Source organism: Salvelinus alpinus, chromosome 28, assembly GCF_045679555.1.
Source record: "Salvelinus alpinus chromosome 28, SLU_Salpinus.1, whole genome shotgun sequence".
Taxonomy (NCBI): Eukaryota; Metazoa; Chordata; class Actinopteri; order Salmoniformes; family Salmonidae; genus Salvelinus; species Salvelinus alpinus.
The window spans coordinates 35796925-35912978 of NC_092113.1; the positions used below are offsets into that span (position 1 = coordinate 35796925).

At 44.2% G+C, this 116054-nt stretch overlaps 5 protein-coding genes across 12 annotated transcripts; all 5 read right to left on the reverse strand.

The window, feature by feature from the left end:
* Positions 1–254: 254 nt before the first annotated feature.
* Positions 255–20170, reverse strand: LOC139557765 (la-related protein 4-like). Of its 2 annotated transcripts, none has more exons than XM_071372933.1 (16): positions 19611–20170; positions 16904–17006; positions 15072–15239; positions 14757–14844; positions 14341–14477; positions 13907–14010; positions 13620–13730; positions 13427–13480; positions 13044–13262; positions 12586–12689; positions 5628–5858; positions 5138–5189; positions 4751–4909; positions 4441–4589; positions 3963–4182; positions 255–3797 (listed from the first exon to the last, which is right to left on the reverse strand). In XM_071372933.1, exons 1-16 carry the CDS (start codon positions 19728–19730, stop codon positions 3363–3365), a joined length of 2454 nt encoding a protein of 817 aa, XP_071229034.1. In that variant the 5' UTR covers positions 19731–20170; the 3' UTR covers positions 255–3362. The 2 variants fall into 2 exon arrangements, with proteins under 2 accessions (XP_071229034.1, XP_071229035.1); XM_071372934.1 differs by lacking the exon at positions 19611–20170 and adding an exon at positions 17935–18128.
* Positions 20171–20249: 79 nt separating this feature from the next.
* On the reverse strand, positions 20250–34982 carry LOC139557766 (integrin beta-7-like). Of its 4 annotated transcripts, none has more exons than XM_071372935.1 (17): positions 34737–34982; positions 31257–31326; positions 31073–31152; positions 30657–30840; positions 26140–26310; positions 25616–25779; positions 25357–25437; positions 23781–23939; positions 23611–23706; positions 23401–23490; positions 23165–23305; positions 22732–22922; positions 22122–22360; positions 21688–21898; positions 21215–21399; positions 20893–21053; positions 20250–20692 (listed from the first exon to the last, which is right to left on the reverse strand). In XM_071372935.1, exons 1-17 carry the CDS (start codon positions 34836–34838, stop codon positions 20579–20581), a joined length of 2439 nt encoding a protein of 812 aa, XP_071229036.1. In that variant the 5' UTR covers positions 34839–34982; the 3' UTR covers positions 20250–20578. The 4 variants fall into 4 exon arrangements, with proteins under 4 accessions (XP_071229036.1, XP_071229037.1, XP_071229039.1 ...); XM_071372936.1 differs by having other exon boundaries at positions 34571–34882; XM_071372938.1 differs by lacking the exon at positions 23781–23939 and having other exon boundaries at positions 34737–34981.
* A 253-nt stretch (positions 34983–35235) lies between these two features.
* On the reverse strand, positions 35236–71579 carry LOC139557768 (ATP-dependent 6-phosphofructokinase, muscle type-like). 2 transcript variants are annotated; one of them, XM_071372939.1, is made up of 21 exons: positions 71369–71578; positions 62495–62568; positions 62095–62172; positions 60801–60990; positions 60232–60397; positions 59941–60094; positions 58781–58876; positions 58437–58529; positions 57570–57695; positions 57393–57457; positions 57228–57291; positions 56236–56382; positions 55869–55939; positions 48305–48392; positions 47873–48025; positions 46341–46505; positions 42625–42686; positions 37789–37900; positions 36500–36599; positions 36005–36110; positions 35236–35668 (listed from the first exon to the last, which is right to left on the reverse strand). In XM_071372939.1, exons 1-21 carry the CDS (start codon positions 71448–71450, stop codon positions 35482–35484), a joined length of 2379 nt encoding a protein of 792 aa, XP_071229040.1. In that variant the 5' UTR covers positions 71451–71578; the 3' UTR covers positions 35236–35481. The 2 variants fall into 2 exon arrangements, with proteins under 2 accessions (XP_071229040.1, XP_071229041.1); XM_071372940.1 differs by lacking the exons at positions 35236–35668; positions 36005–36110; positions 36500–36599; positions 37789–37900 and adding an exon at positions 38183–38255 and having other exon boundaries at positions 71369–71579.
* A 13936-nt stretch (positions 71580–85515) lies between these two features.
* Positions 85516–98967, reverse strand: LOC139557769 (uncharacterized). Of its 3 annotated transcripts, none has more exons than XM_071372943.1 (14): positions 98795–98967; positions 98352–98457; positions 97830–98178; positions 96941–97595; positions 96621–96745; positions 95857–95908; positions 91147–91284; positions 90862–90929; positions 88839–88893; positions 88645–88724; positions 87825–87920; positions 87251–87686; positions 86888–87093; positions 85516–86258 (listed from the first exon to the last, which is right to left on the reverse strand). In XM_071372943.1, exons 2-14 carry the CDS (start codon positions 98411–98413, stop codon positions 86193–86195), a joined length of 2388 nt encoding a protein of 795 aa, XP_071229044.1. In that variant the 5' UTR covers positions 98414–98457; positions 98795–98967; the 3' UTR covers positions 85516–86192. The 3 variants fall into 3 exon arrangements, with proteins under 3 accessions (XP_071229044.1, XP_071229042.1, XP_071229043.1); XM_071372941.1 differs by having other exon boundaries at positions 90781–90929; XM_071372942.1 differs by lacking the exon at positions 98795–98967 and adding an exon at positions 98755–98773 and having other exon boundaries at positions 90781–90929.
* A 1667-nt stretch (positions 98968–100634) lies between these two features.
* Positions 100635–112621, reverse strand: LOC139557770 (differentially expressed in FDCP 6 homolog). Its single transcript, XM_071372944.1, has 10 exons — positions 112468–112621; positions 108040–108180; positions 107724–107909; positions 107074–107301; positions 105744–105999; positions 105285–105583; positions 103276–103442; positions 102470–102668; positions 102229–102319; positions 100635–101649 (listed from the first exon to the last, which is right to left on the reverse strand). The coding sequence occupies exons 1-10, from the start codon at positions 112612–112614 to the stop codon at positions 101453–101455; spliced, it is 1911 nt and encodes a 636-aa protein (XP_071229045.1). The 5' UTR covers positions 112615–112621; the 3' UTR covers positions 100635–101452.
* Positions 112622–116054: the final 3433 nt, after the last annotated feature.

The window sequence follows — 116054 nt, forward strand, 5'->3', positions numbered from 1 at the left end:
ATGCTTCTATTGGGAGCCAGCGGTGAATGCAAAAGGAGCGGGGGGGGACTTGGGAAGGTTGACACCAGGCACGCTGTGGCGTTCTGGTTGAGTTTCAGGGGTATGATGGCACGGGAGCTTGGAGCCCAGCCAGCACAGAGTTGCCGTAATCCAGACGTGCGATAAATCTTGGTTATTCCAGACGTATAGTGCCTGGACTAGGAACACAACATACTTTGATAAATCAAAAAAATAATAATACAGAACTCAAAAGGCCAAATCAAAATAATTTATTTTTTTGGGTGACATTTCATACAGAGTTCTAGAATTTAGTGTGTCAAACACTTAAAACCGATCCGTTGCTATATTTGCTTGTTGCCACCCTAAACCCCAAATTTACAGAAGAATTCTACTGAAAACATCATGGAGGAAAAAAGAAAAAGAAAAAAAAACTATTCCTGTAGATTCTCAAGCTTGTCAACATTAATATCATTACCATATGCTTCTAAAATTCTTTCACATTACTTGAACAGTAAGATTCTTTTTAAAAACAAGTTAGTGCATCACCACACTACATCACTAGCTGCTCACAACTCATTCATGAATAAACAGCCTCAGTGAGTGATTAACTCAATTATAAACGGCATTACTAAACCCAAAGTCAATGCATCAAGTATTTCTCTCAGCTGAAATCTCAAACAATATACAATGTCATCATCTGCGTGCTTCTTTGCCAATTCGCTCTCACACACACACACACACACCTTGGGGAAACCAGCCAACCAACAGTAGGATTAAAATAAATACAATCTAAGAAGTAAATGTTGTACAGTCCAAACTGAAAATCCCCATGTCAAATTTCGGTCTGTTTTTATCCAATTTTAGAACTGCAAACTCACCCTAAAAAAACAATATGGTGGTAGATGCCCATCTTTGACCAAAGCCAGCCTCCCTCTGGATGTTCAGCATTAGAACCAATACATTCTTCCACACACGGCTCTAGCAAAGGGTTAATAATAATACCATACAGCATAGGATACTACACCTCTTCAGTACAACCGGGACAAAGAGTTTACCCCCTGAAGGACTACATTACTAAGCTGACCTTTCAACTCTGTGTTCGTCCCAAATGGCATCCTGGTCCCTATATAGTGCAATACTTTTGACGAGGGCCCTGGTCAAAAGTTAGGGCACTATATAGGGACGAGGTTGCCATTTGGGACACAGAGAGCTTACCCTACCACGTCAACTAGAACTATAGGCAGCTGGCACATAGCACATGAAAACGGTCTGATTGTTTAACCCTTTACTTGGCTGCCAAATCTACTATATAGGCTAGCTAAATCCATCTCGGTTAACAGCACTCTTTAGCCCAGGGTTCCCAAACGTGGTCCCAGGTGCACAGCTTGGTTTTTGCCCTAGCACTACACAGCCAATTGAAATGACACTCATCAAGCTTTGATTATTTGAAATCAGCTTTGTGGTGTTAGGTTAAAAACCAAAACGGGCAGCCATGGGGGGGGGGGGGGGGGGGGGGGGCAGGACTGAGTTTGGGAAACACTGCACTACCCCTACTTCAATCTGATACTTCTAAACCATATTTTTATTTTTTTACAATACACAAAAATGAGTTGCTAAACCTGAATATCCTGCAATGATGTGGGGAGACACCAAACAGATCTTGCCAAGACCATTTAGGCCAACTAAGCAGTCAGGTTTGACCGCGTCAACCTTTCAGTCTGGTCCCAGATCTATTTGTGCTCTTACCAACCTCATTGTTGTCAATGTCAAGCCAAACATGACAAATCCATAAGTAAAGGCAGAAACAGACTGGCACCCATCAACATATATTTCCTAAGTTTCCAAATACAAACATATCATGAAATGAAGATAAAGAGATGAAAGAACTTGAAAATGAACAGGTTTGGACCAGGAAACTGCGATCTAAACAGGCTGAGGAGTGCTCTTACCCCAAGTGGACCTGTTTGCAACAACAAAGCAGAGTCACATACAGTTAACTGACAAAATAAGGGAAACACTTGAGTAAATGAGATCAACACCGGTGTGATTCCTGAGTTATTTAAAAAATTAACATCCCATCACACTTAAGGTTGAGTAAATAAATGCTGGCCAGGCCATTATTTTGGCTATCATGGCTATGCCAATATAGGTAGGATGACAATGCCCCCATCCACAGAGCACTGACAAAGTAAACCATATGCCATGGCTGTCAGTCACCAGATCTCAACCAAATTAAAACACTTATGGTAGATTCTGGAGTGGCGCCTGAGACAGCGTTTTCCACCACAAACCAAACACCAAATTAGGAATTTCTTGTGTAATAATGATGTCACATTCTTCCAATACAGTTCCAGTCACTTGTGGAATATATGCCACGGTGCTCTGAAGCTGTTCTGGCAGATCATGGTGGCCCAATGTCCTATTAAGAGACACTTTATGTTGGGGTTTCCTTTATTCTGGCAGTTACCTGTATATGCCACAGACAGCTCAAGGGCGGGGGGGAAACGAGCATAAAACTAACTTGATTATTACCAATTATTTTGGTTGAATTCTTTACTGATAACATAGGTGAGCCAATCATTAACAACACTCATATCATCTTTAACATTTTTCATGAATAAACATTATTAAGAGGATAATGTCTAACTGGCCAATTTCAGGTAGTTGATTCTTGAATCCCAATGAGCTGTTAATTTGTTCCATGAAAACCAGTGAACTGAAGTGTAGCACTCTGTCCCAATCGGTTTGCTTAGCAACAATCGACGCATAAAACAGACATCTCAATCAATCACATCTTATTTCAGTCAATCATTCATCCTTGCCGAACGTACACACACAAAAAAGAAAAGAAAAAAAAGATATTTTCGTTGTTAGTGATATCTTTGTTATGTACACAACATATGCATGTATGTTCTATTCTTTAGTACATATGTTCCTTGTAGACCAACATCTATTGTTTAAAATGTAGAGGGCCTTAATACAGGGCCCAGTGTGCAACCTCTCCCCAGGCAGAGTAGCAAAGGAAACTAACTCCAAATAAATCATTGATTTTAAATTCTGCTAATAATAGATTTGTTTACGAGGCCTAAATGATATATTTTTCCTTTTTCAAATCACTCCGAAAGTGAGTTGATACTTGTTTAGATGTTGGTTCTTTCTCCTGGATGTCCCCAGTCTTCCATTTTAACTTCATCAACAAAGCTTTTCTTTCTCTGGGACAATGTTCCAGGAGGCAGGGGGGGGGGGTTACCACTAAGGTTGTTGCTTTTATATGCATTGATTTTCTTTATATATATCCGTATATATATATATATATATATATCACTTTTGTTTGTTTGTTTTCGTCAGTCATATCAGAAGTTTTACTTTGGCGACACCGGGGGGATGTTCTGCTCTTTGCCAGTGTGTCGGGGGCCTCCTTGGGGGGAGCTGCGTCGGGCCAGTTGGGGACCTCGTCTCTGTTCATGGAACTTGAGGCCCCCAGAGCTCCCCTGTCTGGGGGGTCCATTGTTGCGGTAGTACCGTCCATCCCGGGAGTCACGGTCTCGATGGTCACGATCACGTGGTCGGCTCTCCTTGCACTCCCAGCCCCCATCCCTCTCTCTCTCCTGGGCCTTGTCCTGCCGATCTCCCCTGGTGTGGTCGTCTGGGCTGGTGGTGGAGCTGGATCCTGGCTCCTCTGCTTTGTTGACGCGCTGCTCACGCAGCGGCTGGGCTGGTGTGGAGGAGGCCGGGGCTGGGGGGCCTGGAGGGGGGGCTCGCTGGCACACCTCGGCATAGCTGAGCTTGCGGGGCTCCTGAACGAGACAAAAAAAAAATATGAGTTAACAGATGTAGATGTTTGGGCTAAGGTCAGAGAAATCAATTATGTTTCATAAGACAAAGAAGCAATCCTTATGTAACACAGATCCATCATGTGTAAATGGCTAGAGTAGAGGTCCAGTATGATCATGGTGTCTTACCAGTGGTGCAGGGGTAGTAGTGGTGGTGGTGGAGGCCAGGGTGCTCGGTGTAGCTGGTGTAGAGGACACTGTGCTGGGTTGGGGCTTGGGGCCAGGCACAGCTGGCTGTGTGGAGGGGGGTCCGGTTGGGTTGGTCCCAGAGGTAGCAGGTCTATGTGGGGTGACTTTGGGGGCTGAGGGCTCTGCCACCCTATCCCACTTCTTCTCCTGATGTGGTACGCTACAGAAGAAAATTAAAAACACCATTAGGACTGAAGCAGACCTGTACCTCCCTATTTGACCTCTACATATCATGATTCTAGTCAATTCAACCTTTACATGAAAATGCTGAGGAGCAGAATGACCAGCTGATAGGCCTAAGAAGTAGAATACTTTCCACTTGTAGGTATTCATTTAGTCTCTAAACAAAGAGTACGTGAAATGACGGCACAACTGTTACCCTCAAAAAAAATGAGCAGACTTCAGCCTGTTTCCTTACCTGGGGGCTGGGACAGGGGCGGGGGGTGCGTGAGGGTGTACAGCAAGTTTGGCTGTAGGCTGAACAAGACTAGAGACAGACACTGCCTCCTCATGTCCTGGGGCTGAGGCTGGGCCGGCACTCACTTCCTTGTTGGCTAGTTCCGTTGTCTACAGAGAGGAGGGCACACTGAAGTGAGCATATGACTTGATCTGCATGTGTAACTCCCATTTTCCGTTGATGTGTCAACGTGTGATTTATAGAACAGTCTGAGTTAATTGTATCCATCTCAGTATTAAGGTATGAACAACCACAGGGATCCAGTGTTTACCTTGTCCCTGTTCAGTCCTCGCACCACGTCAGACATCCTGTTCTCCAGTAGGGGCTCTCCCTGGGTACTGGCCACACAGCCCGGCAGCGGGGGGAAACTAGTAGTAGCCAGGTCAAACTTAGGGGGCGCCACCTTTACCTCAGCCAGAGGGCTGGGTCTCTGGAAGGACCAAGAGAGAACATTATAAACATGTTAATGCCCTCAATGAGGAAATTAATTTTGCACCATAAAACTCAATGTACAGCCACACAATGTAACAGACATTAAACCATAAGCTTAAAAACAACAGACATGCACCAGGAAGTAGATAACCGGTTTCGTCCTAATTAAATACGTTATTCAAAAGCCAGCTCTACATAGTTACTGTAGTAAATTTTGTAACGTTACCGTGATCCGCTCATCCTCTCTCCTCCTTCGCGTGCCTCTGTATGTCGTCCTTCTGTAATGGAGGACAGAAGAGATGCTTCTCTTTTAGAGATGGTGCTGAAATTTGTACACTTGGTTCTCTGTAAACTGGTTGGTTTTACATTCTCCATCTCAGACCTTCAGATCTCATAATCTTAGCGCTCATCGGGACAGGTGTAGAAGATAATAGCTTCGGGGAGAGGAGGAGCAGAGGTAGAGAGGGGGAGCAGAGGGAGAGGAGAAAGAATCCCAAAACCATCCTCACACCACAGCCTGATTTCCCTCCTGTGCATCAAGTTGTCATCACTAGGTCTGAGATGACTCAGAGGAATTCACCACTTCAAAAACCCAACTACATTGTTCCAATAGGGGGGAAACAATACCTCACTGTGTGTTATGTCATGTCATAACATCTGGTCCAGATCATTTTTACCAGTTAAAACACCAAAGTTAATAATAGTGTCAGCCTCACCTTCCGCGTACAGACATGCTTCCGTCATCATTGGGGTCCGAGGAGGTGGAGGAGAGGTGGGGGAAGGTTGAGGTCGGGTCCGGAGGTGTCTGGGTCTGCAGGGGCCCAGGGCCAGGGTTGGTGGTGGGGGGCTGAGGGCTCCTCAGGCCAGTCAAGCTCTCCAGGGGGACAGGGGCCACAGATGTAGGGGTCACTTCACCTGGTCTCCCCACCTGGGGTTTGACATGGTTCCTGAAGGACGAAGGAGATGTGATAACAGATCCAACCAGGTTTAGATACATCTGGGTCGTATTCAATAGGCCCCAAACAGAAAACTGACAAACAGGGAGGGACTTCCAGTACTAAACCAAAAAGAAAAATGTAATTGTTGCAAAACATTTTGCTACAGTGTGCCCTAATGAATACGACCCAGAGTTAGAGGCTAATCTTGGCACAACTGGGACGGGAATATGTGGTGGGCAATAAAATAATAGCATGCAGTATGTTGGCCAACTCCTGATGACAAATACTGAGGCAAGCAAAGAAAACCACAAAAAGATGAACTTGGTAAGAGTATTATACTACTTCTTCTTTTAACCTTCCTTCCATTGGTTCGTTTTTTCCAATCCATACTTGAAGACCTTCAGATCTCAAACTTAGCACTCATCGGGACAGATATAGATATAAATAAATTCAATGAGAGGGAGAGGAGTGCACCAGACCTAATCTCAACAGCCTGCTCTTCCTCTATGAACATCACTTTCTCATCTTAAGGTCCAACCAGTGTTTGCAAAAGAGTACAATAGAACGTGACACTTTCATTGTGTGTTCCTGCTATGGTCGGATTCTTACAAATGTAAACTCAGCAAAAAAAGAAACGTCCCATTTTTCAGGACCCTGTCTATCAACGATGATTTGGATTTTTAAAAATTACTTCACAGATCTTCATTGTAAAGGGTTTAACTTCTTTGGGACTGGGGGGCAGTATTGAGTAGCTTGGACAAAAAGGTGCCCAGAGTAAACTGCCTGCTACTCAGGCCTAAAAGCTAGAATATGCATATCATTAGTAGATTTGGATAGAAAACACTGAAGTTTCTAAAACTGTTTGAATGATGTCTGAGTATAACAGAACTTATACGGCAGGCAAAAAAAATTATAATCCAACCAGGAAGTGGGAAATCTGAGGTTTGTAGTTTTTCCAAGTCATTGCCTATCGAATATAGTGTCTATGGGGTCATATTGCACTTCCGAAGGCTTCCACTAGATGTCAACAGTCTTTAGAACCTTGTTTGATGCTTCTACTGTGAAGGAGGGGGGAATGAGAGCTGTTTGAGTCAGGGGTCTGGCAGAGTGCCATGAGCTCAGTCTCGCGCGCTCCCGTAAGAGTTAGCTGCGGTCAATTGCATTTCTACAGACAAAGGAATTCTCCGGTTGAAACATTAATGAAGATTTATGATAAAAACATCCTAAAGGTTGATTCTATACTTCGTTTGACATGTTTCTATGAACTGTGTTTCTATGAACTAGGATAGGATAAAGTAATCCTCCTAACCCCCCCTCCCCCTTAAAAGAGTTAGATGCACTATTGTAAAGTGGTTGTTCCACTGGATATCATAAGGTGAATGCACCAATTTGTAAGTCGCTCTGGATAAGAGCGTCTGCTAAATGACTTAAATGTAAATGTAAAACTGTAATATGACTTTTCGTCTGAACTTTCACCTGGACCTGCCCGCGCCTCCTGAGTTTGTATTTGTGTACTAAACGCGCAAACAAAAAGGAGGTATTTGGACATAAATTATGGACTTTATTGAACAAAACAAACATTTATTATGGAACTGGGATTCCTAGGAGTGCATTCTGATGAAGATCATCAAAGGTAAGTGAATATTTATAATGCTATTTCTGACTTCTGTTGACTCCACAACATGGCGGGTATCTGTATGGCTTGTTTTTGTGTCTGAGCGCCGTACTCAGATTATTGCATGGTGTGCTTTTTCCATCAAGTTTTTTGGAACTCTGACACAGCGGTTGCATTAAGGAGTAGTGGATCTTTTAGCAATGTTTATTATGAATATTTCTGTAAATTGATGTGGCTCTCTGCAAAATCACCGGATGTTTTGGAACTACTGAACATAACGCGCCAATGCAAACAGATTTTTAGATATAAATATGAACTTTACCGAACAAAACATACATGTATTGTGTAACATAAAGTCCTATGAGTGTCATCTGATGAAGATCAAAGGTTAGTGATTAATTTTCTCTCCATTTCTGCTTTTTGTGACTCCTCTCTTTATCTGAAAAAATGGCTGTGTATTTCTGTGACTAGGTGCTGACCTAACATAATCGTTTGGTGGGCTTTCGTCGTAAAGCCTTTTTGAAATCGGACACTGTGGCTGGATTTACAACAAGTTTATCTTTAAATTGGTGTAAAATACTTGTATGTTTGAGGAATTTTAATTATGGGATTTCTGTTGTTTGAATTTGACGCCCTGCAATTTCACTGGCTGTTGGCGAGATGGGACGCCATCGTCCCGAATATCCCAGAGAGGTTAAACACTTTCCCATGCTTGTTCAATGAACCATAAACAATTAATGGACATGCACCTGTGGAACGGTCATTAAGACACTAACAGTTTACAGACGGTAGGCAATTAAGGTCACAGTTATGAAAACGTAGGACACGAAAGAGGCCTTTCTACTGACTCTGAAAAGCACAAAGATACCCAGGGTCCCTGCTCATCTGTGTGAACGTGTCTTATGCATGCTGCAAGGAGGCATGAGGACTGCAGACGTGGCAATAAATTACAATGTCCGTCCTGTGAGACGCCTAAGACAGGGCTACAGGGAGACAGGACGGACAGCTGATCGTCCTCGCAGTGGCAGACCACGTGTAACAACACCTGCACAGGATCGGTACATCCGAACATCACACCTGTGGGACAGGTACAGGATGGCAACAACAACTGCCTGAGTTAAACCAGGAACGCACAATCCCTCCATCAGTGCTCAGACTGTCCGCAATAGGCTGAGAGAGGCTTGACTGAGGGCTTGTAGGCCTGTTGTAAGGCAGGCCCTCACCAGACATCACCGGCAACAACGTCGCCTATGGGCCCAAACCCACTGTCGCTGGACCAGACAGGACTGGCAAAAAGTGCTCTTCACTGACGAGTTGCGGTTTTGTCTCACCAGGGGTGATGGTTAGATTCCCGTTCATCGTCAAAGGAATGAGCCTTTCACCGAGGCCTGTACTCTGGAGAGGGATCGATTTGGAGGTGGAGGGTCCGTCTGGGGCGGTGTGTAACAGCACCATCGGACTGAGCTTGTTGGCATTGCAGGCAATCTTAAACGAAGTGCGTTACAGGGAAGACATCCTCCTTCCTCATGTGGTACCCTTCCTGCAGGCTCATCCTGACATGACCCTCCAGCATGACAATGCCACCAGCCATACTGCTTGTTCTGTGCGTGATTTCCTGCAAGACAGGAATGTCAGTGTTCTGCCATGGCCAGCGAAGAGCCCGGATCTCAATCCCATTGAGCACGTCTGGGACCTGATGGATCGGCGGGTGAGAGCTAGGGCCATTCCCTCCAGAAATGTCCGGGAACTTGCAGGTGCCTTTGTGGAAGAGTGGGGTAACATCTCACAGCAAGAACTGGCAAATCTGGTGTAGTCCATGAGGAGGAGATGCACTGCAGTACTTAATGCAGCTGGTGGCCACACCAGATACTGACTGTTACTTTTGATTTTGACCCCCCTTTGTTCAGGGACACATTATTCCATTTCTGTTAGTCACATGTCTGTGGAACTTGCTCAGTTTATGTCTCAGTTGTTGAATCTTATGTTCATACAAATATTTACACATGTTAAGTTTGTTGAAAATAAACGCAGTTCACCGTTCACCGAGCGGACATTTTTTTTTTGCTGAGTTTATTTGTTAAAAAGCAGTGGATGCATTTCTCAATGTAAACCACCATACAATATTAACAAGTGGTTTCCCGTACCAGTTCTCCAGCTCAAATTAAATGGCTGATGCTCAAATTAAATGGTTGAAATGGCAGTTGACAAATGAAAATGTACCAGCCAAATATTTTGGACTGACCAGATCTTCATTCCCCTGGCTACAGCAGCTAGTGGTCTTAGTTATATAGTCATCATATGAATCAGATGTCATAGGATCTCACTCACTTCTTAGTAAAGGACATATGTATTTGGTAACATGACTACATTGCCAAAGTACAGCTGTAATAATGAAACATCTAAATTAAAATTGAGATAAATGATGATGATGAAACCAGATGGATGGATGGTCAGGATGATGAGAGAAACAGTTGACTAAATGGAGGGCTAGCTAGGTCACTTAGCCTAACTACGATCTGGCCCATTTCGTATAGCTCATATAAACAGAGTCTAAACATAAGTTAGGTCAAATGAGTTAACAAATCCTAGCTGTCCATTATGCAAGAACATACTGTATCTTGACATTGGTTATGGTAAAGTTAAAGAGCTGTACTGCTTTGGCCCAGTTCTAGATTTAGCCATTAGGTTGTAGACTGGTATGGTAAGAGATGGGTTAAAACTGAACTGTTATGAACTGACAAAGCGATGAAGCTGATTCTAGACAGTATAATGGCTGTACCTGAAGGTATTTATTACTTTCTTTCTTGAATAGAGGGGGACACTGTGGGGACAGACCGTAACAGAACAGGGAGTGGTTCAGTCAGTAATACCCATAAACTATTCATATGGAAATGCATCCTCTCTGGTTTTATGGAAGCCTAAATGGCATATACACTGCATTCAGAAAGTATTCAGACCCCTTGACTTAGTCCACATTGTTAAGTTACAGCCTTATTCTAAAATGGATTAAATCTTCTCCCTCCCTCATCAATATACACACACAATACCCCATAATGGCAAAGCAAAAACAGGTTTAGAAATAGTTATTTTAAATAAAATATATCACATTTACATAAGTATTCAGACCCTTTACTCAGTACTTTGTTTTAGCACCTTACAGCGATTACAGGCACGATTCTTCTTGGGTATGACACTACAAGCATGGCACACGTGCATTTGGGGAGTTCCTCCTATTCTTCTCTGCAGATCCTCTCAGGTTCTGTCATGTTGGATGGGGAGTGTTGCGGCACAGCCATTTTCAGGTCTCTCCAGAGATGTTCGATCGGGTTCAAGTCCGGGCTCTGGCTGGGCGACTCAAGGACATTTCAGAGACTTGTCTCGAAGCCACTGCTGCATTGTCTTGGCTGTGTGCTTTGGGTCGTTGTCCTGTTGGAAGGTGAACCTTCGCCCCAGTCTGAGTGTTCTGGACAGGTTTTCATCAAGGATAACTCTGTTCATCTTTCCTTTGAACCGGACTAGTCTCCCAGTACCTGCCGCTGAAAAACAACCCCACAGCACGATTCTGCCACCACCATGCTTCACTGCAGTGGTGGTGCCAGGTTTCCTCCGGATATGATGCTTGGCATTCAGGCCAAAGAGTTCAATATTGGTTTCATCAAACCAGAGAATCATGATTTGAGAGTCTTTAAGAACTCGGTCAGAGTGACCATGTTCTTGGTCACCTCCCTGAACAAGGCCTCTCTCCCCCGATTGCTCAGTTTGGCCGGGCAGCCAGCTCTAGGAAGAGTCTCGGTGGTTCCAAACTTCTTACATATAGGAATGACTGAGGCCACTGTATTCTGGGGAAACTTCAATACTGCATAAATATTTTGGTACCCTTCCCCAGATCTGTGCCTCGACACAATCCTGTCTCGAAACTCCACGGACCTTTCCTTTGACCTCGTGGCTTTGTTTTAACTTTGACAAGCACGGTTAACTGTGGGACCTTACAGTATATAGACAGGTGTGTGCCTTTCCAAATCATGTCCAATCAATTGAATTTAGCACAGGTGGACTCCAATCAAGTTGTAGAAACATATCAAGGATGATCAATGGAAACATGAAGCAACTGAGCTCAATTTTGAGTCTCATAGCAAAGAGTAAATACTTATGTAAATACGTTATCGGTATGACATTTTTTGCTCTTTATCTCCCCAATGGTATCCAATTGGTAGTTACAGTCTTGTCCGTACGGGAGTTCGAGCGATGGGACTCGGGAGAGGAAAAGGTCGAGAGCCGTGTGTCCTCTGAAACACTACCGAACCCGGAAGCCAGCCGCTTAACCCGGAAGCCAGCCGCACCAACATCAGAATAAAACACCATACAGCTGGTGACCGTGTCAGCGTGCATGCGCCCGGCCCGCCACAGGAGTCGCTAGAGCGCAATGGGACAATTGTGCACCGCCCCAAGAGTCTCCAGGTCGTGCCCGGCTGCGACACCGGAATCAAACCAGGATTTGTAGTGACACAGCTAGCACTGCGACGCGTTGCCTTAGACCGTTGCACCACTCAGGAGGCCCTGTTTTTTTTTATGTTTAATAATTTTGCAAAAGGTTCTACAAACCTGTTTTCGCTTTGTCATTATGGGGTATTGTGTGTAGATTGATGAAGAATTTTGTTCACTTAATAAAGTTTAGAATAAGGTTGTAACGTAACAAAATGTGGAGAAAGTCAAAGGGTCTTAACACTTTCCGAAGGCACTGTATATCTTACGGCCACAGACTCATGAACATGAATTAATTTAGATATGCATTCATCAGCTGTCAGTCAAAAGTTAAACCCAAGTCAACCCTTTTTGGATGAGCAGCATACGTTAAGGGCAGACATACTGTACGCTTTTGATAGATAATCTTGAATTTAAAAAAAAAACATCCTCAATCTACAACTTCTGTGTGGCTGAAGCCTTGCTCTACAGAGAATTAAAAACTAAATGTCATAAAAGTCCTTTTCAAGTCACCAATGTTACTATGGTTTAACCATTTACCCCACTCACAAACTGGAATACATGGGTTCGAAGCAGATTCACCCACAGAAAGAAACTCATTGCACTTCAGAGAGAATACTAAACCAACTTTCAACGTACCGGTTTCTGTTGAAGGGGCGAGTTATGTGGAGGGAGTTGTTGCCAGTCTTGTAGTGTCCAGGAGAACTGAACCCATTCACAAAGCCACTGTTGGGAAATGGTGCCTGAAGAGATGGGGGATAAAATCATATTTGTTTATTTCTTAGACAACAGAATTTCTCCTTTTTGTCTGATCAGCCTAACCTCCTGACACAGAGGGTTTGGAAGCACAGGGTCAGCCGCAGTGTACAGCAATCCCCTTTATACAGATCAATGTTGAACAAGCAATAACCTAATAAAATATTTTTTAATTGTAAATGTCATCTCATGTACAAGAGAAGTTACCAAGACTAACCTATATAAATGAAGTTTTAGTTAACACAATCTACTAGGATTAGTTTATAGCGTTCTGCATCTCACCAAATATTCTCAATATTATTTATAAAACCATTTAAAAGGATAAAGTCTACGATGCTCACCAGCGGAGTCTCGAAGTATGGTGTAGGAGAGGTTGTCCAGGTCTGTGGTACAATGCCGTAGAGAGGGTACTGCTGCTGAGGGCTGTAGACGTGCTGCATGTACAGGTTAGGGTTGTACTGGGTCTGGGTCGGGGCAGACTGCTGGGCTGTGTACAGGCTGCTGTCCATGCTACGGTAGCCATTCTTAGCAAAGAACGTGTTGATGGCTTTTATCCTCGCCTGGAAAGAAGTAGTAAAACGTTTTTTTTTTTTTACTTGTGAAATGTGTCTTTGGCTTCACAACATGATTGGGAAGGGAGGAGAGATCAATAAAGGGACATGCTAGTTGAGGGAAATTGCAGACTTAATTCGCAAGTGATTGATAGTGTTATAACGCAACTCACCATGATAGGTTTTCCCTGAAATGTTTTCACCTCTTCTCTTAGATATCTGTGTGCCTGAAAAGGACAGAAAGACTCAGACAGGCAGTAATTCCATAACTCTTTTCAACAAAATTGGGACTGATGACAACTTAATGCCCATTACACCAATCAGAAGCCTTAACACGGCTTTATAAACCAATCAGATCCAGCTTACCTGTTGAGCATCAGTGTCAGATTTGAATGTGATGTACCAGTTGTTGTTGTGCGCAAACTCTACACTAATGACTTTCGGACAGTCGTCACTTTTAAAGAGAGCCTCCACTTCCTTAGGGAACAAAGAAGAACATTTTTATTAAATACAGCAAATAAGATTAAATACAGCAAATGTGCCAGCGTTGTGACTGACGGAGGAGTACATACACCAATTAACCTTTTTCAATAAGACATTGTCTGTAACATGGTTGTATATTGACTATAACATGACTAACATGGTTGTCTTACCTCTACAGGTGTTGTCTCAGGAACCTCCCTCAGTATGATGATGCAGCGTTTGTGATCAGGACGCACCTTCTCTCCTTGCTCATCCACCTGAACCATTGGAGAGGCTGAGAACCACAAGCATGTCAGGGTCAGGGACACAAATGACATCATTATCAATCCACATACAGTAACTAGCACTGTAGTGGGGGGGGGGGTCCATCCCTCTTCTACACTGCCCTAAACATATTTCCGTAGGTGCGTTTAAAAATAATCCATACCATTCGATCACAAGCCCACGTGGTCACAGAACTGTTTGTGCAGTCTTGCCAACTCCTATGGTCACGGTATTACCATCGGAGTTGGCAAGAAAAGACGAAAACAGATTTGTGACCAAGTTACACGGTTCCAAAAAAATAGAAAAAAATACAAATAAAACAAAGGTTTGGTCCCCTTACATCGGAGCACGTCCAGGATGAGCTCCATGTCAGTAGTGAGGGCCTTGATGCTCTCCATGCTGGCGATGGTCCATATGGGGACAAACTGGTCACTGTCCATCTGGGACATCAGGTATAGGTCCTTGGACAGGTTCTCCCTACACAACAAACGAGGGACAAAGGTCAAATCATAAAAGATACATGCTATCAACCATGCACATGTATTCAAAGGAATACACTTATTACAATCACTTATCCAAAAACCACAAGACTCTGGGTCATTCAGTAGGGCATAATGTAGCAAAATGTTTTGCAACTAAAAAATACATGCAGTTTTTGATTGGACAACTTCAGGTAGTATCTCCCGTTTCAAACATAGGAACAACTACGCTCACCTAGAGGTAGAACACCTAACCTAAAACAACATGTGTCCTCACCGAGAGAAGTAGAACTCCAGCTCTTTCTTGAGGGACTCTGTCAGTTTCTCTGATGAGAGGGGCTGTTCCTCTGTCAGCTTGGTCTCCCCTTCAAACCAAAATGTGTTCAGTGAGTATGTAATATTGTCAGATAATTACACGAGGTCCGAAAAGACATCCGTAAGAGGTCTGCCTGGATAATGCATTTGTAACCGTGTTGTAGTTTGTCAGTGAGAAACATACAGCCTTGTGGCTATAATCGACTAATTATAACAGTTGTAATCTTATGGTGGATTATGGGTACTGTAGTTTAGTCCACCATGCTTTAAAACTAACCCAAGGTCCCAGTTGTAGTCTCAGCAGGGGTGAAGGCCAGGTCTGGAGGATCCATGCCGTTCACAGTGACCTCAGCTGTGGCTGCTGCGGAGGAGCTGCTGTCCTCCAGGGTGGTGAAGCCTACCCTGTACGGTTTACAACCGGTGGAGGGCACAGACTCTGAATAACCTGGATGGGAGAGAGTGGGAGCGACAGGGGCACCATTATTATTAGATTTATTAGTTAAAACCTCTCTGGGATAGGGTGCAGTATTTTCACATCCGGATGAAAAGTGTGCCCAAAGTAAACTGCCTGCTACGCAGGCCCAGAAGCTAGGATATGCATATTATTAGTAGATTTGGATAGAAAAAACTCTGAAGTTTCTAAAACTGTTTGAATAATGTCTGTGAGTATAACAGAACTGAAAGGGCAGGCGATACCCCGAGAAAACAATCCATCTAGGGAAATCTTTTGAGGTCAATCTGTTTTCCATTAGTTTTCTATGGCAAGCCCGTTTTAATAGAAATATGCTTGCAGCTCCTACGGCTTCCACTAGATGTCAACAGTCGTTAGAAATTGGTTGATGTTTTTCCATTGAGTAATGAATAAGTAGCCCTTTCCTTTCTGAGGCTCGAGCCAGGTGGACTGTTTTGTTTGGGGCGCGTGACACCTGAAGCTCGGTCCACTTTCATTTTATCAGCTATTGAACACAGTATAGTCCGTCTTAAATTTTATTGATTATTTACGTTTTAAAATACCTAAAGTTGGATTAGGAATGTTGTTTGAAATGTTTGGACCAAGATTACAGGTAATTTATTAGATATTTTGTAGTCATGTTGGGCGAGTTGGAACCGGTGTTTTTCTGAATCAAACGCGCCAAAAGAAAATTGACATTTTGGGGATATAACGATGGAATTAAATTGACCATTTGTGATGTTTATGGGACATATTGGAGTGCCAACAGAAGAAGATCTTCAAAGGTAAAGCATGAATTACATCGTTATTTCTGAGTTTTGTGTCACGCCTGGCGGGTTGAAATATGATTGTCATGTGTTGGTATGCGGGGTGCTGTCCTCAGATAATAGCATGGTTAGCTTTCGCCATAAAGCCTTTTTGAAATCTGACACGGTGGCTACACGGTGGCTGGATTAACAAGAAGTCAAGCTTTATTTTGGTGTATTGCACTTGTGATTGTATGAAAGTTAAGAGAATAACAGTGTAAAAATTGTACGAATATTTAGTCGCCCATTTGAGATCCTAACTGTCTATAGGCCTGCGCTGGGACGGAAAGGGGTCTTACAGGCCTGCGCTGGGACGGAAAGGGGTCTTACAGGCCTGCGCTGGGATGGAAAGCGGGTGCAACAGGGTTCCCCATGATTGACTTCCTATATGTCTCCTGCTGTACCCGTTTGGCCCTTTTCAATAAAGACAGATGATGTTCTCAATAGAAACAGGCCTATAGACTTCAGTACATGTGGCATTGATATCATGTATGGTACAGTATATGTATTGGTAGGTGCTTCCTGTTGTCAGCAATAATAGCTCATCATGGACTAATAAAGTTTATTGAATTGATTTGGTGGATAAGATGAAATTTCCGTACAATGTAAAGGCGCTTTGAACATTTGGAAAAGAATTATATAAATCAAATATGCTTATGATTCTTAGGTAGGGTGCCAGCAACGACAGGGTTATGGGTTCAATTCCTACTGGAGCAAAATACATAGTTTTTAATTTATACGTAATTTATACGCAACTATAAGTTGCTTTGGCTAAAAGAGTCTGCTAAATGGTATGTACAGTAATATTATATGTTATTAAACGGTATATAGTATTATAATGTTATTTCTCACCTTCAGTTATGTCAGCCGGGGGCCACTGTGCTCCGTCGGGTCCGTCAGCAGGGGCCTGCCACACCTTGGCATTGGGGTTCAGACCTGCGCCCTTGGAGGTGACCTTGGAACAGGGGCCCAGGAAATACAATGGAACGTATGGATTGAAAAATGCATATATAAAGCCGCTCCAATCCAAGACAACATTAAATAGATTTACATGATGTATGTTACTATACATTACACCATACACAGTGATACATGCACACACTGATAAAAGCAGGATGTTCTCTTTACAGGGTGTCCTCTGATTGGCCCCATCACAACAAGGGAAATACACATGACCCCCATTTGCATTTACACATACTGAAAACAAAACAAACCCAAATCCGGTTGAATTTATGTTTTAGATTGACTCAGTTAACCGAGTTAATTAGAAAATCATTGAAAATGTGCATGCTGCAAATTGGTTTAACAGTTGTACTATGCAATTGTTTAACATTGGCAGAGGAATGTAGCAGGCAGGTAGCCTAGTGGTTAGAGCGTTGGACTTGTAACCGAAATGTTGCAAGATTGAATCCCTGAGCAGACAAGGTGAAAATCTGTCGTTCTGCCCCTGAACAAGGCAGTTAACCCACTGTTCCCAGGACGTCATCGAAAATAAGAAATTGTTCTTAACTGACTTGCCAATTTAAATAAAAGGTTAAAAACAATATGTTTTAACTTATCACATTTATTCGGGATTACAGTCTCAACATTGACTGAAATACAGTACATCAATAATACAAAAGTCACCCGATTTTGATATATATCAAACGCGTTACATTTGTTTCCGTTATGTAATTATTGGCACAACACACAAACCCCGAACCGAAAGACGCAAAAATAACAACGTAAGCCATTGGAAACCAATTGAATTCGTGGTCGATTCCCATTACATGTTTTTCATTCCAACCACTGATTGCTAAATATGATCACAAAACCACTATCAGTCACTGGCGACTCGCGAGTATGTTGTCCGGCCTACATTTAACACAATAAAAAATGCTTACCTCAATAAATAAAATCATTTTATTTGACTTCCTTGATAACTAACATGTAAGACGCATATAATATAATGCGAGCAACAGAGAAAAGCAGAACTTGAGATGCTTTACTTTTGTAGTTTAAAGTTCAACATGTGGTTCTCGCTCTTCTCCACCTACATCCTTGGCAGTGGGACCCACATGTCTCTGCAGAGAGCGCGCTCTCTTCCGCAAGTTTACCGCCAACCCAAATCCAGAACGGCTGTTGGCAGACAGCTTTGTCAATCTCAAACCCGACAAAATAAAAGGAGTCTGTTGCTCCTGCTACCCCTGCTGGTGAGCACTTTAACATTTCTGATGATACTTGAGGCACGTGCCACTTTCTCCCTCCTCCCAGTGTTCTAGAATCGATAGAAAATTCGGAAATTAGTATTCTTCACGAGAGCATGGGCGGATCCCCAGGCGATACATGTTTAAAGGATTGGGTGGATTTGACAAAATCTCGGCACTAATCCCAATAAGGCGTATAATTCTCTTGTTGAGCTGTCAATTATGTTGAGTGGGTGTGAGACAATAGGTCGTAGCCAGGGGTGTCAAATTTAATTTGATATTGTTTCACTGTAGGTAGGTAGTGGCACGTGTAAAGAAATAAATAATAATAAGGCAACCTTCCACTGGGAGTCGTTCCTAGTGACCACCTGCTACAAAATTGATCTACCCTTCTCGTAGTCTACTCCTAGCAAGAGCAGCTGTCACATCTCAATATACACTGTTCATGATTGAGTGGTTTCAAAATCATGTGATATGGAACAAACATTACACACATGAATTCCGTGAAAGCAGTCTCTGTCTAGCGAAACAACTCGGATTAATCTGGACATACGTGCAGTGCTAACTAGATAGGTAGCTTACTGCTGGTTGTATCTCGTTAGCCCCAGTTTTTAAAGTCGGCTGATATTTGCTGTGCTGCATAGGCCGGGTATTTGCAATGCATGTTAGTTAGCTAGTTAGTCTGGCGAGATTAGGCTAGTTTATGCTTGTTTTAATTCGGTAAATGTGCTTACTGGTTATGTTGCATCGCTAGTTGGGCGATATCCGTGCCCGCCATCTCCAATCGATAGTATAATAAATATTGACACTTATGGCACTGCATAATGATTACTCAGCAAATTGCTGCATTTCATAGCTTGGCTGCTAAACTAGCAAATTCAATCGCTGCCAAAGTAGCTAACGTTAGCTGACTAAACTAAACTGTCAGAAAAACGTTACAGTTTGGCCATTTAATTTAGCTGGCAAATTAAGTTATTGGGGGACTACTCGTTACTCTAATTTCAAAGGACATAGTTAAGAACGCGTCAAACAATATATTAATGCTTTTAGCGAGCCAATTTAGCTAGTTAGTCGTTACATAGTGTATCCAACGACAGCAAATCAATCATTCACCAGAACATATGGTAACGTTAGCCATAAATCATCTCAGTCAATTTCTCGATGTGAATCAGATTGGTAGCTTGCAGAAAATATGGTAATAACATTAGGTAATATTCTTGGCCTCAGCCTATGACTGGAGTATGACCCTATTTAGAGAAGGGCAATGACGGCAGGCGACAAATCAAGTTGGTGGGACGCAATGGCAGGGGGATGGTGTGTAGACTAGCTAACGTTAGCTTAGCTAGCTAGTAGGCGTAGAGGCCGCAACTCACCATGCCGCCTGATCCTCCCCCGATCCCAAGTGGTGACTCTTCCTCCCCACAGGTCTTCGGCCCCGGATCAGCCTCCTCCTCCTGCAGCAGCCGCGGCTCTCCGCCCTGGTCCGAACTCATCGGCCGCTCTTGGCTCACGTCTCCCCCGTCGTTTTCCTCCCAACCCCCCGGCCCGTGTTCCACCCCCTAGTCTCTCAAAGTACAGGTTGCTGTCTACAATCAATCGGTTTATCTCCTGCTAGACTTGTTTAGCCAACACCAAAAGATACTTGCTAGCCCTGGCTGTTTAGCTAGCAAAGCTATCCTACTTAGCTAGCTAGTCAGCTAGATATTAATCAACGTTGGTGAATCAAGTTCGCACGACAATATATTTACAGACGAAAACTATGCCAGAGTATGCCTCTAATTTTACCAACCACCTTTATCACTAATGTTTCTTCCCCCCAAAATGTAACAAGCGTCAAAGCCGAAAGGCGCATTCCTAGCCGGGCGACCGAAGCAGACACGCACCTTTACTAAGAGCAGGCAGACATTGGTAAAGGGCGCCACCGTCCCGACTCACACTGCGGCTGGAAATGACCTTTGGAACGTTCGTATTTTCTGCTTCCGGTTGACAAACGGATAAACAAACAAGTAGCGTCTTTTCTTTCTTGAAATACTGTACTTTTATTGTAGGCTACAATACATTTGTACGTTTTATCAAAGAATGGCAACACATTTTTTGGGGAGTAGCTATAACGTTTCTAAACCATTTATTTCATATCAGAGGATCACTGGATAGAGTGTGATGTGATGTTCTACATTTTGGCAGGATTATGAAAGCTACTATTCATACTCAAAGTAGAACACCACTTTCATTGGGTTCTTTCACATGTACATTTAACAAACAAAAAAATCTTCAGCCACATAAAAATCCCACCAAGTATCATATCTCCTACAACAATTCAGCTGAGCCATAATAGACCACATCACATTTGTTTTATTTTCCCAAAGGTTGATGTAGCACAATCTGCATCTGGCTCCAACACATGCATGGGGTGGGTGAATGTTGTCACGGCCTCTTGGAACAGTGGATTTTGAGTCTGTAATAAATAAATATTTTTTTTTAGGAAAAAAACACTTTTCAACCTAGCAACCCATCAACATAGTTTTTGTCCTTCAAAGGGTCAGCAAATGTCTCCCAAAACTTTGAATCACACTCGTGCTGCCTTTTTCTACTTTTGACTGTGTTTTTGGATGGTGTATATTATAATTGTCCCTTTCTCTCTTTTCTTATACTCACGTCTTCCCACCAGATATTTTCCTTATCCTTCAGGAACCTTCTACGCTCCCGCTGGTAGAACACTTCTAACATCAGCCGGTAGATTATTATCACGATCACACCCAGTAAAACGATTCCTACCACTGCCTTCCCCATGTTTATAATCCATGGGTCAATCCCTCCTTTCAGGAATTGAGGAAGACACCACAAGACAAGAGACAAAATAGACACGATTTATTACCAAGGGGTGTTGCTTAGGATTGGCTTCAGATAATATACGGAAGTTCTCTATGGGGAAAATAAAGTTATTCTATAATTTACAGTTTGGCAATATAAAACTTACTTGGAGTATCTGTGTAGTAGACAAAGATGTCACCAGTATTTATGATGAGTTCCACATTAAAACGTACAGTATCATCCTGACAGGTGAATGATTGAGTCCCATTGATGCGGATAGGCTTGGCAGAGCCACAGGGATGGTGACACATGTTTTTGGCTGACTCATGTAACATGCAAGCAACACAGGCCCTAAAACATGCACAAAGGAAAATGTTTTATTTAGTCCGTCGTACTCAAATATACAGTATATAGCAACCAACTAATAGTAATAGTGTGGAAACAAAACTGTAGCTGAAGTAATACGTTGCTCCTGTTGAAATGATCATGGACTAATATTTGGAAGATAAAATGTCCTGTATGGCTCTATTGGTAAGAGTGCCAAGGTTGTGGGGTCAATTCCCTCTGGGATTACATACAAGTTGCTTTGGATAAAAGCATCTGCTATGTGGCATATATAGTACATCAGGTTTATCTCACCGGTATGTGTCACATGGTGCCAGGGGCTTGGTGCAGTGGCTGCCAAAGAAACCAGGGTGACAATGGCATTCATTACATTCACATTGTCCTCGGTGAGAGCAGATTCCATCGTTACTGGTCTGGCACTGATCTGTGAGGGTAGAGCATTCACATGCAGGGCCTGTGTAGTTATGGAAACACTCACAGTTACCACAGTCACACCTCCCATTACCTGCAGAACAGACATATACACGGACAGAACACATACAGGGGCGTTAATAATCTCAATACAGACTGTACTAAAACCCCTCTCCAGCTCGTTCGAGCCGGATAGGATAATAATTTTCAGCATATTAAACTGAAGTGGTTGAGAAGAAAAAGCAGTGAAACCAGGTGATAAACACATTCTAAAGGACATTTTAAACACCCCCATTCTAAACCTAACTTCCCCTTACCGCCACAGATCATGTTGTTGTGACGGTTGCAGCTAATGTCGTCACACTGGCAGTGTTGGCCCCTGTGTTGGCCCCAGCAGATACATTGGCCACACACACAGCTCCCACGGCCGCTGCACAGTGGTGTGCCTGTGCTGTTTGTCTGTGCAGGTGAACACAGGGCCTCTACGGCCAGACTGGTGTCTTTGTTCGGCTGTGTTTCACACTCACAACGCTGACCTGTGTATCCTGAATCACAGCTGTAAAACAACCAAGGTCAAGTAGAGAGGAGATTCAGCAACTCTTGGAGGACAATGGAATTAAATAAAAAAGCTTCTTTACTGTTAAAAATAGACGCATTTCAGCTTTTGGCCTTCACACAGTGATTCTATAAGTCAAATGTATTCTCAAAGCCCTTTTTACATCAGCAGTTGTCACAAAGACCTTTGCAGTAACCTGGCCTAGACCCAAAGATCAAGGTTATTGGTTTCAACAAAGCACTGATGTCTGCACCACATCAATTTCAACCAACATACAGCAGCAAGATGATGAAATGTCACTCTTCAATACACAACTTGATGCTGAAGATAGTGAAAATCAACATGGCTGTAAGTTGAGTGCCACTACCTACCTACAGATACCACAGTGGAATGTTCCATTGCCATGACACTGGGATGACTGTTCCTCGGAGTCCTGACAGTCACAGTCACACAGCGTCTCCACGGTAACCCTCAGCTCTTCATTGATACCCTGCACTTTGATGATGAAAGACTCTGTCTTGGACAGACAGCTCGAGCTGGTCACAGTAACTGTGAAATTGACCTATACAGTAGAATGATAAATAGAAAAGCAGTTTTTTTATTTGTCTGGTTAGCGGTCCCCTGGGTCACCACGTGCTGTACCACATTTTTGTTAACTGTAGTGGATGACTAAGTGCAAACCTAGAATTATATCTTGGCTTTTCTGAGTCAGTGTATTGGCGGTGCTTTTTGAGTATACAGTTCACCGGGCATTATTAGAGGACGTTGCTACTGCCACAGTATTTAACCTGCCAGTTGCTTTACCTGTTGATTGATTCTGACATCACTGCACTCCCCTCTGTCCTGCCCCTGAGCTAGCCTGTCATCACCACAGTGGGAGCTGTAGGAGACCCCCAGGCCTGGTGGGACGTCACGGTGCTCCAGGACGATGTAGGACGATAGGTTCTGAGAAGGACATCAGTGGAGGAGGTCATCATGAACCTTTCAGTACAACTGAAATGCCATAGTTGGGTTTGTGCAGTAGGTATAAATAGACTCACGTTGCAGGCCTCAGAGATGAGCTCAACAACGTTGCTGGAGTCATCCTCCAGGAGGCCCACCACCGACTGGGGGATCATCTCACTGAGTGCCTGGGATGGGGGTTCAGAAAAGGAGTTTGAGGGTCATGTTCATTAGGGCACACCGTAACCAAAAGTTTTAGACATTGGCTAAGGGAGCTAACTCAAGTCTTCAGTAACTGAATTCCTTACCTCATAGTTTTGAATGTGCTGGTCTGTCACTGCAAAGATCAGCCTGATGTTATTGGCTGATAGGACCTGAGATAGGTGTCCAACTGAGGGATAGTCCTAAAATACATTTGTGTGGAGGTTGGTTTGTGAGAAGAGATAGCTTCCTAGGGACGGACATAGGGTTCACTCACATAAACGGTGTCCTTATTATAGAGCCCATTGCTATTCAGGTGGCATTTCCCGTCGTTAGGATGGTAGATCCCAGCAAGCTTCCCATCACCTGCCAGGTGGAAGGTATCGTCTGAAGTGTAGACCAGGATACGAGTTACATTACCCCAGCCAATGTCATCCTACAGACGGGTTGGGTGGAGGGTTTTAAACTACATATACAGTACATACAATATTACAGTATATAGAAACAATGACTTAGATATTGTGCTGACTAGGATTGACGGGCCGCCCCCAGGAGGTAAGGGTAGGAAACACATCCGCCACGCTGATCCTCAACAAGGGGGCCCCTCAGGGGTGCGTGCTCAGTCCCCTCCTGTACTCCCTGTTCACTCATGACTGCACGGCCAGACACAACTCCAACACCATCATTAAGTTTGCTGATGACACAACAGTGGTAGGCCTGATCACCGACAATGATGAGACAGCTTATAGGGAGGACCGTGTGGTAGGGACCGTGTGGTGCAAGGACAACAACAACCTCTCCCTCAACGTGATCAAGACTAAGGAGATGATCGTGGACTACAGGAAAAGGAGGACGGGGGTGTAGTGGAGCAGGTTGCGAGCTTCAAGTTCCTTGGCGTCCACATCACCAACAAACTAAAATGGTCCAATCACACCAAGACAGTCGTGAAGAGGGCACGACAAAACCTATTCCCCCTCAGGAGACTGAAAAGATTTGGCATGGGTCCTCAGATCCTCAAAAGGTTTTTACAGCTGCACCATCGAGAGCATCCTGACGGGTTGCATCACTGCCTGGTACGGCAACTGCTCGGCCTCCGACCGCAAGGCACTACAGAGGGTAGAGCGTATGGCCCAGTACATCACCGGGGCCAAGCTTCCTGCCATCCAGGACCTCTATACCAGGTGGTGTCAGAGGAAGGCCCTAAAAATTGTGAAAGACTCCTGCCACCCTAGTCAGATTGTTCTCTTTGCTACCGCACGGCGAGCTGTACCGCTTCTACCCCCAAGCCATAAGACTCCTGAACAGCTAATCAAATGGCTACCCAGACTATTTGCACCCCCCCCCCCCCATACGTCGCTGCTACTGTCTGTTATTATCTATGCATAGCCACTTTAATAACCCTATGTACATTATGCATGTACATAATTACCACAATTACCTCGACTAACCGGTGCCCCCGCACATTGACTCTGTAACGGTACCCCCTGTATATAGCCCCGCTATTGTTATTTACTGCTGCTCTTTAATTACTTGTTTTTCTTATCTCTTACTTTTTTTAAAGTTTTTCTTAAAACTGCATTGTTGGTTAAGGTCTTGTAAGTAAGAATTTCACTGTAAGGTCTACTACACCTGTTGTATTCGGCGCATGTGACAAATAAAATTCGATTTTATTTTATTTGACTTTATGTACAGTATGCTGTTCTATGTGATGAGATATACTTAGGCCAGGCCAGTGCATAAAGGCTCAATGAAGCTTCTTATTTGCTGTTCTTTTCCACGGTTTTCTCTCTCACTCTATTTTCAAAATACAGTTCTGGGTTCTATTGAAACACCAGTCAACCATTTGTTCTTACCTGACAGACAGCCACCTGCATGATGGCGTCAAAGCCTGACTCTGGGCCGTCTAGGTTACTGGAGATGCTCTGCTTGCTCACCTAAATGCGTGACACAGAACAGGAAATTAATAAAGGACTGACATGGCAATACCTTGAACCAATGGCGCAGGACAGAAGAAGAAGAAGGAAAACAAGACAACAAGAAGAAGAATAAGACTGGAGTTAGAAGTGATGTTCTACAAGGAATTCAAAGTCGTAAATAACTCTGCTGGCTCACCTTCCTCTCAAACTCTTCAACGTCCTCAGTGAGCTTCAGTACATGTTTGAAGCTGAAGGCAGGCTGGCAGGGGCCCTTGTACCCCTCTTTGCATGGGTTGGCCAGTTTGGCCTCCACTGTACTGACGTAGGGGTCCACCACCTTATCCACAAAGGAACCAAAGCCTGAGGGGGATAGAGAAACACTATGAGGGCTAGAGTTTTGACCCCAAGTGTGAACCTCATCCCCAGGATAGACTGCTGCAGCCGGATGATGGATGAGATTAGCCTGAACCTGACAGGGATTGTCAACAGGTTCCGATCGGATCAGGCATGAACTTTCAGTTCAAATCATCACGGTAAAGTGGGCAAACTTTTCTCTGCATGAACTGGTTGAGTTGGGCTGATGGGCGAATTGTATGCTCTGTTCAAGGGTCATATAATCTTACAGGTTGATGTAAAGTGATGGAGCTGAGATGCACAGACACAATACGTTTGAGAGCAACACCTTCCATAGCCCCATAATGGCTGGACAGTGACACTCACCTATCCTGACAGCACTGGTGATGTTCTTCATGGCAGTGACCACCTCCAGTCCCAGGTTCCTAACATTCTCCAGGTCATCTTTCATGGAGAAAGACAGGTCCATCAGGTAGTACAGGTCTATGGGATAACCCTCTGCACGCCTGAACCTCACCTCAAATGACTGGGGCATGCCTGGGATTTAAACAGAAGAGGGTAATAAGAGGAAAAGTTATGAGAATAATTGATTTATTCAACCATCAAATGTGCATGTGATTGATCGATGAAGCCTCTCCTCTCTCCGCTCCACATGGGGAGGGGGGGAGAAGGCCCACAGCTCAACGGTCTGTGACCTATAAAATCTCTTAATAACCTTCGGAATAAATGCAGGGTTAGGACGTAACACCGCTCTGCTCAGATCGCCGTTAATGGCAAGGCAGTCGGGTCTCGTCGAAAGAGCACCCAAATCACTGACGCGCTTGGCCGTAGTCAAAGCAAGCAACAGTGCCGTCTTCAGAGAACATCTTGAGGGGGATTTGATTCAGTGGCTCGAACGGCGTCTCGCAGAACGCCTCGAGTACCAAAGTTAAATCCCACTGGGGCAGCGTGGCTCTAGGCATTGGCCTAAGCCGCTGCGTTCCCAATAGAAACCATTTCAATAGAGGGTGACAGAAGACGGTGTCTATGCCAAACCCCTCATGATAAGCTGAAATCGCTGCCGCGAACACCTTAATAGTGGTCGGTGAGCGCTGCTTGTCAAACATGAACTGTAGGAAAGAGAGCACGCCCTTGACATGACAGCACACGGTGTACACATTCTCTGTGGCATTTTTTTTTTTTTTTTCAACCTTGGTCAGTAGAGTGGAGTTTTCCAGATTAAAAATCCAGACACTTCCCAACATCCTCGTCTTCTCTAGAAGCGCCGTCATCATATGACGCCTCAGAACCTGAGGCTAACACAGACATGGCGTCCTCTGGAGGGAGATCTACCCTGAAATGCCCACCGCTGCTTCCTCTCCTTTAAGAAAGGAGGGCGCAGCTAGGGCATTTCGGTGGATCTGTGAGGCCGCCCCTAGCGCGCTGTGAACCTAAGCACACGAAACATACAGTGGGGCAAAAAAGTATTTAGTCAGCCACCAATTGTGCAAGTTCTCCCACCCATTATGAGCTTGACGCCCTGATAAGTTCCTTTCCTGAGGATGGCTCACCTCTCACAGTTCTGGGTGACTTTAACCTCCCCACGTCTACCTTTGACTCATTCCTCTCTGCCTCCTTCTTTCCACTCCTCTCCTCTTTTGACCTCACCCTCTCACCTTCCCCCCCTACTCACAAGGCAGGCAATACGCTTGACCTCATCTTTACTAGATGCTGTTCTTCCACTAATCTCATTGCAACTCCCCTCCAAGTCTCCGACCACTACCTTGTATCCTTTTCCCTCTCGCTCTCATCCAACACTTCCCACACTGCCCCTACTCGGATGGTATCGCGCCGTCCCAACCTTCGCTCTCTCTCCCCCGCTACTCTCTCCTCTTCCATCCTATCATCTCTTCCCTCTGCTCAAACCTTCTCCAACCTATCTCCTGATTCTGCCTCCTCAACCCTCCTCTCCTCCCTTTCTGCATCCTTTGACTCTCTATGTCCCCTATCCTCCAGGCCGGCTCGGTCCTCCCCTCCTGCTCCGTGGCTCGACGACTCATTGCGAGCTCACAGAACAGGGCTCCGGGCAGCCGAGCGGAAATGGAGGAAAACTCGCCTCCCTGCGGACCTGGCATCCTTTCACTCCCTCCTCTCTACATTCTCCTCTTCTGTCTCTGCTGCTAAAGCCAATTTCTACCACTCTAAATTCCAAGCATCTGCCTCTAACCCTAGGAAGCTCTTTGCCACCTTCTCCTCCCTCCTGAATCCTCCTCCCCCTCCTCCCCCCTCCTCCCTCTCTGCTGATGACTTCGTCAACCATTTTGAAAAGAAGGTCGACGACATCCGATCCTCGTTTGCTAAGTCAAACGACACAGCTGGTTCTGCTCACACTGCCCTACCCTGTGCTTTGACCTCTTTCTCCCCTCTCTCTCCAGATGAAATCTCGCGTCTTGTGACGGCCGGCCGCCCAACAACCTGCCCGCTTGACCCTATCCCCTCCTCTCTTCTCCAGACCATTTCCGGAGACCTTCTCCCTTACCTCACCTCGCTCATCAACTCATCCTTGACCGCTGGCTACGTCCCTTCCGTCTTCAAGAGAGCGAGAGTTGCACCCCTTCTGAAAAAACCTACACTCGATCCCTCCGATGTCAACAACTACAGACCAGTATCCCTTCTTTCTTTTCTCTCCAAAACTCTTGAACGTGCCGTCCTTGGCCAGCTCTCCTGCTATCTCTCTCAGAATGACCTTCTTGATCCAAATCAGTCAGGTTTCAAGACTAGTCATTCAACTGAGACTGCTCTTCTCTGTGTCACGGAGGCGCTCCGCACTGCTAAAGCTAACTCTCTCTCCTCTGCTCTCATCCTTCTAGACCTATCGGCTGCCTTTGATACTGTGAACCATCAGATCCTCCTCTCCACCCTCTCCGAGCTGGGCATCTCCGGCGCGGCCCACGCTTGGATTGCGTCCTACCTGACAGGTCGCTCCTACCAGGTGGCGTGGCGAGAATCTGTCTCCGCACCACGTGCTCTCACCACTGGTGTCCCCCAGGGCTCTGTTCTAGGCCCTCTCCTATTCTCGCTATACACCAAGTCACTTGGCTCTGTCATATCCTCACATGGTCTCTCCTATCATTGCTATGCAGACGACACACAATTAATCTTCTCCTTTCCCCCCTCTGATAACCAGGTGGTGAATCGCATCTCTGCATGTCTGGCAGACATATCAGTGTGGATGACGGATCACCACCTCAAGCTGAACCTCGGCAAGACGGAGCTGCTCTTCCTCCCGGGGAAGGACTGCCCGTTCCATGATCTCGCCATCACGGTTGACAACTCCATTGTGTCCTCCTCCCAGAGTGCTAAGAACCTTGGCGTGATCCTGGACAACACCCTGTCGTTCTCAACTAACATCAAGGCGGTGACCCGTTCCTGTAGGTTCATGCTCTACAACATTCGCAGAGTACGACCCTGCCTCACGCAGGAAGCGGCGCAGGTCCTAATCCAGGCACTTGTCATCTCCCGTCTGGATTACTGCAACTCGCTGTTGGCTGGGCTCCCTGCCTGTGCCATTAAACCCCTACAACTCATCCAGAACGCCGCAGCCCGTCTGGTGTTCAACTTTCCCAAGTTCTCTCACGTCACCCCGCTCCTCCGCTCTCTCCACTGGCTTCCAGTTGAAGCTCGCATCCGCTACAAGACCATGGTGCTTGCCTACGGAGCTGTGAGGGGAACGGCACCTCCGTACCTTCAGGCTCTGATCAGGCCCTACACCCAAACAAGGGCACTGCGTTCATCCACCTCTGGCCTGCTCGCCTCCCTACCTCTGAGGAAGTACAGTTCCCGCTCAGCCCAGTCAAAACTGTTCGCTGCTCTGGCACCCCAATGGTGGAACAAACTCCCTCACGACGCCAGGTCAGCGGAGTCAATCACCACCTTCCGGAGACACCTGAAACCCCACCTCTTTAAGGAATACCTAGGATAGGATAAAGTAATCCTTCTAACCCCCCCCCCTTAAAAGAGTTAGATGCACTATTGTAAAGTGGTTGTTCCACTGGATATCATAAGGTGAATGCACCAATTTGTAAGTCGCTCTGGATAAGAGCGTCTGCTAAATGACTTAAATGTAAATGTAATCAAAGGAGCATTGATCAAACATAACATATGTTGTACTTACTTAGGCCTTGGGCTATCAACAATCACTATCATATTGCATGAGATAGTAATATTAGTCTAAGATAAGATATACTTGCAAAGTAAAATGTCCTCTGATTTCCCTATAATAATCAGTGAACCAATCAGTGGGGACAATGTGTAGAAGTTTAAATCCTCACCAGAACTGGTTGTTCTCTTGTTGTAATGACCTCATTTCAACCTGTTTTGTCCGCTGTCTACAGTCTTTACCGACTCAGGTGTGTGTGTGTGTGTGTGTGTGTGTGTGTGTGTGTGTGTGTGTGTGTGTGTGTGTGTGTGTGTGTGTGTGTGTGTGTGTGTGTGTGTGTGTGTGTGTGTGTGTGTGTGTGTGTGTGTGTGTGTGTGTGTGTGTGTGTGTCTGCGTGTGTGCCTGCGTGTGTGCCTGCGTGTGTGTGAGTCCTCAGTCCCAACACTCTTAGGAAAAGAAATTTGCTATCTAGAACCAAAAAGAGTTCTTCAGCTGTCCCCATAGCAGAACCCTTTGAAGAACCCCTTTTGGTTCCAGGTAGAACCTATTTGGGTTCCTTGTATAAACCTTTCCATGGAGGGTTCTACATGGTACCTAAAATAGTTCTACCTGTAACCAAAAAGGGTTCTCCTATGGGAACAGCCGCAGAACCATTTTGGAATCCTTTTTTCTAAGAGTGTACCGACTCTAAGAGTGTGCCTTCCCGGCTTCCGTGCGTCCATCCGTGTAAATCCTAAGGCCTCACCGACTCTTAGCTTAAGGTGGAGGTTCTGTGGCTCTAGCTGGACCACGGTCCCCATTGGCTCCTCTGCCCTGCTACGTATTGCAGGCTGGGGGTTCAGGACCTGTCCGTCAGAGCAGTGTCTCTTTCTCAGAGCCTCCTCCCTGTCACAGCGACGCTCGTTTGGCTCCCCTTGCGCCAGGAAACCCTGCAGGTCAGAGGTCAACAGAACACAACTTTGACAGACGGCTTGAAAGTTTCTGCTTGATAAGAGAGGGGTGTAAAGGATCTGTGGACTAATATGAATATTGTTGATACATACTGTATATAAGTATGTTATTGCTATGGAGGTTTGTTTTGAGTGTAACCCACACCAAAGTAATTCAAAGCCTGGTAGAATGTTCTCAACAAATGTAAAAAACAATAACAGATTGAGATACCTTCTGTTTACACCAGGCACAGCCAAGGCTTCTCAGACACTCAGTGCAGGTGGGCTTAGACAGGCATCTTCCATCCAGGCCTAGAGAGCATACACACATGGACACAGAGGCATGCAGTCTGTCTGTGAAAAACAGACCCTTTCAGAGGATGGGATCTTCATTAGCTCTGTGCATCACCACTTACCCATAGATCCTCTCTGCTCAGTGAAGTATATCAGAAGAACCACCACAGTCAGCCACACCTTTCTCATTGTCTGCCCACAGAGAGAGAGAGAGAGAGAGAGAGAGAGAGAGAGAGAGAGAGAGAGAGACATTTTATTGTTTATTATCTATTTCACTTGCTTTGGCAATGTAAAAATATGTTTCCCTTGCCAACAAAGCCCATTAAATTGAAATTGAAATTAAAAAGAAACAGAGAGACAGAGACAGAGCGAGAGAGCGAGAGAAAATGGTAACACACTAAACAACAACGCGAAGAGTTATCTAAAATCTTTTTGGCTCAATAACAAAGAACAAAAACATATACATATACATGATCAAATACAAATATTAGAATCAACTATTAAAGACAACCAGAACCCACTGGATTCTCCAATTACATTGAATGAACTACAGGACAAAATACAAACCCTCCAACCCCAAACGGGTTGTGGTGTTGATGGTATCCTTAATGAAATAATGAAATAAACATACCACAAATTCCAATTGGCTATACTTAAACTTTTTAACATCATCCTCAACTCTGGCATCTTCCCCAATATTTGGAACCAAGGACTGATCACCCCAATCCACAAAACTGGAGACATTTTTGCAAATGTATAAAAAAATAATATATATACCATATTTACACAAGTATTCAGACCAATTGTTATGAGACTCGAAATTGAGGTCAGGTGCATCCTGTTTCCAATGATCATCCTTGAGATGTTTCTACAACTTGATAAGAGGCCACCTGTGGTAAATTCAATCGATTGGACATGATTTGGAAAGGCACACACCTGCCTATATAAAGTCCCACAGTTGACAGTGCATGTCAGGGCAAAAACCAATCAATGAGGTCGAAGGAATTGTCCATAGAGCTCTGAGACAGGATTGTGTCGAGGCACAGATCTGGTGAAGGGTACCAAAACATTTCTGTAGCATTGAAGGTCCCCAAGAACACAGTGGCCTCCATCATTCTTAAATGGAAGAAGTTTGGAATCACCAAGACTCTTCCTGAGCAATCGGGGAGAAGGGCATTGGTCAGGGAACCTGATGGTCACTCTGACAGAGCTCCAGAGTTCCTCTGTGGAGATGGGAGAACCTTCCAGAAGGACAACCATCTCTGCAGCACTCCACCAATCAGGCCTTTATGGTAGAGTGGCCAGATGGAAGCCACTCTTCAGTAAGAAAAAAACATGACAGCCCGCTTGGAGTTTGACAAACGGCACCTAAAGGACTCTCAGACCATTTTTTTTGTTTATCTATTTATGTATGGAAATGTTTAAAATGTTTTCCGAATGTACTGTACTTCCCTCAGATTACACAGAGTCACAAAGAATTCGAAAACAAATCCAAATTTGATAAACTCCCATATCTACTAGGTGAAACTCCACAGTGTGCCATCACAGCAGCAAGATTTGTGACCTGTTTCCACAAGAAAAGGGCAACCAGTGAAGAACAAACACTATTGTAAATACAACCCATATTTATGTTTATTTATTTTACCCTTTGTACGTTAACTATTTGCACACCGTTACAACACTGTAAATAATCCATAATATGACATTTGAAATGTCTTTATTCTTTTGGATCTTGTGTGTGTAATGTTTACTGTTCATTTTGTATGTATTATATATTTCACTTGCTTTGGCAATGTAAACATATGTTTCCCATGTCAATAAAGCCCCTTGAATTGAATTGAGAGAGAGAGACCGACAGAGAGAGACAGAGAGAGCGAGACAGAGAGAGAGGTAGAGATAGAGCGAGAGAGAGAGACAGAGAGAGAGGTAGAGATAGAGCGAGAGAGAGAGGTAGAGATAGAGCGAGAGAGAGAGGTAGAGATAGAGAGACAGAGAGAGAGAGAGAGAGGTAGAGATAGAGCGAGACAGAGAGAGAGGTAGAGATAGAGCGAGAGAGAGGTAGAGATAGAGCGAGACAGAGAGAGAGGTAGAGATAGAGCGAGAGAGAGAGACAGAGAGAGAGGTAGAGATAGAGCGAGAGAGAGAGACAGAGAGAGAGGTAGAGATAGAGCGAGAGAGAGAGACAGAGAGAGAGGTAGAGATAGAGCGAGAGAGAGAGACAGAGAGAGGTAGAGAGAGAGACAGAGAGAGAGGTAGAGATAGAGCGAGAGAGAGAGACAGAGAGAGAGGTAGAGATAGAGAGAGAGACAGAGAGAGAGGTAGAGATAGAGCGAGAGAGAGAGACAGAGAGAGAGAGAGGGGTAGAGATAGAGCGAGAGAGAGAGGTAGAGATAGAGCGAGAGAGAGAGGTAGAGATAGAGAGACAGAGAGAGAGAGAGAGGTAGAGATAGAGCGAGACAGAGAGAGAGGTAGAGAAAGAGCGAGAGAGAGAGACAGAGAGAGAGGTAGAGATAGAGCGAGAGAGAGAGACAGAGAGAGAGGTAAAGATAGAGCGAGAGAGAGAGACAGAGAGAGAGGTAGAGAGAGAGACAGAGAGAGAGGTAGAGATAGAGCGAGAGAGAGAGACAGAGAGAGAGGTAGAGATAGAGCGAGAGAGAGAGACAGAGAGAGAGAGAGGGGTAGAGATAGAGCGAGAGAGAGAGGTAGAGATAGAGTGAGAGAGAGAGGTAGAGATAGAGCGAGAGAGAGAGGTAGAGATAGAGCGAGACAGAGAGAGAGGTAGAGATAGAGCGAGAGAGAGACAGAGAGAGAGAGAGAGACAGAGGTAGAGATAGAGCGAGAGAGAGAGACAGAGAGAGAGGTAGAGATAGAGCGAGAGAGAGAGATAGAGAGAGAGGTAGAGAGAGAGACAGAGAGAGAGACAGAGAGAGAGGTAGAGATAGAGCGAGAGAGAGAGACAGAGAGAGAGAGAGAGAGAGGTAGAGATAGAGCGAGAGAGAGACAGAGAGAGAGAGAGAGACAGAGGTAGAGATAGAGCGAGAGAGAGAGGTAGAGATAGAGATAGAGCGAGAGAGAGAGAGGTAGAGAGAGAGAGCGAGGTGTTGCCTTCAACAGTTTCACACTCTTGTTATTGTAGTTTCAGTTCCTCTTCACAGAGACAGGGTCACCACACTGTTTCAGATGAGTGATCAATGCTACTCAGCATGAGATGCATTAATGTTGATTGTTTAATGTACTTTTTCAAAAGATATACACTTTTCAAAAATATATGAAAACAGTCCCAAAGACACTCTTAAGTGTTAGCAATATACAGTATATACAAAGCAGCCAGTTATATTGTTTCCTACTTCTAACCAACACGATTTGACCAGTGAGCACACGTTTTCTTCAGCTAAGAACAATTGAAAAGTTTGACAGACATGTTACAATCACATACCTGAGAGCTTCTGAGCAGGCCCATTAGTATGACAGGTCTGTCACCTGCTCTTGAGGTTTCATGAGTTCGATGATAAAGAGTTGGGTTACAGTAGTGTCCTTGTGACTTTTAGTCGGCTGGATTCGGACTTGAGTTGCACTTTAAGTCGTAAAAATGGTTGACAAACCTGGATGGCACCAACACATCCACTTCTCTGTCTCTCAGTTCTGGAATGTCCTTCTGCAAGACAGGCTGGGGACATCAGGGACGTCCCAAGTGAAGTGAACATTGAGGCCGGGTCCGTACAACAGAGTACATCCTAAAGGTAATGAATGTAAAGATACAGTAACAAGGTAACAGTAGAAGTAGGAGGGAGAAGGAATCCTGAGGTTAGGTTGTCTGTCTGATGGAGAGGTCCCTCTTTGACAAGTTTGGGTGAGATGTGAGAACACATGCAACTTTGGGTGGGTCCTTCCTTTGCATATCATCACGTTTAGCTTCTGAATGCTGAGTGAGTTCTCTATTTTGCAAGGCGGCCACCAGCCAATACTCCACATAAAACATTGAACCTCTTTTTTAAGATTATGCTCTGATTCTAATGTCATTATATTGCACTATTGTTTTATTGGAGAGGAAAAGCATTAAAATACTGTAAACCATGGATAAATAAATCACAAGAGTCAAAATAGTAACATGTGTTTAATTCTTGACGAAAGGCAAAACTGTCTCCCAGTGCAGGGCAGCCCACCGAGTTAACTGATTGAGACGTGAAGACAGAGTGTTGAGAAGAACAAGGAAACAACGGACACAACATAATGTAACTCTGGTTCAGATGATTAATTACTCCAGAAACATACATGTAAAACACACATATTTGAAACAAAAATTAATTACTCTTCTTCCTCTTCCTCTCCCTCCTCCTCCTCTTCCCCCTATTCTTCTTCCTCCTCTACCTCTTCTTTGTGCTTCTTCATCAGTGGTGCAGGCATCGACACCCTCTTCTTGATCACATGTTCCATGTGGGCATGCTCAGATGTGTCCAGACTGATGTTGTATTTAGCCAAGATCTTCATGATTGGCCTCAGCTTCAGCCACCACGATGTCTTGGGGATGCGGTGCCTGGACATGACAGCAGTAGAGGGATGTTAAAGGGAATCTTCACCACCTTTTTACCTTTTATTCATTACATACCATTATGTCTACATACATAATGTGAAAACAGCGATGTAGTCAGAAAGCGAAGAGGGAATGTTCCTTTTCAAAACAGATATTAGCTGAGGGATATGCACTCACAATATCCACTTGAACTGTGGATCAGTATGAACAGTGTGTTAAAGTATGACTAAATTAATGTTGAGGAGAGTGAGCAACAGTCAGCAAATGGCACTCTCGTGTTTTAGCGTCATAGTGCCTTGAGTTTGTAAGAAGAAATCTCTGCGGATGAAAGGATCTTACTCGAAGTCTGTCTGTTCATTAAGCTCAGCCAACGGCTGGAAGGTCAGTGCTCTCTTCCTCATGCCCAGCACACAGGCAGAGTCTGGGGTGTTAGCGAAGATACGACCTGGAGGAGAGAGAAGGCAGGGTGACAGATGGAGTCATATAGCGTTATACTCAATGAGACAAACTAACAACTGGTATCAGCAGGTAAAAACTAGACTCTTAGAAGAAAAGGTTTTATCTAGAACCTAAAACAGTTATTCGGCAGTCCCCATTGTAGAACCCTTTGAATAACCCTTTTAGGTTCCAGGTAGAACCCTTTTGGGTTCCATGTAAAACCCTTTTCACAGAGGGTTCTACATGTAACCCTAAATAGTTCAACCTGGAACCAAAAAGGGTTCTCCTATGAGGACAGCCGAAGAACCAAAACGATGTGTATTTGGGTGCAGCAATATGCCTCTCATTCCTTTATCTCAGTATCTTTTCATGGTGACACCCCACAGCCTGTCTTACCATGTCTGTACACCTCCTTGAGTTTCTCTGTGAGCCACAGAACAGCCTTGGAGCCCATCTTTGTACCAAAGTTCCTGTCGAAAGGTGTCGGGGTTCCACCCTGGGGAGAGGGAATAGGACAAAGGTGGGGGGGAAAAGAGAGGGGAGGAAAGAAGGGAGAGTTAGAGGGGGAGAGGAGAGGACAGGGGAGGGGAGAGTTAAAAGGGGAGAGGGGAGAGTGGAGGACAAGGGGGGAGAGTTAGATGGGGAGAGAGGGAGGGGGGAGAGTGGAGTGCAGGGGAGTGGAGAGTTATAGGGGGAGAGGGGAGAGTTAGAGGGGGAGAGGGGAGAGTAGAGGGGGAGAGGGGAGAGTGGAGGACAAGGGGAGAGTTAGATGGGGAGAGAGGGGAGAGTGGAGTACAGGGGAGTGGAGAGTTAGAGGGGGAGAGGGGAGAGTTAGATGGGGAGAGAGGGAGAGGGGAGAGTGGAGTACAGGGGAGTGGAGAGTTAAAGGGGGAGAGGGGAGAGTTAGAGGGGGAGAGGGGAGAGTAGACAGGGGAAGGGAGAGTTAGAGGGGGAGAGGGGAGAGGGGAGAGTAGAGGACAGGGGAGGGGAGAGTTAGAGGGGGAAAGGGGAGAGTAGAGGACAGGGGAGAGGGGAGAGTAGAGGACAGGGGAGGGGAGAGTTAGAGGGGGAGAGGGGAGAGTAGAGGACAGGGGAGGGAAGAGTTAGAGGGGGAGAGGAGAGAGTAGAGGACAGGGGAGGGGAGGGGAGAGTTAGAGGGGGAGAGGGGAGAGTAGAGGACAGGGGAGGGGAGAGTTGAGGACAGGGGAGGGGAGAGTTAGAGGGGGAGAGGGGAGAGTAGAGGACAGGGGAGGGGAGAGTTAGAGGGGGAGAGGGGAGAGTAGAGGACAGGGGAGGGAAGAGTTAGAGGGGGAGAGGGGAGAGTAGAGGACAGGGGAGGGGAGAGTTAGAGGGGGAGAGGGGAGAGTAGAGGACAGGGGAGGGGAGAGTTGAGGACAGGGGAGGGGAGAGTTAGAGGGGAGAGGGGAGAGTAGAGGACAGGGGAGGGGAGAGTAGAGGACAGGGGAGGGGAGAGTTAGAGGGGGAGAGGGGAGAGTAGAGGACAGGGGAGGGGAGAGTTGAGGACAGGGGAGGGGAGAGTTAGAGGGGGAGAGGGGAGAGTAGAGGACAGGGGAGGGGAGAGTTAGAGGGGGAGACATAGAGCACTTCTTTGAACACAGCCCTGGTCAAAAGTAGTGCACTATAAAGGGAATAGGGTGCCATTTGTGAGCAGACTGTTAACTGACCTGTTGCATGTGTCCCAGGATGTTCTTGCGGCAGTCGAAGACACCCTTGCCCTCCTCAGAGTAGAGGGCGAAGATGAAGTCTGTAGTGTAGTTGGCATTGCATTTCTCATTCCTGAGACAGAGGAAAACATGAATATTCCGTCTATTTACAGTTGAATTGGCATGGCATTGCAGTTCTCATTCCTGAGACAGAGGAAAACATGAATATACTGTATATTTACAGTTGAATTGGCATGGCATTGCATTTCTCATTCCTGAGACAGAGGAAAACATGAATATTCCGTCTATTTACAGTTGAATTGGCATGGCATTGCATTTCTCATTCCTGAGACAGAGGAAAACATGAATATACTGTATATTTACAGTTGAATTGGCATGGCATTGCAGTTCTCATTCCTGAGACAGAGGAAAACATGAATATACTGTATATTTACAGTTGAATTGGCATGGCATTGCATTTCTCATTCCTGACCACAAAGAGGAAACAGCACGAGCACTGACTCTGCTGATAGATGCTTTATTGAGGAATTATTTGCTTCCTATAACCAGGTTTCCATCTAAGCATTAAAGGGGGTTAAGACTATTCTACTAAGGACTCTGGTAGGAAACACATGACTGTCCTGGATGAAAGATGGCTATGGAGGCGGGGCTGACACTCTAGGGTTTTCTCGTTTGGGCAAAGAGATGGTGGGATCTTTTTGTGTCTGTAAAATCTATTATGTGTGAAATAGAGGTGGAAACGCCTTTATGCGCAAATATTCATATAATAACCATTATACTGTAGTAAACTTGGGGTCACTGATATACAGTTGAAGTCGGAAGTTTACATACACTTAGGTTGGAGTCATTAAAACTCATTTTTTAACCACTCCACAAATGTCTTGTTTAACCTTTTGTCAATAGGGGGAGCTGTTAGCATTATTTTTTTTTTTACATTTCCAAATTAAACTGCCTCGTACTCAATTCTTGATCGTACAATATGCATATTATTGTTATTATTGGATAGAAAACAGTCTATAGTTTCTATAGGAGTTGAAATTTTGTCTCTGAGTGGTACAGAACAATTTCTACAGCACTTTTCATGACAGGGTTCAGATTTCAGAAATTTTTACCTCTGATCTGGGGTCTGTTTATAAGGCCACAGTGAATGCTATGAAGAAACCGACACTACCTACGTCTTCCTCTGGGTGTCTGTACGTCATCACGTTTTCAATGAAGTCTATGGGACGTTCACAGCCATTATAAATGACAAAAATGTACAGAGACCCCTCTTTCTCAACGTGCGCCTCAAGCGTGAAGGCCATCGGACCTGCCTCGTTCCAAATCGTTTTCTAACCAGCAGTATTTCTCCGGTCATGTTTTCAGTCGTTATAGTTGTTAAAAACATCATAATGTAGTGAATTTTAACCGTTTTATATCAATTTATATCCGTTTAGTGCGATTTTGAGGAATTTCTTTGTCGTGCACTCTGAAAGTTTGGACACGCTTTAGGGTGTCGGTCGTTGGTGATGGACATTTCGAAGGACAGAGGACATCTATCGACCAAAAGACGTTTATAACATAGAAAGGATACATTGCCCAAGAATATGATGGAAGATCAGCTCAAAGTAAGCAATATTTAATATGATAAACCGTGTTTCTGTCGAAATATTTTAAACGCATACATCGCCATTTTGTTTGGTATAGCTTCACTTGGCCAACCCTGTATTGAAAAGTAAGGATAATTTAAAAAATGTAAATCAGCGGTTGCATTAAGAACTAATTTGTCTTTCGATTCCTGTCAACCCTGTATTTTTTAGTCAAGTATATGATTAGCTTTTAATTAAACTAGATCACTCTGATAGATGACGTCAGACATATTGAGGCTTGATTTCCTAGTATTTTCATTGTGTAACCACGGTTTTGTATGGCTAAATATGCACCTTTTCGAACAAACTGTATATGTATGTTGTAAAATGATGTTACAGGAGTGTCATCGGAAGAATTTTGAGAAGGTTAGTGAAAAAATTAATATCTTTTGGCGGTGGTTACGTTATAGCGCTCTTTGGCTGGAATCGATGCTCTGGTAACGTTGGAACATGTAGTATGCTAACTTATCGATTTATTGTGTTTTCGCTGAAAAACGCTTAGAAAATCTGAAATATGGTCTGAAATCACAAGAACTGGGTCTTTCCATTGCTATGCTTTGTCTATTTTTATGAAATGTTTTATGATGAGTAAATTGGTCATACACGTTGCTCTATCTAGTAATTCTAGTGGATTTGTGATGGTCGGTGCAATTGTAAACTGTGATTTCTACCTGAAATATGCACTTTTTTCTAACAAAAACTATCCTATACCATGAATATGTTATCAGACTGTCATCTGATGGTTTTTTTTATAGGTTATTGGCTATCAATATCTTAGTTGAGCCGAATTGGTGATAGCACCTGAAGGAGTAAGAAACTGATGGAGTTAGAATAGTGGTGTATTTTGCTAACGTGTTTAGCTAATAGATTTACATATTTTGTCTTCCCTGTAAAACATTTTAAAAATCTGAAATGGTGGCTTTATTCACAAGATCTGTATCTTTCATCTGGTGTCTTGGACTTGTGATTTAATGATATTTAGATGCTACTATCTACTTCTGAAGCTATGCTATCTATGCTAATCAGTGTGTGGGGGGTGGGGGGTGCTCCCGGATCCGGGTTTCTGAGGCAGTAAAAGTTAACAAACTATAGTTTTGGCAAGTCGGTTAGGACATCTACTTTGTGCATGACACAAGTCAGTTATCCAACAATTGTTTACAGAAAGAGTAGTTCACTTATAATTCACTGTATCACAATTCCAGCGGGTCAGAAGTTGACATACACTAAGTTGACTGTGCCTTTAAACAGCTTGGAAAATTCCAGAAAATGATGTCATGGCTTTAGAAGCCTCTGATAGGCTAATTGACATCATTTGAGTCAATTGGAGGTGTACCTGTGGATGTATTTCAAGGCCTACCTTCAAACTCAGTGCCTCTGCTTGACATCATGGGAAAATTCTAAAGAAATCAGCCAAGACCTCAGAAAAAAATTGTAGAACTCCACAAGTCTGGTTCATCCTTGGGAGCAATTTCCAAATGCCTGAAGGTACCACGTTCATCTGTACAAACAATAGTATGCAAGTATAAACACCATGGGACCACGCAGCCGTCATACCGCTCAGGAAGGAGACGCATTCTGTCTCCTAGAGATGAACGTACTCTGGTGCAAAAATTGCAAATCAGTCCCAGAACAACAGCAAAGGACCTTGTGAAGATGCTAGAGGAAACAGATACAAAAGTATCTATATCCACAGTAAAATGAGTCCTATATCGACATAACCTGAAAGGCCGCCTGACAAGGAAGAAGCCACTGCTCCCAAAACCACCATAAAAAAGCCAGACTACAGTTTGCAACTGCACATGGGGACAAAGATCGTACTTTTGGAGAAATGTCCTCTGGTCTGATGAAACAAAAATAGAACTGTTTGGCCATAATGACTATCGTTATGTTTGGAGGAAAAAGGGGGAGGCTTGCAAGCCGAAAAACACCATCCCAACCGTGAAGCACGGGCGTGGCAGCATCATGTTGTGGGGGTGCTTTGCTGCAGGAGGGACTGGTGCACTTCACAAAATAGATGGCATCACGAGGCAGGAAAATTATGTGGATATATTGAAGCAACATCTCAAGACATCAGTCAGGAAGTTAAAGCTTGGTCGCAAATGGGTCTTCCAAATGGACAATGACCCAAGCATACTTCCAAAGTTGTGGCAAAATGGCTTAAGGACAACAAAGTCAAGGTATTGGAGTGGCCATCACAAAGCCCTGACCTCAATCCCATGGAAAATGTGTGGGCAGAACTGAAAAAGTGTGTGCGAGCAAGGAGGCCTACAAACCTGACTCAGTTACACCAGCTCTGTCAGGAGGAATGGGCCAAAATTCACCCAACTTATTGTGGGAAGCTTATGGAAGACTACCCAAAACGTTTGACCCAAGTTAAACAATTTAAAGGCAATGCTACCAAATACTAATTGAGTGTATGTAAACTTCTGACCCACTGGGAATGTGATGAAAGAAATAAAAGCTGAAATAAATCATTCTCTCTACTATTATTCTGACATTTCACATTTAAAAAAAGTGGTGATCCTAACTGACCTAAGACAGGGAATTTTTACTAGGATTAAATGTCAGGAATTGTGAAAAACTGAGTTTAAATGTATTTGGCTAAGGTGTATGTAAACCGACTTCAACTGTATTGTGTGGTCCTCCCACTACGATTGGGGAAAGCATACAGTTTATTAGGCTACAGATTAAATACATTGTGATGAACTTCACAGGGTGGTGAAAGTGCACGTGATGAGCTTAAAGGTCCTTTCCAATAAATATATAATATTCTGGTGACATGATGATCGATGCTTGGCTGCAGTTTGACAAATAAAATGAATCTAGCTCTTATCCCTAATGATCTCATCATGTACAGTAGGCTAGCCTGTATTTGCGGGCTGTTGGCTAGAGCGCATTTGCAACCAGAGTGGGCACATTTGCTATATAACACAACAGTTTTTGTGACAACCATTTGTAGAGTTGAAAATGCAATGGAATTTAACTTTTTATGGTCCCACTAAGGAAATCACTCTGGATATGAGCATCTGTTAAATGCCAAAAATTTAACATGTAAATGAGAGGGACAGAAACAGGGAGAGGGTAAGAGGGAGAGAGTTTTGGAAAAGTACAAGTATAGCAGATTGAGATCTAGATTAATGAATAAATAAATGAATGAATAAATGGATGACTGAATAAATAAATAAATGAATGCTTCAATGAAACCCACCTGAGAATCAAACCTCTCTTCACGTCTGTCTTCATCTTCTGCACGAGATGCTCTACGTTCATCTGTAAACCGAAGCCAGTCAGTCAGGACACATTTATGTAAGGTATACTTTTATATAGAGGAAACCTCTAAACATTCATATCATGTATACTTTTATATAGAGGAATCCTATAAACATTTATATAATGTATACTTAGGCCCCTCCTGTACTCCCTGTTTGCTCATGACTGTGTGGCCAAGCACGACTCCAACACCATCAATAAGTTTGCTGACGACACTACGGTGGTACTTTAGGCCTGATCACCGACAACGATAAGACAGCCTATTGGGAGGAGGCCAGGACCTGGCCGTGTGGTGGAAGGACAACAACCTCTCCCTCAACGTGAGCAAGACAAAGGAGATGATCGTGGACTACAGGAAAAGGAGGGTCGAACGCCACCATTCACATTGACAGGGCTGTAGCAGAGCGGGTCGAGAGTTTCAAGTTCCTTGGTGTCCACATCACCAACAAACTATCATGGTCCAAGAAAGTCGTGAAGAGCGAATGACAATGCCTTTTGCCCCTCAGGAGACTGAAAAGATTTGGCATGGGTCCTCAAATGCTCAAAAAGTTATACACCTGCACCATTGAGAGCATCCTGACCGGTTGCATCACTGCCTGGTGTGGCAACTGCTCTGCATCTGACCATAAGGCGCTACAGAGGGTAGTGCGTACGACCAAGTACATCACTGGGGCCAAGCTTCCTGCCATCCAGGACCTATATACTAGACGGTGTCAGAGGAAGGCCCAAAACAATTGCCAAAGACTCCAGTCACCCAAGTCATAGACTGTTCTCTCTGCTACAGGCACGGCAAGCAGTACTGGAGTGCTGAGTCCAGGTTTCAAAGGCTCCTTAACAGCTTCTACCCCCAAGCCACTAGACTGCTGAACAATTCATCAAATGGCCACCCGGACTATTTGTATTGATAACCACGCCCCCTTTGTTTTCACACTGCTGCTACTCTCTGTTTATTATTTATGCATAGTCACTTTACCCCAACCTACATGTACAAATAACCTTGACTAACCTGTACCCCCGTACATTGACTCGGTACCGGTACCCACTGTATATAGCCTCATTATAGTTATTTTATTGTGTGACTTTTAATTGAATGTCATTTTTTTACTTAAGTTTATTTAATAAATATTTTCTTAACTCTATTTTCTTAAAACTGCATTGTTGGTTAAGGGCTTGTAAGTAAGCATTTCATGGTAAGGTCTACTACACCTGTTGTATTCGGCGCATGTGACAAATACAATTTTATTTTATTTTATTTTGATTTAGAGGAAACCTACAAATATTTATATAATGTTTACTTTTATATAGAGGAAAGCTTTAAACATTCATGTCATGTTTACTTTCATATCGAGGCCAGTTTCTATCGTCAATAATTATATATAGGAAAACCATAACATGTTGGTTTCCCAGACACAGATTAAGCCATAGAAATCATGTTCAATGAACATTTATTGACAGTTCTCACATGAAAAAATACTACATTTTACACAGAATACTACAGTACTTACTATAGAATGATATAGTAAACCGTAGTATACTGTAGAATACTATACTACATGCCAGTGGAGGCTGCTGAGGGGAGGACAGTTCATAACAATGTCAGGAACGGCACAAATGGAATGACATCAAACACATGGAAACCATATGCTTGAAATATTTGATACCATTCCACTGATTCCGCTCCAGCCATTACCACGAGCCCGTCCTCCCCAATTAAGGCGCTGCCAACATAACATAGGTACAGCAGATCCCCTTATTGTATGGGACACCTTTAAATGTTGCTTTAGAGGCCATGCAATTCAGTACTCATCTCTAAAGCAAAAGCAATTTAGGTCATAAGAGTCCATATTAACAAAGGAAATGGAAGGACTAACAGTACAGATAGATAGCAATAAGAACTGTACCATAGAGGCTCAGAATAAGTTAATAGGAAAAACAAAAAGAAATGGAGGAACTTATTCAAGAAAGATCCAGCGTAATATATTATAAAAATAAAGTGAACTGGATTGAATATGGGGAAAAATGCACCAAATAATTTTTTAATCTTCAAAATAGAAATGCTACCAAAAATAATTTACTGAAACTTGTTACAGTCACCGATGATTCGCCAAACAATGTTTTGAAAGAGGAAGTAAAGTACTTTAAGCATGTTTTTGTTTCAGTATCCTCCATCTCCACTAACCGAAGATAATTGTATGGATTTTTTTTGTATTAATAATGTAAAGTTAAAAGCTGTACAGAAAGACTCATGTGAAGGAAAAATTACAGAAGAGGAACTTCTAGATGCAATTAGGGAAAGGGAAAGGGGGTACCTAGTACAACTGAATGCCTTCAACTGAAATGTGTCTTCTGCATTTAAAGACCAAAATTGGTTAAAGAAAATTGTGATAAATAAAAAAATATACCAGTTTCATTTAAGGACCGAAAAATTGGCAGCTGTGCCATATAGATTGCAAAATAGTTGGGAAGAGATTTTTGATGTACTGATTCCATGGCACATGGTTTATGAACTGATATGCAAAATCAATTTAAATTATTATACAAAATTCTTGCAACCAATAGAATGTTATATATACAGGGGATACAACCTTCCCAGCTCTGCAGATTTTGCTGCAAAGAGACATAGTCATTAGATCATTTATTTTGGTACTGTTCATATGTAGCTTGTTTTTGGTCACAGGTCCAGGAATGGCTGAATAATTGCAACATTTGCCTGGAGCTAACTCTGCAGACAGCAATACTGGGTGATTTGAAAAGTCATAGTCAATCGATCAATAATATAATAATAATACTTTTAGCAAAATATTGTATCTTTAATTTACAATCTGTGGAAACTATGAGAATAGAAAGGTTCAGAACTTTTGTGAAGTATCACAGCACAGTTGGAAGATATATGGCAAAAACAGGTGTGCAAAGCTGTCATCAAGGCAAAGGGTGGCTACTTTGAAGAATCTAAAATATATTTTGATTTGTTTAACACTTTTTTTGGTTACTACATGATTCCATATGTGTTATTTCATAGTTTTGATCTCTTCACTATTATTCTACAATGTAGAAAATAGTACAAATAAAGAAAAACCCTGGAATGAGTAGGTGTGTCTAAACTTTTTCCCTCGATCATTTGTAGTACTTACTATATAATGTTGTAGTATACTGTAGAATATTATAGAAATACTAAAGTATTATATGCAAAAAAAACACTGTAGTAAATACTACAGTAATGTCCGCAAAAACCCGACACTTTTTTAAACTATAGTAAATACTACAGTATTTAATTTGTATATACCCTGCAAATTCCCCTCCCCCATATAGCAATCTGTGTCACGCATAAGTGAGAAACCTACATGGCAAGTATAGAACATATATTGTGTTCCTACAAGTTATAGAAAAGAGCAGAAGCTCTGAACCATTTGTTCAGACCCCAGTCCTGGGGTCCAAAGATTTTCACAAGCTGGCATACTGTAGTGTTGTTTATGTACACTGTGTCTAAAGCTCTCAAGAGCGAGAGGGAGGGAGAGGGAGGGAGGGAGGGAGATGGAGCGAGAGAGAGATGGAGCGAGAGAGAGATGGAGCGAGAGAGAGAGAGAGAGAGAGAGAGAGAGAGAGAGAGAGAGAGAGATGGAGCAAGAGAGAGAGAGAGTGTATCCATCATCTCACCTCGAGGTCCCTGATTCCAAACTTGTCCTCATAGATGTATGCAGCATCAGCCCCAGCAGCCAGACCAGCCATGGTAGCCAGGTAACCACAGTACCCTCCCATGGTCTCAACGATGAACACACGACGCTTGGTGCCTGCTGCTGACTGCTTGATCCTGTCACAGGTCTGTTAAAGGGGAATCAGGAATCAAGAGAGGGAAGAAGCGAAAGTGAGGGTAGCGAGGATAGGGGCATAGTGATGATTCATTTGTTGACAGTTAAAGCACATATTAAATTGCTTCAGTTGAAGAAAGACATTACATACATTTTAAGCAGGTCTCACAGGTGTTACAGAATGTGATAGTTATGGTTTGGACTGTGGCATTGAGTTGGGTGATGTGATGTGTGACTCACATCGTAGGAAAATGTTTTGCAATGGAGAATTGAACATTTATTTTCTTACGGGACAAGTTCAGGTACAGCAGCACCTCACAGTTTCAAAACATTTTCTCCCTACTGAACACAAACCAGATGTTGGTGGTGTTATGAGGATGGTGTTGCTGTATAACAGTACTGACCAAGATATGATGGTGCTGATGTATTACAGTACTGACCTAGGTGATGGTGTTGATGTATTACAGTACTGACCTAGGTGATGGTGTTGATGTATTACAGAACTGACCTAGGTGATGGTGTTGATGTATTACAGTACTGACCTAGGTGATGGTGTTGATGTATTACAGTACTGACCTAGGTGATGGTGTTGATGTATTACAGTACTGACCTAGGTGATGGTGTTGGTGTATTACAGTACTGACCTAGGTGATGGTGTTGATGTATTCCAGTACTGACCTAGGTGATGGTGTTGATGTATTACAGTACTGACCTAGGTGATGGTGTTGATGTATTACGGTACTGACCTAGGTGATGGTGTTGATGTATTACAGTACTGACCTAGGTGATGTGTTGATGTATTATGGTACTGACCTAGGTGATGGTGTTGATGTATTACAGTACTGACCTAGGTGATGGTGTTGATGTATTACAGTACTGACCTAGGTGATGGTGTTGATGTATTACAGTACTGACCTAGGTGATGGTGTTGATGTATTACGGTACTGACCTAGGTGATGGTGTTGATGTATTCCGGTACTGACCTAGGTGATGGTGTTGATGTATTACAGTACTGACCTAGGTGATGGTGTTGATGTATTATGGTACTGACCTAGGTGATGGTGTTGATGTATTATGGTACTGACCTAGGTGATGAAGAAGTTAATAGTGTTGATGTATTACGGTACTGACCGAGGTGATGGTGTTGATGTATTACAGTACTGACCTAGGTGATGGTGTTGATGTATTACGGTACTGACCTAGGTGATGGTGTTGATGTATTCCGGTACTGACCTAGGTGATGTGTTGATGTATTACAGTACTGACCTAGGTGATGGTGTTGATGTATTATGGTACTGACCTAGGTGATGGTGTTGATGTATTATGGTACTGACCTAGGTGATGAAGAAGTTAATAGTGTTGATGTATTACGGTACTGACCGAGGTGATGGTGTTGAGGGCGGTGTCAGCTCCAATGCTGAAGTCGGAGCCGGGTACGTTGTTGGAGACAGTGGCGGGGATGACCACCATGGGAATGCACAGCTCCTCATACTTCTCCCTGGCTGTCACCAGCTCCAGACCACCCATAAACGCCTGGCGAGGGGACAGGAGGAGAGGGGAGAGTCTAGACCTGATGTTTACGAAGCATGTTACAAATAAAATTTGCTTTGATTTTGAGAGAAAGGTGAGAGGAGGGGAAGCGCAGCAGTGGGGACACTACTGAGGTACCGGGGTTATTTGTCTTTTGTGGTTTTGTGGTTAGACATTTACACCTTAGTCATTTATCAAATTCAATTTAATGTTCTGAAGTAGGTAAGACAACCACATATCAAAGAAGACATGCATGTGATGGGGAAGTCTTCAGAATCTTACCTCAAACCCTCCAATTATTACCAGAGAGTGGATATTGAACTTAGCAATAGTCAAGCTGATTTCCTCAATGTACTTAGAAGGCAGGACTCTTCAAATAAAGAAACAGACATCAGTTATTGTGTGAAACATCAGTGATATACAGTACTCACAAGCAGGGGAAGGGTTTATATATTTTTAATCTCTGCTCAAAAAATATTTGTACGTTTTTACATAAATCCTGGATTGCTGATGCTATGTATTGGCCAATGAGAGGCTTTGAAGCCACCGGTCAGCCATATTGTCCCTCCCCGGTAGGAGCAGTCCTCCATAGGAATGAATGGGATTCTACAGTATATAGAGAAATAGTAATGGTGTCTTTTTGTAGGCACTAACTCCAACACAGTTCATTGGACAAAGCCTATGAGAAAATTGAATGACGTTTTTGGATAAACGGCGGAAAATAAGGTCTGTGGTAAACACAGGCTTAGGAGATCTTATATGTTTTGTTCAATGAGATAATCTTTATCAGCTAACGTCACTTTTTGGGAATTATGGGGAATTTACACTACCAGTAAAAAGTGTTAAACAAATCAAAATATATTTTATATTTGAGATTCATCAAATAGCCACCCTTTGCCTTGGTGACAGCGTTGCACAGATTTCTCTCAACCAGCTTCATGAGGTAGTCACCTGGAATGCATTTCAATTAACAGATGTGCCTTCTTAAAAGTTAATTTGTGGAATTTTATTCCGTCTTAATGTGTTTGAGTCAATCAGTTGTGTTGTGACAAGGTAGGGTTGGTATATAGAAGAGAGCCCTATTTGGTAAAAGACCAAGTCCATATTATGGCAAGAAGAGCTCAAATAAGCAAAGAGAAACGACAGTCCATCATTACTTTAAGACATGAAGGTCAGTCAATCTGGAAAATTTCAAGAACTTTGAAAGTTTCTTCAAGTGCAGTAGCAAAAAACATCAAGCGCTATGATGAAACTGGCTCTCATGAGGACCGCCACAGGAATGGAAGACCAGGAGTTACCTCTGCTGCAGAGGAAGTTCATTGGAGTTACCATCCTTAGAAATTGAAGCCCAAATAAATGCTTCAGAGTTCAAGTAACAGACACATCTCAACATCAACATCAACTTAATCCAAGATGGCGTAGCAGTCGGATGTGTCTTTGTCCTGTCTGTCCCGTGTAAATAGTATTCGTATTTTTCGTATACATTTCGTATATATTTTAATTTCACTTTCCATCTAGGAACTGAATATACATTCCTACATTCCGCCTCACCCAATGTGGTACGGACCTGCTATTTTTTTTATACTTTAGAACCGTAACCCCAATCAGAAGCTAGCCAGATAACTAGCTACTAGCTAGTAGTCAGTTAGCCACTGCTGCGGTCTTCGCCCTTAACTCGGACACAGCCAGCTTCAATACCGGGCCAATACCTGCCAGTCTGCAAGCGCGATATCAACCCAGAGCATATAGGACTGCTTTTTCTCCACCACATCACCGGATTCCTGACGCAAGCTCTGGACAATTACACCGTATTATCACAGCTAGCTAGCTGCAACCGAGTGGCTACTACTGGCTAACACCTCTGTCCCGAAGCAAGCACCAGTTAGCCTTGAGCTAGCCTCGAGCTAGGCCCATCTGCCGGCTAGCCGAAGAGGTCTACCAGCGAATTCTTGGGCTACAATACCTCTTTTGCCAATTGGACTGGACCTTTTTTTGCCGACACAGAGCCCTGCCAATCCATCACAACTGGTCTAAATCAGCTACAAGCTAATTTAGCCATTTTTTTGCCGCTGCTAGTAGCTTTTACCTTCTGCACAGACACCAGCCCTCTTATTAGCCTGGATATTACTCACCAATTTACCAGCATCGGACTGTCTCTCGACAACAACGCCGGATTCCTGCCGTAATCCCTGAGCCACTACTTCTGATCCTCACAGCTAGCTTGCAGCTAGCGCAGTTAGCGCCACTGCCACGAAGCTAGCACCAGTTAGCAAACACAATTCTACAATTCACAACCTCTCTTTCGCCATTCGGCTTGGATTCTCTGGATTCTCTGTCGACACGACCACGTCTGAGCAGACCCCCTCCGTCTGAGCAGACCACCCCCCGGGCTACTAACTTTAAACGCCGCGTGCTAGCTTAGTGGAGGCCTCCCTGCTCCATCTACGGCTGCCCCCTGGACACTATGATCACTTGGCTACATAGCTGATGCATGCTTGACTGTCCATTAATTCACGGTACTCCATTCTGTTTATTTGTGTTTTATCTGTCGGCTCTGTGCTTTAACTCAGGATCTGTGTGTAGTTAATCCGACCCTCTCTGCCTAGTCGTCGCCATTTTTACCTGTTGTTGCTGTGTTAGACTAGCACCCTGTTATTGCTGCTGTTATCTTACCTGTTGTTTTAGCTAGCTCTCCCAATCAAGACCTGCAATCACTTTATGCCTTATTGTATGTCTCTCTCAAATATCAATATGCCTTGCATACTGTTGTTCAGGCTAGTTTTCATTATCATTGTTTTGGTTTGCAATGGACCCTGTAGTTCCACTCTCCGTACCTCTGATACCCCTTTGTCCCACCCCCCACACATGCGGTGACCTCACCCATTGAGACCAGCATGTCCAGAGATACAACCTCTCTTATCATCACCCAGTGCCTGGGCTTGCCTCCGCTGTACCCGCGCCCCTCCATACCCCTGTCTGCACATTATGCCCAGAATCTATTCTACCACGCCCATAAATCTGCTCCTTTTATTCTTTGTCCCCAACGCTCTAGGCGACCAGTTTTGATAGCCTTTAGCCGCACCCTCATCCTACTACTCCTCTGTTCCTCGGGTGATGTGGAGGTAAACCCAGGCCCTGCATGTCCCCAGTCACCCTCATTTGTTGACTTCTGTGATCGAAAAAGCCTTGGCCTCATGCATGTCAACATCAGAAGCCTCCTCCCTAAGTTTGCCTTACTCACCGCTTTAGCACACTCTGCCAATCCTGATGTCCTTGCCGTGTCCGAATCCTGGCTTAGGAAGGCCACCAAAAATTCTGAGATTTCCATACCCAACTATAACACTTTCCGTCAAGATAGAACTGCCAAAGGGGGAGGAGTTGCAATCTACTGCAGAGATAGCCTGCAAAGTTCTGTCATACTTTCCAGGTCTATGCCCAAACAGTTCGAACTTCTAATTTTAAAAATTAATCTCTCCAGAAATAAGTCTCTCACTGTTGCCGCCTGCTACCGACCCCCCTCAGCTCCCAGCTGTGCCCTGGACACCATCTGTGAATTGATCGCTCCCCATCTAGCTTCAGAGTTTGTTCTGCTAGGTGACCTAAACTGGGATATGCTTAACACCCCGGCAGTCCTACAATCCAAGCTTGATGCCCTCAATCTCACACAAATCATCAAGGAACCCACCAGGTACAACCCTAAATCCGTAAACATGGGCACCCTAATAGACATTATCCTGACCAACCTGCCCTCCAAATACACCTCTGCTGTCTTCAATCAAGATCTCAGCGATCACTGCCTCATTGCCTGTATCCGCCACGGGTCCGCGGTCAAACGACCACCCCTCATCACTGTCAAACGCTCCCTAAAACACTTCTGCGAGCAGGCCTTTCTAATCGACCTGGCCCGGGTACCCTGGAAGGATATTGACCTCATCCCGTCAGTTGAGGATGCCTGGTCATTCTTTAAATGTTACTTCCTCACCATATTAGACAAGCATGCTCCGTTCAAAAAATGCAGAACCAAGAACAGATATAGCCCTTGGTTCACTCCAGACCTGACTGCCCTCGACCAGCACAAAAACATCCTGTGGCGAACTGCAATAGCATCGAAGAGCCCCCGCGATATGCAACTGTTCAGGGAAGTCAGGAACCAATACACGCAGTCAGTCAGGAAAGCAAAGGCCAGCTTTTTCAAGCAGAAATTCGCATCCTGTAGCTCTAACTCCAAAAAGTTCTGGGATACTGTAAAGTCCATGGAGAACAAGAGCACCTCCTCCCAGCTGCCCACTGCACTGAGGCTAGGTAACACGGTCACCACCGATAAATCCGTGATAATCGAAGACTTCAACAAGCATTTCTCAATGGCTGGCCATGCCTTCCTCCTGGCGACTCCAACCTTGGCCAACAGCCCCGCCCCCCCCCCGCTGCTACTCGCCCAAGCCTCCCCAGCTTCTCCTTTACCCAAATCCAGATAGCAGATGTTCTGAAAGAGCTGGAAAACCTGGACCCATACAAATCAGCTGGGCTTGACAATCTGGACCCCCTATTTCTGAAACTGTCCGCCGCCATTGTCGCACCCCCTATTACCAGCCTGTTCAACCTCTCCTTCGTATCATCTGAGATCCCCAAGGATTGGAAAGCTGCCGCGGTCATCCCCCTCTTCAAAGGGGGAGACACCCTGGACCCAAACTGTTACAGACCTATATCCATCCTGCCCTGCCTATCTAAGGTCTTCGAAAGCCAAGTCAACAAACAGATCACTGACCATCTCGAATCCCACCGTACCTTCTCCGCTGTGCAATCCGGTTTCCGAGCCGGTCACGGGTGCACCTCAGCCACGCTCAAGGTACTAAACGATATCATAACCGCCATCGATAAAAGACATTACTGTGCAGCCGTCTTCATCGACCTGGCCAAGGCTTTCGACTCTGTCAATCACCATATTCTTATCGGCAGACTCAGTAGCCTCGGTTTTTCTAATGACTGCCTTGCCTGGTTCACCAACTACTTTGCAGACAGAGTTCAGTGTGTCAAATCGGAGGGCATGTTGTCCGGTCCTCTGGCAGTCTCTATGGGGGTACCACAGGGTTCAATTCTCGGGCCGACTCTTTTCTCTGTAAACATCAATGATGTTGCTCTTGCTGCGGGCGATTCCCTGATCCACCTCTACGCAGACGACACCATTCTATATACTTCCGGCCCTTCCTTGGACACTGTGCTATCTAACCTCCAAACGAGCTTCAATGCCATACAACACTCCTTCCGTGGCCTCCAACTGCTCTTAAACGCTAGTAAAACCAAATGCATGCTTTTCAACCGTTCGCTGCCTGCACCCGCACGCCCGACTAGCATCACCACCCTGGACGGTTCCGACCTAGAATATGTGGACATCTATAAGTACCTAGGTGTCTGGCTAGACTGCAAACTCTCCTTCCAGACTCATATCAAACATCTCCAATCCAAAATCAAATCAAGAATCGGCTTTCTATTCCGCAACAAAGCCTCCTTCACTCACGCCGCCAAACTTACCCTAGTAAAACTGACTATCCTACCGATCCTCGACTTCGGCGATGTCATCTACAAAATAGCTTCCAACACTCTACTCAGCAAACTGGATGCAGTTTATCACAGTGCCATTCGTTTTGTTACTAAAGCACCTTATACGACCCACCACTGCGACCTGTATGCCCTAGTCGGCTGGCCCTCGCTACATGTTCGTCGTCAGACCCACTGGCTCCAGGTCATCTACAAGGCTATGCTAGGTAAAGTGCCGCCTTATCTCAGTTCACTGGTCACGATGGCTACACCCACCCGCAGCACGCGCTCCAGCAGGTGTATCTCACTGATCATCCCTAAAGCTAAAACCTCATTTGGACGCCTTTCCTTCCAGTTCTCTGCTGCCTGCGACTGGAACGAATTGCAAAAATCTCTGAAGTTGGAGACTTTTATCTCCCTCAACAACTTTAAAAATCTGCTATCCGAGCAGCTAACCGATCGCTGCAGCTGTACATAGTCCATCTGTAAACTACCCACCCAATTTACCTACCTCACCCCCCATACTGCTTTTATTTATTTACTTTTCTGCTCTTTTGCACACCAGTATCTCTTCTTGCACATGATCATCTGATGATTTATCACTCCAGTGTTAATCTGCTAAATTGTAATTATTCGATTTATTGCCTACCTCATGCCTTTTGCACACATTGTATATAGATTCTCTTTTTTTCTACCATGTTATTGACTTGTTTATTGTTTACTCCATGTGTAACTCTGTGTTGTCTGTTCACACTGCTATGCTTTATCTTGGCCAGGTCGCAGTTGCAAATGAGAACTTGTTCTCAACTAGCCTACCTGGTTAAATAAAGGTGAAATAAAATAAATAAAAAATCAACTGTTCAGAGGAGACGTGAATCAGGCCTTCATGGTCGAATTGCAGCAAAGAAACCACCACTAAAAGACACCAATAAGAAGAAGAGACTTGCTGGGCCAAGAAACACGGACATTAGACCGGTGGAAACTTGTTCTTTGGTCTGGGGTCCAAATTGGAGATTTTTGGTTCCAACCGTGTCTTTGTGAGACGCAGTGTGGATGAACGAATGATCTCCACATGTGTATTTCCCACCGTAAAGCATGGAGGAGGAGGTGTTATGGTGGGTGGGTGCTTTGCTGGTGACACTCTATGATTTATTTATAATTCAAGGCACACTTAACCAGCATAGCTACCACAGCATTCTGCAGCGATACGCCATCCCATCTGGTTTGGGCTTAGTGGGACTATCATTTGTTTTTCAACAGGACAATGACCCATCACACCTCTAGGCTGTGTAAGGGCTATTTTACCAAGAAGGAGAGTGATAGAGTGCTGCATCAGATGACCTGGCCTCCACAATCCCCCAACCTCAACCAAATCGAGATGGTTTGGGATGAATTGGACCGCAGAGTCAAGGAAAAGCAGACAACAAGTGCTCAGCATATGTGGGAACTCCTTCAAGACTGTTGGAAAAGCATTTCAGGTGAAGCTGGTTGAGAGAATGCCAAGAGTGTGCAAAGCTGTCATCAAGGCAAAAAGTGGCTACTTTGAAGAATCTCAAATATAAAATATATTTTGATTTTTGAAACACTTTTTTGGTTCCTACATGATTCCATGTGTATTATTTCATAGTTTTGATGTCTTCAATATTATTCTACAATGTAGAAAATAGTAAAATAAAGAAAACCCTTGATTGAGTAGATGTTCTAAAACTTTTGACTGGTAGTGTACATAGTAATAAAAAACACATACATCACATAAAGGCATCATAAAGGTCATGTTAACTGATTGCTATTATCGAATAGAACAAAACATAGAAGATCTCCTAAGCCTGTGTTAACCTCAGACCTTATTTTCAAAACCACAATTTTTTCCACATTCAATTTTGCCATTAGGATGTCTGAACAAAACAGAGGTAACTTATAAATGTGTTTTAGGACTACAAGCTGGCTAGCTCTATTTCAATGAAACGTTTCAAGGACAAAATCTTTTTTTTTTGTTGCAGTGGGGACAGTAACATTAGTACTTTCAAAATATTATACTATAAGGAAAATGTTTTAATATATTTTTTCATTTGTATTTTTATGTTTAGCTCGCATAAAATAATTTAAAGGTATGCATTAAGGTGTCTGTAATAGAATAAACATGGTAAAAACAAGTACAGATATAATTTTTTACTATGGTAGGCAATGCCAAGATGGAGGCGCAGTGGCTTAAAAACAAGACACCTGTCAGTCATCTAGTGTATATATAAATCATTGGTTCCACCCCAGTTGACAATACAAACTGAGTAGTAAAAGAGATATGATGTAATACCTCTTGGTGCCCAACTCAGAGCCTCCCTTCCCAGTCCAGCCTGACACTCCTGTCCAGGTGATGGGCTCAATCTGGTCAAGGGGTAAAGATCAGGGGTCAGAGGTTTCAAGCTTCACTGGACAAGAGTTACTGTACCAGGCCTTGTTCTATCTTTAGATTATAGATGACCTGGTTCTGTAATCACAAAGCATCCCAGCCTTATATACCATAATGTATAGGATTAAATGGACAAAAGGGACCTGATCCTAGATCAGCACTCCTACTCTGAGACACTTTATGAGTACAGGCCCTGATCAAAAGAGGAGTTTAGGCTGAGACGAATGGGCTCTGCGTAGTGTGCAGTGCATAGTTAGTAATGTGTACGTACATTTCCGTGAGCGAGACCCTCAAACCCGTCATGAACGGCCAGCATATTGTGTCCCTGAATGATTCCAATCCTCACTGCAGAACGCACGGCAGCATTCATACCAGCACAGGGGGCACCGACGTTAACTATGGCCACATTAATGTTGCTCTGGAGGGGAGAGGTGGAGAAAGGGGGAGAGGTGGAGAGAAGAGGAGAGGTGGAGAGAAGAGGAGTGGAGAGAAGAGGAGAGAAATGGTGGAGAGGGGAGAGGAGAGGATAGGTGGAGAGAAGAGGAGAGAAGTGGTGGAGAGAAGGGGAGAGGAGAGGATAGGTGGAGAGAAGAGGAGAGAAGTGGTGGAGAGAAGGGGAGAGGAGAGGATAGGTGGAGAGAAGAGGAGAGAAGTGGTGGAGAGAAGGGGAGAGGAGAGGTGGAGATAGAGGAGAGAAGTGATGGAGAGAAGGGGAGAGGAGAGGATAGGTGGAGAGAAGAGGAGAGAAGTGGATAGGTGGAGATAGAGGAGAGAAGTGGTGGAGAGAAGGGGAGAGGAGAGGATAGGTGGAGAGAAGAGGAGAGAAGTGGTGGAGAGAAGGGGAGAGGAGAGGATAGGTGGAGGTGGAGAGAAGGTGAGAGGAGAAGTGGAGGAGGAGAGAAGGGGAAAGAAGAGGTAGAGAAGAGGAGGAGAGAAGGGGAGAGGAGAGGAGAGGTGGAGAGAAGAGGAAAGAAGTTGTGGAGAAGAGGAGGAGAGAAGGGGAGAGGAGGGGAGGAGAGGAGAGGTGGAGTGAAGAGGAGAGGATAGGTGGAGACAGGGGGAGAGGTGAGAAGAGGCGAGAAGAGGTGGAGAGAATGGGAGAGGAGAGAAGGTGAGAGGAGAGGTGGAGGTGGAGAGAAGGGGAGAGAAGAAGAGAGGAGGAGAGGAGAGGAGAGAATGGTGACATATTGATCTGTTAGTGCTCTCGTTTTGTAACTAATTTAATGCAACTCAGGTGTTAATTGTGTAGGTGTTGTCCCTCACCTTGGTATCTGGAGGGTTGATGTGGGCTAGCATCTTGTATGTGTTCCAGTTGTTTTCAAAGCTCCTGGACAGGGCCAACAAAAACAGTGATGTAACATCCGACTGAGTAGTTTCAGTAACAGTGAAGACATTGTTAGATTGGTAAAAGTAGGCTAGAGTTCTTACTTTCCTCTGAGCTTGATAGCATCCTCCCATCTATTCTCAGCCATGGCAGTAGTCACATCCTTAGTCTGAGGAGACAGAGAGGGGGGGGGGGAGGGGGGGGGGAGTGCTCAGATATAGGTGAACCCATTAGAATGGCACACATACAACAGTTGATGGGGCTTAGTTACTGATACTGACCACTTGGACACATTCCATGAGGGGCAGCCTGACAGCCTGGTTACCGGACAGACTGACCACACAGGCCGGGGTCTCTGGAGTGGCCTCCAACAGGGCCATCACAGCCTCCACACCCATCCTGCTGCCCTGGGGGAGAACACACACCAGGGTTAGAGAGACACCACAGTCAGACACAATCACAACACACCAGGGTTAGAGAGACACCACAGTCAGACACAATCACAACACACCAGGGTTAGAGAGACACCACAGTCAGACACAATCACAACACACCAGGGTTAGAGAGACACCACAGTCAGACACAATCACAACACACCAGGGTTAGAGACACCACAGTCAGACACAATCACAACACACCAGGGTTAGAGAGACACCACAGTCAGACACAATCACAACACACCAGGGTTAGAGAGACACCACAGTCAGACACAATCACAACACACCAGGGTTAGAGACACCACAGTCAGACACAATCACAACACACCAGGGTTAGAGACACCACAGTCAGACACAATCACAACACACCAGGGTTAGAGACACCACAGTCAGACACAATCACAACACACCAGGGTTAGAGAGACACCACAGTCAGACACAATCACAACACACCAGGGTTAGAGAGACACCACAGTCAGACACAATCACAACACACCATGGTTAGAGAGACACACACACACCAACAGAGCCTCCACACAAATCCTGCTGCAATGGGGACTGGGAAGAACACACACACACACACACCATTACACGCACATGCACATCACATTACACAGTCAGACATGCTTTTGCTCATACGCATAAAGAGAGAGAGAGAGAGAGAGAGAGAGAGAGAGAGGGTGAAATAGAGAAAGAGAGAGAGAGACCTACCAGGATTCTGTCAAAGGCGGAGGGGGTACCGCCTCTCTGCACGTGTCCCAGGACAGTGGTACGGGTGTCAAAGCCCAAATTCTTCTCCACCAACTACAAACGTGAACACACAGAGAGCTGCTAGCAACTGACAGTTTAACCTTATTCAAACCCTGGTAGATAACGCAGTAGAATATTAGTGCTTTAACTCTGAGGTAATATTTGGGAAATGGGCTAAAAGTAACCTTGTCCACATAGAGTGAGACGGTTGGTGGACGAGACTACTCTAAAAGAGGTCTTAACAAGCAAGCAAACAAAACCATTTGAACTGCTAGGTACAGTAATATGAGGGAGAGCTTGCTGACCTTCTTGATGTCTTCAGAGCCGATGGGTTTTCCATCTCTGCCCATAGCTCCCTCTGCCACAATGATCACATTCAGACGACATCCTCTGGCCCTTTGCTGTCAGAGACACAAGACGTCAGCTTGGTGATTAGGTACCAAGGGTGGAAACAGATAACTGGAATGAAAGATTGTGGTGTAATGTGTTGTATTTAAAAAGTACTTCAATATGGAGAAGAAAATAGAAAATAAGAGAAGAAGAGGAGAAGAAGAAGAGGAGAAGAAGAGGAGAAGAAGAAGCGAAGAAGAGTAGAGAAGAGAAGAAGAAGAGGATAAGAAGAGGAGAGAAGAGGAGAGAAGAGGAGAGAAGAGGAGAAGATGAGAAGAGTAGAAGAAGAGAAGAAGAAGAAGCGAAGAAGAGTAGAGAAGAGAAGAAGAAGATGAGAAGAGTAGAAGAAGAGGAGAGAAGAGGTGAGAAGAGGAGAAGTGAAGAATAGTAGAGAATAGGAGAATAGGAGAAGAGAAGAAGAGTAGAGAATAGGAGAAGAGGAGAAGAGTAGAAGAAGAGGAGAGAAGCGGAGAAGATGAGAAGAGTAGAAGAAGAGGAGAGAAGAGGAGAAGAGAAGAATAGTAGAGAATAGGAGAAGAGGAGAAGAGGAGAAGAGAAGAATAGCAGAGAATAGGAGAAGTGGAGAAGAGTAGAGAAGAGGAGAAGAAGAGGAGAAGAAGAAGAGAGAAGAGGAGAAGAGAAGAATAGTAGAGAATAGGAGAAGAGAAGAATAGTAGAGAAGAGGAGAAGAGGAGAGAATAGGAGAAGAGGAGAAGAGAAGAATAGTAGAGAATAGGAGAAGACGAGAAGAGTAGAGAATAGGAGAAGAGGGGAAGAGAAGAAGGGTAGAGAATAGGAGAAGAGGAGAAGAGAAGAAGAGTAGAGAATAGGAGAAGAGAAGAAGAAGAGTAGAGAAGAAGTGTAGAGAATAGGAGAAGAGAAGAGAAGAAGAAGAGTAGAGAAGAGGAGAAGAGAAGAAGAGTAGAGAAGAGAAGAAGAGGAGAAGAGAAGAAGAGAAGAGAATAGGAGAAGAGGAGAAGAGAAGAAGAGTAGAGAAGAGAAGAGGAGTAGAGAAGAGGAGAGGAGAATCCCATCCAGAAGGCTAGTGTCAGTCTGTCTGTGATTGTAAACATACATCAGACAGTCTTCGGCACAGATGCCCCTCCCATCCCTCATCTGGGGGCATCTCTGGGATGAACACCCAGTCAGCACCGCAAGCCAGAGCAGTCACCAGGGCCAGGTAGCCACAGTGTCTACCCATCACCTCCAGGATAAAGGTCCTCTGGTGACTGAAGAGGACAACAGAGGAAACCTCTTTGTTATAAACCAGGTGCCAAAGAGACAACAGAAACAGTGTGTGCGGGCGTCTGTATGCATGAGCGCACGGCTGCAAACGTGTGACAGCGATGACCTCTCCTCTCCTCACCTCTGTGCGGTCGTGGTGATGGCATCCACCACCTCTATGATGCGGTGGAGGGCGGAGTCTGTCCCGATGGTCATGTCTGTGCCACAGAAGTCATTGTCGATAGAACCCACCATGCCTACTATGTTGAGGTGGGACGACGTCTTGGCCTCGTCATCACTGATCTTACCTGGAGACAGAGAAGTCCCACACTTCTGTCAGTTATATTCAACAGCAATTCCACCAATGTAGCCAGGCTATCTGGTGTATCTGGGATCGCTCAAATTGTTTTATGGTAAAAAGAAATGACAAAGAATGCTGAAACTGCATCAGTGGTTAACTAAATAAACCCTGTATTGGGTCTTAATAATAAAGAAGCATTTTGTAATTTCAATGAACTATCCAATTTCAATGAACTATCCAATTTCAATGAACTATCCAATTTCAATGAACTATCCAATTTCAATGAACTATCCAATTTCAATGAACTATCCAATTTCAATGAAGTGTTTCCATGTGGAGGTAGATTTTATTGTGACCCTTCCCAGTTCTTAGGTGTTTTCCATGGTCCCCGTGGGGTTTGTCAGCCTTACCGGCTTTGACCAGGTCGACCAGCAGAGTGGACCACTCCGTCCTGAACTGGTTAGCTCCGGTTAGACTACCGTCACCACCGATCACACACAGGTTGGTGATGCCCAGCTTGACCAAGTTCAGGGCAGCCTTCATGCGGCCCTCCCTGGCTCTGAAGTCCATGCAGCGGGCACTGCCGATGACCGTGCCACCCTGGTAGAGAGACACTCATTGAATCAGAAGAAAGACAAAGTCCCTCAGACCGGTGCAATACTGTGGAATACTATAGTAAATACTAAAGTATTATATGTAAAAACACTACACTTTTTAAACTATAGTAAATACTAAAGTATTTAATTTGTATAAACCCTGCAAATTCCCCTCCCCATATAGCAATCTGTGTCACGCATAAGTGAGAAACCTACATGGCAAGTATAGACCATATATTGTGTTCCTATAGATTATAGAAAAGAGCAGAAGCCCTGAACTATCTGTTCAGACCCCAGTCCTGCCTGCCCGCCTGCCCGCCTGCCCGCCTGCCTGCCCGCCCGCCTGCCCGCCCGCCCGCTGTATATACTATAGTTTTATTTTCCTACAGTATTTATACTATAGTTAACTGTAAACACTACAGTATACTACAGTAAAGTCTGCAAAAACACTACAGCAAATACAATGGTATAGTACAGTCTGCAAAACACTACATAAAATAATGCAGTATAGTACAGTCTGCAAAACTCTACATTAATTAATATAGTATTACAAGTTTTCTTTTACTACAGTAATTATACTACAGTTATTTGTACATACTACAGTGAAGGCCCAATGTTCGAAACATCAAGGATTTTTCTGAATATGTCATTATACGCTATTCAGTGATGCGTGTGAATCTTGCATCTCGTCCTGCCCTCAACATTAGGTCGGTGGTTTGAACACTGTCTTCTGTTACTGAGAATATGTCAGGCTATCAGGAAAGAGAAGCAGCTCTGTAATCACACCCTGCTTTGATCTTCCCATGGCGCCTGGCCAGGTCCCGACTCAATCCAAATACTCTGTGTGCGCAGAGGTCAGTTTGTGTTACTGGAGCCGACCCCGTTCTCTCTTAGTTACAGTAGGCATCATCGTCATCATCATCACCATCTATGAACACTCTTGGTTGTGAGTCTGTATCTGTGTCTAATATTCAAACAAAGCAGAACTCTTGGTTTCTTGTCATTCATTTACTGTAATACCCTCTCTAGACAGTGGCAGTTTATGACAGTTGTGTCCTGACTCCTGTATTGGCATCGGTGGTTGTGAGAGTGTGATAACAGGACTCACCAGTTGCAGCATCATGGACACACTCTCCCATGTGGCCAGTTTGATGTTGTCTCCTCCGTCCACCAGACCCTGGTAACCCTGGAGACACACATCATCAACACAAATACAAACTATTATCTTCAACGTGGTTTCACCCACACACGAGGAACACTGCCTTCTGAAATGGGAGACAACAGCATGCTACTGCAGCGACACAACTTTTCTCTCTATGTGATATGTAATAGAATCTATTTTTGGGCTGTGAATTTCTTAAACCTTCAGTCAGATCAGGAATGAATTAATAGTAGAAGACACTATACTTTGGGTGATCAGCAATGATAGACAACACATTATCAAGTGTATAAACTTGAATCACAGAACTGTGATTGTGATTGTATTCTATTCTACTGCATGTCTTTACCTCATGAACAAAGTAGACTTTGGCTCCAGTGTAGAGACCAACTCTGACTGTGGCCCTCACAGCCGCGTTCATACCTGAGAGACACGGACAGACAAACATGGGGTTTTCAGGACTGACTGAAGGCTCGTATATGCATATAACAAGTTATAAAGCCGTACACCTTCCAGTAAAGCGTTGCCCTGAGGGTCAATGCACTGCACAAAAAAGAATAGCTTGTCAAAGTTCACAGTGACATATATATACACACACACACACACACACACACACACACACACACACACACACACACACACACACACACACACACACACACACACACACACACACACACACACACACACACACACACACACACACACACACACACACACACACACACACACACAGCTCACATTGGCAGAACAGTAGTTATGGCGTAAAACAACCCGTTTCACCAATGCTAACATTAATACTTAATCAAGTTTACAATCAAGTTTACGTTTGGATTCAGGGTTGTCATCTGTTGTGACGTGACTATCATTAATCTGATAACTGTTATTTATTTTATAAATTAACTACGTTTAATTGTTACTTGATTAAATTAATCACGTAACAATTAATTCATTAGGGATTTGGGGAACCACAGGAAAAGTTGTTTAACGAGTTACTATTTCCCGTTTTTCGTCCGGTTTAAGGAGGGTTTGGCCAGTAGGGATATCCTTGTCTCGTCGCGCACTAGCGACTCCTGTGGCGGGCTGGGCGCAGTGCACGCTGACCAGGTCGCCAGGTGTACGGTGTTTCCTACAACACATTGGTGCGGCTGGCTTCCGGGTTGGATGTGCATTGTGTCAAGAAGCAGTGCAGCTTGGTTGGGTTGTTTTTCGGAGGACGCATGGCTCTCGACCTTCGCCTCTCCCGAGTCCGTACGGGAGTTGCAGTGATGAGACAAGACTGTAACTACTACCAATTGGATACCACGAAATTGGGGAGAAAAAAGGGGGTAAAAAAAATTAAAAATAAAATAAAAGACAAGGTATGACGCTTGTTACACATATGGAGAGGGAGGGGTAAGTAAAGGGAGGGAGAGAGAGACAACACTTGGATTAGCACCCTAACCATTCGTATTAGAAATGCTATATATATATTTACTCGTAGCTGTCCTTGATCGTTGTTACATCTCTGTTGAACTCGACGACTCCTATGGTGAAGTTGTCAATGTCTGTAAGGCTCTGGTTTGTCCACCAGAGGTCACAATGTCCTTTGTAGAGCTTCCCTGGTAGAGGAGTGTTTGGTAGAACAGCTACTTCAGGTTGTTTGTGGGGATTCTCCTTCCCACCTTGTGTCTTTAGTCAAAGCTATAGGACCACTTTTACATGCACAGCTGCAGACTGTGAATGTTTCTGGTCTCCTAGGTGAGGTTATCTTCTCTTCTAGTGTTGAGGTTGAGAGCTTCAGAGCTTCTCACCATTTCAACATGTTGACTAACGTCTCATGTCTTTTGGTATCAATGGTTGATTATTCAGGGTTCAGCTGCCAATCACTTTACACGCCAGTAGTAACCCGACAATGCACAGGTCTCACCATTTCAGCCACTGTGTAGCCCCTGCTCCACGCTGTCTGGTATTGTAGTTTTAACCATTTGAAACGTTCAGCTCGCGCTGTACGTCGGCTGGTCGGTAGAGTTTAAACCATTTTTTAAAGTTCAGCTCGCGCTGTCTGTCAGACTGGTCTGTAGCGTTTAAACCATTTCATAACGTTCAGCTCACGCTGTCTGTCAGACTGGTCTGTAGCGTTTAAACCATTTCATAACGTTCAGCTCACGCTGTCCATCAGGCTGGTCTGTAGCGTTTAAACCATTTCGTAATGTGCAGCTCACACTGTCCGTCAGGCTGGTCTGACATGTTAATTCTGTCATTTTAAGCACTCTGGTCGGAAAGGCGGTTCCATCACACTGACACGCTCTTCTGACTTCATTAGGGTAGCGGTTACTGACTGGGCACAAGTTTATATGAAAAACAATTATCTAATTTAGAAGGCTAAAACCACATTGCTATCTTCACAAAAGTATTCTCATATGTAATCATATATTTTATACAACCTTTAGATGTAAACTTGACAGACAGAATGTGTTTCCTTCCTAACTTACAGTTACTGTGTTACACCATCCTTAATGACATCACAAAATAATAAACAATGTGACAGGATTATTCTTATGACCACCCAGGACCATTCTTAACATTCCTATCTTATGAATATTGTTCATTCTCTTGGAAAAAAAGGTTTTGGCGGCAAAAGTCTCTCTGTATCAAAGAGCGTTTCAGTCTTCCAATACTGCAGGGCAAGGAAGAGAAAGTTCTCTCTAAATTTACAACGCAGTGTTAAGGTGTCAAGACTGGCACAGCCCCCCCCCCCTGGCTATCTTCAAACATTTGCCTAGCTGATGGGTCCTTTGATCCACTGTCAGGAGAGTCATGACACATGATTAAACACATTAAAATGACTTTTATAGCTCCAGAGTGACTTGATACCCATATGTCAATGCTTTATAGACATAGATGTCATGTGTATCAAGCATGGACATATGGGTATCAAGACCCTTGACATTTGTGTTTTGGGTTCAGAGTGTTTTGGCTATAACATTCAAAATGGCTCCTGCACATATTTTCAGAGTGAGAATAGAGAGGGTGTCATGTGTGTAAACAGATCCGTCTGACTCTACTCTATATTCCCTCCATATTCAGAACACTGTAAAGGCCACGGTGTGTGTGCACCCTTGCGTCTATGTGTGTTGTAGTTGCTCCATACACAAACATGGACAGGACGGTCTCTAGTTCCAACAGAGCAGCTGTTGAAGAAAGCCTCCATACCATGACATTCCACAAAAAGGTCAGAGGGTCTAAAATTAGACCCACATTTTTTGGGGGACAGAGGGTCACAAGGGGGAGACGGAGGGGAAGACAGAGGAGGAACAGGCGGGAGATAAGAGTCACTCAAAGGAAAAGGTTAGGGGGCACATTTGGAATCCCTGTAATTGGGATCATCTAGTAATGATACAAGTCAGCAATATTAACATCAGTCATCATACTAGATACACATTTTTATAGACATACTATAGACATACTGTAATGTATACCACTTCCTGGCTGTTCAGGGACCAAGTGAAAGAAGAGAGTGACGTAGGATATTACCAGGATATCTGTTCACTGTTGTGTAAAGAATAAATAGACATATTATTCTGCAACTCTGCTAGGGGAAGATGCAGTCTACTGTATAATAATCTCTTGTGGACATAGAGCATCTGAACAAATCACAGTTAACCGAGATTAAGTGTATAAAAAATCTTTGTTTACATGCTAGCTGATGACTGAGCGTGAAATCATGGCCAAGAAGTGCGGTTATTTGTATGGGATGTCAACCTACACATCCCAAAGTCCCATGGCTCTAAGGGTACAGGATAGCTATCATACTGTACTTATCACGTCCTCCTCCCTGCCCTCCACAGTGAAGGTAAAAGCCAAAAGCCAAAGACATCCATCTGCAACTGACAACTGGCTCCTGGGACTAAGTGACCAAGAAGACAAGCCACTCCAGCATCTGACTGGCATAGCTGATCTCAGTTGTCCTCAAAGTTTTTTGTCTGCCTTAAGCGTGCTTTGGAAGCCCTTCAGACAGAATAACTCCAACCCTAACTCTTAATTCAACTCAGGGTGTTAAATTTGATATAAACTCCTTTAACACTGTGTCAGTTCAACTGAGAGAGCTGGAGGTGTTCACAGTCAACATCAGAGAATAATGCTAGTGTAGGCTCGGACCTAAATGATGTGCTCTCTGTCACCTCCAGCCGCATGGCAAATGGCCCAAGACAATGCCCCGAGGACCAGTCAGCCCTTACCCCGTCAAGAGGCCCAAATGTCGGCCTATCTCTCTCTCTCTACAGTATCCAGAGGATGACCATTGGAATATGTATTAGTAACCACATTTCCATCCACAGTTTTTATGCGTGTTTTTTATTATTATTTTTATTTATTTCACATTTATTTAACCAGGTAGGCTAGTTGAGAACAAGTTCTCATTTGCATTTGCGACCTGGCCAAGATAAAGAAAAGCAGTGTGACACAGACAACAACACAGCACATGGAGTAAACAATAAACAAGCCAATAACACAATAAACAAGTCAATGACACAGTAAAAAAAAGAAAGTCTATATACAGTGTGTGCAAAAGGCATGAGGAGGTAGGCAATAAATAGGCCATAGGAGCGAATAATTACAATTTAGCAGATTAACACTGGAGTGATAAATGAGCAGATGATGATGTGCAAGTAGAGATACTGGTGTGCAAAAGAGCAGAAAAGTAAATAAATAAAAACAGTAAGGGGATGTGGTAGGTAGATTGGGTGGGCTGTTTACAGATGGACTATGTACAGCTGCAGCGATCGGTTAGCTGCTCAGATAGTTGATGTTTAAAGTTGGTGAGGGAAATAAAAGTCTCCAACTTCAGCGATTTTTGCAATTTGTTCCAGTCAGTGGCAGCAGAGAACTGGAAGGAAAGGCGGCCAAATGAGGTGTTGGCTTTGGGGATGATCAGTAAGATATACCTGCTGGAACGTGTGCTACGGGTGGGTGTTGTTATCGTGACCAGTGAACTGAGATAAGGCGGAGCTTTACCTAGCATAGACTTATAGATGACCTGGAGCCAGTGGATCTGGCGACGAATATGTAGCGAGGGCCAGCCGACTAGAGCATACAGGTCGCAGTGGTGGGTGGTATAAGGTGATTTGGTAACAAAATGGATGGCACTGTGATAGACTGCATCCAGTTTGCTGAGTAGAGTATTGGAAGCTATTTTGTAGATGACATCGCCGAAGTCGAGGATCGGTAGGATAGTCAGTTTTACAAGGGTAAGTTTGGCGACGTGAGTGGAGGCTTTGTTGCGAAATAGAAAGCCGATTCTAGATTTGATTTTGGATTGGAGATGTTTAATATGAGTCTGGAAGGAGAGTTTACAGTCTAGCCAGACATCTAGGTATTTGTAGTTGTCCACATATTCTAGGTCGGAACCGTCTAGGGTGGTGATGCTAGTCGGGTGGGCGGGTGCGGGCAGCGAACGGTTGAAAACATGCATTTGGTTTTACTAGCGTTTAAGAGCAGTTGGAGGCCACGGAAGGAGTGTTGTATGGCATTGAAGCTCGTTTGGAGGTTAGTTAGCACAGTGTCCAAGGAAGGGCCAGAAGTATGCAGAAAGGTGCCGTCTGCGTAGAGGTGGATCAGGGAATCGCCAGCAGCAAGAGCGACATCATTGATATATACAGAGAAAAGAGTCGGCCCGAGAATTGAACCCTGTGGTACCCCCATAGAGACTGCCAGAGGTCCGGACAACATGCCTTCTGATTTGACACACTGAACTCTTTCTGCAAGGCTATTGAGTCTGCCGATAAGAATACGGTGATTGACAGAGTCGAAAGCCTTGGCCAGGTCGATGAAGACGGCTGCACAGTACTGTCTTTTATTGATGGCGGTTATGATATCGTTCAGTACCTTGAGCGTGGCTGAGGTGCAACCGTGACCGGCTCGGAAGCCGGATTGCACAGCGGAGAAGGTACGTTGGGATTCGAAATGGTCAGTGATCTGTTTATTAACTTGGCTTTCAAAGACTTTAGATAGGCAGGGCAGGATGGATATATGTCTGTTACAGTTTGGGTCTAGGGTGTCACCCCCTTTGAAGAGGGGGATGACCGCGGCAGCTTTCCAATCTATAGGGATCACGGACGATACGAAAGAGAGGTTGAACAGGCTGGTAATAGGGGTTGCAACAATGGCGGCGGATAGTTTTAGAAAGAGAGGGTCCAGATTGTCTAGCCCAGCTGATTTGTACGGGTCCAGGTTTTGCAGCTCTTTCAGAACATCTGCTGTCTGGATTTGGGTGAAGGAGAAGCTGGGGAGGCTTGGGCGAGTAGCTGCGGGGAAGGCGGAGCTGTTGGCCGGGGTTGGAGTAGCCAGGAGGAAGGCATGGCCAGCCGTAGAGAAATGCTTATTGAAATTTTTGATTATCATGGATTTAACAGTGGTGACCGTGTTACCTAGCCTCAGTGCAGTGTGCAGCTGGGAGGAGGTGCTCTTGTTCTCCATGGACCTTACAGTGTCCTAAAACTTTTTGGAGTTAGAGCTACAGGATGCGAATTTCTGCTTGAAAAAGCTAGCCTTTACTTTCCTGACTGACTGTGTGTATTGGTTCCTGACTTCCCTGAACAGTTGCATATCGTGGGGACTATTCTATGCTAGTGCAGTCCGCCACTGGATGTTTTTGTGCTGGTCAAGGACAGTCAGGTCTGGAGTGAACCAAGGGCTATATCTGCTCTTAGTTCTGCATTTTTTGAACGGAGCATGCTTATCTAAGATGGTGAGGAAATTACTTTTAAAGAATGACCAGGCATCCTCGACTGACGGGATGTGTAAAGTCATAACATAACTACCCCCAATTTGTAAGTCGCTCTGGATAAGAGCGTCTGCTAAATGACTTAAATGTAAATGTAAATAACATGTACAACAGCAAAAAAACAAAAAACATCCGTGATGGAAACAGGACATTTCGGTAGAATTTTATAAATGCCGACAGATCATTTGTGTGTTGGACATGATGGGATCATTTTGTGTCTGTAAAATTAATTATTCGAGAAATGGAGGGAGAAAAAGCTTTTAACACTCAAATATTGATATAATTACCATCATATTGAAGTAAACTTAGAGTCACGCAATGATATTTTGTGTGGTCCTCCCACTACGACTCGGGGAACGCATGCAGTTTATTCGTCTACAGATTAAATCAATTGTGATGAACTGCACATGGTGGTGAAAGTGCACGTGATGAACTTCACAGGGTGGTGAAAGTGCACGTGATGAACTTGATGGTCCTTTCCAATAAATATATAATATTCTGGTGACATGATGATCGATGCTTGGCTGCCGTTTGACAAATACAAATAATATCCCTTATCCCTAATAATGTCATAATGTAGGTAACCTCCCCCCACTGTCTCTGCCAGCTGTTGGCTAGAGCGCATGTACCAAGACCAGAGTGATCACATTTGCTAGATAACGCAATAGTTTTTGTGACAAAACCATCAGCACAGTTGAAAATGCAAAAGAAAACTAATTTAACTTGTATTTTTTATTCGGTACATGGGAATTTAACCGCAAAAGTTATTTAACTGCAAAATGTTTTGTACACTGTGTGTATAAAACATTATGAACACCTGCTCTTTCCATGACATAGAATGACCAGGTGAATCCAGGTGAAATTTATGATCCCTTATTGATGGCATTAGTTAAATCCACTTCAATCATTGTAAATGAAGGTTTGATGATTTTTAAGCCTCGAGACAATTGAGACATTTAAAAAAATATATAAATATTAAACTTTTATTTAACTAGGCAAGTCAGATAAGAAGAAATTCTTATTTACAATGACGGGCTACACCGGCCAAACCCGGACGACGCTACGCCAATTGTGCATTGCCCTATGGGACTGCCAGACACAGCCTGGATTCGGACCAGGGTGTTTGTAGTGATGCCTATAGCACTGAGATGCAGTGCCTTAGACTGCTGCGCCACTCAGGAGACATGGATTGTGTATGTGTGCCAAGACAAAATATTTAAGTGCCTTTGAACGGGGTATGGTATTAGGTGCCAGGTGCACTGGTTTGTGTCAAGAACTGCAACGCTGCTGGGTTTTTCATGCTCAACAGTATCCCGTGTGTATCAAGAATGGTCCATGCCCCAACAAATTGAGGCTGTTCAGAGGGAAAAAGGGGGTGCAACTCAATATTAGGAAGGTGTCCTTAATGTTTGTACACTCAGGTGCTGGGTTAGTAAAGTTGACATAATAACAGGTGCTGGGTTAGTAGAGTTGACCTAATAACAGGTGCTGGGTTAGTAAAGTTGACCTAATAACAGGTGCTGGGTTAGTAAAGTTGACCTAATAACAGGTGCTGGGTTAGTAAAGTTGACCTAATAACAGGTGCTGGGTTAGTAGAGTTGACCTAATAACAGGTGCTGGGTTAGTAAAGTTGACATAATAACAGGTGCTGGGTTAGTAAAGTTGACCTAATAACAGGTGCTGGGTTAGTAAAGTTGACATAATAACAGGTGCTGGGTTAGTAAAGTTGACCTAATAACAGGTGCTGGGTTAGTAAAGTTGACATAATAACAGGTGCTGGGTTAGTAAAGTTGACATAATAACAGGTGCTGGGTTAGTAAAGTTGACCTAATAACAGGTGCTGGGTTAGTAAAGTTGACATAATAACAGGTGCTGGGTTAGTAAAGTTGACATAATAACAGGTGCTGGGTTAGTAAAGTTGACATAATAACAGGTGCTGGGTTAGTAAAGTTGACATAATAACAGGTGCTGGGTTAGTAAAGTTGACATAATAACAGGTGCTGGGTTAGTAAAGTTGACATAATAACAGGTGCTGGGTTAGTAAAGTTGACATAATAACAGGTGCTGGGTTAGTAAAGTTGACATAATAACAGGTGCTGGGTTAGTAAAGTTGACATAATAACAGGTGCTGGGTTAGTAAAGTTGACATAATAACAGGTGCTGGGTTAGTAAAGTTGACATAATAACAGGTGCTGGGTTAGTAAAGTTGACATAATAACAGGTGCTGGGTTAGTAAAGTTGACATAATAACAGGTGCTGGGTTAGTAAAGTTGACATAATAACAGGTGCTGGGTTAGTAGAGTTGACATAATAAAGAACAGACTGTATATGCTCTCAATCACCATCAATATTTCTAATACTGAAGCACACGTACACACACACACACACAAATATGTGTACAGACGCACGCAGTCACACACCAACACTGTCTCTCTGATGACACACACATAGACTTCTTACCTTGGGCATCACCTCCTGAGGTCAGCACGGCGACAGACCGACCGACACCCATCTTGGTTGGATCCATGCTTGTATGTGACATGGTGTCTACAGGGCTCAACTCCAACCAGGTGGTGGCACTAAGGAAGGAAAGGAGACAGCTATGGCTGATACTCTTCTATGGCTGATACCCTGCTAAGGCTGATACCTTGCTTCTCAGAGAGAGAATGGTAACGGCACCAGCTTTATAAGACACTACCCCCTGGCCCTCCCCCCGCATAACGCATAACACATGCGCACACACACACACACACACACACACACACACACACACACACACACACACACACACACACACACACACACACACACACACACACACACACACACACACACACACACACACACACACACACACACACACACACACACACACACACACTCACACACACACACACGGCTCGGGGCTAAATATACAGTACCAGTCAAAAGTTTGGACACACCTACTCATTCCAGGGTTTTTCTTTATTTTTTACTATGTTCTACTTTGTAGAATAATAGTGACGACATCAAAACTATGAAATAACACACATGGAATCATGTAGTAACCAAAAAAGTGTTAAACAAATCAAAATATATTTTAAATTTGAGATTCTTCAAAGTAGCCACCCTTTGACTTGATGACAGCTTTGCACACTCTTGGCATTCTCTCAACCAGATTCATGAGGTAGTCACCTGGAATGCATTTCAATTAACAGGTGTGCCTTGTTAAAAGTTGATTTGAGGAATTTCTTTCCTTCTTAATGCATTTGAGCATTTGAAACCACTACTAACGGACACCAATAAGAAGACTTGCTTGAGCCAAGAAAGAGGAGCATTTAATATTTGACCAGTGGAAATCTGTCCTTTGGTCTGATGAGTCCAAATTTGAGATTTTTGTTTCCAACCGCTGTGTCTTTGTGAGACGCAGATTAGGTGAACGGATGATCTCCGCATGTGTGGTTCCCACCGTGAAGCATGGACGAGGAGGTGTGATGGTGTGGTGGTGCTTTGCTGGTGACACTGTCAGTGATTTTTTAGAATTCAAGGCACACTTAACCAGCATGGCTACCACAGCATTCTGCAACAATACGCCAACCCATCTGGTTTGCACTTTGTGGGACTATCATTTGTTTTTCAACAGGACAATGACCCAACACACCTCCAGGACGTGTAAGGGCTATTTTACCAAGTAGGAGAGTGACGGAGTGCTGCATCAGATGACCTGGCCTCCACAATCACTCGACCTCAACCTAATTGAGATGGTTAGGGATGAGTTGGACCGCAGAGTGAAGGAAAATCAGCCAACAAGTGCTCAGCATATGTGGGAACTCCTTCAAGACTGTTGGAAAAGCATTCCTCATGAAGCTGGTTGAGAGAATGACAAGAGCTGTCATCAAGGCAAAAAGTGGCTACTTTGAAGAATCTCAAATCTATATTTGGATTTGTTTAACATTTGATTTGTTCATAGTTTTGATGTATTCACTATTATACTACAATGTAGAAAAAAGTAAAAAATAAAGAAAAACCCTTGAATGAGTAGGTGTTCTAAAACTTTTGACTGGTAGTGTACATCACAGTGACTGTCCCCTCATTAAGTTTACACAGTAACAGATCATATGACACAAACAATGTCTAGTTGGACGTGGGAGGATGGCTGGAACGAAGTCAATGGAATGGCATCAAACACATGGAAACCATATGCTTGATGTATTTGATACCATTCCACTGATTCCGCTCCAGACATTACCACGAGCCCGTCCTCCCCAATTAAGGTGCCACTGACCACCTGGGGACACAAACAATGTATACAGTAGCTGGATGTGGGAGGGATTAGCACATCAATTACAAGATTAGAGCACACATGTTAAAGGCATGCAAGTCTGCCCATCTTAATGACTAGTCTAGACCAATAATAAAGGATGGTTTTATCAGCACACATTTTGATTATTCATGATTATTTATTAATACGCTCTAAAAAATTAGGGGTCAACATGGGTTCTTCTAAGATCCTCAAAGTTCTTTGAAGAACCGTAGGGTTCTTGGCACTGAAAATTCCCCCCAAAAGGTTCTTCCAAGAACCCCATAGGAGGTTGGGTTCATTGAGGAACCTCCTTAGTTGGTGGGGGTTCTTGCAGGAACCTAACTGCCCAACTGAAAGGTTTGGATTTGAAAGGACAGCAGGTGCAGGCACTTAACTGATTTTTTTTTAAAGATCTCCTCAATTTAAGTTAAATTGTATGACCCCTTTGTATGACCTAAATGTATATATTGTTTTATGAAGATACCATCTATCTTTTCATATTTGTGCAAATCTTTCTAAAAACAGAAAATGGACACAATTCAATGTAAATCAATCAACAAAGAGGTAAGAATATGTATGCTATAAGAATATGTTGAAAGCTACCTGTATTGGGTGCAGATGACTGAACTTCTCACTTTTGTGTCTGTAGGTACACCGACAAGGAGGCATACAAAGGTATGTCAATTTGTATTGGCATGTTATGCAGATCACATTTAACATCCTCCTCCTCTTCAATGAATATCCCATAGGCCTCTACATTATGGACAAGGTATGTGTATGTAAACCACACACGGGAAACTGTTGAGCGTGAAAAAAACAGCAGCGTTGCAGATCTTGGCACAAATTGTTGCACCTGGCACATTCTACCATACCATCTTCTAAGGCACTTAAATATTTTTCTTGTCCATTCACCCTCTGAACTGCACCCATACACAATCATTGTCTCAAATGTCTCCAGGCTTTAAAATTCTTCTCTAACCTGTCTCCTCCGCTTCATCTACACTGATTGAAGTGGATTTAACAAGTTAAATCCAGAAGGGACCATAGCTTCACCTGGACTCACCTGGTCAGTCTGTCATGCAAAGAGCAGGTGTTCTTAGTGTTTTGTATACTCAGTGTACATCACTGCATTCTACCCACAACATCAGGATATACACTACATGGCCAAAAGTATGTGGACACCTGCTTGTCGAACATCTCATTCCAAAATCATGGGCATTACTATGCAGTTGACCCCCCCCTTTGCTGCTATAACAGCCTCCATTTTTCTGGGAAGGCTTTCCACTAAATGTTGGAACATTGCTGCGGGGACATGCTTCCATTCAGCCACAAGAGCATTAGTGAGGTTGGGCGATTAGGCATGGCTTGCAGTCGGTGTTCCAATTCATCTCAAAGGTGTTTGATGGAATTGAGGTCAGGGCTCTGTGCAGGCCAGTCAAGTTCTTCCTCACCGATGTTGACAAATCATTTCTGTATGGACCCCGCTTTGTGCACAGGGGCATTGTCATGCTGAAACAGAAAAGGGCCTCCCCAAACTGTTGCCGCAAAGTTGGAAGCACAGAATCATCCAGAATGTCATTGTATGCTGTTGCGTTGAGATTTCCCTTCACTGGAACTAAGAGGCCTAGTATTCAGACCCTTTACTATGAGACTCAAAATTTAGCTCAGGTGCATCCTGTTTCCATTGATCATCCTTGAGTCATTTCTGCAACTTCATTGGAGTCCACCTGTGGTAAATTCAATTGATTGGACATAATTTGGAAAGGCACACACCTGTCTATATAAGGTTGACAGTGCATGTCAGAGCAAAAACCAAGCCATGAGGTCGAAGTAGAGCTGTCCGTAGAGCTCCGAGACAGGATTGTGTGGAGGCACAGATCTAGGGAGGTGTACCAAAACATTTCTGTAGCATTGAAGGTCCCCAAGAACACAGTGGCCTCCATCATTCTTAAATGGAAGACGTTTGGAACCACCAAGACTCTTCCTGAGAAATCGGGGGAGAAGGGCATTGGTCAGGGAGGTGACTAAGAACCCAATGGTCACTCTGACAGAGCTCCAGAGTTCCTCGGTGGAGATGGGAGAACCTTCTAGAAGGACAACCATCTCTGCAGCACTCCAGCAATCAGGCCTTTATGGTAGAGCGCCAGACGGAAGCCACTCTTCAGTAAAAGGCACATGACAGCCCGCTTGGAGTTTGTCAAAGGGTACCTAAAGACCCCCAGACCATGAGAAACAAGATTCACTGGTCTAATGAAACCAAGATTGAACTCTGTAGCCTGAATTTTTTATTTTATTTTTTTAAATTTTATTTCACCTTTATTTAACCAGGTAGGCTAGTTGAGAACAAGTTCTCATTTGCAACTGCGACCTGGCCAAGATAAAGCATAGCAGTGTGAACAGACAACACAGAGTTACACATGGAGTAAACAATAAACAAGTCAATAACATGGTAGAAAAAAAGAGAATCTATATACAATGTGTGCAAAAGGCATGAGGTAGGCAATAAATCGAATAATTACAATTTAGCAGATTAACACTGGAGTGATAAATCATCAGATGATCATGTGCAAGAAGAGATATTGGTACTGGTGTGCAAAAGAGCAGAAAAGTAAATAAATAAAAGCAGTATGGGGGGTGAGGTAGGTAAATTGGGTGGGTAGTTTACAGATGGACTATGTACAGCTGCAGCGATCGGTTAGCTGCTCAGATAGCAGATTTTTAAAGTTGTTGAGGGAGATAAAAGTCTCCAACTTCAGAGATTTTTGCAATTCGTTCCAGTCGCAGGCAGCAGAGAACTGGAAGGAAAGGCGTCCAAATGAGGTTTTAGCTTTAGGGATGATCAGTGAGATACACCTGCTGGAGCGCGTGCTGCGGGTGGGTGTAGCCATCGTGACCAGTGAACTGAGATAAGGCGGCACTTTACCTAGCATAGCCTTGTAGATGACCTGGAGCCAGTGGGTCTGACGACGAACATGTAGCGAGGGCCAGCCGACTAGGGCATACAGGTCGCAGTGGTGGGTCGTATAAGGTGCTTTAGTAACAAAACGAATGGCACTGTGATAAACTGCATCCAGTTTGCTGAGTAGAGTGTTGGAAGCTATTTTGTAGATGACATCGCCGAAGTCGAGGATCGGCAGGATAGTCAGTTTTACTAGGGTAAGTTTGGCGGCGTGAGTGAAGGAGGCTTTGTTGCGGAATAGAAAGCCGATTCTTGATTTGATTTTGGATTGGAGATGTTTGATATGAGTCTGGAAGGAGAGTTTGCAGTCTAGCCAGACACCTAGGTACTTATAGATGTCCACATATTCTAGGTCGGAACCGTCCAGGGTGGTGATGCTAGTCGGGCGTGCGGGTGCAGGCAGCGAACGGTTGAAAAGCATGCATTTGGTTTTACTAGCGTTTAAGAGCAGTTGGAGGCCACGGAAGGAGTGTTGTATGGCATTGAAGCTCGTTTGGAGGTTAGATAGCACAGTGTCCAAGGAAGGGCCGGAAGTATATAGAATGGTGTCGTCTGCGTAGAGGTGGATCAGGGAATCGCCCGCAGCAAGAGCAACATCATTGATGTATACAGAGAAAAGAGTCGGCCCGAGAATTGAACCCTGTGGTACCCCCATAGAGACTGCCAGAGGACCGGACAACATGCCCTCCGATTTGACACACTGAACTCTGTCTGCAAAGTAGTTGGTGAACCAGGCAAGGCAGTCATTAGAAAAACCGAGGCTACTGAGTCTGCCGATAAGAATATGGTGATTGACAGAGTCGAAAGCCTTGGCCAGGTCGATGAAGACGGCTGCACAGTAATGTCTTTTATCGATGGCGGTTATGATGTCGTTTAGTACCTTGAGCGTGGCTGAGGTGCATCCGTGACCGGCTCGGAAACCGGATTGCACAGCGGAGAAGGTACGGTGGGATTCGAGATGGTCAGTGATCTGTTTGTTGACTTGGCTTTCGAAGACCTTAGATAGGCAGGGCAGGATGGATATAGGTCTGTAACAGTTTGGGTCCAGGCTGTCTCCCCCTTTGAAGAGGGGGATGACCGCGGCAGCTTTCCAATCCTTGGGGATCTCAGATGATACGAAGGAGAGGTTGAACAGGCTGGTAATAGGGGGTGCGACAATGGCGGCGGACAGTTTCAGAAATAGGGGGTCCAGATTGTCAAGCCCAGCTGATTTGTATGGGTCCAGGTTTTCCAGCTCTTTCAGAACATCTGCTATCTGGATTTGGGTAAAGGAGAAGCTGGGGAGGCTTGGGCGAGTAGCAGCGGGGGGGGCGGGACTGTTGGCCAAGGTTGGAGTCGCCAGGAAGAAGGCATGGCCAGCCATTGAGAAATGCTTGTTGAAGTCTTCGATTATCACGGATTTATCGGTGGTGACCGTGTTACCTAGCCTCAGTGCAGTGGGCAGCTGGGAGGAGGTGCTCTTGTTCTCCATGGACTTTACAGTATCCCAGAACTTTTTGGAGTTAGAGCTACAGGATGCGAATTTCTGCTTGAAAAAGCTGGCCTTTGCTTTCCTGACTGACTGCGTGTATTGGTTCCTGACTTCCCTGAACAGTTGCATATCGCGGGGGCTCTTCGATGCTATTGCAGTTCGCCACAGGATGTTTTTGTGCTGGTCGAGGGCAGTCAGGTCTGGAGTGAACCAAGGGCTATATCTGTTCTTGGTTCTGCATTTTTTGAACGGAGCATGCTTGTCTAATATGGTGAGGAAGTAACTTTTAAAGAATGACCAGGCATCCTCAACTGACGGGATGAGGTCAATATCCTTCCAGGGTACCCGGGCCAGGTCGATTAGAAAGGCCTGCTCGCAGAAGTGTTTTAGGGAGCGTTTGACAGTGATGAGGGGTGGTCGTTTGACCGCAGACCCGTGGCGGATACAGGCAATGAGGCAGTGATCGCTGAGATCTTGATTGAAGACAGCAGAGGTGTATTTGGAGGGCAGGTTGGTCAGGATAATGTCTATTAGGGTGCCCATGTTTACGGATTTAGGGTTGTACCTGGTGGGTTCCTTGATGATTTGTGTGAGATTGAGGGCATCAAGCTTGGATTGTAGGACTGCCGGGGTGTTAAGCATATCCCAGTTTAGGTCACCTAACAGAACAAACTCTGAAGCTAGATGGGGAGCGATCAATTCACAGATGGTGTCCAGGGCACAGCTGGGAGCTGAGGGGGGTCGGTAGCAGGCGGCAACAGTGAGAGACTTATTTCTGGAGAGATTAATTTTTAAAATTAGAAGTTCGAACTGTTTGGGCATAGACCTGGAAAGTATGACAGAACTTTGCAGGCTATCTCTGCAGTAGATTGCAACTCCTCCCCCTTTGGCAGTTCTATCTTGACGGAAAGTGTTATAGTTGGGTATGGAAATCTCAGAATTTTTGGTGGCCTTCCTAAGCCAGGATTCGGACACGGCAAGGACATCAGGATTGGCAGAGTGTGCTAAAGCGGTGAGTAAGGCAAACTTAGGGAGGAGGCTTCTGATGTTGACATGCATGAGGCCAAGGCTTTTTCGATCGCAGAAGTCAACAAATGAGGGTGACTGGGGACATGCAGGGCCTGGGTTTACCTCCACATCACCCGAGGAACAGAGGAGTAGTAGGATGAGGGTGCGGCTAAAGGCTATCAAAACTGGTCGCCTAGAGCGTTGGGGACAAAGAATAAAAGGAGCAGATTTATGGGCGTGGTAGAATAGATTCTGGGCATAATGTGCAGACAGGGGTATGGTGGGGCGCGGGTACAGCGGAGGCAAGCCCAGGCACTGGGTGATGATAAGAGAGGTTGTATCTCTGGACATGCTGGTCTCAATGGGTGAGGTCACCGCATGTGTGGGGGGTGGGACAAAGGAGGTGTCAGAGGTACGGAGAGTGGAACTACAGGGTCCATTGCAAACCAAAACAATGATAATGATAACTAGCCTGAACAACAGTATGCAAGGCATATTGATATTTGAGAGAGACATACAATAAGGCATAAAGTGATTGCAGGTCTTGATTGGGAGAGCTAGCTAAAACAACAGGTAAGATAACAGCAGCAATAACAGGGTGCTAGTCTAACACAGCAACAACAGGTAAAAATGGCGACGACTAGGCAGAGAGGGTCGGATTAACTACACACAGATCCTGAGTTAAAGCACAGAGCCGACAGATAAAACACAAATAAACAGAATGGAGTACCGTGAATTAATGGACAGTCAAGCATGCATCAGCTATGTAGCCAAGTGATCATAGTGTCCAGGGGGCAGCCGTAGATGGAGCAGGGAGGCCTCCACTAAGCTAGCACGCGGCGTTTAAAGTTAGTAGCCCGGGGGGTGGTCTGCTCAGACGGAGGGGGTCTGCTCAGACGTGGTCGTGTCGACAGAGAATCCAAGCCGGATGGCGAAAGAGAGGTTGTGAATTGTAGAATTGTGTTTGCTAACTGGTGCTAGCTTCGTGGCAGTGGCGCTAGCTGCGCTAGCTGCGAGCTAGCTGTGAGGATCAGAAGTAGTGGCTCAGGGATTACGGCAGGAATCCGGCGTTGTTGTCGAGAGACAGTCCGATGCTGGTAAATTGGTGAGTAATATCCAGGCTAATAACAGGGCTGGTGTCTGTGCAGAAGGTAAAAGCTACTAGCAGCGGCAAATAAATGGCTAAATTAGCTTGTAGCTGATTTAGACCAGTTGTGATGGATTGGCAGGGCTCTGTGTCGGCAAAAAAGGTCCAGTCCAATTGGCAAAAGAGGTATTGTAGCCCAAGAATTCGCTGGTAGACCTCTTCGGCTAGCCGGCAGATGGGCCTAGCTCGAGGCTAGCTCAAGGCTAACTGGTGCTTGCTTCGGGACAGAGGTGTTAGCCAGTAGTAGCCACTCGGTTGCAGCTAGCTAGCTGTGATGATACGGTGTAATTGTCCAGAGCTTGCGTCAGGAATCCGGTGATGTGGTAGAGAAAAAGCAGTCCTATATGCTCTGGGTTGATATCGCGCTTGCAGACTGGCAGGTATTGGCCCGAGCTGAAGCTGGCTGTGTCCGAGTTAAGGGTGAAGACCACAGCAGTGGCTAACTGACTACTAGCTAGTAGCTAGTTATCTGGCTAGCTTCTGATTGGGGTTACGGTTCTAAAGTATAAAAAAATAGCAGGTCCGTACCACATTGGGTGAGGCGGAATGTAGGAATGTATATTCAGTTCCTAGATGGAAAGTGAAATTAAAATATATACGAAATGTATACGAAAAATACGAGGACTATTTACACGGGACAAGACAAGACAAAACACGTCCGACTGCTACGCCATCTTGGATTAGAATGCCAAGCATCACATCTGGAGGAAACCTGGCACCATCCCTACGGTGAAGCATGGTGGTGGCAGCATCATGCGGTGGTGATGTTTGTCAGTGGCAGGGACTGCGAGACTAGTCAAGATCGAGGGAACGATGAACGGAGCAAAGTACAGAGAGCTCCTTGATGAAAACCTGCTCCAGAGCTCTCAGGACCTCAGACTGGGGCGAAGGTTCACCTTCCAACAGGACAATGACCCTAAGCACACAGCCAAGACAACACAGGGGTGGCATCGGGACAAGTCTCTGAATGTCCTTGAGTGGCACAGCCAGAGCAGGGACTTGAATCCGATCGAACATCTCTGTAGAGACCTGAAAATAGCAGTGCAGCGACACTCCCCATCCAACCTGACAGATCTTGAAAGGATCTGCATAGTAGAATGTGAGAAACTCCCCAAATACAGGTGTGCCAAGTTTGTAGCATCATACCCAAGAAGACTCGAGGCTGTAAACACTGCCAAAGGTGCTTCAACAAAGTACTGAGTAAAGGGTCTGAATACTTATGTAAATGTAATATTTCAGTTTTTTTATTTGTAATAAATTAGCAAAAATGTCTAAACCTGTTTTTGCTTTGTCATTATTAGGTATTGTGTGTAGATTGAGGGGAAAAAACATTTTCATCAATTTTAGAGTAAGGCTGTAACGTAACAAAATGAGGAAAAAGTCTGAATACTTTCCAAATGCACTGTATACTGTATCTGTTTCACATGACAATGACTGTTAGGAGTTGCCAAGACAGTACAAACAGGTTTAATAAACCTCTTAAGGATTAGCCCCCTTTCTTAAATGTTTGCCTAAAAGGACATACCCAAATCTAACTGCCTGTAGCTCAGGCTCTGAAGCAAGGATATGCATATTCTTGATACCATTTGAAAGGAAACACTTTGAAGTTTATGGAAATGTGAAAGGAATGTTGTGGAATATAACACAATAGATCTGGTAAAAGATAATACAAATAAAAAAACAGCGTTCTTTTGTAGCTTTTTGTACCATGTTTGAAATGCAAGAGAAGTGCCATTATGTATTATTCCAGCCCAGGTGCAATTTAGATTTTGGCCACTAGATGGCATCAGTGGCTGTGCAAAGTTTTAGACTGATCCAATGAACCCTTGCATTTCTGTTCCAAATTTTGTATCAAGACTGCCCAAATGTGTCTAATTTGTTTGTTAATATATTCGTCTCAGAATAGGAGTGCTCATCTAGGATCAGTTTTCCCTTTTAGATAATAATGAATAAGATTATATAATGAAATGGGGGGGACCTGATCCTAGAACAGTACTCCTACGGAGATGCAGTGTGATGTAATATACAGTATGCCCAGAACAGTACGTGTCCTCTAAGAAAGTTGCTGATTCAGCGAGAGACAGAGTTAATTTCAAATATGAGTAGTGTAATACTGTAGAGCAGGGATCATCAACTAGATTCATCTGTAAGACTATTGTTTGGTTGAGCAGATGGTCGGGCCCGAAAATAATTTACAAATAATTTATAGACTGCAAATTGACTGCAAGAAGCCAAAACAGATGTACTTGACTAAAACATAATTTTCAAACCTTGCTTACATTTGTATATGATCACGTGTCTCTCTACTATGCATGAGAATACCTGAACAGATTTCCAAAATAAAAATCCCTTGGAGCTGCTCAGAAAATTGGGGGACCAAATATATAAAGAATATATATAAAGAATACATAAAGAATATATATATATATTCTTATATATATATTCTTATATATTCCTATATATATATAAAGAATATATATAAAGAATACATAAAGAATATATATATATATTCTCAGAAAATTGGGGGACAGAATATATAAATAATATATATAAAGAATACATAAAGAATATATATATATCTATATATTCTTTGTTGGGGAACCCTATTGTAGAGGAACACCATCACACACCTTATATGAGGGATAGTGTGCCACATGTGCTAACATGATCATTTTGGTATGTTATTAGGATCCCCATTAGCTGTTGTGAAAGCAGCAGCTACTCTTCCTGGGGTCCACACAAAACATGACACAAAACATAAAACAGAACATTAATAGACAAGAACAGCTCAAGGACAGAACTACATCAATTAAAAAACGTCACACACAGCCTACATATCAAAGCATACACACAGTATCTAGGTCAAATAGGGGAGAGGCGTTGTGAGGTGTTGCTTTAGCTGTTTTTGAAATCAGGTTTGCTTTTCATTTGAGCATGGAGTTCCATGCAATAATGGCTCTATAAAATACTGTACACTTTCTTGAATTTGTTATGGATTTGGGGACTGTGAAAAGACCCCTGGTGGCATGTCTGGTGGGGTAAGTGTGTGTGTGTGTGTGTGTGTGTGTCAGAGCTGTTTGTAAGTTGACTATGCAAACAATTTGCAATTTTCAACACGTTTCTTATAAAAAGAAGTGATGTAGTCAGTCTCTCCTCAACACTTAGCCAAGAGAGACTGGCATGCATAGTATTTATATTAGCTCTCTGATTACAATGAAGAGCAAGACATTCCGCTGAGTTTTTGGCTAGCTGCAGCTTAACTAGGTCTTTTTTTTGCAGGACTGGAAAATAATCAAGGTTAGACAAAACTAGAGCCTGCAGGACTTGCTTTTGGAGTGTGGTGTCAAAAAAGCAGAGTCATTCTTTATTATGGACAGACCTCTCCCCCATCTTTACAACCATTGAATCTACAAGTAATTTAGTCTCCTCAACTTGTTCAACAACGACACCATTCATTACCAGATTTTGCAGAGGTCTAGAACTTAGGGAATGATTTGTACCAAATACGATATTCAGGACCAGTTTATTACTGGCCACCCATTACAAAATTGACTGCAACTCCTTGTTAAGGGTTTCAGTGAATTCATTAGCTGTGGTTGTTGACACTTATATGGGTGAATCATCAGCATATGGACACACAGGCTTTGTTTAATGCCAGTGGCAGGTCATTGGTAAAAATAGAAAGGAGAAGAGGGCCTAGAGAGCTGCCCTGCGGTTCACCACACCCTACATGCTTTACAGTAGAGAGGCTTCCATTAAAGAAAATCCTCAGTTGTATTAGATAGATTGCCATATAGTGGATTCAGAGCTGAGGTTGAAAAGCCATAAAACATAGGTTTTCTCAACAACAGGTTATGGTCAATAATATCAAAGGCTGCACTGAAATCAAACAATACAGCTCCAACAATGTTCTTATCAATTTCTTTCAACCAATCGTCAGTCATTTGTGTCAGTGCAGTACATGAGCATGCTGAAAATCTGATGTCAGATTGTTTACAGAGAAATAGCACTGTATTTGGTCCAACACCATTTTTTACAATGGTTTGCTAAGAGCTGGCAGCAAGCTGATAGGTCTGCTGTTAGAACCAGTAAAGGCTGCTTTACCACTCTTGGGTAGCAGAATGACTTTGGCTTCCCTCCAGGCCTGAGGACAAACACTACCAGGTTTGTCATTATTGATCAATAACAATTTTTCCACCTCTCCTACACTAACTTTAGATTATTTATTTTTTTTACATACAAATGCTATTCTTTAATTATTTGTTTTTTAATGCATGAATACGATGACTCAATGTTCATTTTTTGGCATTTCCTGCCTTAATTTGCCCACTTCATCACTGAAGTAATCATTAAAATAATTAGCAACATCAAAAGGTTTTGAGAATTGAATTTGTCTTTCTGTCCATAATTTCATTTAAAGTATTCCAAAGTTTTTTTCTATCACTATATTATTGATCTTGGCTTCATAATACAGTGTTATCCTTACATGTCACATATATACTTTACTGTAATTTAAAAATACAGTATTTTGTACTTACACAGTATTTTCTAACTAATTTAAGTTGCATGTACAACTGGAAATTCAAAGAATGTAAGACAGTATTCAAATACATTTGTCTCTTCCAGTATTATGTTGTGAGGCAATAGTCCAGAGGACACATGAAGGAAAATATGAGACCTTCCAAGAGGTACAGTAGCCCATATAATTGAATAGGATCTCTATGCAGTACAGTAGGCAATGGTGTAAGTTACAGCAGAAATACTATTCTGATGACATGACTATGCAGAGTCAATTACCTACAAATCATCTCGCATCCCAAATACTATTCATTATGGGAACAAGGCAAGTCGGCACCAAGCCTCGCTCAAACTGACCCCCTGAAACGTGCCGCTGCACTTCAGAAGGCCAGGCCAGGGCGTTCACCTCTGGTACTGTAATAGGAATGTTGATTTGCCTGGTTAAAAAATAAAGAGACACTTGCTGTCTCAGTGAGATTAGGTTCTGTTGTACAGTCTCAAATAGAGTAATCAGACTACTGTAGTTGACAGTGTCCATCAGAACCTAAACAACTCTACTACAGTACATGGCTAAGTGGCCGTTTCCAATGGGCTTCACTATCATGTCATAATAAAACTCACCCGTAGCACGCATTCCAGCAGGTATATCTCACTTGTCACCCCCAAAGCCAATTCCACCTTTGGCCGCCTCTCCTTCCAGTTCTCTGCTGCTAATGACTGGAACGAACTACAAAAATCTCTGAAACTGGAAACACTTATCTCCCTCACTAGCTTTAAGCACCAGCTGTCAGAGCAGCTCATAGATTACTGCACCTGTACATAGCCCATCTATAATTTAGCCCAAATAACTACCTCTCCCCCTACTGTATTTATTTAGCTCCTTTGCATCTCTACATTGCACATTCTTCCACTGCAAATCAACCATTCCAGTGTTTTACTTGCTATATTGTACTTACTTCGCCACCATGGCCTTTTTTTTGCCTTTACCTCCCTTATCTCACCTAACTTGCTCACATTGTATATAGACTTATTTTTCTACTGTATGTTTGTTTTACTCCATGTGTAACTCTGTGTTGTTGTATGTGTCGAACTGCTTTGCTTCATCTTGGCCAGGTCGCAATTGTAAATGAGAACGTGTTCTCAACTTGCCTACCTGGTTAAATAAAGGTGAAATAAATAAATAAATCACATAACAGAAATAATAGTCTTACACATCAGGAAAGAAAGTTCATATACATTTATTATAAACAAATGAGCAAATCTGATTTGGGCCTCATTTGGTTAGTGTTGAACTAGGTCACTATACACACACACACACACACCATGAAAAAATGCAAACATAATACACATACGGTGTGTATATGTTTTTCTAAAAAGTGTCAAAGAAAATTTTACTTTCGTATTTTTGAAAGATGTAATAAATACATTTTATTGCAACATTGATCAAGTTAACAATTCCCAATGGGTTCAGTAGCCTACTCTGAAATCATAGATTTCAATCATTGGTACCCACCAACATTTGATTTCTGGACACCAATTCATTCACTTAGTTTCTGATTCCAATCAAAATGTAAAAATGTCTCATTCTTGGATATTTTGCATACTGTAATACTGTCAGAAATAAAAATTATTATTAGCATTATATAGCCAGTGCATGCCAATGTGGTAAAAATGTTTCTAACTTGATACATTATTAAACATGGGTATGTTACTTTTTTGGAAAAGTAGCTATTTTGAGCAGTAATAGATATTTTGTAAGTGTGACAGCAAATCTTGCTATAACAGGGTTCGGAAAACAAACATACACACTCCTTAAAGACGTAGCTTAACAATCCATTACGGGTCTCTTCTGATCAGTAAACTAGACCAGACTAAAAAAACATAACAGTGAAACAGTCATCATCTCTTCCAGAGAGGAGAGGAGTAGGAAGTAGATGAGGGGTCCAAGATAATTGGCTGAAAAAACTAAAGGGGAGGAATGAACGGGAAGAACAGGAAACGAGTATTAAATACTTTCAATTATCACAACATGATCAACGATGCTCTTCTGATTAATCCACAATGAACATGAATCCTCATCTATAGATTGGATGGTCTCACGATGTTATCCTACCAAGTCTTGCTGGAGGAATGAGGCTATAGATAAATGCCTATAGGACTAATACAGTTACGGGCCAAATGTATTGGCACCATTACACTTTTCTTAAATAACTGAAATTGAAGAAGAAAAAAAAAATAACACCCTCCCTACAATTAAACATGGGTGGGGGAGTTGCTTTGCTGCCTCTGGTACTGGGGGCCTTCAACGTGTGAAAGGTGTAGCAAGCTCATTGATGGATACAAGAAGAGTTTATCTGCCAATAATTCTGTCCATGCCATGTCCTAATTTTCTAAATAAAAATTGTAAACTTAAGTTTACAAAAATAAAATTGTTCTGCAATGTTGAAAATCCAATAACTAAGTGTGGGGACCAAAGGCTTTTTCAAATTTTAACTTATTTTTAGAAGAAATATGGAATGATTTCAGAAAAGTGCAAGGGTGCCAATATATTTGGCCACAACTGTATGTAAACTAAACGATGATACCCAACTCACAGTGTAGTCCTGGAGATGCAGGGCTGCTGCTACAGGGTTTCCACAGCGGGTCTGCAGGGGCCAAGATGACGAGGGAGGTAGGAATGGGGAGGAGGTGTAGGTGGCCACCTCCGCATCCAGACGTAGCTCCTTCAGAGGGGGGAGGCGCCGGCGGAGCAAGGCTGTAGCAGAACTCAGAGCACCGCTCTTTGGGAACATAATACTATCTGCAACAATACACGGTTATCGACCAATTAAAAAGATTCATTTATAAAGCCCTTTCTGCAACATCAGTCGTCGAAAACTGCTTTACAGTAACCCAGACTAGACTCCAAAGAGCAAGAAGCACAATCAGCTAGTACATACACTGACTTTGAGTCCTACCTCTGGGCTGGCTCAGGGGGACAAAAGCTGAAAGGTTGGTCAACCTGGTCAGATCTGTGGCTGCAGCTGTGACTTCAGGGATCTCTGGTGCAGAGGCTCTGTCTAACTCTGGATGCAGAGGGAGGAGGTGCATCGCCTCCTGTCCTGCTGCAGCACAATGCTCCATGGGCCCACCTCGCTCCAGAGATCTGGCCACAGGACTCTCCTGTTCGTGTGCTGGAGCTGCTCTGTGCAGCTTCTTGGCAGTTGAGAAGAAAATGACTGATTCTCTGTGTGGGGCTTGGTAGAAAGTCTGGAGTCGTCCTCCTGTGTTACTTTGCTTCTCCTCCTTCGTCAGCTGTTGGTCTGCTCGCGTCTCAGCAGGGTCTTGATCCAACACCACACCGTCTGTCCGTTCTTCCTCTTCAGTCTCCTTAAACAATGTCTGGACAATCTCCTGCCACACATAGACATGTACATGTTAGTCATTTATCAGACACGTAATCAGAGCGACTTACAACAGTGCATTCAACTAAAGTATGTAAATCCATCAATCGTGGCAAGTAAATGCTACCTGTTAGCCCCCCGTCCTCACCTCCTTGCATGTCTCCAGATCTCCGCTGTGGCCCTGGAGGCCCCTGAGACTGGGAGAGCCTGCGTAGGGGGTCCAATGGGCAGACAGGAGCCTCCTCTGAAAGAAGATGGCTCAGTGAGTTAGAGCATCCATGGTGCTGGCAATAACAGGGATGTGAATTTAAGTATGCTCCCTCTAATTCTCTTCCTCCCCTCCAGCAGGACCTGAGCTCCAGGACTATGCCTCAGGACTACCTGGCCTGATGACTCCTGACTGGCCCCGGGCCACCTGGTTGTGCTGCTGCTCCAGTTTCAACTGTTCTGCCTGCGGCTATGGAACCCTGACCTGTTCACCGGATGTGCTACCTGTCCCGGACCTGCTGTTTTAGACCCTCTCTTGATCTCTCTACAGCACCTGCTGTCTTGACCTCTGAATGATCGGCTATGAAAAACCAACTGACATTTACTCCTGAGATGCTGACCGGTTGCACACTCTACAACCACTGTGATTATTATTTGATCCTGCTGGTCATCTATGAACATTTGAACATCTTGAAGAACAATCTAGTCTCCACCCGGCCACCCCTCAAAGCCTAGTTCCCCTCTATGTTCCAGCCTTTCTAGGGTGTTTTTCCAAGCCACCGCGCGTCTACATCTGCAATGCTTGCTGTTTGGAGTTTTAGGCTGGGTTTCTGAATAAGCACTTTGTGACATCTGTTGATGTAAAACGGGCTTTATAAATACATTTGATTGATTGGGCAACAAATACTGAATGTTATCACTTTAGTGTTGACAGTTTAACCATGAACATAAGAGTCAGGGGTGTACTGTAACATACTGACCATGGACATGGGCTGATGCCTTGTGTCAGGGACCCGCTGGGGTGTCCACTTTAAGGCAGGGGTCAGGCTGACTGATGTCACTGAGGAGAGGGACAGACAGATAGACATAAGGCAGACCAAAGAGGAGAGGGACAAACAGGAGAATATCTGGTTGAGATTTGGCAATAGAAAAAGGTAGAATATGACCAACGTACCCATAGGTTCTCCAGGTGCTTCAGTGTGCCACTTTGTGATAGGTACTCGCTGTGCCTGGAAAGGTAAAGCACCACAGTGAATCTTGTGTCACTCATCCAGAGGGTGGCTGCTTGTTTCATGCAGCACTAAGGTGACATAACAAGTAGGCACATGAGGAAGTAGGATGGTAATGAATTTTACAAGGTGTAATATGCAGAAAAATGCTCTGCTATTTCCTGGTTGCTAAAATTCTAATAGTTTGCTTAAATTTCAGTTTGTGACAAAACAAGCTGTTCTTTTGCAAAAACAACAACATTGTACCATCTGTGAAATATATTTTCCATAAGTATTTTCAGCTGTCAGGGTTCATGCACTCATTCATAGATGGAATTTCATGACTTCTCAATTACTTCTAACCAAATTTCCATGACCAACAATGAAACCTTTATGTAACAGTACGTATAAAAAGAGTAAGAATAGTGTGGTACCAACACTGGGAGGCTGCTCTCTGATCCCATGAACCATCTCCTGTCTTTGAGCAAGGCACCTCCCACAAAGTAGAATACCTGTTAGGCAACTGTATAAAACACGTGGTCAACCCTCGTCGGGTCCGGAAAGCTAGTGGGTGTGCAGGCTTTTGAACAAGCCCTGCTCAAACAGGTCAGAGACAGTTTATCAAGGTCGGTTGAGCAGCTCATTTCTAAAATGTGGTTTGTTAGAAGGGCACTGGAGGATGGTTGACCACCCTCGATGTAAAACATTGCAACATTACAAGCAAATACGCTTTGCCTTTAAATAATTCACACATTTAATATATTAAAATATCAGATGGCTATGGTAGGCTGCAAATATTCTAATTCAACTGAAGCAATCCCACACATTTTCTTCAGTCATATTTAGCTAAACTACCTTAGAAGTGTTTCCTTTGCAGGCTGACTGGAATATATTGAGTTACAATGCCCCATACATTGGATGCCCAAAGCATCTGGAAGGATCTAAAAAACACGTTTTGAATCCACATAATCCAAAAAACAGGCTACATCTAATCTCGTTTGACGATTCACAAATTATTATTTAGATTCACATGATTCGATTCAAAGCGATTGAACCGAATACCCAAATAATATAATAGCTTAGTTTATTTTTGATGAAACGATTATAATTTAAATTAATCATATGAATCGTTCAAAAAAAGTAAATCAACTTCGCATGGCCTTATTCGCGAGTGTTGTTTGGAAAGTTTTTTGGGACTTTGACGAGATGACGAAAACATTTATAGCTTAACAGTTAACCAGAGGGTACAAGATGTGTTTTGAATTGTCTTCCTACCTAGTTAGCCTGTTCTCTACCATATTTTATAGGCTAGGCCTACCTGCTGCAGCAATGTCCGACTGGCGCTCTCTCCTTAAGCAACCGCCCACTCGTCTCCCACACATGTGATGCGCGCAAACACAGACGCTCTGAAGTGCCATGCCAAGCCTGGCTGATATGTTGATTTTTATTTGATGGTTAAAATATTGAAAAATGGTTAAATAAACTACATTAAAATACATTTAATTTCGATGACTTCACGGATTTTCTAGTTTTCCAAAACTTTTCCAGGACTTGAAAACACCATTATAAAATGCCATTACTTTTCCAGGACCATTCAAAACCCCGCTGTTTGAAGCTGGTGTACAAAACCAAAAGCAAACGACGCAAAAACGAAACTTAAGAATGGGAAGCATAGAAAAGTTGCATATATAACTGATCTACCGCTTATTAGACTTGCTTTCATTGAGAAAGACATGATCTATAACTAACATTTCTATGTAGATTTGGTCAAGTTGTCCCCCCCAAAAAATCACATATTGCAGCTTTAAAATCTTAATTGAAATGTATAATGTTGTTTCCGCCCTGGCTGGAGCAGCTTTATATGTGTTTTTGTTATTAATAAATCAAATCGATAAAACGGTGACTGACAGTGTAGATGGAGGTGCCCCTGCCAGATGGACAGGCAGAGGTGCACTGGGGTGTGGCCTCCAGGGGTCTCCCAGCCTTCACCTCTTCATTCTGCAGGATGCTGCCGAGGGCTGCAGCATCTGGGAAGAACTGAACACTCCGTACTGGACCTGGAACACAAACAAGGTTACAGACTTAATAGTTTGACCGTGTTTTTTCTTCTTTGCTGTTTGAAGCTATAAAGCTTCTTTAAAAATTCATTTTTTTTGCAATGTGATTAATGAAGCAGCGATCTATTGCTGGGATTTCTAAGTTTTGTTTCTTAAATGTTTTATTTTTTAAAAACTTGCCCAAAGATAGGATGTGTCCACTAGTACTACCACTGACCTGCAGAGGCTGCTGTCTTCTGGTGACTCTTCATGACAGACACTCTCTGGGGCTGGAGAGAGTAGCTGACCCCTTCATCCTGCAGGATGCTGTTGAGGGATGAAGGCTCAGGGGAGAACTGAACAGACTTTACGGGACCTATAAACAATACATGCACATACAAGGTTACAGACTAGCTAGCCTATCCCAGCTTCCCTAGATTGAGCCGGAGTAGGGGTTTGAATAGGCTGGCTAATCAAACTCATTATGTTTTTTAAAGGTGCTACATATAAAATTTCCACCCTCTAATAGCCCTAAACGTTAACATTATATCAAAATCAAATCAAATCAAATTTTATTAGTCACATACACATGGTTAGCAGATGTTAATGCGAGTGTAGCGAAATGCTTGTGCTTCTAGTTCCGACAATGCAGTAATAACCAACAAGTAATCTAACCTAACAATTCCACAACTACTACCTTACACACACACACAAGTGTAAAGGGATAAAGAATATGTACATAAAGATATATGAATGAGTGGTGGTACAGAACGGCATGGCAGATGCAGTAGATGGTATAGAGTACGGTATATACATATGAGATGAGTACTGTAGGGTATGTAAACATAAAGTGGCATAGTTTAAAGTGGCTAGTGGTACATGTATTACATGAAGATGGCAAGATGCAGTAGATGATATAGAGTACAGTATATACATATGAGATGGGTAATGTAGGGTATGTAAACATTATATTAAGTGGCATTGTTTAAAGTGGCTAGTGGTAAATTTTTACATAATTTCCATCAATTCCCATTTTTAAAGTGGCTGGAGTTGAGTCAGTATGTTGGCAGCGGCCGCTAAATGTTAGTGGTGGCTGTTTAACAGTCTGATGGCCTTGAGATAGAAGCTGTTTTTCAGTCTCTCGGTCCCTGCTTTGATGCACCTGTACTGACCTCGCCTTCTGGATGATAGCGGGGTGAACAGGCAGTGGCTTGGGTGGTTGTTGTCCTTGATGATCTTTATGGCCTTCCTGTGACATCGGGTGGTGTAGGTGTCCTGGAGGGCAGGTAGTTTGCCCCCGGTGATGCGTTCTGCAGACCTCACTACCCTCTGGAGAGCCTTACGGTTGTGGGCGGAGCAGTTGCCGTACCAGGCGGTGATACAGCCCGACAGGATGCTCTCGATTGTGCATCTGTAGAAGTTTGTGAGTGCTTTTGGTGACAAGCCGAATTTCTTCAGCCTCCTGAGGTTGAAGAGGCGCTGCTGCGCCTTCTTCACAACGCTGTCTGTGTGGGTGGACCAATTCAGTTTGTCCGTGATGTGTACACCGAGGAACTTAAAACTTTCCACCTTCTCCACTACTGACCCGTCGATGTGGATAGGGGGGTGCTCCCTCTGCTGTTTCCTGAAGTCCACAATCATCTCCTTTGTTTTGTTGACGTTGAGTGTGAGGTTATTTTCCTGACACCACACTCCGAGGGCCCTCACCTCCTCCCTGTAGGCCGTCTCGTCGTTGTTGGTAATCAAGCCTACCACTGTAGTGTCATCCGCAAACTTGATGATTGAGTTGGAGGCGTGCATGGCCACGCAGTCGTGGGTGAACAGGGAGTACAGGAGAGGGCTCAGAACGCACCCTTGTGGGGCCCCAGTGTTGAGGATCAGCGGGGTGGAGATGTTGTTACCTACCCTCACCACCTGGGGGCGGCCCGTCAGGAAGTCCAGGACCCAGTTGCACAGGGCGGGGTCGAGACCCAGGGTCTCGAGCTTGATGACGAGTTTGGAGGGTACTATGGTGTTAAATGCTGAGCTGTAATCGATGAACAGCATTCTCACATGGGTATTCCTCTTGTCCAGATGGGTTAGGGCAGTGTGCAGTGTGGTTGCGATTGCGTCGTCTGTGGACCTATTGGGTCGGTAAGCAAATTGGAGTGGGTCTAGGGCAGGGGTGTCAAAGTCAAATGGACGGAGGGCCAAATAAAAAATTTAGCTACAAGCCGAGGGCCGGACTGTTCGAATGTTCATTGAAAAATTTTTAAATGACGCATATAGTCTAGTGAACCTAATTGAACCTACTGAAAACCTAACAAATATATTCCAATATGATCAGATAAATAAAGCAATATTTTCTTATGGCTCTGTCAGTAATCTTTAATTTTCAACAGACACAAAAGACAAATTTCCTTTATATAAAAATCCCCATAACATGAACATTAAATGAAAGAAACCGGTATTCAAGGCACCATCAGTAGCCTATATTTTCTATTTTAGCAAAAGTGGGCTAAATTTACTTCAAAGAAAAAAACAATAATAGCAATTTTCTATCATCCACTCAACTGAAATATTTTTAAAATATAATTGGATTGAAATACAATAAAATAAAGTGCAAAAATCTATTAATCAAAAACAACACTTTGTTTAAGGAGAAGTAACATGCAGTGAAAACAAATATTAAACTTTAACTTTTAAACTTGAACTGAGTAAAAACTCTAAATATGTGATTGCACAGTAATGTTCACTTGTTTGAGGTTGAGGGTGATACTTGGTGGTGTCCCATCTTTTCCACAAGTTCATCAATGTTCGGGGTAAGGCTCTGAGCTGAGGAAATCCTCAGAATTGAGTGGAGGTGTTCAGCAGTAAGTCGACTTCTGTGTGATGTTTTGTTCAGGTTCATCAAAGAAAACAGTTGTTCACACAGGTATGTGCTGCCAAACATAGACAACGTTTGAGCAGCCTGGATGCGCAGCTGGGGCATTGTGTCGGGGAGGAAACGGGCGAACTCCGCAGCACCCACTGCCGCATATTTTGCCCTCAGTGCATCATTGCATTGGAGGTCAATCAACTCCATTTGGAGGTTTGGTGGTGAGCTTTCCACGTCAACAGCAAATGGGTTACCGAGCAGTTCCAACCTGCTTTTTTGTGCTTCAAAGTCAGCAAATCGGCGTCGAAAGTCAGCGGCAAGCATACCTATTTTATCAGCCAACTGTGCGCTCGGGAACGCACTGGTAGAGAGCTTCTCTTTCATGGTCTGGCAGCTGGGAAAGTGGCTCAAATTTTCTTTCCGCATCTGCGTCTCCCACAGAGTCAGTTTGGTTTTAAATGCCTTCACTGTACTGTACATATCAGAGATGACATGATCCCGACCCTGCAGCTGCAAGTTCATTGCATTCAGATGACTCGTAATGTCACACAGAAAAGCCATTTCACACAGAAACATTTCGTCTCGGAGTTGTGTTGTGTCTTTCCCTTTGCTGTCCAAGAACAGACAAATCTCCTCACGAAGCTCGAAACATCTTTGAAGCACCTTTCCCTGGCTTAGCCATCGCACCTCTGTGTGATAAGGCAAATCACCATGCTCCGTTTCTAACTCCGTCAGAAATGCCTTGAACTGGCGGTGATTCAAACCTTTGGCTCTGATAAAGTTAACTGTGCGCGTGATGATGCTCATTACATGCTCCATTTTCAAGGCTTTACCGCACAACGCTTCCTGGTGTATGATACAATGATAAGCTGTCAGCTCACCTGTCGCGTTTTCCTCTTGCATCTTTTCCCGTATCTTCGGCTTGCTGCGGTCTGCGGGCCGGTTCTAATAATAAATCAAGATCATCCCAGGGGCCGTAAAAAACCTTCTCGCGGGCCGGATGTGGCCCTCGGGCCTTGACTCTGACATATATGGTCTAGGGTGTCCGGTAGGGTGGAGGTGATATGGTCCTTGACTAGTCTCTCAAAGCACTTCATGATGACGGAAGTGAGTGCTACGGGGCGGTAGTCGTTTAGCTCAGTTACCTTAGCTTTCTTGGGAACAGGAACAATGGTGGCCCTCTTGAAGCATGTGGGAACAGCAGACTGGGATAAGGATTGATTGAATATGTCCGTAAACACACCAGCCAGCTGGTCTGCGCATGCTCTGAGGACGCGGCTGGGAATGCCGTCTGGGCCTGCAGCCTTGCGAGGGTTAACACGTTTAAATGTTTTACTCACCTCGGCTGCAGTGAAGGAGAGCCCGCAGGTTTTGGTAGGGGGCCGTGTCAGTGGCACTGTATTGTCCTCAAAGCGGGCAAAAAAGTTGTTTAGCCTGTCTGGGAGCAAGACATCCTGGTCCGCGACGGGGCTGGTTTTCTTTTTGTAATCCGTGATTGACTGTAGACCCTGCCACATACCTCTTGTGTCTGAGCTGTTGAATTGCGACTCGATTTTGTCTCTGTACTGGGACTTAGCCTGTTTGATTGCCTTGCGGAGAGAATAGCTACACTGTTTGTATTCGGTCATGCTTCCGGTCACCTTGCCCTGGTTAAAAGCAGTGGTTCGCGCTTTCAGTTTCACGCGAATGCTGCCGTCAATCCATCAGTAGCACATAGACCATTTATTTGCAGCAGTAGGAAAGTTATACAAATCCATCTGGGATGTGTCCAGTAGTACTACCACGGACCTGCAGAAGCTGCTGTCGTCTGGTGACTCTTCATGACAGATACACTCTCCAGCTCCAGAGGGTAGCTGACCCCGTCTATGTTCTTGTGTTGAATTAGGTCCTGTCAGGAATGTAAAGTTGTCTCCGGCCCTGGGCAACATCCTGCAAACTGACGGGGTCAGCTACCCTCTGGAGCTGGAGAGGGTATCTGTCATGAAGAGTCACCAGACTACAGTACATTAAACATGTCCACCTGTAAAATGTACACAACATGAAGGAACGCAAATTCACAAGAGAAAAAATTTATTTAAAAAATACACTGACCAGCAGAGAGCGCTGTCTTCGGACCATTCTTCATGATGGACACTCTCTGGGGCTGCGAAGAAAAGAACACCTCTAGTTAGTTAATAGGCAAACTGATGGACACGAACTCAGACAGTTCATCAGTACCAATTGCAACAGGCAACCTCAAACATTGCTATGGCATTATTACAGAGGGTAGTGCGAACGCCCTAGTACATCACTGGGGCCAAGCTTCCTGTCATGCAGGACCTCTATACCAGGCGGTGTCAGAGGAAGGCCCTGAAAATTGTCAAAGACTCCAGCCACCCTAGTCATAGACTCTTCTCTCTGCTACCACACGGCAAGCGGTACCAGAGCGCCAAGTCTAGGTCCAAGAGGTTTCTAAACACCTTCTACCCCCAAGCCACAAGACTCCTGCACATCTAGTCAAATGGCTACCCAGACTATTCACCCCCCCCCCCACTCTCTGTTGTCATCTATGCATCGTCACTGTAACTCTACCTACATGTACATACTGCCTAACTAACCGGCACCCCCCCCTGTATATATCGTATTTTTTACTGCGCCTCTTTTATTACTTGTTACTTTTATCTCATATTCTTATCTGTATTTTTTGAAACTGCACTGTCAGTTAGGGGCTCGTTAAGTAAGCATTTCACTGTAAGGTCTACCTGTTGTATTCAATTATGTGATTAATGCAATTTTATTTCATTTGAAAACAAACAAATACCAACTCACTACAACCGACCCAAAATCCCTGTACCTCATTCCACAAGACAACTCACCATGTTGTTATAGGCTTGTGTAGAGGGACGGCTGGACATAAAGACCCTGGCTGCACTGATTCCCTCATTCTGGAGGATACTACGTAGGGCAGAGGGGTCAGAGTGGAAGGTAGCCTCCACACTCCCTGGAACACACACAGTACAATGGAACACATTTTCAATTTCAAAAAGAAAAAATATGAAATGAAGAGCCTAAGCAGAGAAAGATTGGGGAGAGAGACTATAGTAGGCTACTATGCCTAATATTACTAGAGAGAGAAGCTGAGGATGTTGGAGTTCTTTACTGTTACCACACCATCGGTAATAAAACCCCTTCTCACCAGCGCTACTACTTGGTAACTGCCCAGGCATGGAAGGATCTTTCAAGCTGAGCATGTCAAAATGGCCCCCACAGGCTTCCGTACTGAGGGCAGTGGGCTGGGCTGAGGCAGTGGAGGCACTACTAAATGAGAAAGCACTGGACGAAAGACCTGAGCCAAGAGCAAATGAACTGGGAGGTCTGGAAAGTTGTCCCAATCCAGGTACGTGCAATAGATTATCTGAAGAAGACTGGGCCTTTCCTTTTGGATGTTGAGACAAAGACATGGAGGTGGCAGCACTGGGAGCCTGGGTTTGATGAGGCTTCACCGACTCTCTATTTTGCTGTGACAAGATGCCGCCAGGCCCTGGGCCTGCTTTTCTAGCTGCCAAGTGTAGTGTTGGGAGTTGAACAGCAAGCTCTACTGTTGACTTTGATTGGGCCTTGTTATGAGTTGCTGGGATGCTACTGGGCAGTTTGGCAGTGGTTGTTGTGGGTCTTGTTTTTAGATGGGCAGCAGTGCTAAAAGTACTTTTAGGTTGGGTTGGTTGAGCACCAGCCCTTTCAGTAGCAGCCAGCGGTCCCCTCTGGTTCTGTGCCCCCATTCGGTTTGCCTTGTGATTAGAGAAGTTGAAAGGCACAGGCTTGGTGCTTGGTTTCATCCTCTTGGCTTTACCCTAAAGGAAAACAGAGATACACATAAACTAATTATTATTTAGCACTGACAAGTAGTGCTTTGGAGACATATATTCAGGGCAGGTTTCCCAGACTGAGATTAATCCTAATCCTGGACTAAGAAGCACTGTTTAATACCCAGTGAGTCTGCTTTTTAGTACAGGAATGGGCTTAATATGGGTCCTGGAAACCAGCCCTTAGTGATGCAGTCGATTGAGAAAAAAGATGCTCCTTACCGCTAGAGAGTTGTCCTCCCATCTCTTGTGTGACAGTGTGAAGTCAGAGGGAGTCTTAAGGGGCAGGGACTTGGCCAGCACTGGCAGCCTGCTGATGCCCAGCGGTTTTATAGTGAGTTTAGGACCGTTGTCTGAGGCTGCTGCTGGGTCCTTGTTCTCAGGCCCCAGTTTGGAAGGATGGCCATGGGGTACAGAGGGGTGTTTGGAAGGGTGGGGTACAGAGGGGTGTTTGGAAGGGTGGGGTACAGAGAGGTGTTTGGAAGGGTGGGGTACAGAGAGGTGTTTGGAAGGGTGGGGTACAGAGGGGTGTTTAGAGCCTGGCTTTGTGTCTGCTGTCATTCTGTTGAGACTGGAGAGGGACAGTCAATGTAAAGAGTGTAGACATACGTTTCAGGCAGTGTATCCACAGTGTTGTTTTTAAATTCAGGTTCAGCTATAGACAGCGGCCATGAATCATTAGGGAGACGCAACCACTTAAATAAAGCACAATAGACAAGTTGTGTTCATACTCTGTAGGCCTACCTTGAATGGTCGTTCAGGATTGTGTTCTGACATTGCTGACGCAGTACTGGAGAGGAATCCATGTTGGCTCAGTCAGGGGTTCAACAATGTTCTGTAAATAACTAACCTGAACCAAATGTTTGTAAACATAATTCAGCATGCTGGCTAACACAGTTGGCAAGAACGCATAGATAGCTACGCCTTTTAGAGACAAAAACAGCAACAACATTGACGCAGTGCTCAATTGCTTTGCTGTAGCTAGTTAACTTAATTTCACTTGAATACAGCAAAAGAACACATTGCAATCTTCTGGCTAATTCCTTAAAAAACACCACAAAACGTTGAACAATTTAAACGGTACTGCTAGCTTGCTAACGTTACTTGATTCATGATATGACAATATATCAAATCTTACTTTACTCACATGCAAACTTCAAAATAGTATCAAATCTTACTTTACTCACATGCAAACTTCAAAATAGTGAACTGTTTGCTTGCTTCCAAAAATGTATTCTGTAAATTTCGAAGAAAATATTAAGAATATCCCAGACTTTGCTGTTTTCACCCCCCCAAAAAACCCTCAAAACTTCCTTGACATGCGTCAGTTTGTAAAAAGCACGTATTTTCATTGGTTAAACAACAAACACCATAAGCCAATCGCTGTGAATGTTTATTCTGCGGCCATATTTCCTTTGACCAATCAACAACAAGCGTGTAAAAACAACTCCATGGAAACGACGCATGAAGCTTCACCACGTGATCTATTGCAGTAACGTTCCATAGGCACAAAAAACTTGTTTTTTTCTCAAATTTTGTGCACAAATGTGTTTACATCCCTGTTAATGAGCATTTCTCCTTAGCCAAGATAATATATCAAGCTGACAGGTGTAGTATATCAATAAGCTGATTAAACAGCATGATCATTACACAGGTGCACCTTGTGCTGGGGACAATAAAAGGCCACTCTAAAATGTGCAGTTTTGTCACACAGCACAATGCCACAGATGTCTCAAGTTTTGAGGAAGCGTGCAATATGCATGTTGACTGCAGGAATGTCCACCAGAGCTGTTGTCAGAGAATGTAATGTTCATTGCTCTACCATACCTTGTTTTAGAGAATTTGGCAATACGTCCAACCGGCCTCACAACCGCAGACCGTGCACGTGTAAGCACGCCAGCCCAGGACCTCCACATCCTGCGGGATCATCAGACAGGGAAGGGGGTGCTGTAATAAAGCCTTTTTGTGGGGGAAAACTCATTCTGATTGGCTGGGCCTGGCTCCCCAGTGGGTGGGCCTGGCTCCCCAGTGGCTGGGCCTGGCTCCCCAGTGGCTGGGCCTGGCTCCCCAGTGGCTGGGCCTGGCTCCCCAGTGGGTGGGCCTGGCTCCCCAGTGGCTGGGCCTGGCTCCCCAGTGGCTGGGCCTGGCTCCCCAGTGGCTGGGCCTGGCTCCCCAGTGGCTAGGCCTACGCCCTCCCAGGCCCAACTATGGCTCCACCCCTGCCCAGTCATGTGAAATCCATAGATTAGTGCCTAATTAATTAATTTCAATTGATTTATTTCCTTATATAAACTGTAACATAAGTAAAATCTTTGAAATTATTGCATGTTGCGTTTATATTTCTGTTCGGTAAATAAAGTACTCAAAAGTTTAGTATTTGGTCCCATATTCCTATAATGCAATGACTCTACAAACTTGTTGGATGCACTTGCAGTTCGTTTAGGTTGTGTTTATTTTATTTTTTGTGCCTAATAGAAATTTATGGTAAATAATATATTGGGTCATGTTGAGGTACATTTTATTCTAAATAAGAATATATGTTTTTAAACATTTCAACATTAATGTGGATGCTACCATGATTACGAATAATCCTGAATTGATCGGGAATAATGACGAGTGAGAAAGTTACAGAGGGCCAAAGATCATACCCCCAAGACATGCTAACCTTTCACCATTACCGTTAGCATGTCTTAGCATGTCTTTAATGCCTACCTCTGAGATTTTTAAGTAAATTGTTAAACAAAATCTCTTTTTCTGAGCAATTGTATTTGTATAAAATAATTTTCCAAAAAATTGAGCATATAATATAGCTCAGTATTTGAATAATTTATTTTATACAGTCATTATTGCTCATCTTTATCAAGGGTCTCAATCATGTCATTCCCACTGTATTATTGTATAGTGGTATTTGCAATAAATCTCTCCTGTAATTGTCCTTTTTGGTCAGAAGGTGTCTCTCAAACACTTTTTTGATACATATTTTCACATCCATTAAATTATTATAGTATAAAAAAATATAGCAGGATAATACCTTGAATTCGTTCTTAATTTCGTCACACAATACACAAACACTGGGAAGATATAAGGATTGGGAAAATGCAACGTCTACATAGTTTACACACACACAGGGTAAGCACCTGGCCCCCGAGCTTACATTTCTACATGTGGGTAAAGTTTAAACTGACTCCGGAAACAGGAAATAAAGAGACCACAGAAGCTGTTTGCATTCATTTCCACTCTACAAATCACTCTTCTCTGTTTTCATATTGTACCCATTTGGTAGAGAGTACTATCCATGTTTTATTAATACCACTGTCTGTCTGTCTGTCCACCTGTCTGTCCGCATTTCTGTCTGCATGTCTGTCTGACATTGCAAAGAGGGAGAGAAGAGAAAAAACTAGACTCATTTAGTAAATATATTTACAGAATTCATTTTGTGAGAGGAAAGAAATCTTCATCTTGTGATCTTTGAGAAGAAATTCTCAACAACAAAAACAAACACTTGTGGTCATTCTGTTCTTCATTAAAACATGGAGACTTGCTATCAACATACCGTGAGATGCTGTGATGGAATACTATTGATATAATACATTTACTACCAATGATGCATCTAATTGTTTACTACCAACTTGGTGGGAGAAGAATATTTAAATGACTAATGTCATGTATCTTGACGATCCCATCCATGCTTTTCCGTCAACTAGACAGAACGTTCACATTGACACCACCTAAAAGATGAATTCATACTCGCTCAAAGTCTTTCCACCTTTTCCATTACAAAATCCACAAACAAAACACAGTTGGTAACACAGTTTTCCCTTCTAGAGGAGAAGAACCATATCCTCTCAGGGGATGTCCATGCCTCCGTTAGAGGTCTGTGAGAGACGTCTCTCTCCTTCACAAACTAACCCTGCACCACTGCTGTCCACGTTCTCCTTGCTCTCATCATCCTGCTCCTCTGACCGCTGTCTCAGACGCAGGCCGGGATCTCTCTGAGACGGCATCTGGAAACTGGAGAACGAGCCTCCAGAAGATCTCTTCTCTGAATGGAACCATTCCAGCAAGAACAGGAAACAGAAAAACACAAACATTTAGCCTCCTGTACTGTTTTTTGGTGGACAAGACCACATTGTAACAAAGTATATCTTGGTAAATTATTCATAAGTGATGATTGGTGAATCTGACATAGTCATCTTGTTATGAACGAGAACAGTGGTTGTTGGCAGGTAAATCATCAGTGTACCTTAGGTTTGAAGCTACTGTGTCAAAGACAAGAGGGATGCTAGAGCCCCGGGGTTACAGTAGAAAATATGATGAATAACACAGAAATGCACTAGTACGTCTTATCAACGCTATGCTTAAAGAAAGAAGTACACTAAAATGAGGTTGTCAAAACCTAGTTGCAACCTCACAGAGAAAGAGTGACATTTCTCACGACCTTTAGCATACACCTACTACAGTACAGTAGGTCTGCACATCGCATGTCTTATTCGCTACCTGCTCTTTGTGCATAGTTAAATGTCAAACCACAAGGAAATGTGTTCCCACTCAAGTGACCTCATTAGATCACACGATGCTGAACACTTGACAAAATGGCAACATTTCAATGTGCGTGACATACCTCCTGGTCCGACTGGACGCATCAGCCGGTTCATCTGAACATTCCAGTGTTTGACATTGGTGCTGGCCTGGCGAAGCTTCCTTTGGGCAGCCTATCAGAACACAAGGGAGATTGAAACATATGGAACAAATTCACACTACAGATATGTATAAGGCTCTACTGGATAATTAAGCCCAATCTAAATATCCAGTGTTGTTGTGAAGGGAAGTAGTAAGTGTGTTGATAACGGTAGGCTACTCACCACAACGTCCTGGTCGACCCGGTGTCGGTTGGCCCTGACCTCCTCCAGCTGCCGCTGGGCCTCCTCCAGAGCCCGGGTCTTGTTCTCCATCTCTTGCCGCAGCTCCTGCTTCTCTCTCTGGGTCTTCCGGATGTACTCCTCCTGCTCATCCTGGAGGGCCATCAGGGCCTTCATCTTCTCCTCCTCCTCAGACAGCAAACTGGGCAATACAGATTCAAGGTTTTTTAGAAAGATGGCAAGTTAAAATGCACAGGGCATACAGTAGTCAGTAAATATAGCATGATTTGCTGGAGATTTAGAAAGAATTCGGTATCACTGCATTTAAAGCCAAGTTATTACAGGCATGGACAAGCCTATATTCTTTATGATATCTTTGCCATGTCTGAGATTCTTTGTGAGCTTTGACAAGCAGGGAACTTAACGCTTGGTATTATATGCAGTGCTCACAGCCAGAAAGGAAATTAATCGAAGGACACGTCAGATCATTTATTTTTTTGCATGTAAGATTGAGATAGAGCCCATGCACACCCTGTCAACATATCCAACATATCGTAGCTAGACAACTTCCTCTGCTAAAAACTCGACTTCCTCAGGAACTAACGCAACAGCCCACCCTTCAACACTGATCAGCTTCTCACCACCATCTGTCTCCCTGTGGTATGCTGTGTTCATTAAAAACACATGCAGCTTATACATGCTAAGTGGATGCGTTTTCACATGCCAACTGCTAGCCCTACCTGAGCCTGTCTATGGAAGTGAATATGTTTGAAGAAGAATACTGTGTGCGTGCGCATGCAGCACCCTACCCAGTCTGTGCGTATCTAAAGACCTCTTCGTCCTGTCTGGCCTTGATCTCCTGGTGCAAGGCCTCCTCCAGACTCGTCTGCAACCCCTCCAGCTCCTTGATCCTCTTCCTCTGCCGCTCCGCCTCCTCCTCCTTCAGAATCATCTCTGCCTGCATGCTGGCCCGCGACTGGAGAGACACACACAGCATAGAAGATCTAGACACCTAGCCCAGCGCATCGTGATCGGCATAAACAGTGTTACTATACACCCTGTCACCCACTCCAAATCTGAACCAACCATCCTCCACAGTACACAACACAACCGCCACCCTCCTCCTCCTTGACACAGGTAAGCACACACTCAAAACAGAAGGTTCTATACACTGCCAAAAAAGGCAGTTAGATCTTGGATCATAACTATAGCGGATCCCTTTTTGGTGCTATATAGAACTTGTTTCAAGGTTATATAAAAGAACCATGCTCATAAGTTTCTCATTGGAACCTTTATGGTGCTATAACCACACTCCTTTCTTCCCTTCACCCTCTCCCCCTTTCCTGTCATTAGCTGTCCTCACCGCCTCCCTCCTCTCCCTCCCTGTCCTCACCGCCTCCCTCTTCTCTTCCCTCACCGCCTCCCTCTCTTTCTTCACCACCTCCCTCCCTCCCTCCTCTCCCTCCCTCCCTGTCCTCACCGCCTCTCTCCTCTCCGTCCTCACCGCCTCCCTCCTCTCCCTCCCTGTCCTCACCGCCTCCCTCCTCTCCGTCCTCACCGCCTCCCTCCTCTCCCTCCCTGTCCTCACCGCCTCCCTCCTCTCCGTCCTCACCGCCTCCCTCCTCTCCCTCCCTGTCCTCACCGCCTCCCTCCTCTCCGTCCTCACCGCCTCTCTCCTCTCCGTCCTCACCGCCTCCCTCCTCTCCGTCCTCACCGCCTCTCTCCTCTCCGTCCTCACCGCCTCCCTCCTCTCCCTCCCTGTCCTCACCGCCTCCCTCTTCTCTTCCCTCACCGCCTCCCTCTCTTTCTTCACCACCTCCCTCCCTCCCTCCTCTCACTCCCTCTCTGTCCTCACCGCCTCCATCCCTCCTCTCCCTCCCTCTCTGTCCTCACCGCCTCCCTCCTCTCCCTCCCTCTCTGTCCTCACCGCCTCCCTCCCTCTCTGTCCTCACCGCCTCCCTCCTCTCCCTCCCTCTCTGTCCTCACCGCCTCCCTCCTCTCCCTCCCTCTCTGTCCTCACCGCCTCCCTCCTCTCCCTCCCTCTCTGTCCTCACCGCCTCCCTCCTCTCCCTCCCTCTCTGTCCTCACCGCCTCCCTCCTCTCCCTCCCTCTCTGTCCTCACCGCCTCCCTCCTCTCCCTCCCTCTCTGTCCTCACCGCCTCCCTCCTCTCCCTCCCTCTCTGTCCTCACCGCCTCCCTCCCTCTCTGTCCTCACCGCCTCCCTCCCTCTCTGTCCTCACCGCCTCCCTCCCTCTCTGTCCTCACCGCCTCCCTCCCTCTCTGTCCTCACCGCCTCCCTCCTCTCCCTCCCTCTTTGTCCTCACCGCCTCCCTCCTCTCCCTCCCTCTCTGTCCTCACCGCCTCCCTCCTCTCCCTCCCTCTCTGTCCTCACCGCCTCCCTCCTCTCCCTCCCTCTCTGTCCTCACCGCCTCCCTCCTCTCCCTCCCTCTCTGTCCTCACCGCCTCCCTCCTCTCCCTCCCTCTCTGTCCTCACCGCCTCCCTCCCTCCCTCCCTCTCTGTCCTCACCGCCTCCCTCCCTCTCTGTCCTCACCGCCTCCCTCCTCTCCCTCCCTCTTTGTCCTCACCGCCTCCCTCCTCTCCCTCCCTCTCTGTCCTCACCGCCTCCCTCCTCTCCCTCCCTCTCTGTCCTCACCGCCTCCCTCCTCTCCCTCCCTCTCTGTCCTCACCGCCTCCCTCCTCTCCCTCCCTCTCTGTCCTCACCGCCTCCCTCCCCTCCTTCCCTCTCTGTCCTCACCACCTCCCTCCCTTTGTTATCGCTTCTTTTCCACCGTCTCCCTCTCCCCTCCCAGTCTTCACCTCCTCTGCCTCGCGGAGCTGCACCTCCAGGGCCTGCTGCATCTCATCATGCTGCTGACGCCTCCTCATCTCGTCCTGCTCCAGGAGAGCCTGGGCCTGCCTCTGTGCCTCCTTCAGGAGCTCCAGCTCGGCCAGCTTACGCTCTTTCTCCTCCTGGAGGGCCCGAAAACGTTGAAGCTCCTCCTCTTTGGCCAGCCGCCTCCTCTCCCGCTGCTCCCTCTGCTCCCTCCTCTTCAGCTTCAGGTCCTTGTGGAGAGAGGTCTTCCCTTCAGTGAGTAGACGGATGGCTGTCTGAATGGCTGTGGGGAGGGAGGGGGATAGGCTGTAACAAGTTGTACAATAGTACTTCCACACAGGGTTCACATTATATATTCACTCTTAGAGGAGCCTAAAGTCTATTGGGAGTGAATGCATTATTAGTGGGAGGGGTCACTGAGTAGAAGAACATGTCCCACAGACCTGCTGTCCATTCCTGTCTCTGCTTGGTGTCTGAGGCACTCATCTCATAGGTCTTGGAGAGAGTTTTCAGACAGAACATACACCTCTTCCCATCTCTGTCTGGCAGCACCTCCACACAGCAGTCCCCGTCCAGAGAGATGTTTCCCTGGCGCTCCTTGCGGTCCTCGCTGGTGTAGTAGGCCAGGGTACCGGGCCTCAGGGTGAACCAGCGCTCCTTCCAATTCCTCCTCAGCTGACCCTTCTTCCAAAGATACCCCTGGAGGCGACAAAGTCAACACACACATTATTGACATAGAACAACATATCACTGACACATCCCCTTTAACCCTTACCAATGTTTGTAAATCTTTAAGGTGGTGGCAGCAATATGGTGGAGGATACATCACTACACAGCTTATACACTCAGTTGCTAGTTTATTCGGTACACCCATCTAGTACCAGGTTAGACCCCCCCTTTGCCTCCAGAACAACCTGAATTAAAATGTTGCTCAATTGGTATCAAGGGACCTAACGTGTGCCAGGAAAGCATTCCCCACACCATTATACTACCGCCACCAGCCTGTACTGTCGACACCAGGCAGGATAGGGCCATGAACTCATGCTCCTTACGCCAAATCCCCACTCTATGCCATCATCATTACGCAACAGGAACTGAGATTTGTCGGAGTAGGCAAAGTTTGTGCCCTCTGGAGCCACTTCTTCTTGTTTTCAGCTGATAGGAGTGGAACCTATCAGCTGCAATAGCCCATTTGTGACAAGGACCGACGAGTTGTGCGTTCTGAGATACCGTTCTGCTCACCACTGTTGTACTGTGCCGTTATTTGCCTGTTAGCTTGCCCGATTTTTGCCATTCTCCTTCAACCTCTCATCAACGAGATGTTTTAGCCCACAGGACTGCCGCTGATTGGATGTTTTTGTTTGTTACACCATTCTCGGTAAACCCTAGACACTGACGTGCGTGAAAAGCCCAGGAGGCTGGCCATTTTTGAGATACTGGAACCGGTGCATCTGGCACCAACGATCATACCACGCTCAAAGTTGCTTAGGTCACTCGTTTTGCCCATTCTAACATTCAATCGAACAGTAACTGAATGCCTCTATGCCTGTCTGCTTTATATAGCAAGCCACGGTCACTTGGCTCACTGTCTGTAGGAGTGAACCATTTTCATGAACGGGGTGGTGTACCTAATAATCTGGCCACTGAGTGTACATATCCCTTCAGACATGCTAACATCGAGATTTTATGTCCAAGCGGGAGGGATAGGGAGCGATGTGGGACCGGCTGAGAGATAGACAGACCATACTGCTCTATTATTTTCAGGTAGCCTACCTCTTTGAGGACATCACCAACTATCTCCCTGTACACCTCCTCTATGGCCATGCTGGTGATTCCCTGGTCCATGCCTCTAGTTACCTTCCCAGAGTTCATCATCTCCAGGAAGGACCAGACAGTGAAACCATTCTGCTGCACTGTATCCTTGGAGATGAAGTCCTCCAGCTCCACACAGTTGAGCTCAACACTCATGGCCATACACATCTTCTTGAGCAGGTATTCCACCTGAACAAATAAAGTGTGGAGCACAAATATTTGGCATATAAAAAGACATTGAAATGTATATTGTGGTGAGAATGGTTGCCTTTCACTTGTTTTGCCACCAGTGAAATGTATTGTTTTTGATTGATAAGGTAACCTCCTCCATTTTGTTTTTAGTGAAACATCCTTGACTGCTGGTTCTCACGCAGAGGCACTGTGCCCTGCTCTAAAAGCTGCCTGTAGCTTATCATAACAACACTGCCAACAGCGGTTGTGAAAAACAGACTACAGGAAACCAGAAGCTATGTGACATGCGAGCCCACATTTACTGCGCATAAAGCCACCACATTCAGTGGGCAAAGAAACACTAGTGGACCAAAAGTCTGCTATTTTTTTCAGAGGTTTGGCAGGTAAATACTAGGACAGGATGGTGAAGTTGAACTCACCTCATCTGGGACCATAACCAGAGGGTATTTGTCCTCTGACAAAAAGTTAAACAGGCACCATAGACTAAAGGCATCTTTCCCTGGCAACACGTTCTTATTGTCCTTCCCCGGCTTGTAGTTCTTCTTAGCAGTGAGAGTCCAGCAAAGCTCATCTACTTGTTCCTTGACAAAACTGCCCTCTTCTACCTGTGTGCAGGAAACATAATCCACACAACGTTGAGTGAGATTAACAAAAACATAAACTCAACTATTGCCATGATGGTACAGTACCATGTTTACAGATCAAACTAGGGTGTGTCTGTGTGCATTTCATTACCTTGTCCAGTATGTATTTGTTGAGGTAAGGCATGTACCCCTGGCTGGAGACCGGTCCATCATCATCATCCCTGAAGTGTTCTTCCAGAGCCACTGGGTCGTGGGGGATGGACAGAACCGTACACAGGTTATGGGACAGAACCTAAAACACATGGACAACAGGTAGATATGGATGAGTTTGAACAAATACTGAACGTAACAGACGTCAATATTAGTATCTGGCCAAGATCCGTTTATAAACCTTGTGTTTTAAAATGTAAATTGTGTTTGGTTTTGAGGATGTGTGTGAGTGATAGAGTGCTCTTGATTATGGTTACTTTTTAAGTAATTCTTTTAAGACTTGTCTCTGTCAGACAGAAAAAACATTAAATACTTTGACAGTTTAAAAAGGACCTGAAACACAAAAGCTGAATCATTGCAGTATTTTAGTCTTAGAGGAAACGTGTATAATGTACCCATCACGTCAGAATACAGGCGAAGGATATAGTGAAACTGCTGACCAGGCAGTGATTTACTCAGTCAAATATCTATTGGGTTACTTCAAGAGAGCTTCTTGTGTTCACACAACAATGTCCAACTGCCATTTAGACCTTCTGAAGAGATTAAGGATGCTCTCATGAAAAACAATAATAAATGACTGGACCTTACTGAAATAGAAGTTGAGCGATATCTATCTTATTTTGAGAGAGACTCAGTAAACCCGTGTAGTAAACCCGCCCTCCAGGACACCTACACCACCCGATGTCACAGGAAGGCCATAAAGATCATCAAGGACAACAACCACCCAAGCCACTGCCTGTTCACCCCGCTATCATCCAGAAGGCGAGGTCAGTACAGGTACATCAAAGCAGGGACCGAGAGACTGAAAAACAGCTTCTATCTCAAGGCCATCAGACTGTTAAACAGCCACCACTAACATTTAGTGGCCGCTGCCAACATACTGACTCAACTCCAGCCACTTTAATAATGGGAATTGATGGAAATTATGTAAAAATGTACCACTAGCCACTTTAAACAATGCCACTTAATATAATGTTTACATACCCTACATTACTCATCTCATATGTATATGTATATACTGTACTCTATATCATCTACTGCATCTTGCCATCTTTATGTAATACATGTATCACTAGCCACTTTAAACTATGCCACTTTATGTTTACATACCCTACATTACTCATCTCATATGTATATACTGTACTCTATACCATCTACTGCATCTTGCCTATGCCGTTCTGTACCATCACTCATTCATATATCTTTATGTACATATTCTTTATCCCTTTACACTTGTGTGTATAAGGTAGTAGTTGTGGAATTGTTAGGTTAGATTACTTGTTGGTTATTATTGCATTGTCGGAACTAGAAGCACAAGCATTTCGCTACACTCGCATTAACATCTGCTAACCATGTGTATGTGACAAATAAAATTTGATCTGATTTGATTAGATCTCAGCCTTCATTTTCTGACACATCATCACCACATCCTGTCTTCACTCACTCACCCCTCTGCTCACAACTGAACCAAGGATTTTATTGGGATCCCCATTATCTGTTGCTGAAGCAGCAGCTACTCTTCCTGGGGTCCACACAAAACATAAGATATGACAAAATACGGAACATTTAACTACACACATTTTAAATAAGCACAATGGAAACATAAAAGTTCCTCTGGACAGTTACACGCATACATACTGTACACTGGTACATATACATGTGAGTTATTTAGGTCAGACAGGGGAGAGGTGTGTTATGAGGTGTTTCATTTTTTATTTATTTTTTAAAGCAAATGTTGCTGTTTGCTTGAATAATTTGAGATGGGAAGGAGTTCCATGTGATCATGGCTCTACATAATACGGTGCGTTCCCTTGAATTCATTCTGGATTTGGGGACTGTGACTGGTAGGTTATGTCTGTCAGAGCTATATGTAAGTTGATTATACAGGGAAGTTTGAATTTACAATATTTCTCACAAAAACAAGAATGAATGCAGTCAATCTCTCCTCTACTTTGAGCCAAGAGAGACTGACATGCATACTGTTGACATTAGCCCTCTTTCTACATTGAAGGCCAAGACGTGTTGCTCTGTTCCACACCAGCTGCAGTTTTTCTAGGTCCTTATTTGCAGCACATGACCATATCATCAGGCAATAGAGATGATTCGATAAAACTAGAGCTTGAAGGACTTGTTTGGTCGACTGTGGTGTTTAAAATAAAAAAGCAGAGCATCTCTTTATCACAGACAGACCTCTCCCCATCTTCACAACAATTGAGTCAATATTCCTTGACCATGACACTTTACGGTCTCAGCTGACACCAAGAAGTTCTCTCCCCTCAACAGCCACATCATTCATTACCAGATTCAGCTGAGGTCTAGAACTTAGGGAATGATTTGTACCAAAAACAATGCTCTTAGTTTTAGAGATGTTCAGACCCAGTTTATTATTAACCACCCATTACAAAACTGACCACAGCTCTTTGTTTTAGGGTTACAATGATTTCACTAGCTGTGGTTGCTGACGTGTATAATGTTAAATCATCAGCGTACATAGACACACAGGCTTTGTTTAACAGTAAAAGGCCCTAGAGAGCTGCCTTGCGGTACTGCACTCTTTACATGTTTTACATTAGAAAAGCTTCCATTAAAGAAAACCCTCTGTTCTATTGGATAGATAGCTCACAACCCATGATATGGCAGCAGATGTAAAGCAATAACACTTAAGTTCTCTCAACAACAGTAAGTTATGGTCAATAATATCAAAGGCTGTCCTGAAGTCTAACAGTACAGCTCCCACAATCTTCTTATTATAAATTTATTTTAGCCAATCATAAGTAATTTGTGTCAGTGCAGTACATGTTGAGTGCCCTTTTCCATAAGCATGCTGAAAGTCTGTTAATTATTTTTCAAAAAAGTTGCTAAGAGCCGGAAGCAAGTTGATTGATCGGCTGTTAGAACCAGTAAAGGGCGCTTTACCATTCTTGGGTAGCGGAATGACTTTAGCTTCCCTCCAGGTCTGAGGACAAACACTTTTCTCCAGACTCAGATAATAAATATGACAAACAGGAGTGGCAAACACAGCCCGCTATCATCCTCAGTAGCTTTCCAACTAAGTTGTCAATATGAGATGGTTTCTCACACTAATTTCACAGAATTTAAAATTACAATGCTTTCTTTCATTATTAGATATTTTACGCATGAATATGTTGGCTCACAGTTTGTTGTTGGCATTTCATGTTTGAGTTTGCCCACTTTGCCAATGAAATAGTCATTAAAATAATTGGCAATATCAAAAGGTCATGTGATGAATGAGCCCTGTGATTCAACAAAACATGGAGTTGAATTAGTCTTTCTGCCCACAATTTCATTAGTTTCATAATACAGTTTCTTCTTATTTCTGTTCAGTTTAGTAATATACAATGCTCAACTTTAAAGAACACTAAGACCTGCGTGGCCTGGGGACCTTCAGCCTCTATGAACCTGACTCCCTGGTCTCTAGACTGGCCCAGACCAGTCTGCCAGTGCCAGCATGACAGGGATAAGCCTAGTCACGAGGTTCTGATAGTGAAAGCCAGGCCAGGAGCACATGGCTGAAACATGGAGCTCAATGGAGGAGAGTGGGACTGGTCCTACACCATGTAACAATATAGCCTGGTCCGAGGTCTGTTTGTGCTCTGGCCAACTCCATTGTTCATTGTCAAGCCAAACAGCGTGACAGGGAGTTGGCATGCTAGCACCAACACACTGGCACTCAGGTTCATATCAATAAGCACTGAAGATGTACGTGAACTGTAGTACAGGTGGCGATGTGGTGACAAGTTCTATTCACCAGCTCTCTGGTCGTGCTCAGTGCCACAGTACCAATTGCACTGCATGTGGTGACATCATGGACCAGCCTGGTCACAACTTGGTGATGAGGCCTTCCATTCACAGAAACGCAGAGGAAATCGTAACTCTCCAACTCACACACTGCCCCTACTGTGCACTATTTCACTATCATCAGTGTTGTTCTCCCACCCCATGGGAAAAATATAGTTACCACTGCGAGCCCTATTACAACACTAAAACAATCAGCTAATAACTTGTCACACACAGAGCATGTGCCATGAAGGTTTGCTCAACCAGGAAATACACCTAATCAGATGAAGATTAGCAGAAAATCTACCACATATCATCTAGCAAACATATACAGCATATCAAGTTATTCAGGACCAGTTCTGCTCATCTTCACAAATGTCAAAAGGATATTTTTATTGACCCAGATTACTATATATTATTGGATGACTCCAGCTACCCCAATAAAGATCCTCATGAGGTCGGAAATGAGAGACCTGGGTGCCTTGGTTAGAAGACGGTGCCCCTAAAACATGGGGCCAAAACCCTTAGTAAAATCCCATCAATTTTGGCAAAAATTAATCCAGGTGCTCACCTTGAGTTGAGACTTGGACACTTTCCCACTCTTCTCAAGATCCAGAGCAGTGAAACCATACCAAATAGACTTGAGGAGCTCTGAGCGTAGGTCCATGTCTACAGCAGCATAACTTTTTCTCTCTCTCCCTCCCTCCTCTCGATACATGCCCCGACGCTGTGATAGCCTCTTGAGCCACCCACACCCAGTAGTGCTTTGACTGTGGGGCCCTGCTGTGCTGACTGCACTACTAAACAGTTGCGCCACCTGCTGGCGGGGTATTGTAGTGTAAGGGTCCAATAACAGAGACTGACGTACTCCTTTAATATAGTGAACAAAAATATAAACGCAACATGTATAGTGTTGGTCCCATGTTTCATGAGCTGAAATAAAAGATCCAAGACATTTTCCATACGCACAAAAAAAATATTTCTCTCCAATTTTATGCACAAATTTGTTTACATCCCTATTAGTGAGCATTTCTCCTTTGCCAAGATAATCCATCCAACTGACAGTGTGGCATATCAATAACCTGATTAAACAACATGATCATTACACGGGTGCACCTTATGCTAGGGACCCCCAACGTTGTTTTAGAGAATTTGACAGTATGTCCAACCGACCTCACAACCACAGACCACGTGTAACCACGCCAACCCAAGACCTACACATCCAGCTTCTTCACCTGCGGGATCATTTAGCAGATGCTTTTATCCAACGCGATTTACAGTCATGTGTGCATGCATTTTACGTATGTGTGTTCACAGGAATCAAAACTACTATCCTTGCGTTGCAAGCACTATGCTCTACCAACTGAGATAAAGAGGACCATTCTGTATGTGAAGTCTCGTTCCCCAGTTTGCCAGTGCCACTTTTCGGTATCTGCAGGAGAACAATGTCAGTCACACGCTGGAAATACGCCAGAACAACACTGCCATTTGGCACATATTTGCTGTTGAATTAAATGGGCAAATGAAATAGTCACAATCCCCCTGGATTATTTATGACCCCATACTATACAGGCCACTCATTGATTTATGAATACAAGCGATGGCAGGTTGAACGTCAGGGGGCGCTCTGGCGAGAGATAGGTGAGTGTACAGAGCAAATTGACACTAGGCTGGTAACTAACTACCTGTTAGCAAGAACTCATTAAATGTTTGATGTCCCGAGCCAGCCACCAGAAGAGGGTGACGTCGCTGCAAACTTTCAATACAGACTAATGGATGGATTATACGACAGTATTGACAGATGCATTAGGAAAATCCAGAGAGCTAAAGTTAGCTATCTAGCTGACGCTAAACCAACTAACTAAACCAGTTAGTTGGTAACCACAGTTCAATTGAATACAACTTTATTCAACCCTCGGGCAAATGCTGACTGTTGTTCATAGCAATACATGACATTATGTTGTGTGTGTATATATTTACAGTGCATTCGGAAAGTATTCAGACCCCTTCCACATTTTGTTACAGCCTTATTCTAAAATGGATTAAAGTATATATTTTTTTGTCAGCAATCTACACACAGTACCCCAATAATGACAAAGTGAAGAAAACATTTAAAAAAATGTTTTCCAATTGATTAAAAGTAATAATAAAAATATATTTTTTTACTTCAGTATTCAGACCCTTTGCTATAAGACTTGAAATTGATCTCCGGTGCATCCTGTTTCCATTTATTATCCCTGAGGTTTCTACAACTTGATTGGAGTCCACCTCTGGCAAATTCAATTGATTGGACATGATTTGGAAAGGCACACACCTGTCTATATACGGTCCCACAGTTGACAGTGCATGTTGGAGCAAAAACCAAGCCATGAAGTCAAAGGATTTGTCTGTAGAGCTCTGAGACATTGTGTGGAGGCACAGATTTGGGAAGGGTACCAGCAAAAATGTCTGCAGCATTGAAGGTCCCCAAGAACACAGTGGCCTCCATCGTTCTTAAATTAAGAATGATAGAGGCTGCTGTGTTCCTGGGGACCTTCAATGTTTGGAACCACCAAGACTCTTCCTAGAGCTGGGCTCCCAGCAATTCTGAGAAATCAGTGGAGAAGGGCCTTGGTCAGGGAAGTGACCAAGAACCCGATGGTTACTCTGACAGCTCTCCAGAGTTCCTCTGTGGAAATGGGAGAACCTTCGACAAGAACAACCATCTCTGCAGCACTCCACCAATCAGGCCTTTATGGTAGAGTGGCCAGATGGAAGCCACTCCTCAATAAAAGGCACATGACAGCCTGCTTGGAGTTGCCAAAAGGCACCTAAAGGACTCTCAGACCATGAGAAACAAGATTCTCTGGTCTGATGAAACCAAGATTGAACTCTTTGGCCTGAATGCCAAGCGTCACTTCTGAAGGAAACCTGGCACCATCCCAACAGTGAAGTGGTGGCAGCGTCATGCTGTGTGGATGTTTTTCAGGGACTGGGAGACTAGTCAGGATTGAGCGAAAGATGAACGGAGCAAAGTACAGAGAGATCTTTGGTGAACCTGCTCCAGAGAGCTCAGGACGCTCTGACTGGGGTGAAGGTTCACCTTCCAACAGGACAACGACCCTAAGCCCACAGCCAAGACGATGCGTGAGTGGCTTCGGGACAAGTCTCTGAATGTCCTTGAGTGGCCCAGTCAGAGCCCAGACTTGAACCCGATCTATCATCTCTGGAGAGACCTGAAAATAGTTGTCAGCGACGCCATTCAACCTGACGGCGCTTGAGAGCATCTGCAGAGAAGAATAGGAGAAACTCCACAAATGCAGGTGTGTAACGCTTGTAGAGTCATATCCAAGTAGACTTGAGGCTGTAATCGCTGCCAAAGGTGCTTCGACAAAGTACTGAGTAAGGAGTCTGAATCCTTATGTAAATGTGATATTTCCATTTAATTTTGAATACGTTTGCAAAAGATTTCTAAAAACCTGTTTTTGCTTTGTCATGGGGTATCCATTTTAGAATAAGGCTGTAAAAAGTCGAGGGGTCTGAATACTTTCTGAATGCACTGTAGATGGATGGTTAATTGCTAGATAGATGTGGTTAATAGTTAGATAGCTGGCTAGATAGACATGGTTAATGGCTGGCTGGCTTGCTAGTGGTTAATGGATAGATAGTTAGATAGTGGAATCCCTACAGTACCATGTCTAAATTAGTGCCTTTTGTGTTCCTTTTGATATCTTCAGTAGAAATTGTGCACCAATATTTAATTTTAAAAGCCTGTCAAATTATATGAAGTGCCCTTTTTAATATAGACCTTTTTATTTATATATATATATATATGAATGAAGGTTTGCCGTTGTGCCAATATTGAGCATTTTGACATAGACCTCAGTTAACCCTGTTACTTCCAGTAAGATTTTAACCCACTTAATTCCTAAATGTCTCCAAGTTTCACCATCATTGTAAAGCCCTCGTTATTTTGTTGCTTTGACAAAGCCATTTCTTAAGATTATTTAATGTGATTTGTTTAAGTCTGTCCCTCCCATTTTAAGGTCAACCCTGTTACGTGAACTGAACTCAAATTTTAATATGAAATCATTTTTTCAGAAAGAAACATTGAACATCTAATCTCCAAATCACAGAGTTCCAGCAGGTGAGCTGGTTCTACTGTTTGGGGGCATTTTC

Bases quoted from the DNA above. Each gene is read 5' to 3' on its own strand.
- LOC139557769 (XM_071372941.1), bottom strand. From the start codon at position 98,413: ATGGATTCCTCTCCAGTACTGCGTCAGCAATGTCAGAACACAATCCTG. The intron at 90,930-91,146 runs GTCAGTGGTAGT...TTTGTGTTCCAG, and splicing joins GAAGACAGCAGCCTCTGCAG to GTCCAGTACGGAGTGTTCAG. The intron at 87,921-88,644 runs GTCAGTATGTTA...ATCTTCTTTCAG, and splicing joins GGCATCAGCCCATGTCCATG to AGGAGGCTCCTGTCTGCCCA.
- LOC139557768 (XM_071372939.1), bottom strand. From the start codon at position 71,450: ATGTCACATACAAGCATGGATCCAACCAAGATGGGTGTCGGTCGGTCT. The intron at 57,458-57,569 runs GTCAGTATCAGT...CTGTCTCCTCAG, and splicing joins TCATGGAATGTGTCCAAGTG to ACTAAGGATGTGACTACTGC. The intron at 35,669-36,004 runs GTAAGATCCTTT...TGTCATGTCCAG, and splicing joins AATGAACAGACAGACTTCGA to GCACCGCATCCCCAAGACAT.
- LOC139557766 (XM_071372935.1), bottom strand. From the start codon at position 34,838: ATGTTCACTTCACTTGGGACGTCCCTGATGTCCCCAGCCTGTCTTGCA. The intron at 23,491-23,610 runs GTAAGGAATTCA...CCCCCATCCCAG, and splicing joins AGCACATTCAAAACTATGAG to GCACTCAGTGAGATGATCCC. The intron at 23,306-23,400 runs GTGAGTCTATTT...TGTCCTTCTCAG, and splicing joins TCATCTCTGAGGCCTGCAAC to AACCTATCGTCCTACATCGT.
- LOC139557765 (XM_071372933.1), bottom strand. From the start codon at position 19,730: ATGAGTTCGGACCAGGGCGGAGAGCCGCGGCTGCTGCAGGAGGAGGAG. The intron at 14,845-15,071 runs GTTAGTTTTAAA...TTTGGTTTGAAG, and splicing joins GACTACAACTGGGACCTTGG to GGGAGACCAAGCTGACAGAG. The intron at 4,910-5,137 runs GTAACGTTACAA...TGGTCCTTCCAG, and splicing joins GAGAGGATGAGCGGATCACG to AGACCCAGCCCTCTGGCTGA.
- LOC139557770 (XM_071372944.1), bottom strand. From the start codon at position 112,614: ATGTATCGAGAGGAGGGAGGGAGAGAGAGAAAAAGTTATGCTGCTGTA. The intron at 106,000-107,073 runs GTAGGCTACCTG...TGTCGCCTCCAG, and splicing joins TTGGTGATGTCCTCAAAGAG to GGGTATCTTTGGAAGAAGGG. The intron at 103,443-105,284 runs GTGAAGACTGGG...GTGTCTCTCCAG, and splicing joins AGCTCCGCGAGGCAGAGGAG to TCGCGGGCCAGCATGCAGGC.